The sequence below is a fragment of the Natrix helvetica genome (assembly GCF_964273705.1).
Source record: "Natrix helvetica genome assembly, chromosome: 3".
Taxonomy (NCBI): Eukaryota; Metazoa; Chordata; class Lepidosauria; order Squamata; family Natricidae; genus Natrix; species Natrix helvetica.
In genome coordinates this window covers 123,044,755-123,188,933 of record NC_138549.1, presented here as the reverse complement: position 1 = coordinate 123,188,933, position 144,179 = coordinate 123,044,755, and the positions used below count along the sequence as shown (strand labels likewise).

At 40.5% G+C, this 144,179-nt stretch overlaps 5 protein-coding genes across 16 annotated transcripts in view; all 5 read left to right on the top strand.

Annotated features, from left to right (window-relative positions):
• The window catches only part of SRSF3 (serine and arginine rich splicing factor 3), a 5,901-nt gene extending 4,901 nt beyond the window's left edge, over positions 1-1,000 (top strand). For all 3 annotated transcript variants that reach the window (XR_014174951.1, XR_014174952.1, XM_081948022.1), the window contains exons 5-6: positions 1-49; positions 248-1,000. The exon at positions 1-49 is cut by the window's left edge. Coding sequence is in view for 1 of the 3 variants with exons in the window: in XM_081948022.1 (XP_081804148.1) it covers positions 1-49; positions 248-275 (77 nt within the window). In the remaining 2 variants the exon portion in view is untranslated. The remainder of the gene's footprint in view (positions 50-247) is intronic.
• Positions 1,001-42,931: 41,931 nt separating this feature from the next.
• On the top strand, positions 42,932-52,095 carry CDKN1A (cyclin dependent kinase inhibitor 1A). Of its 4 annotated transcripts, none has more exons than XM_081947801.1 (3): positions 42,932-42,985; positions 49,142-49,546; positions 50,262-52,095. In XM_081947801.1, exons 2-3 carry the CDS (start codon positions 49,147-49,149, stop codon positions 50,309-50,311), a joined length of 450 nt encoding a protein of 149 aa, XP_081803927.1. In that variant the 5' UTR covers positions 42,932-42,985; positions 49,142-49,146; the 3' UTR covers positions 50,312-52,095. The 4 variants fall into 4 exon arrangements, with proteins under 4 accessions (XP_081803927.1, XP_081803926.1, XP_081803928.1 ...); XM_081947800.1 differs by lacking the exon at positions 42,932-42,985 and adding an exon at positions 43,085-43,187; XM_081947802.1 differs by lacking the exon at positions 42,932-42,985 and adding an exon at positions 44,753-45,566.
• Positions 52,096-52,233: 138 nt separating this feature from the next.
• On the top strand, positions 52,234-76,354 carry RAB44 (RAB44, member RAS oncogene family). 5 transcript variants are annotated; one of them, XM_081947796.1, is made up of 14 exons: positions 52,234-52,627; positions 56,652-56,809; positions 57,739-57,885; positions 59,578-59,668; positions 60,331-60,426; positions 63,567-63,751; positions 66,243-66,291; positions 67,908-68,002; positions 69,237-70,381; positions 71,859-71,940; positions 73,562-73,676; positions 74,571-74,672; positions 75,273-75,349; positions 75,907-76,354. In XM_081947796.1, exons 2-14 carry the CDS (start codon positions 56,706-56,708, stop codon positions 75,992-75,994), a joined length of 2,376 nt encoding a protein of 791 aa, XP_081803922.1. In that variant the 5' UTR covers positions 52,234-52,627; positions 56,652-56,705; the 3' UTR covers positions 75,995-76,354. The 5 variants fall into 5 exon arrangements, with proteins under 5 accessions (XP_081803922.1, XP_081803924.1, XP_081803925.1 ...); XM_081947798.1 differs by lacking the exons at positions 52,234-52,627; positions 57,739-57,885 and adding exons at positions 53,886-54,128; positions 58,510-58,542; XM_081947795.1 differs by lacking the exon at positions 52,234-52,627 and adding an exon at positions 53,888-54,128.
• A 16,510-nt stretch (positions 76,355-92,864) lies between these two features.
• LOC309389901 (bombesin receptor-activated protein C6orf89 homolog) lies at positions 92,865-124,205 on the top strand. 3 transcript variants are annotated; one of them, XM_081948822.1, is made up of 9 exons: positions 92,917-93,032; positions 95,742-95,848; positions 96,963-97,169; positions 98,328-98,493; positions 112,126-112,280; positions 112,383-112,525; positions 115,768-115,894; positions 117,053-117,176; positions 119,295-124,205. In XM_081948822.1, exons 3-9 carry the CDS (start codon positions 96,981-96,983, stop codon positions 119,378-119,380), a joined length of 990 nt encoding a protein of 329 aa, XP_081804948.1. In that variant the 5' UTR covers positions 92,917-93,032; positions 95,742-95,848; positions 96,963-96,980; the 3' UTR covers positions 119,381-124,205. The 3 variants fall into 3 exon arrangements, with proteins under 3 accessions (XP_081804947.1, XP_081804946.1, XP_081804948.1); XM_081948821.1 differs by lacking the exon at positions 95,742-95,848 and having other exon boundaries at positions 92,865-92,973; XM_081948820.1 differs by lacking the exon at positions 95,742-95,848 and having other exon boundaries at positions 92,891-93,032.
• A 12,043-nt stretch (positions 124,206-136,248) lies between these two features.
• Positions 136,249-144,179, top strand: part of PI16 (peptidase inhibitor 16) — a gene marked incomplete at its 3' end in the record, with an annotated part of 22,686 nt that continues 14,755 nt past the window's right edge. Inside the window, exon 1 of the mRNA XM_081949170.1 lies at positions 136,249-136,665. Coding sequence (XP_081805296.1) covers positions 136,357-136,665 — 309 coding nt within the window. The 5' untranslated portion in view covers positions 136,249-136,356. The remainder of the gene's footprint in view (positions 136,666-144,179) is intronic.

Genomic DNA, 144,179 nt, shown 5'->3' with positions numbered 1-144,179 from the left:
CAAGGGAGAGAAATCATAAGCCGTCCCGTTCATTTTCCAGATCTCGTAGGTAAGAATATATGGACACATTCAAATACTGGACTGATTAAAAATATGTTAAAATACAATGTATCGTCCATAAAAATTGCTTGACCATATACAGGCCAAGTCAAATATTCAAATGTAAATTAAACTTTTATAATATTTACATTATATCGAAATATATTCATTTATCGTTGTTTATCTAAATCATTTGTGTATACTCCAGCCGTTCCAGGTCAAATGACAGGAAATAGAACTTCAGGAAGAATGGTGTACAGGAAGTCACATTTTGGTCTGAAGACAGTATGTACAGAACATTGTTTTGTTTAAGACCTCATAAAGCTTGGTGCATTTTAAAAATGTTTTAGCTGTCAATTTCTTTTTTTGTAACAGGTGACATGTAATAGTTGTGAAAATGTATATGGTTTTGAGCAGATCATTCAAAGTGTAATAAACTTGTTCTACATTGTACCCTTAAGCATAAACTATTTTAACGTTAGCCAGTTACCTTGCAGAGGTAAACAAATCTTCAAGAAACCTACAGCAGCAAATGTTCATAGTCTGCTGGGTCATTTTCTAGAATCTGCAAAAAAACAACTAAAAATAAATTAACACATAGACTTGTAAATCATGAATATTTGCTATAATTGTGAATGGACAATCTCTGCAGTATGAAATGTGGAGGCTTAATTGACCAGAATAAACTAATGGCAAACAAGAAGACAAAACTTGTAGCTAGCCTTTTTCTAAATCTGTCTTGAGTTCTGATTTATGCCAGAATTGCCATTATTGTGCAAAATTCAAATTAACTATTACACCTTTTTCTGTAGAGCACCACTGCTAAAACATTTGTAATTAACTTAATTTGGATAAGTACATATGGATAAGGGTACATTGTAGATAGAAATTTTCCTCATTGTGCATACGTTGTCTTGTCACTGTAAACTCTTGGAGATTAAAGTTTTTGTTACAAATCGTTCTAAGGATTTAACTCTTGTATCTTGACAACCATTCGTGCAAAATAAAACATGTAAGTTGACTTAGGTATAGTGTAATTAAAATATGTTTAATAGTTTGAAGGCACATTCAAACTTAACTTCCAAGCAAACACTAGTGCTGTTTGGCTTAGCATGCTGTCTTCCATTACTCTTGTATTTGAGTAATAAAAAATTCAAGCTTTAATAACAAAAGTTAGCTTGCAGCCCTGCAAGTAAAAATTAATACAAAAATTATTTTTCTTACATTTACAGAGGTTTAAAATTCCCCCTAAATATTGCATGCAATATTTATCCACATACGCCTTTGATGGTTTGCGATTTGAATGCCAAAATATACATTGATTTTGTACCCAGATATTTATTGGTCTCATGCATTTAAATTAAATCCATGCCAATGGAAATAAATCTGTTTTAATTTCTTATGTTTTTAAAAAATAATGTAAAGATCCTAAATGTTTAATGGTTTTCAAAGGGTATCAAATAGGAACTTAATAAGATTTAATATACTCTGCCAAGTTATATCAGACATAAAACATTCCATGCACAGCTCACCTTTTAGTAGCCCATTGTGGAAATAGCTCTTTAAACTAAACTATTAGTTCACAACTAATAAATTTAAATGTCATTTAAGAACATCTGAGAAGAATAAATGTGATCTTGCTTATTTTGCATATAGGTCTACTTTAAGCTTATAGACAATGAATGTCTAGTTGAAAGTAGGTAGTGAGATTACTCATTTAAAAGTAACTGGCTGCTACCTAGCTGATGACTGATTTTTTTGGGGGGGGGGAGAATCTACGGAGCCTGATTAGTACTTGGGTGGGAGACCAGCTGGTAATTCTAGGGGTTCAGGTTAGATAGTGGCAGCCACCTTTGTGGTTACCAAGAACAATATGGTCGGTCCTTACAGTTATGTGAAAGAGAAGGTACATCCTTGGCTTTCTTTTTGTAAAATAAATGACGTGTAAATATGTCATGTTGTTCATCTGAGGTTGAAATTACCTGCTTTTAAGAACTGCTAAGGACCGGATGATTTTTACTGTGTCCCGGATATGTAAAACTATAGAACTCAAGGATGGGGTAATATTTCTCCCCCCTACATGATTGCATAATAACATAGTTACATTCATGTGAGGAAGTAGCTCAAACTCAAAGCTGCATTTTTTAAAAAAGAAAATGCTGAATTCCAGTTCGTTATTTTTATAATTATTTAAGGAATAGTATGTATTTAAGGAATAATAACTATTCAACTTCTTATCTTCTATTCTTTTGAATATCTTAGTTAAATTTGACCCAAGTTTGCAAATCTCCCCTAAACATAAAGTTCTGAAGCTTGTGTAGGGGGTATACTACAGAGCCTCACTGAAAGAATTGTACAGTAAATCCTGGTAATTAGGTACATATTTAATAGATCCAAGAAAAAATTGGTATATTCTTGGAATACCTGTATATAATTTTGTTATTTGGCCTAAGCAAAGTAGTAACAATTGTTTACTTGGTTGTTCTTTTCCTAATTAGCATTGAGATCTATGAAAAGATCTTCTCCTTTAGATTACTGGAACTTTCTTCTGTGAATCCTCTCTATAATATTTGATAGCAAAAACTGGTGAATTTTTAATTGCTAAATTAAATTTTCTTTAATAGGAAAAATAATATAAAGTAATAAATCTTTTCTTAAGGCGTGTGCACTTGGAGATTATATTATACTGGGTGCATAAATGGTCATCATACATCACTTGAATGGGGTATGTGGTACAGTTCTAAAAGTTCCTTCAGTTAAAATAGACTGATAGTGTAGGTGATCACTACAGTTTAATACTCTCAAATGCACCAGTTAATTTTGAATTCTGACTCAGAAAATTACATCTAATCTGTGTTACTATAATCAAGACTTGTAATTTTCTTCAGGTTGTACTTGTACCAAATGTAAATAAATTTAAAATTGTGCTAGTCACAGCTTGAGATACTGATAGCTCAGTAACCATTGAGCAGAATCAGTTGGTGACTTTATAGTTGTCAGTTTCAGCTAGGAAGTAGGAGATGCTACTCTTCAGTACTTGATGAACAGCAACATAAGCATAGTTGTAGTTTTGCTTTTGAGAAGTTAAATCAGTTTGGAGTTTGTCAGTAAGTCTAGAAAATAATCACTCTTCCAGTGAAATTATTAAATATATACTTCATTAAATTAATTGAATCAACAAATACATTTGTTCAGGTCAATATGTTCGATATTGTTCAGGTCAATTTATACTTTGGCTGAGTGAAAGAAATTTTTGCTCATTGAAAAATTACCTACATTTAAGTTAAAAAGAAAAGGTTAAAGAAAAGGGAAGAAAACCAATAAATGAGGTCTACAACAAAACATTTTACATTTCGACTGTATCTACACAAATATTTTGTGGAAATCCTGTATAATTGAAGATTCATTAAAAATAGTAGCTGACAAAATCTTAGAAAATGAATATAATGTTTTATGTAGAGGATATGAAGCACCTAGACCCTCTAGGTGTTGAACGGTCACCTCAGTTTTTGAAAAGGTAGGTTTTCAGATGTTATGGCCAAGAAAAGGGTAATTCTTTGCTGCCATTTAGTGAACATCTACATTTATTCAGCCCAAATTCACAAAATCTTAGCTTTTGCATGCATAAAAGCAAATATTTTCACTGGAGGTATACGCATTCTAGTGAAATGCAAGAAAAGCTAGGCTACCTTATCTTGTGCATGAAAGAACACTTCCAATCAATCCTGTCCTCTAGAGCAGAAAATACCATATTCCAGTCGGATTATATTTATGTATATACAGAATGAATTACATTTGTTGTCAAAACACCAAATCCAATACTTACTTGACTTCTGCATATAACTTACTTTTGCACATCTAAATGCTACAGGGATAGAACTGCACCAATAGTTCAAGCATGCTTGTTTAGTAAAATGCACAATCAATTGTATCAACAGTGCACAAGAGTTTTGTACACAATCCATACAGAATACATTTTTAAAAACTTCCTAAAGTTTCTATAAAATAGAAGGCATAAGGAGAAAGAATGAGCAACATCCATGTTCAAACTTAAGCCAATCAACCCGTTTACCATATTTTTTGCTTTCAAATGCACTCAGAAACTCAGCTGAAAGCTGACCGAACCAAAAAAGCCATCAATGCAGAAATTGGGGGATTGGGGTGGGGGAGAGAACTTAATAACAGATTAAGACCTTGACAAGGTGAGTTGATAGAATAGTCTGGACACTGAGATAAGGACATAGACCTCATCTTCACTGGTGGTTTTGAGAAGTCCAGCAAAGGGATGTTCACCTTGAGGACATGTAATCAAATCCATTTTCAGGTGTGAATTGTGCTACTGCCACACCACTTAGCCGAGAGAACTTCGTCTTGCTCAGGACCTCCTAGTTGGTGAGAAAGAAGTATATACCTGGACTGTCAGGGAAAAAAAATGCCCTGGGGAAATCTGAGATCAATGGACCGTGGCTGATTCCCTTCCGCATATCTTTTGAGATATTGAGAAAAATAAAAGTCTTTTTTTTTTAATTAACAAACAAACTTTAATAATAAAATAAAAAATAAATGAAACAGAAATAACTAATGGTTACATTTTGATAATGAAAGCTACGTCTGCCAAGCTGGCAGCCAAACAAAGAAGAAAAAGAATTTTAGTTCTGGAATGTGTAACGCGTGCGCAATAAATCACTTTCAGATAAGAACTTTTTGTTTTATGACCTGCGCAATAAAGCTTTCTTAGTTTAACTCTTGAATGTCAGTTTAGGCAGTTCAGGCCTAGCAAACCTTTTAACATCGTGACATGGACAACTATTACTGGATCTGGCGAGACCTTTACATCCATTGCTAAAAACAAGCAGGTTCAACTTTCCTCTGGAAAGCATCTCTTGTCTGGCAATAGATCCCTGGAATTGAGGTTGGTGTTCTTGGGCTTGCCAGGCAGAATCCCAGGCTCTAAATTCCTTATCTTAGCTGCACTAAAATCTGATCTTCAGCTAGGTTGAGCAACCAAAAGTTCTCAGGAGCAGGCAGAGATTGGTTCCTTCACCCTTGGGTCACAAACAGAAACATTAAGAATTTTTGGCCATTGCAGGACTGCAGTGTGATTGGGTTCCAAATGCCATGCCATCCTCAGAATCAAGGTTCTTCAAGCATATTTTGAAGAAGAAAATGCATAAACTGCCAGTCTGGCAATTTCTTCACTTGAGATTCATTGCAGAGAAACGCTCAAATGCACGCATGCCCTGAATCCCCATTCTAAGAAACTAGCAGTCAGTGTCATGAGGTGGCTACCTGTCCAACAGCCTCTTTAAAAAGTAATTGGGATTTTCACCGAATGGGATCATGTACCTCTTCTTCATACTCAGGTAAAAATAAACAGTAACCTTGCAATATTTGTCCATTAAAGTTGTGTGATGGGCTGTAATCTACTGCTGGACTCAACTCAATGTAAGTTGCCAAGTTTCTTTTCATAGATTGGCTCTACTGCAACTATAAAGCCACAGCTAAGATTTGACAGCACATCACTCAGTTCTGGTGACCCAATAACCAGCTCAACATGGTTAGTGGCTGTGCACTTCTCATTTTCCACGTAAATCCCCCATCTAGCATCTGCATGAAACAACTCCCACCTGGGAAGCACTGGGTCTACAGCAGCAAACATCTCACCTCCCAATGGTAGATAGTGAAGGAGAAGTAAAAAGTACCCTCCATCTCAATGGAATCAAATCTCTGAGGTGGAATGGACATCAGTATTTGGGCCTGTTGCCCTGTCCTAGTGATACAGAGAGGAAGGCACAATTCAAGTTGCTGAAAAAGGTATGGGGATGTGGTAGTCATAGAAAATTGGATGAAGTGCCACTTGAATGGCTGAACATGCAAAATCTGTCCTCTGAAAGGTACCATATATTTCATACTTGATGCCTTGGACCACTATGCACTTGCCACCTGTTGCAACCTGTGTGCAAACACATTGCTTTGCCTTAACATCAGAACTCTTACTATTAATCAACAAAACAGGTATCTAGTACTGCTAGAGGTGGGAAGGAGATCCGAATTATGTCTAAACAGAAAATGAAGTATCTGAGATCGAAAGATGCCCATATCCTTCCTATCTGTAGGAGTTGCAGACGAAAGACATGAATCTTCAAGGACAAGTGCTTCCATCAGATTCTGCCTTTCGCCACTCAGCATATCCATTTGGTAGTAGAATTTGGCTATGGCCAATTCGACACAGCCAACTCACTGTAGAACCATGGCAAACTCAGCATGGGACAACTCGTCACAGGACAAGAGTTACAAAATTACAATGTTTTAAAATTTATTTTAAATGACTACATTGAATTGTTCCACAGCACGTTGGCCATGGTGAGTTGTTCCATTCTGGTTTGAAGCATCGTTATCATCCCATGCTGGGGATTCAGACCTTTCTTCTCAGAACTTGGGCTGCTGAGAAAGTGGGGGGACATCTACAATTGCAACCTGTGCTGGTGCAGTGTATAGAATTGCTTCAGCAATGGGTTCTTCCTGAGCACCACCAACTATGGTGCCCCCAAAGAACTCTTATGGCATAGGGTTCAACTGAAGCCTCCTTAGAGTGTGTCTCTTTCTCTGCAGACAAGCAAACATTGCTCCTGACTTACCTTTGCCCTAATTTCTCTGAGCAGTGGGTACTATAGTGGGCTTGGGGTGGGTGAAGATAGATTGAAAAAGGCCCCTGACTAGTCTAAAATTGGCATGATGGTGGAGTTAAAAAATTTTTAAAGCAAGTTTCTGGATAGAAAAAGAAAGGAATCTTCATGCATTCAGAAAGCAGTACTGTAATGCGATCATCCATCAGGTTGGAAAAATTAGTTCCTGCTCGTATAACAGCAGACTTATTTGGATTAAATGTTTTGGGGGGTGACATGTTCTTTTAAATTCAAACTGGCTGATCTCAAAAATGGGGAAACGGAAAATCCCTTTAACCAACACACATTCCACCACTTTGAATCAAAATTGAAATGATAAGAACAACAGCAATTAAAATGGAATTGGGGCTGTGGAGGTTCCAGTCAGTTAGCCAGGTAGTTATCACTAGTCACTACAAGACCAGGAACAACATCAGTCCTGCTCTGAGCCCAGCGCCCTTGCAACAAATTCCCTTGGCAGTTTTTTTTCCAGGCCCAGAATGGTTTCCTCTGTGCCTGGTGTTTTTGAAATGACTACAGTTTTATTTATTTATTTTTTAAAAACATTCGTATAGCTGCCAATCTTCAACCAAACTGGGTGGCTTACAACTAAAAATAAAACCACAAATATACACAATAAAAACCAAAAATAATAAAACCAATAACTAGAAAAACTGGACACTGGACACAACCACACTCCCCTAATACAAACCACATGTTCTCTCCCACTCTGAGCTCATTCCATCCCACTTCTTGGAGGGGGTGGGGGTGGAAGCCAGCTCTTCCCTGCCTTCAGGTCAGTTAAAAAGATGGCCTGTCGGATCTCGGGGCAGGGTATTCTATTAGTCAAGGGCTACAATGGAAATGTCACCAAAGTCATCTGCTACCTGGTTTAAACAGCAGTATGGACCCAACCCTGTTCCACTGGTCCAGAAGGAGAATGCAAAAGAAGTATTTCAACTGCAACGATCAACACAGTATCCAGCATAGAATCTGTTTTCCAATCCATACTGGAAACAGCCTCCCTTTGGTCTGTGTCTGGAACAAAACATCTAAAATACACATGTTTTAGTTCAGGCGCAGACCACCCCAAATCAGATGTTCCCTGCCTAGAAAAATTCAGACACAGAACATTGTGCATATTTCTTCCATCTCCCAATTGTTTTAATTTCAGTTTCTCCAACCTGGCTGAAGCTCAGGCAGCTCCAGTGTGGTAAGGCAGGAATAAAATATTCTGAATATCTGGCAAGCCTGATAAAACTGACTTAAAAGATCTGTGCAAAAGCATCAGCTGCTGCTTAAAGTTTAGCATTTATTCTGTAGTTTTATTTTAGATTTGGGAACATTGATTATGCAACTGTGACCTGCATTGCAGGGGTCAGTTGCTTTGAAACAACCTCTGGTGGGTTACGGGCACTTCTGGCTTTGTCTGGAATACTAAGGGCTGTAAGCCAAGAATAAGTGGATCCAAAATCCATTTGAGGAGGGGGGGGGGGCGGTCCTACAGTATGAAATGGACACATAAAGCCCTCTCTGAACTTAAGACTGCAACTTACCTCCTTTCCTGCAAAAAAGATGAAATCTGAGGGTTACAAAAAGAATACTGGCAAATCATATGCCCATCTACCACTATACTTTTTGCCCCTGGCTCTGCGCAGTGTGTAATCCTGGCCTATGTTTTCTAACAGACACATTTAATTAGTAATACAATTTAATGAGAGCCTAGCAGTGTGTTGACACAATTCATGATTTCCTTATGATCTGCAAACCATAAGTCCAGCGGATGGCAGACTTTTAGTTGCTAGAAGCTGGGAAGCCTAGGACGAAGCCTTTGTAATTGAATTTCAGATGAGAAAGAACCTGTTCTGGCTGCATGTGGTATTGGAGCGAGCAAAACTGATTGTCTGCTAGCATCTATAGCTGGTTGGGTATCAGTTGCACTGCATTTCTCTCTGCTGTGAGGTCCATGAGAGTTCTAGCAAGCACACAGGAATGGGAACGGCAGTCTTGTCCAATATACTGTGTCTGGTTAGGAAAGATACAGCAGGAGACCTGCCAATCAAATTGCATAATCTTTTTTTAAAAGTTTTCTTTTTTTGGACAAACAAAGACAAACAAAACACGAAACATAAAACCATCATCGATTACATATACATATAGCATGTCGTTTGGTTGCAAACATTTGTGCATCACCACTTTCAATTAAATATATAATCACAGATTGTCCATCACGTATACATAGGTACATTATTATCATTGTTGATCATATGTTCAGCTTACAATTGTTTTTCCTTCATTTTAAACAAATATTCTAGACTAGAGGTTAGATTCATGTATATATCAACATTCCATTACATCATTATTAGTCTATTTAGTAATAATATGTCTTAATGGTATCACCTATCTCATTCTATTGTTCTTACAATATGAAAAAAAATTCTCCAACATTTTGTACTTGTGCATCACCACTTTCAATTGTATATAAAATCACAGATAGTCCATCAAATATACATAGATGCATTGTTATCATTGTACATCATATATTCAACTACAATTGATATTCCTTCATTTTAAACAAAATATTCTAGATATTCGATTCATATATATATATACCAATATTCCATTGCAGCATTATCAATCTATTTAATAATAATATGTCTTTATGATATCACCTGTCTCATTCTATTATTACAATATGAAAGACTTCTCCAAGATTTTTCATTTCCATATTTTTTTTTAATCTAACCACTGGTAGAACAAATCCCATACCTTATAAAATTGTTCATCATCTTGTTCTCTTAATTTTGAATACCAATTCAAAATTCATTTCAGCACATTCCATTGTTTTTTGAATAACTTCCTCCTGCGTTGGTATTTTCTTGTTTTTCCAATTTTTTGCAAATACAATTCTAGCGGCCGTTAAACATTTACAATCAAATATTTCAGATCTTTATTATATGTTTCTGGTATGATTCCCAATAAAAAAAATCTCTGGTTTAAAGTCTATGTGTTTTTGTATCATTTTCTCCAACCACGCGTGGATTTTAATCCAGTACCTTTTAGCTTCTATGCAAGTCCACCACATATGATAGTATGAACCCAGTGTCTGATGACATTTCCAACAATTTTCCGACTTATTCTTGGACATTCTTGCTATTCTCGTTGGGGGTAGGTGTAAAACATCTTATACAAATTTTCCTTGCATGCTGTTGACATTGTCATTTTATCATTTTGAGACCACGATTTCTGCCATTTCTCTAGTTCAATCCCATGTCCAAAAATTTTTCCCCAAACTATCATAGATTCTTTAACTTGTTTTTCCTTTAACTTAATCTCTAGTAAGTGTCCATATCGTTTTTAAATTACTTTTTCATCAGTACCTGTCAAAATTTTGTCTAATTCAGTCATTTTATCATAGAAATCTTCCGTTTTACGATCTTTATCATATCTAGATTGTATTTGCACATATGAAAACCAATTCATTCCTATTCCTTCCTGTTTCAACTCTTGCTTAGATTTAAGTTCACCCTCTGCATTCAATATTTCACCATATCTAACTCTTCCTTTTTGTATATTATTGGATATGTAAAAGCTTCAATGGTTGATAGCCAGATTGGGATTTTAAAATAATATTGCCTTTTGATCTTCTCCCAATTCAGTAACAAAGCCTCCCGTAAATAATGTCTTCTAAAATAACCCTGTGTTTTAGTTCCCTTATACCAGTGGTCGGCAAGCTGCGGCTCGCGAGCCACAAGCGGCTCTTTACACATTTTAATGCGGCTCTTCTGTGTGCCGGATTATTATCCTCCCTAATCATTGTGGATCAAAAAGAAAAAAGGGAAAGGGGCGCTTGTTTTGAAGCGCCCGCTCCCCTCCCTCCTCTCGGGCACTTCAAAACAAGCGCCCCTTTCCCTTTTTTCTTTTCGACCCACAATGATTAGGGAGGATCCTGAAGTCGGGCGGGGACCAGCAAAAATCTAACCGGGGAGCTGGGCAGTAGCAAATTAGCCAATCATGCGAGGAAAGCGAGGTCTGACCGGGTGGGCAGCGAAACTCCAGGGCTCTCTGTTCTAATTCCTCGTGAAAACTGTTGCCTCTGAAGCGTTTGCTCTACTGTTTGAACCTTTAAGCGTCCCTTTCCCTTTTTTTTTCAACCCACAATGATTAGGGAGGATCCTGAAGTCGGGCGGGGACGAGAAGCGAGGAGGCAGTTTAGCCTTTTCTTAGAATTAGAACAGAGAGCCCTGGAGTTTCGCTGCCCACCCGGTCAGACCTCGCTTTCCTCGCATGATTGGCTAATTTGCTACTGCCCGGCTCCCCGGTTAGATTTTTGCTGGGGGGGCGGGGGGGAAGCTCCTTGGCCTCCGTCTCTTTTTCTCCCTCCTCGCTTCTTGGGGCTCCACCAATGGGGGAGCAAGGCCCAGCACCAGGCTTTGGGCTAACACAGGGGTCTGCAAAGTTGGCTGTTTTAAGACTGGTGGACTTCAATTCTCAGAATTCTGGGAATTGAAGTCCACCAGTCTTAAGAGCCAATTTTGCAGATCCCTGGGCTAATATGATTGATGCCCTTGGTGGACTTCAATTCTCAGAATTCTGAGAGTTGAAGTCCACAAGTCTTCAAGCTGTCAGGTTTGAAGACCCCTGGGTTTTTTTTTTCTAAAGGGTTAGGGGTGCAAGGATCTTGTAACTTGACAGCTTTAAGACTTGCATGCTTCAAATGCCAGAGTTTATTGAAACTAAAAACAGTGTACCATCCTATGTATTTTCGGTTTTAAAAATGTGGCTCTCAAAATAAATTTCAATCGTGGTTTTGGCAAGATTTGGCTCAGTTGAAAAAAAAGGTTGCCCACCACTGCCTTATACCATAAAAAAGCATGCCATCCCAACAGTAAGTCATGTCCTTCTACAGTCAATAATTTAGAATTCCTTAATGTTATCCATTCCTTAATCTACATCAAACTTGTTGTCTAGAAATATAATTCCCAGTTAGGTAAGCCCAGTCCTCCTCTTATTCTAGCATCTTGCAACAATTTTAGTTTTATTCTTGCTTTTTTCCCCTGCCAAATAAACTTCAGCACTATTTTATTTAATTCATCAAAATAGTCTTTTCCTAATCTAATTGGAATTGTCTGGAACAGATATAAAATTCTGGGTAAGATGTTCATTTTGATTGTAGATATTATCCCTATCATTGATAATTGTAGGTTTTCCCATTTCATCACGTCAGTCACAATCTGCTGCTTAAGTTTATGATAGTTACTCTCTTTAAGTGTGCTGCATCTTGCAGTTAAGTATATCCCCAAATATTTGACCTTTGTGACTTGAATCTCCAAGGCTTCTGCCAATTCTTCCTTTTGTCTTGATGGTATATTCTAATGGAAACTAATCAAGGAGAGAAGCAACTTAGAACTGAGGAGAAATTTCCTGACAGTTAGAACAATTAATCAATGGAACAGCTTGCCTCCAGAAGTTGTGAATGCCCCAACACTGGAAGTCTTTAAGAAGATGTTGGATAGCTATTTGTCTGAAACGGTATAGGGTTTCCTGCCTAGGCAGGGGGTTGGACTAGAAGACCTCCAAGGTCCCTTCCAACTCTACTATTGTATTGTATTGTATTGTATTCTTTGTCAAAATCTTCATTTTATCTTTATTTATTTTCAAACCTGCTACTTTTCCATATTCCTCTATTCTTTCTATCAATTTAGGTGCCATTTCTAATGGGTCCTCAAGAATAAAAACCAAGTCATCTGCAAATGCTTGTAGTTTATATTCTTCTTTTTTAATTTTAATTCCTTTTATTTCTTTTTCTTCTTTGATCTTTCTATTTAAGACTTCTAATGCTGAAACAAAAAGTAGAGGTGATAATGGGCAGCCTTGTCTCATACCTTTTTTTATTTCAATACGATCTGTCAATTCTCCATTTATCATTATCTTTGCTGTTTGTTTGTGGTATATTGTTTGAATGGCTTGGGTAAATATATTACCAAAATTCATCTGTTCCAGTTGTAAAAACATAAATCGCCAATTCACATTATCAAATGCTTTCTGAGCGTCTAAAAACATGAAAGCCATTTGTTTTTTGGAGTGCGCCTCATAATACTCCAAAGTGTCCAGAATTATTCTCATACTATCTTTGTTTTTTTTGGTAAAAACCCATTTTGATCAGGGTGGATAAAACTATTTAAGTATTTTTAAGTCTTTCTGCTAATATTGAAGCAAATAACTTATAGTCTGAGTTTAACAAGGAGATGGGTCTATAGTTCTTAATTTGTGATAAATCAGCCTCCTCTTTTGGCAGAAGTGTAATATATGCTTCTGACCATGATTTAGGTATCCTGCTCTCTGACAGCACCTCGTTCATAACTTCAAATAGTGGAAGGGGCAACGATTCCTGAAGTGTCTTGTAGAATTCCGCTGGCAGCCCGTCCGGGCCTGGGACCTTTCCGTTGTTTTGTTTTTTAAGTGCTTCAGTTAACTCCATCATAGTTATTCTGCCTTCTAATATTGTCTCAATTTCTTTAGGTATCTGGGGAAGGTTGGTTTCTTGTAGTTATTGTTTAACTCCTCCCTCTTCTATATTCTCTTGTTCATTCATCTTACTGTAGTAAGCTTGTATAATTTTCTTCTTCTCTGCATTTCCATGAGAAATTTGCCCTTGGTCATCTCTTAATTGCAATATTTTCTTTGATTCTCTCTCTTTTTTCAATTTATACGTTTATTGGCATTTTATTCAGTTTATTGGCATTTTCAAAGTAATTCTGTTTAGCACCTTTAATTTTTTGTGCTAATTCCTCCTTTTCTAGTAGGTCCATTTTGTGCTTATTTATCTCCATTTTTATTTTAATGTCCTTTTTTGTGGGGATTTCTGTAGCTCTTTTTCAAGGGCCTTATAGTCATTCTCTAAACCTTTAAAAATTTGTCTTTTCTTTATATTTCTCTTCCTTGTGTAGTCTATTATCAAGCTTCTGGTGTAGGCCTTCATTGTATCCCAGAGGTTCTGCATCGACGTATCTTCTTTTCTATTTTCTTTGAAGAAGAAAGCCAGTTCTTTTTCCATTTTCTGTACAAAATCCTTCTCTTTTAATATAGTGTTGTTTATGTCAATCTAGATATTTTCCTTTGTCCTTTCCATTTAATTATAATTGGATTGTCATCTGCCCAGGTACTTGTTTCAATCTCAAGTTCCTGTACATTACAAGTCAATTCCGTTGTAGCCCATATCATGTCGATTCTGGAACATGATAAATGTCTATTTGAATAAAAGGTATATTGTTTTTTTGTGGGATTTCTTTCTCTCCAGACTTTTCTTTTTAGATTTATTTCATCTGTCATTTTAAAAAAGGATTTTGGGAGTGTACAGTGTACTGGTTCTCTAAAATCCTACACAGTTTGGATCCCTGTTAGCTGAAATAATTATGTTGCTGTGGAATCTACTGCGGGCATTGAGGTCATTGGTGAGAATTTGGCTGCAGTTGCTGAAACTCAACTGGTGATGAAGCAGGATGAAGCCTGCTTTATATGGTCCTGCTGGCTGGAATACACTTCCTCTTTCTTGTTTTTATTGTAACTTACTGTCAATTTACAACAGCTGGTGAAATAAATAAAGCCTTTTCTGTCATTTAACTTTCCCTGCTTCAAAATTGCCATGTCATAGCCCTGCAATACTCATTGAGAAGCTACAAGTGCCAGAATTTTTCTTTCTTTTCAATTCTAAGGAGGTTTTTTTTTTTTAAAGAGATTTAAAGATATTAGAAAGGCCTAATAGAACTGGCCAAGATTCTATTCAAACATTCTCTATTGCATTTGTATGTCATTTCACAGAAGGATAGAATTTCAGGTCTGCTAGTTTTGATGGATGGTGATTCCAAGGCAAACTAAGAACTAAAACCATAAGTACACAAGAGATCTGTGTCTATTAGCTGGCAACCAGATTGGTTGGCAATCTTGAGAGTTGTACAGTAGTCCAGAAAGCTCCATGCTTTAGTCATTTGACAATTTTTTAGATGCCAGTACAGTATTATTTTGGGTAATTTTTATTTAAAAAAACCCGAAGCTCTCAACATCTGTCCACACTTTTTATTCAAAATGGATGAGCTTAATTATTTAACATAACCAAGTAAAGATGCAATAAAACAACCAGAACCAACTATATTAAAATGTGAATCAGTCCGATTCTACATTATTTGTTTTGATTTACAGATATAAAATAACAATTTTAGAGGGGAAAAAATAACAGAAACTTACAATAACATGGTTGCACAAGTGTGCGTGTCCTTTTATAAGTAGGGATGTGGCTGCATTTAGAATTAACCAATAAGCATTCAAACTGATGTTAAATAGAAGTTAGTATATACCTGCCACCAATGAAAGTGACTCTGATCAAGCCAATATAAAGTATTTTGCATAGTAAAAGTTCAGCTGTTATAGGATTTTTCTGACATTTATTCAGTTGCTCTTACTGCAAAATTCATGGTCTGCAAAGCATCAAAGGGATCTTATTGGTGGAAGGTATCAGTCAGAAAAAGGGTACAAAAAATTTCCGGGGCATTGGATACACCATGGAACATAGGATGATAATGTTCCACGGATGGAGAAAATATAGCAAACAGTGACATTACCAAGATGATAACAAGGATTTCAATTTTCACTGATGAAAAAACAAAAAGAAAACTGGTCCGAAAGTCTGCCAAGAGGCTACAGCAACATCAAAGGACTGCAGGAATTTCTGGCAAGTACATGTGACAACAGTCTCCTGTATTCTTCATACATCTGGGCTGTGGGCTAGGGTGGCAAGACAGAAGCCTTTTCTCACAAAGAAAAACATTAAAGCTTGGATACTTTTTGCAAAAAAAAAAACATCCTACATGTAGTCTGACAAAAGCATGTGGGAAATGAACTTTTTTAGCCATAATCCCAAAAAGTATGCTCGATGCAAAAATAACACAGTGCATCATCAAAAGTACACTGTACCCTCACCGAAGATCAGTGGTGATGGCAGCACTATGCTTTGGGGCTGCTTTTCTTCAGCTGGAACGGAGGCTTTGGTCACGGTATAGGGAATTATGAACAGTTCCAAGTATTAGTCAGTTCTGAACAAAACCTTCGGGCCTCTGCTAAAATGCTGAAGATGAAAAGAAATTTTACCTTCCAACATCACAATCCAAAGTATACCTCCAAATCAATGAAAGAATGGCTTCGCCAGAAGAAGATCCAAAGTTTGGAATAGTCCAGCCAGAGCTGGGATCTAAATCCAATTGAAAATCTGGAGCTGACTTGAAGAGGACCATACATAGGAGTCTCTGTCGCAATTTGACAGATTTGGAGCAGTTTGGCAAGGAAGAGTGGCTAAAGATTCCCAAGGCAAGACATGCCATTCTGAAAGTCTCCTATCAAAAAGACTGAATGCTGTCATGAAATTAAAAGATGCTCCAACAAAGTATTAGTTTAAGGATGTGCAAACTTACAGTATTTTTTTTTGTTATCCCCCCCCCCCCCCCAATGTTTTTCAATTGAATTGCACAGCTTATATGTTATTAAAGTGGGGAAAATTCTAAAGTGATTTATCTTGGTCTGATTTTTTAAACATCTCAAAAACCTGGCACTTTAACAGGGGTGTATAGATTTACTATGTCCACTGTATTTCCCACCTTCCTTCTAAACCTTGAGTTATCATGCATGGCTCACTCGTGTGTCCAATCAACCCGAGAGAAAGTGACTGATGAAAAGCTCCATAATGAAATGAAAACTTGAACCTGATCCCAATCTAATATTAACCACTACTCTACCTTGGCTTAAGGTTAAAACAATCTCCACTCCCACGTTGTTAATCCCTGGCAATTTTAATCTTATTTTCGCAAACGTTCCAGTGCATCATTGTTGACTATCATTTTTTCCCTTGCAACAGCAATACAAGCAAGGGTCAAAGTTTGTCCACATATTTATTTCATATGTTTCATTGTACGCCGCCCCGAGTCCTTCGGGAGAGGGTGCAGCTAAGAAATAAATATATTATTATTATATATTATTAAAGTGGCTGTTGGCTCCCAGAACAAGACCTCTTCCATTTCCCTATCTCAACAGCACCGGTATTGTAATGAAGTCTGGTGATCAGGGAAATTACCCTGTTTGCTAAAGGAAAATGTTTGTTGATGTTGCTGTTCACTTGGTTACAGAACTATCTTGAATTGCAATAACTAAATTAGGAAGCCCCTTTTCTCTCTACTACCTGGGCAGACACTCAGAAATTTTCTTGCACGGCAGTCTATTTTTTCCCTGTATAACAGTTTAAAATATCCCCATATCATCTGATGGGTAAACTTGGCTGCTAATGTAGCCTAAGGCATAACATGAACCTAGAAGATAGAATAATATTGTATATCAGGCGTATCTTTGCCAAGTTATACACATCTGTAATTATTTCCAAGTGTCAGAGATTAAGAAATGACAGCCAAGAGTAAAGAAGAGCTGTGTGTGGTTGATCCCTTAGTAACAACAGCAACTTTGGCCATAGCAGCCACAGATTCCTAATACGAGTACTATATTTCTGATATTTTTTTAATAGGTAGCGCCCTGATGATCCAATAAAAACAGGGCTATTGTATGTTTATGAGGGCTAATTAAAGCAATGGATGCATTTTGATTTCTGCATTTGATGTTGATAAAAAAGAGAAAGAAACTCCAATTATGAGATGGAGTTTCTAGGTAAAGTAAGTTCAATAGCATTTAATTCACTTAATTTATAATTTAAGACTGTTGTAAACCATAGATAGATCTCTCCCCAATCATAGCTCTATAGAATAATGCTTTTTGAAACTTAATTTAGTTCAGAATACCCCTTCTTGAAGTCTGAAAATCAAGCAGAGCGGGAAGGGAGGATTCAGACTCATTGTACAAATGTTTTACACCACTCCGTGGACTGGTGTGAAATTTAGCATGATGATTAACATTCATGTGTGCATGCATGCATATGTAATCTATTCAAGGGCATGCATTTTAATTATGCTTTTCCAGCAACATCCTAGAAGCAAACAACTGATTCAAAACAATAATTCATAGTACTTTATTACAAATAAGAATGTGTAAGAATGAGAATTAGATACATTACTTTTCAAGAGAAAGATTTCTTCTCCATTTTTAAATCTAGAATGCACACTGCACCAGTACCGTATCTACCAGTAACACTTTTTATTATGAATTACTGGTTATTTGCAGTGTATAAATTGCCAATTATTAGGATATATTGCAGAAACATTTATACTTAGTTCATACAATTTTGGTCATATGCTAAGTTTATTTAGTATTGTCTGATCTGGTTGATAATACTGACAATGAATTGGAAGCCTTTAAAATACAAAGATAATTATGGAAGTAAGCTTAGTTTTCATCCTTTTACTTAATTAATGCATCTGTTAACACTTTTGGAAAGTTTTCGCGGTCAAGAATATAACAGAATTGAGACATTATGAGAAAGGCTTTTTTGTATACTCTCTGGACTTGCTTTTGATAAAGGACTAACACTTTTTAAAAAAAAACATTCTCTTACAAAAAGACTCATTTAGAAGTAATCCTGGATGTGTAGATTAAGTAGCCACATTGGTGTTGACATAGCCAGTAACATGCAAATTGCCTTGCTACCCTCTGTATATTGGCACAGACATAATCTAAGGCCAAGATATAAGAAATCTGAGTACTGCATGCACCTGATTTAAACATGATGCTGACTGACTAGCAGATCAATATATGTAGCCTTTTCCTCCACTCATTTAATTAAAGCGATCTTGGGACTTAAGAACAGCCAGCTTCCTCCCTCTGCCCCCACAAATCCTTTCAATATTTGGATGAGTGGAAAAAAGTGAAAGATGTTTCTGCTTTTTCAAGTGCCCTGTAATTGTTAAATCACTTAGCTTTCTGGGGGCAGGAGGCATTATGGGAGGGTGGGTAGTCTTTCTAGTACCTTTCCCAAATAAGGAAAATTCAAGGCTATTATTTTTGGTATTTTAATTTATTGAAACATAGTTTGTCATTCTGAATTTGCCTTGTAGTTAGCATTAGGCCGAGTGCTAAAGAAAATCTTATTTGAAGACAAAAGTTGCAGAATGTTAAAAGTGCCAGCTGCATTCTGGCATAACACAAAACTGAGAACAGCTGCTTAGCACCCAAAGGGAGCCAAAACCAAGATACTTTAGAACTAGTAAGATCTATGAATTGAATTGGATTTTGAAAATGTTGGAATTAGTAGATATAATATAAATTATAATATTAATAATTCAACTGCTGCTGCCTTCAATGTTAAACCCATTTAGATAGCAACATCAAGACAATCTTGGTTGATTTTGAAATGTTAACTAGTGTCAAGCCTTACTAGTTCTTGGATGGGAGACCACCAGGAAATCTCTAGATCATTGGGACTGGGAACTTGAAAAAATATTCAAAGAAGTGGTAGTAAACCATTAGTTTTCTGTTTTCAATAAACTATTTGGACATAATTGTATAGTCATCAGGAACTGATCTGATTTGAACTGGACTTTACTAAATTCAATACTTCATATTCTCAGCACCTTCATTGGATAGGCGGATTTTCCTTTATTCTCATCTATTAAAACATTAAGCCAGCAATTCAGTTATAAAAGTGTTGTGCTTTCATACCTCTTGCTAATAATTACATCAAACCTTCTTTTTTTGAAATTGGTCAATGCAATACATTTATTTCATGTAGAAATAAACATCTTTGGGTTTAATTTACTCCCACATAAATAAAAATGGAACTACATTAAGGGTAAGACTTCTTAAAACATAATTGCTGTTCACTTAACTTCTAAGTAAATCCCATTGTTTTAATTGAATATTTTGTGGAAACAATGTGCACAGTCCAGCAGGCAAATGGGGCAATGGCAAGGAATACACAGATCATGCCTGCAAGAATTCGGTTCCTTGTACTCAGAGGGAAACCTAAAATTCACAGTTTAAAATATTTCAAGGCTTCTACACTACACTACCGCAGTTTATATATAGATGTATTATATAATTAAGTAGGAAAAATTAAGATTTTAATGAACATCAGCAATTATATGAAATATCCATGGATTTGGATTGTGTATGTAATCAGGAAAAAACCACAATCAGTTTGGTAAGAATATACCTGGGGAAAGGTCAAAGATCGCAGATTATTTTTATTGTGTTATTATTGTATAGCCATTGCCTTATTTTCCCTTCCAGGATAAGCAACATTTATGCTGAAGTACAAACTGTAAAAGAAGTAGTAATTCAAGGCATGAGAGAAGGAAATGAAAGCATAACCAAAATGTGGTACCTTTCTATAGATTTCCATCCTTGTAAACCATCCCCACTTCCTCTATCTCTGTTCAGGGCTGCTTCTGGTTCTTTACCTTTCTCACCTATTTAATAGAATGGATGCAACTGCAACAAGTGAATAATTTTTTAAAAAATTGTTGGAAGAAAAACTTAGATGGCCCCTGCTGTCTTTTCAATGCAGTGCCTTCAAACAATGACATTTCTTTCCATCAGCCTAAACTCTTGCCAGATACAAGAAAATATCCCCGGAGCAATTATGTTAATGCTAGGGAATGAACTCCAAAATAAATCTGACTGGAAATGAATAGGGAGAAAGAATGAAATTCAGGGAATGAATCAAGCAGACCGCCTGGACCAGCAATGTCACCCTCAGCCAAGAGAATTTGTTTCAGAATATGTTTCATCCACATTGTGATTCGCAAGATTGTGTTTACACACTGCTGCATTTTGGATCCCATCAAGATGCTTTCTAAATGGCGTAAACAATGTCTGAATATGGCATAGCAGGGAGGGAGGCAATTAAACGATCCAAATTAGTAGAGGGGCAGTGTTAATGAAGCATTCTGTGCTTTGTCTTTCTTTCCTGGGAAAATCCTATTAGTATAAAAACACTTAATAGAGGCACTTCAAAGCACTGGTGGGGAAACATTTTTCTCTCTCTCTCAGATGCGAGCACCATTCAGCCAAACACAGGTTTCATTTAGGCTCTGACTGAAGCATGAGCTCCATTAAGGGAATTCACGTTTCTCTGCTTTCAAAAAAGATGCTTGTCAGTAGAGATAACAAAATCCATCAAAGAATTATGGCACAATCCAGGGCATGTTTACTTGGGAGTAAGCCCTGTTGAGCACAATGAGGCCTGAATACAAATACATATATGTATACAATTGCAACCTTAAGAGACCAATTTCCACAGACGACAACATCTCTTTATAGATGCATTTGGCACAATAGGTGTGAAACAGTAACTTTTCTAGTGGGAAGCCTTTGTCTCTCTCTCTCTCTCTCTTTGGAAAAGGACATAAGACACCCTCATGGGCATTTTAAATCAGAATACTGAAACCTTCGAAATAAAGAGAGGGCTCAGGTAATAAAATACCCATATGGCAAGTTGGGACTCAATAAATAGTTGTTGGCTTCCTGCAGATAGATGTTGCTGCTAGCAAGCCACAGAGCTGCACATTCAACTTCGGTGTGGGTTTATATTAGGCAAGAGACATAAGAGCTGAATAGTGCCCCAATCAAATCTAGAACATTATACAAGACAGCATTCTGCCAGCTTTCTTCTCTGGATATCTGGAAGTGCCATTTTTCTGTATTTGCATGAGAAAGATATTAGGGTGGCAGTGAATAGCTTTCAGATAAGCAAATATATACAAGTACCAGGAATTAAGTTAGTATTTGAAGGACTCAATGGGATTTGCAGTAAAGAAATGCACATGAAGCATATATCTTCATAGTTTCAGCCATTGAGTGTTTTCTTAAGGTGTTCTGTTCTGTACTATCCCCACTCCAATGCCTAGTTTTATATATAGAAGGTGTCATTTTATGTTAAATAGTTATTGCTTCCCCTCCTTGGCCCTGGAAAAAAGCTTACCAATTTAGGGATTTACTCAAATCTGTTAATGGGTCCTCTGCTTATATAAGGAATCCTCAGTTAACAATTAATTGGGACTGGCAATTCAATTGCTAAGCAACACGGTTATAAAGCAAAAACTCATGGGACCATGTTGACTTAGGATAGCACTTTCAACTGCAGTTATAAAGAAAATTGTCTATGGTTGTTATTTGTCGTGTCTTGACTTGCAACTTGCTGCCATCTTTCCCATTGACTTGGTCAGCAGTCAGCAGTGAAGGTCACAAAATGATGATCATGTATTCATGGGATGCTTGACTGTCATAATTGCATGCTGATTGTCAAGTGTTTGCATTTTGATCATGTGACTGTGGGGATGCTGCAATGGTTGCAACTTTGAGGACCGGGTGTAAGTTTCCTTGTTCAGTGCTATTGTAAATTTGAACTGTTGCTGAAGGAGTGGTTGTTAAGTGAGGACTAGCTGTATAATATTCCACCAAAAATATTCACTATTAGCATATGGATTTTGTAGATGTATTAATGCATTTCTGAATGTTTAAATGTCTTATTCTTCTAATGCTTTATTTTTCTGGCTAAACTGCTGTGTCACCAGTTCATTATCAACATATTTTGCATAATAAATAAATGTGTCTATCCATTGCACAAAATAATGGTGAATAATTGTTTCTAGTTGCTTTGACCATAAATGCATTTGATTTTCTGCCTCTTAAATCATCTATCATAAAACACCCTCCCGCCCCATTTATCTTGAGTTGGAAGAATAACTGATGTATTTAGTTCCATCTCTTTAGAAAATATCTGAAAGTATTGGATATGGATATATGGTGGAGGAAGCGGGGGATCAGGGGTTTTTTAGTAAAATGTTTTTTAAATTTTTTAAGGGGTTCCAGGGAGGGGGGGAGGGTTACTCAACCTGGGGGTATGGATATAGCCAGGTCAACAGGTGGGATCAGAATGGAGGGGAGCGGAGTGGGGGAGGTGAAAGGTTACAGCATTCCTATGGGGGGGAATCCGATAACGACGGTCGTAGGGAGGGGCGGGCGCGAGGACACCAGAAGAACACATAGTCGGTTGGGAGACCGGGGCTGTTGGACACGCCCGGTCGCTTGTACCAACCCCAGCAGTCTAGGTGGACAGGATCGGCAGAGCCTGGGCCTTAGGCTGATGTTATGTAATGCGAGGTCCGTGGTTAATAAGGCCCCCCTCATCAGGGACTTGATCTCAGAGGGGGAGCCGGACCTCGCAGGAATAACGGAAACCTGGTTGGGCCCGGAGGGGGGGTTGCCCCTCGGTGAAATGTGCCCTCCAGGTTACCGGGTGTTCCATCAGCCACGGGCCCAGGGTAGGGGCGGTGGGGTAGCGATAATCATCCGGGAAGATTTGACTCCGAGAGAATTCACTGTGTCGCAGACATCCGGTTGTGAGTCTCTGGGCGTGAAATGGGGCCCAGGGAGACAGTTGGGTCTGTTGATAGTATACCTGGCTCCCCGCCATACATCAACGGCCCTGCCCGGACTCCTCGAGCTGATCGCGGAGATGGCGGTTGAGACCCCCAAGCTACTAGTGATGGGGGACTTCAATCTGCCGTCGACGGGAGAGGCATCCGAGGTAGCCCGGGAATTCATGGCTTCCATGACAGCCATGGATCTGACTCAAGTAGTTCGGGACCCCACACACGAAAGAGGCCACATACTGGATCTTGTGTTTGTCTCCGACCAGTGGACGAGTGATCTGGGTATAGGGAATTTAGTCATCACGCCCCTGTCATGGTCAGATCACTCACTTCTCCAACTGGACTTCCCTGGCGCTACTCCCCGCCGCGGGGAGGCGGAACCAGATTGTCCCAGATGGTTCCGCCCCAGGCGTCTGATGGAACCAGATAGGTTCCAGGCGGAGCTTGGGCCACCTCCTGCAGACCTGTCCCGCTCCCGGGCAGAGGACCTGGTGGCCGCGTGGAATAGTGCAGCCGCCGGAGCCTTGGACCGAGTTGCGCCTTTGCGGCCTCTCCGATGGCAACGATCGACCCGGGCCCCCTGGTTTAATGGGGAGCTAAGGGCGATGAAACGCCATAGGAGACGCCTAGAGAGCAAGTGGAGATCCTCCCGCTCCGAATCCGATCGAACACAGGTAAGAGCCTACTTAAGGACCTACCTTGTGGCAATAAGGGTGGCCAAGCGTCAGTATTGTGCCACCCTTATAGCGTCCGCAGAGAACCGCCCTGCCGCCCTGTTTCGGGTGACCCACTCCATGCTGTCGCAGGGACAGCGGGATCCCCTGTTGCAGGGCAGGGCAGAGGAGTTTGGGGAATACCTGCAGGATAAAATTGATCGGATCCGGAGGGAGTGGACCCACCCCAGTGTTCCAGAGGGGGCGTCCGAGGCTAGTCTTGAGATTCCACGCTGGGAGGAGTTTGACCCTGTTGTCACCGAAGATTTGGACAGGTTGCGCGGGCGACTGCGAGCCACATGTTTATTGGACCCGTGTCCCTCCTGGTTGGTACTGGCTTCCTGGGAGGGTACACGAGGCTGGCTACTGGGGCTGGTGAACGCTTCGTTGGGTGAGGGCCTTTTACCAACCGCCTTGAAAGAGGCGGTGGTGAGACCCCTGCTCAAGAAGCCTTCCCTGGACCCAGAGGAGCTAGCAAATTATCGTCCTGTCTCCAACCTTCCTTTTCTAGCAAAGGTTGTTGAGAGTGTGGTGGCTCAACAGTTCCCGCGTCACCTGGAGGAAGATGATTATCTAGACCCGTGCCAGTCCGGCTTCTGGCCCGGTCACAGTACTGAGACGGCCTTGGTCGCATTGGTGGATGATCTCTGGAGGGCAAAGGATGGGGGTTGTTCCTCCATCCTTGTCCTATTAGATCTCTCGGCGGCTTTCGATACCATCGACCATGGTATCCTATTGCGCCGTCTGGAGGGGTTGGGGATCAGAGGCACCGTATTGCGGTGGTTCCGCTCCTACCTCTCTGGCCGGACGCAATGTGTGTTGCAGGGGAGCAGAGGTCGACCCCGAGGCCCCTTACTTGTGGGGTCCCTCAGGGGTCGATCCTCTCACCTCTCCTGTTCAACACATATATGAAACCGCTGGGCGAGATCATCCGTGGTTTTGGGGTGGGATACCACCTGTACGCTGATGATACCCAGCTGTACATTTCCACCCCAAACCACCCCAACGAGGCCGTCGAAGGGATGTCCCATTGTCTGGAAGCCGTGCGGGTCTGGATGGGTGACAACAGGCTCAAGCTCAACCCCTCCAAGACAGAGTGGCTGTGGCTCCCGGCTCCCCGATACAACCAGCACATTCCATCGCTGGCCATCGGGGATGAACAATTAGCCCCGGTGGAACGGGCACGCAATTTGGGCGTCCTCCTTGATGCCTGGCTGACTATAGAAGATCATGTGGCAGCCGTGGCGAGGGGGACGTTCCACCAGGTTTGCCTGGTGCGCCAATTGCGTCCCCTTTTGGACCGGAGGGCCCTGCGCACAGTCACTCACGCGCTGGTGACGTCTCGTCTGGACTACTGTAATGCTCTCTACATGGGGCTCCCCTTGAGGTGCACCTGGAGACTGCAGTTGGTCCAGAATGCAGCCGCGCGGGTAATCATGGGGAGATCGAGGTTCTCCCATATAACACCTCTCCTGCGCGAGCTGCACTGGCTTCCTGTGGCCTACCGGGTGCGCTTCAAGGTGTTAGTCACCATCTTTAAAGCACTCCATGGCATAGGGCGGGATCGTGTCCTGCCCCATACATCCCTGCGGCCCATTCGCTCACACAGAGAGGGCCTTCTCCGGGTGCTGTCCTCTAGAGACTGTCAGAGGGCGGTGCCCAGGAGTAGGTCCTTCTCTGTGGCGGGTCCCACCCTTTGGAACGACCTCCCCCCAGACATCAGGACAACAACCGATCTCCGCTCCTTCCGCAGTAAACTGAAGACCCACCTGTTTCGGCTAGCCGGCCTGGCATAATCTCGACAACTGTTCCACCCCTTGGTTAATTTTAATTGTCAATGTTAGCTTTTAAACTTTTATTCTTATTGGGGTTTTAACTTCTCTGATTATTGTATTTATTTATTTTTACCTCCTCCTTTGTAGTCCGTAGACCGTTGCTTGTGTACGTTGCCCCGAGTCCCTGTGGGGAGAGGGGGCGACTAATAAGTCTGATAAAATAAATAAATAAATAAATATAAAACATTCTTCTCAGTTATTAATTTCTAAAAGAAGAGACTGCTGTTTACAAGACCAATTTCTCTCCCAGAGGCCTGGGGGCAGGCTGCAAACATGCTCTTCCACTGATTCTGTTCAATCTATGCGATTATCTTTTTGTCTCCTCTAAAATCTTGTGATTCCACCAACTAAATTGTCCTTCAACCATTCCCAAATTTTTGACAGCAGTAACATTCCAATTGCTACTTTTTCCTCAGTTCATTATTAGAGATTTCAGATGAAGATTTCACTCTCTTCTCTCCCTCCCTCTTTCTCCCTCTTTCTCTCTCTCTCCCCCCCTCTCCCTCTCCCTTCTCTAGGGATTAATTTATGGCTCAGAGGACTACCATGTGAGGGTACTGGCATGAATTTTTTTTATTTAAATGCAAAGAACTATAAGAATAACTTTATTTATGTAAGCTTTGGCACTAAAAATTGGTTGCTTGAGAGTGAGAGGACTCTATTTCATTGTTTGCTTTATCACATGTTTATTACCATGTGGACATAATCAGGGCAGCCCAGTCTCTTTCACACTATGCTTTCGACATTCATTTGAACTATTGAATAATTATTTACACAAGAAAACTTCCAAACTCATCCAATCAGACTTTTGCAGCTGGTGCTTTCCAGAGGTTTTAGACTGCAGCTAGCTCAATGGAATGCAGTTCCCAACAAGATGCACATAGCTACACATTAGACCCAGAATATTGCAGATAGTCCTTGAATTACAACCATTCATTCAATGATTGTTCAACTTAAAAAAACAGTACTGAAAAAGTGACTTATAACTGCTTTTCACATTTATGACCATTGCAGCATCCCCAGGGTCACACGTTCAAAATTCAGTCCCTTGGAAACTGGTATGTGTATTTATGATGGTTGCAATATCCCGGGGCCATGTGATCACCTTTTGATACCTTATGACAAGCAAAGTCAATGGGCAAGCCAGATTCACGTTACAAACATCTTACTAACTTAGCAACTGCAGTGATTCACTTAACAACTGTTTCAATAAAGGGTGTAACATGGAGCAAAACTCTCTTAACAAATGTCTCACTTAGCAACAGAAACTTTTCAATTGTCTTTATATTACATCCACACACACACATGCAGACATTTTAGCCAAGTGTCATTTCTTCTGTGTTGTCACATGAAAAGATATACTTAAATATTTACAAAATGTGAGGGGGTGTACTCACACACAATTGATTGTGAGATTAGTGTCCATGCCTAGCCGGCCTGGCTTAACTATAGCTCTATCTTCTAATCCCCCTGGCAATTTTAAATTTTAGGGTATTTTAATGTTTTTTAACTTTATTATTATTGTATTATTTTTATGTATTGTAATAATTGATGTTGTGTTTTTATACCTCCACCGTGCGATATGCGATGTGTGATATATATTTTTTATTGTATGCCGCCCCGAATCCCTTCGAGGAGAGGGAGCGGCTTATAAGCCTAATAAAATAAAATAAAAATAAATAAATAAATAAAATGCATCATTGGCATATGTTAGAACAGGTAGCACACACTGATCGATAACTTTTATCTTCAACCATAGGGGGAAGTTGCTCTTGAACATTACACTTATCTTGCAGAATGCCTGCCAATCACATTTAACATGCTGTTCAATTTCCTTTATTGTATCATCTTCCACTGAAATCTGTTGGCCAATTTATATATATATAGTGGTCTAATGATATGCTGTATATCTAATGACGGTCTAATTATACAGTATACGCATTGAAAGAAAAAGCAACATGTCCAGGCATATCACACAGAATCTTCCTTTTCAAATGACTCTTCTCTCCTCTATTGCTGAACTACCCTCTGAGACATTTTATTACTGGGTAATGGATTATTCATATCATAGTCACCCTGCAATAAAAAAAGGAGAGGAATGAAACTGGCATTTCCCTCAGGGTTCCAGGTTGACTGGTTTGCCAACATGTCTCCACCCTGATTACAGAATGATTGAACAATCCAGTGAGGTCATTAATGTAAAGAACCAGCCTCCTATTCAAATGACCATTTGACATCTGTTCCTAGTTGTTTGTTTAAATAGATTGAGCTTCAACGTTTACTTAGAATAGTTTATCTTGTTTCTGCTGGCTATTGTGGAGACTGACAGTGGCATGCTCTCACCTTTCTAACCTAATGGGAATATGGCATTATCCAGGTCCCGTCTCCCCCTTTGTCAACTAATATCACGGTCCTGTCTCCCCCTTTGTCAATATCCAGACTACATACATTTGACTAACCCATGTAAGCACAATCCTAAAGATCCATTAATCTGGAAGTTGGCTAATGGCCTAAACCAGTGGTAGTCAACCTGGTCCCTACCACCCACTAGTGGGCGTTCCAGCTTTCATGGTGGGTGGTAGGGGTTTGCTGTAACACTGCTTTATAAATTTTATAAAGTAAAGTTACTTCCCTACTTTATGAATCACCATTACTGTGGAACTGGTGGGCGGTTAGAAAATTTTACTACTAACAGAGATACAAAAGTGGGAGGGAGGTATAAAAAGGTTGACTACCCCTGGCCTAAACTATGTCCACGCTACATACTGAATCCATGGTTTGTTTAACTGAATAAATCACAGTTGGCTGGATTCACCCAGAACACTAAGCCATAAACAAGAAAATTGATTTTCCAAAACTGGAAGAAGAAAATGGCCTCCTTGTACCCTGAAACTGTTTATTACCGGGGGACAATAGAAATAACAAAAACAACAACCATGACTAAATTCAAATACACAATAGTATACCTAACCATTGTGACTATCCAGAACCTCTGATCATATCTTCCCCTCACGTCAGTACTTGGTTATGCCTATCGTTTTTCATGACTCCATCAGATCTTCTGAATTTGTCTGTTCCTATATTTTCCTCATGCTCAATTTAAATCTTTCCTTCTGCTTTTATACCAGAACACTGTCTTGCACAAATCCAGATGAGCTGGTCCTCTGACTACTAGCTTCTCAATCTAGGCATTCACACTACACTTCACATGTTCACACCTACCTCTTCTATTCCTTAACTTAAAATCTTTTGGTTCACCCGTCTGCATCCCTAACCCTTGTCATAGATTGGCAAAAGCAAAATTATCTCCACCACAGTTGGTACTTTTTTACTCCAGGTGGCCTCTTTTTCAATCTATTCTTAGCCTGCCTGGTCCAGTGGCAAACTGATTGGTGTTCCTGGTCCTTGAATCAGAACCTAGAACTGTTCTTGATCCCTCTTGCTCTGCTATCTGCTCTTGTTTATTACTGGCTGTTTGGTAGCCTAGCCTTTCAACCACCTGATCACTTACTTTTCCCATGGCATTTGCCCAGGCTGAGGCTACAAAGATGGGGAAGAAATGTCTGGTGTCGTCTTCCTCCAATCATTTTTCTACCTGAATGGTGAGCACCAATAGCCATACGTTTCTGTGCCATAATGGTTTAGCAATTAACCTTCTTATTTCTGTCATCTTCTCACTTATATTTTTCTTCCTAGTTCCACCAATCCTCATCTTCTCATCTTTCTATCTTATCTATACTGATTCTGTTCAATCTATTCCACTATCTTTTTCTCCTCTAAAATTTTGTGATTCCACCAACTAAACAGACTGTCCTTCAGCAGTTCCAAATTTTTGACAGCAGTAACATTCTAGTTGCTACTTTTTCTTAAGTCTATTATTAGACAACTGTGGTCATCTTCAGTGGCCAATCAATAGTTTCCAGCTCAATTCTGTGTTATTTTGAGATTAGAGAGCCTGTTACATGGATTGAATAACACAAATGGTTACTATTTATTTTTTGAGTGTTCAACATTTCCCCTTTATTCACCACTCATCCTTCTGGTGTCTCTGGGATCTAGGATGTTCAATGGCTTTTAAACTGCCATTTTTCAAGTTCATTGGAACCATGATCTATCAAGCCATTGTTTAGTGCAATTTATGAGTTCAGGCAATTCTCTGCTTCATGCAATATATTAAATGTAATTATTTTGTGCGGTTTTGCTGTAAATTATGTGAAATCAGTCTTTATGGCTTATATATCATGGTCTATAGCTTAACATACTCTTTGAATATAGCCAATTGTGATTTATTCCATAGGTCATAAACAAATCCAATCAATGTTCTAAGGTATATACCAAGTTCTCCTACAACACACTAGTGATTGCGTGAGGTGCAATAAGGAAATGTTTATACTATCTTTTCAGTTCTGGTCAAGCAGAGAAAACTGAATATTTACCACTAGTGAAACATCTTGTTTTGTTTCTTGCAAAACAGAGGGCTTTCATAAATCAGTTTTAAATGAATTAGAGATGTAATTATATGAGAATAACAATAGACTTGAAAGTGTGAGTGCCTGCAACAGTTGTGTGTACAGATGCCTGGTGCATGGGAAAAAAAAATTCAGAAATCAAACCAGTAGCGTCTCCAGGGATCCTGAATGGGAACCGAAGGCTTGTATACCTTATCTCCTGGCTTCAATTTCCTGATCTATATTATACTGTATAATTGAAATTGTGGGAAATGCCTCAAGTAATTGCATTTCTCATAGGACTCCTGTCTGTTTATTTTATTTTTGCCTATTAAAGAGGTCTAAACAATAAAAATACAGAGTTTTTTTTTAAAAAAAAGAGGTGCATGTGATACTGGCGGAAGGCTGCTAGAAATCTGGAAGCGATCGTCAAGAAGAATCTCAGTGAACCACATGGGAAAGCAATCACACCACAGAGCTAAGCAGAGAAATCTGGACATGTCCAAACATATCCCAACTGGTCTCATTAGAGACCAGTGAAATTTGTGTGAAATAGATAACTAATGTTAAATGAAGGCAACTCTCAGTTTTAACATTAGGAACTAGTGCTGTGGGCAGCATGGATGAAATCACAGCATGCTCTCTGATGAAGATAGCACAAAAAATTAGGCGCAGGGCAGCTTTCTTCTCAGTGTATTATATCAACAGCCAAGATACTTTCTTCTGTTTCAAACAGATTTCGCACATCATTTCACCTTTCATTATGGTCGTCTTTGTAATAGATATTTCTTCAACAAAGTAAGTGTAAATTACCACAGAGTTACCATTATTCACAGATGGGAAAAAATCTTAATGCAATAAATGAAGCTCTAAGAGTGCAAAAATCATGAGCAGATATGAATAATTAGCATGAGGAGAGCATCCTTTTGTTCACAGTTTGGGGACTGTCCGGTATAGGAAATGGAGAGAGTAAGATAGGATCTGGCATTTACAGAAGCAATGTCCATAACCACATCCCACTGAAGAGATTATTTACCTGGTGATGTATGATCTGGTGGTCTACGATTTGCTTTACATATCCTGACATTCCATGCTTTATTGAACAAACTACAGTTACATGGATTCACACAGAATGCTGTGTCACAGATAAACAAACAATACAATACAATACAATATAATAGTAGAGTTGGAAGGGACCTTGAAGGTCTTCTAGTCCAACCCCCTGCCTAGGCAGGAAACTCTATACCATTTCAGACAGATGGCTATCCAACATCTTCTTATAGAGTTCCAGTGTTGGGGCATTCACAACTTCTGGAGGCAAGCTGTTCCACTGATTAATTGTTCTAACTGTCAGGAAGTTTCTCCTCAGTTCTAAGTTGCTTCTCTCCTTGATTAGTTTCCACCCATTGCTTCTTGTTCTACCCTCAGGTGCCTTGGAGAATAGTTTGACTCCCTCTTCTTTGTGGCAACCCCTGAGATATTGGAACACTGCTATCATGTCTCCCCTAGTCCTTCTTTCTCTTAAGATAGACATACCTAGTTCCTGCAACCGTTCTTCATATGTTTTAGTCTCCAGTCCCCTAATCATCTTTGTTGCTCTTCTCTGCACTCTTTCTAGAGTCTCCACATCTTTTTTACATCGTGGCGACCAGAACTGAATGCAGTATTCCATGTGTGGCCTTACCAAGGCATTATAAAGTGGTATTAACACTTCATGTGATCTTGATTCTATCCCTCTGTTGATGCAGCCTAGGACTGTGTTGGCTTTTTTGGCAGCTGCTGCACACTGCTGGCTCATATTTAAATGGTTGTCCACTAGGACTCCAAGATCCCTTTCACAGTTACTACTACTGAGCAAGGTATCACCTATACTGTACCTGTGCATTCCATTTTTGTTGCCTAAATGTAGAACCTTACTCTTTTCACCATTGAATTTCATTTTATTAGATAGTGCCCAATGTTCAAGTTTGTCAAGATCATAAACAAGATTATGATTCAGGGGAAACTCAAATTAACGTTTTTTATGGGGAACCGACACAATTTAAGGCAAACCATCTGTAACCCTGGCAACATACTATGATAATTCTCTATCCCAACATATGTTCAATATCGCACAACTCTGGATACTTAAGCTCCTACTGTCTTCTAGGTCACATAAATCAATCATTCCAATCTGGTATCCTTCAGTTGTATTTAAATATGTTTATTTATTTCTTGGATTTCTAAACCGCCCCCTCTCCCAAAAAGGGACTTTCCAGAATTCGGCATGAATTTAACTTCTGTGAATTGTAATCCCAATATACAGTAGATTAACTCTGGTTTAACTGAAAGACAAGATTGTATTGGAAGATTGAAATTACTCAACAGTTTACCAGCTAAATCTTGTAAGGGCAGAGATCTTGAGCTTCAAATATTTTGTGATGGATTGATCATAGGGCAATTGAATTAATTTTTGCTAGCTAAAATGAATGACATAATTATTGATGGTGAAATCAGTTCTACTTTTCAGGAAGACTGTTTTTTAAATCTTCATATAATATTGTTTTTGTTTTTTCTGAAAAAGAACGCTTGTTTAACTTACTGCAAAGTTTCATATTTAATTAAAGATTCAGTACAGTATAGGATAGTATAAAAGGGCCAGTTAAACCTTTTAACTGTATAAAGTATAAAAGAATAATTATTATTCACGTAGTACAGTGGTGGGTTTCAAAATTTTTTGGAACCTCTTCTGTAGGTGTGGCCTGCTTTGTGGGAGTGGCTTGCTGCCCATGTGACTGGGTGGGAGTGGCTTGCCGCCCATGTGACCAGGTGGGAGTGTCCTGAAGCCCTTTCCTCGCGAAAGCTGCGAGCTGGCATAAGCTAGGCTGCCATCCCCCCCTTTGGGCCACGTAGCATACGCCACCTCACAGCTTTCGCAAGGCAAGGCCTGAAGGCCTTTTAAATGGGTGTTAGAGGCAGGCGGGTCGACTCCAGCCTGCTCACTGATTGGCTGGAGTTCAGCCAATCAGTGAGTCGCGGGCTGGGCTAGTTTAGTGTGGATGGGCGGGGGAGCGAGCGAGCTGCGATGGAATGGGCAGGTGAGCGAGCAACAGCCCGGGGCAGGCATTCCGGAACTTACTTCCGGATCCATCGGTGGAACCCCTTCTAACTAGTTCGGTAGATTTGACGAACCGGTTCTACCGAACCAGTGCGAACTGGTAGGAACCCACCTCTGACGTAGTACCACTCATGTGTGTAGTGTTATACAAAATACAGGTTTGACAGGCTCCTCCCCCAGGGATCTTTCAGTCTAAAAATAGATAATATGGAAACAATAGAAGGGCAGAGAAATAGAACTAGAAGTAAACAAGAGAAGAATATATTCTCATTCCAGATACACTTATCTTGGCTCGTTTATATTAGAATCATGAAAAACACATAATTATTATTGACTGCGTTGTCCTCTGAATTGTCAATTCATTTGTAGAAATAGATACATTAGGTGAGAAATTGCAGTTTGAGGTTAAAGACACAAGGTGCTAAAGAAGACAAAAGTTTTTAATTTGAATTGAGTTGACTTTGTGGAAGCTACATGGATTGCTTTTTGAGGAATTGTTGCTTTATGTAGATTGTTGTTTGCTTCCAATATATAGGCATGCAATAAAGAAAATCCTAACAAAAACATTAAATTTCTCACATTCAAAGACAATCAAGGCTGTCACATTTCCTGAAAATTCCCACAATACCCAACAATAACCTTCTTGAGGATTAATCAGATTAAGGAAGAACTACCAGACCAGACTGCGAATATCTGAATGACCATTAGACTATAGCAGGGGTGTCCAAACTTGGGAACTTTAAGACTTGTGGACTTCAACTCCCAGAATTCCCCAGCCAACCATGCTGGCTGGGGAATTCTGGGAGTTGAAGTCCACAAGTCTTAAAGTTCCCAAGTTTGGACACCCCTGGACTATAGCAAAGAGAGCTTTCTATATCACTATGAGCCATGGTGGTACAGTGGTTAAAGTGCAGTACTGCAGGCTACTTCTGCTGACTGCCAGCCACCTGCAATTTGGCAGATCGAATCTCACCAGGCTCAAGGTTGACTCAGACTTCCATCCTTTTGAGGTGGGTAAAATGAGGACCCAAATTGTTGGGGGCCATGTGCTGACTCTATAAACCGCTTAGAGAGGGCTGTAAAGCACTGTAAAGCGATATATAGGTCTAAATGCTATTGCTACTATACTGCATCTAGTTTACTGCAGCCCAGATTACTTTGGAGTCTAGACATATGGAATTTCAGCTGACCAAAGGTAATGCTATGCATAAGCTATATTGCTCTCATTCAGTTGACATGAATAAAAAGGGATTTGGTACTGCTTGAAATAAGCAAAGCCTTTTATGATTGGGCAATGACCTCTCAACACATGGCAACAATAAGAGTGTGACAATATGCTCTAACATCTTTGTTCTAGGTCATAAGAACAAAACCCCAAATCTGGCTGGCTGCTAGCTGTCTTACAGATAACAACAGTTCTTTTATATTCAGATTGAGTTCCCAGCAGGGAGGAAAAAGAAGAGGGAATACACAGATATTCTTCCCTTATGAACTCTTTTGTAACCCAGTCAATAATTGGTTAGTGAACACCAGAGACCAATGAATAATAATAAAAAAGCAATTGCTGTTTTCACCTATAAACTGAATGGGGTGGGTACGGAAATGAAATGTATGGCTTAAATTATGGTTATAGAAGTCTTAACTTTATAATCAGTGCTGGAGCCAATCCAATATAGTCAAATGAAAGGTCTATGCTGGAGAAACTCAAAGTTAGCAGAAGAACTAATACCCACAAAAAGGGAGGGGAGAATTCAAAGTATCTCAGTGAGATTAAACCTGCTTAGTAAACTTGACATGTGTCCTTCTGCCTTTTGTGGTGGGGAATGAAAACCAAAACGAAAGAGAAATCGATAGGAAGTGGTTGGAAACCTGAATGGTAGCATTTTTTTTTTTGCCAATTTCACTTGTGGAGCTAAAGCCTACTTTTTGTCCTGTTGGGCAAATTATGATCTCAGGACTGCCTATTGTCCCTGAATTTCTTCTCTGAAGGCTCTGAAGCAGAAGTGTCTACAGTCAAACATGTCAAGACAACTGCCACAACAATGCAATTGAAGCTCTGCCTATTTTTTTTATGTGCATCACAATTTCCATCTTCATACATTTTGACTGTACCCTGTGGACATCCCTGCCTCAGAGCTTCCTCCGATCTCTATTGCTGAAAAATAAGAGCCTTATTCTTACTATTTTAAGGCAGGGAACATCTTAAGAGTATAATGGAGCTCCCACAAGAAGTGTTACCAAGTTGAATGATCTAAGTCCCATACACTTATGCCTCAAAAAAACAAAACAAAACACCGCACACTTTGCCTGTGGCCTCAGTCTCACTCACTCCTAACAGTGCTTAGCCAACATCCAGTCAAAGGTTGCCTGCCCCTCTTGTAAGGGAGAGAAATACTGATACAGGGTCCTTCTGTGTTCTCTCTCTGCTCTTCCAAGAACTATTTCACTCACTTTTAATCTGGAGCAGAGTTTCTCAGACCATTAATTTTTTATTTTAAATCTTTACATCTATAACCACCTGACAATTATTTCTTTGGCTGGCAGTCTCAGAGCATATTCAGACACAGATGCTTACATACCTTGCTCTAATTCACATATTTACAAACTGGGAGACTAATCCAATATTAGCATAACAGAACCCCCTTCAGACATTTCTGAGAAACTCCTAAAGCCAACCTGCTTTCTTAAAAGAAGAAAGCATGCAGAAGTGAGTTCTGGGTTCAGGTTTGTCACTCACTCTGTTCTCTTGGACTAGTCCCTGGCTACATTCACATGACCCACTGAATCACCCAATTGCAAACAGCCTGTCTGGTTAGCTTATGTTTTGATGTGCTATGCAAAACTAATAACTTTCCAGCAGTTAGACTGAGGCTGTGGTGGATGCCCTCACACATAATGGCTTCCACATGTGCATGGTCAGTCCCAAAATAGGTATGCACTAGAAAGCAAACTATCTTTTCTCAATGTTTTTCACCTTGCCAGTGAGACCTTTGCGAAGTTGAAAGGTGTTTTTGCAAATAAGCATAATGCTATGCTTATGGTATTTAGATCCAATCTAGATCTAAGGAGAAATTTCTTGATAGTGAGAACAATTAATCAATGGAATAGCTTGCCTTCAGAAGTTGTGGGTGCTCCATCACTGGAGATTTTAAAGAAAAGATTAGATAGCCTTTTGTCTGGAATTGTATAGGATCACCTGCGTAGGATCACCTGCTTGAGCAGGAGGTTGGACTAGAAGACCTCTAAGATCCCTTCCAACTCTGTTACTCTGTATTGTTCTTTGTGGCATATTTGGCTCTATAGATTTAAATTTAACAAGTTTTTTTTAAAAGCCAAGTAGATCAGGAAGCGTGATCCAAGGAAGCTCCATCCCAGGGAGCTGATTAAGGCAAATAGAGCCACTATTTCTCAAGCTAAACTATCAAGTAAAGTTCACGTGATAATAAACCAAAATTGGCAGAATGATTTCTAAGCACTATTTTGTGTTCTTCGGAGAAGTATCTATTAAAAGGGAGTGCCTGCCAATTCCACGCTTATCATAGTGACAGGTTCCTTTAAGATCCTCTCTCCCCTTGCATTTATGCCTTCTTCCTTTTTGCCCTGTGCAATACGGAGAGAGGAGGGTGATGGGAAGGAAAAGTGGCAAGGTTTAGGAATCATTGCTGTAATGATAAAAGCTGCAGAGAAAATGCAGGGCACGTAGACGAAATATGAGCAACATTGATCTGGTTCTTATCATATGGCCTAGTTTTCAGTGTAGCATAAATTCCACATTTTGGAACACTCTGTTGTTAGCTCACGGCTATCAATGGAACAAGGCATGTGATCCCATTTTAAAAAGAAAACAGCTTCTGCTATTGTTCCACTTATAGGAGTTTCCCACTGTTTTGGCAGCATTTGAAAACATATGGAGAAGAGGTGCTGTTTTTTGTTTTTTTAAATTCACATTGAGCTGCTAACTCCAGCCACCAGCCACAACTGTTTCTGGCACGAAATTAATGCCTTCCCAGGCCCTCTACTCTATTTTTTTTGTAAACATAATTTCTCTGCTCTGTTTAGCTGAGTGAGAGAGACTGGGTACAACAAGGGAATCTTTCACATGTCGCCCTTTGCCAGGGGGAGGTCTTACACCAGCCGAAGTGGAGAGGTTGGTCACCAAACTGGGTCTGAGCTAACGAAAAAAACAAACAAACAAAAAAGCCAGTGACTGGCATGAACAAGAATGACATACAGGATCTTTGCTAATTCTGTTTTCCTAACAAAACTTAAAATGTCTCCAAAAAAACATAATGGGAAGGAATGGGATGTAGTGAAATAAAAAGGAAACGATGGGAAGAAGATGTTGCATCAGTTGAATAGCTGGTAAATATGCAGGCTTCTTTATTCCAGAAATAAAGGTAGCAATCAGCTTTGAATCAAATCTAGTTCTTTTTCAATTGCGAAGGGTGAATGAAAGCACAACACAATAAATACAGCTTGTGTGCAATAATTGTGACCACAATATAGTACTGTACTATATAGTATTCTTCTTCTTTTCAAAATTATAGATGACAGGCTAACAATTTGCAAGTAGATTCAGTAGTTTAGCAGCTTGAAATTTGTTGGGTCTGTTTCGCTAGGGGTGGAAAACTACCATAACATTGTTTTATACTAAGGAGGTGTATTTATGTGTTAGTTTTAGTTATTTTTTAATACACTTTTTTGTTAATGTATTTCTTTGTTGTATTTTTTATTAAAAATATTTTGGTGTTTTATATTTTAATCTTTTTTGAATAAAATATTTTTTTTGAAAAAGTCCTTTTCCTTTGAAAATATGTTTATTAGTTCAGAAATAATAAATATAGCCAGGATGCAGTCTCTTCAGTCTTTCATGCCCAAACATGTTCTTTGCTAAAATTTGAAATCAGCTTGTTCAGTGAATGCTGGAAGAGGATATTTACTGTTTGTATGTACAAGTGAATTTTCAAAGCTACTGACTGTTTACTTCACTTTTGTATTATATTGAAATACTATGAGTTCATGGAGCCTGTATCTTTTAAACCCGCACTGATTTTCTATGAGACTGGTAAATTTTGCTGCTACTCCCTCTTCCCATGCAGATTCAAACCCCCAAGAGATTTTACGCTGTCCCAACTGTAATTAGTTTTTGAAGATCATAATATAGTAGACATTTATTACTATATTCAAATAGAGGAACAATGAGTCTCTAAACGTTGCTGAGTGACAACTCTCAACAACCTGAACTATCATTGCCAGAGATAAACAATATTGGCAACTGACATTCAGCAATACTCAGAGGACAACAACTTCCCCATATTTGTAGGGGAAACAACACATATTAATTTTTATTCATGTATTCAATTTCTATGCCCGCTGAACTCAACCAAGTGACTCTGCTATTTGTGGAGTCTGGATTTTCTACATGAAGAAAATATTCCAGAGTTATATTTTTTTCTCCTATATAGTTGCAATGAAGTCTTGTCTTTTCTAAAAAAAATTGGCCAGAGACAAGGTATTTAAAATATTGCCATATAACAGATATATGATGTTGATCCAGATTATTGGGTTTTAATTCTCTCTCGCAGACAGCCTTCGATTATGTTTATTTATTTAATTTATATGCCATCCATCTTACTATCAAGTGAGTCTGTGTGGCATTTAACTTAATTTAATTAATTTAATATTTAATATTGGTTTAATGGCTATTATGGGAACTGAAATGCAATACATTTGGAGGCCACCAGCGAATGGGGAAGGCTTATTCTGATCCTTCATTTAGAGCCCTGATGGCATAGTGGTGGTGCTTTGGTTACGGGGTGGGTTCCTGCCAGTTCTAACCTCTTCTATAGAAGAGGTTCCACAAATCTACCGTGTTTAGAACTGGTTCCAGCTTCCTCCTCCCGCCCAACTGCACCACGCTTGCTCCGCCCGCTGCTCACTGATTGGCTGGCTCACTAATTGCCCCGCCTGCCTCTAAGAGTCCTATCTAAACCTTAAAGTCTTAAAGCTGTCAAGTCTGAACACCCCTGGGTTTTTTTTTCTAAAGGGTTAGGGGTGCAAGGGTCTTGTAACTTGACAGCTTTAAGACTTGCATGCTTCAAATGCCAGAGTTTCTGAGCCAACATTTTGGTTGCTAAGCAAGAGTGTTGTTAAGTGAGTTTCACCACATTTTACCAGTTGGCCACTCCCACCCAGTCACATGGCTGCCAAGCCACTCCCACTCGGTCACATGGCTGTCAAGCCACACCCACCCAGTCACATGGCCAGCAAGCCACTCCCACAAAGTAGGCCACACCTACAGAAGAGGTTCTAAAAATTTTGAAACCCACCACTGATTGGTTACCATGTAATATTGCGGTCTGACTCTGCTCAATGCCAGAAGTTCAGTCAGGAGTGGTATACACTTACCTTCTTTACTGTTTCACAAATGTGAGCATGCGCACATGTGCAGATCCTTCCGCACATGCACTTTTGGTGGAAAAAGGGCCTAAATGGGATGCCATAGAGCTGGGCATGGGTGGGCAGAGCCATCCACAATTTCGTCTACCGGTTCAGGTGATCTGGTCCAAACCGGTAGAATACCACCTCTGAGTTCAATCCTGACAAGGGTCAAGGTTGACTCAGCCTTCCATACTTCCGACATAAAAAATGAAGTAAAATGAGGAGCCAGATTGTTGGGGGCAATATGCAGACTCTATAAACTGCTTAGAGAGGGATATAAAGCACTATGAAGCGACATACAAGTCTAAGTGCTATTGCTATTCATTTACGTATTTATTTGTAAAATTTATATGGCTAACTCACAGGTGACTCACTTACAGGAAATAAAAACACAATATAAAAGAAATAAAAATAAGAAATAATAAAAATAAAATAACCCTTCAGCCCGCTATCCCGGTGACAACACACACTCATTCCAGCCATTTAATGGACTCTTCCCGCTCTGGCTTCCCCAGGTCCATTGGCGGAACCATGTCTCAGAGACTTCAGGAAAGAGTGTGTCAGGGTCTAATTTCCAGGGGAATGATGTTCCAGGGGGAGGGAGCACCACAGAAAAGGCCCTTCTTCTGTGTCTCCGTAGGGAATGGGACCCACAATATTCCTTGCCTCCTCACTCTAGTGGGTTGGGTCCCAAACCGTGAAGGGCTTTAAAGGTGACAACCAGCACCTTAAATTGCACCTGGAAGAAAATTGGCAAGCAATGTAGCTCCCGCAGAAGAGGTGACACAGGTACACACCGAGGTCTGTATTTACAGGTACAGTAAAGAGCTGAAGTTAATCCTCAGGCAAATAAAACATGAGAATAAGGATCATAAATTTGTGATTATTTTGTCAAAATAGTATTTTAATTTAAACAAATGTGAATACTTTAGGCTCCATATTTTGCTTTAAATGGCTCTGTTCACATACCAAGGCCTTATCAGACAACACCACTTCCTAGGATCTGAGCTTAAAGAGACCCTCCCCCCCCCAAAAAAAAATGAATGAATGAAAAAAAACCAGGTTCAGGTAATTTTGATTTTCCTGATACAGATTGTGAATGTAAGTAATATATTTTTCAGTGCACAGACTCATAACGATCAGTTCAGAGGAATATATTGGAAACCATAATAGTTTATTAAATATCCTTGCAGAAACTGAGTACACTATAAAAAGACATCAGGCTGTTGACTTCAGATGATCGGAAGAAGGCCACAAATTTGTCTTTATTTCCGTATTAGAGGGAAGGGAAAGATACTAGTGCAGGGATGTCCAATCTTGACAACTTTAAAACTTCTGGACTTCCAACTCCCAGAATGCTCCGGCCAGCTTAAATACATACATAAATACAATTTTAGTACTTAAATATTAAATACATTTTAAACAATTTTGACACATTAATATATATACAAAATGATGACAATTAGCATCACCTTTATTAATAACGAATAACAAATTTGTTTGCAAAATCAACAGATATTCTGAAATTTTGTGACGCGCTGTGGATTGTGAAGCCGTAAAATGCAGCTTCTTTGGTTTATTCCTAAATCCAGCACTGCCTTCAGGACTAAGCTATCCTCACTGTCTGTTGTGCCCTGCATTTTGAGGAGGGTAAGTTTTTGAATGGGGATTTCTTTTCTGAATGTGGCATTATATCTAGCAGAAATTTGTCAGGCTTGGTTAGGTGGCTCAATGGCTAAAACGATGAACTTATGGATCAGACAGGTCAGTGGTTTGACTCCCTAGTACAGGTCTCCTGTGTGAGCAGGGGATTAGACTAGATCAGTGATGGTCCTCTGGAGGAAATGGCCCATTTCCTGACTTCTGATGGGCCTAGTAGTTCCGTTTTTGGCCCTCCCCAGGCTCCAGAGGCTTTCTAGGAGCCGGGGGAAGGCAAAAACGGCCTTCCCCATCCACAAGGCCCAGAAAGGGCCCATTTTCCGACTTCCGGGTTGCCCGTTGGGCCATTTTTCTTCTTCCGGAGGGTGAAAAACAGTCCAATGCGCAAACTGGAAGTTTGGGAACGGGCTTCCGGGTTGCCCCTTGGGCCTTTTTCTCCCTACAGAGGCTTCAGGCGGCTTCCCTTAAGTCTCTGGAGGGCGAAAAACAGTCGAAAATCAGCTGGTCAGGATGCACATGTGCACTGGAGCTGACAGGGCAACGCCCCACGTGCCCTCAGAAATGGCTCCATGTGCTGCCTGTGGCATGTGTGCCATAGGTTCGCCATCACTGGACTAGATGACCTCCAAGGTCCCTTCCAACTCTATACAATAATAATACAATAGTAGAGTTGGAAGGGACCTTGGAGGTCTTCTAGTCCAACCCCCTGCCTAGACAGGAAACCCTATACCGTTTCAGACAAATAGCTATCCAACATCTTCTTAAAGACTTCCAGTGTTGGGGCATTCACAACTTCTGGAGGCAAGCTGTTCCACTGATTAATTGTTCTCACTGTCAGGAAATTTCTCCTCAGTTCTAAGTTGCTTCTCTCCTTGATTAGTTTCCACCCATTGCTTCTTGTTCTACCCTCAGGTGCTTTGGAAAATAGTTTGACTCCCTCTTCTTTGTGGCAACCTCTGAGATATTGGAATAATGCTATCATGTCTCCCCTAGTCCTTCTTTCTCTTAAGCTAAACATACCCAGTTCCTGCAACCGTTCTTCATATGTTTTAGTCTCCAGTCCCCTAATCATCTTTGTTGCTCTTCTCTGCACTCTTTCTGTTACTGTTTACTGTCTTCCCTGCGGGGATATCGGTAATAATAATCAGTCTGCTTGTATTTCTATCTGTTCTTTTTACACATGAAGATCGTCCGAATCAAACCGCACTTTTGGATGATACTCACTGGGAATTGTACCGCAGTCCAATAGAAGAGGAAGCCGCGGGACTGTATAAGGCTATTCTATTTATTCATCCATGAAAAAAAATGGTCATAATTTCCTCTCTCAGGCTGTTTGAATCAGCTGTGAATATTGTTAATACGGAACAGAAAACCTAAAAAGGCCCATCGAATCGCGGCTGCTTGAATTTAAATTTAGTCGAGGCTGTACTTTTTGGAGAGAGAGAGACTCTTAAATTAACCCCGGGCGAGTTAATTAAGCTACCTCTCACGTCTCGGTGTGGACGCGTCCGATTCCTTCCCAGGGTCAGTGCGTGAGAGCGCGAACGATCCGAAGCAAGCTGCCTCACTAGCAAAGGCGGACCTTCGGAAATTCCTAGGAGGGAGAGAAGCAGCAAAACCCCGCCTCTTCGCGAGGCGGGCTTCTGCAGGCTTTATGTAGTCTTGCAGGAGCGGTGGAGCTCAGAATTGCGGACCAGAGGGCGCTTTTCCTTGTGCGGCTGAGAGAGGTGAGCGTTGCGTCTAACCTACATCCCCCCCCCCCGTCTGTTTGTAGGGAGGGTGCTGGACTATGATGGCATCAGTGCTGTATGGGTGTGTTGTTCGGATGCGTTTATGAATATATGGTCCCGTTTTATAGGAATATCAGAGTTCTATTTATCTTCCTACCTGGACTGGGAGAGCTGTTTTGGCAATTCCAGACGCGCGCAGGTACTGTCAGGTTGCGTTTGTGTGTGTGTGTGTGCTTCGGGGCTGGGATCATGTTCCTTTCTTTTGGAATTTGCTATCCCCCCCTTTTTTTTTTTCTGGATTAAGAGGCTCTCGATGGAGCATCACGGCCTCTTACGATGGGCTAATTAACCAATTCCCTGTATACAGTTTGTGACTATGAAGTGGAAGGTTGTCTGGCGAGGAAAAGGAAAGATCAGCGGACCGATGGAACCTGAACTGAGTAGCCGTAGTGATTCCCTGCCTTCCCCGCCCTTTGGATCCCGGTTTTAGCAGATTCTGCATTCCCCTAGAGACGTCCTCGCCCTTCCACCTGTTCTTCCCACCTCTTCTCGCTGCTCATTAGGTGGATGGTGGGGTTGTTTTTCTCGCTTTCCCTCCTTGCTCCCAAGAGGGAGATAACTCGCCAAATGAGATTTAGACTCGTTTTTGGAAGTGAGAGCGTCAGCTGGGACGCTTCTTTCTCCAAGTTCTTCAAATCTCTTCGATGAGCGAACTTTGAATTGCGGTCGATTTGCCCGCCTATTCCCCAAAGTCTAGTTTTTAAGACCGAGGTACGGAAGACAGAGACGGGTTGCGATGTTCGTGCCTTTGAGTACAATTTATTCGTTCTCTCTCTCTTTTTTTTAAACACCAAAATTAAACGTCGCAGCAAAAGGAGAAGTAGCATGTTTGGGCTGATAATCGGAGAGACATTCTTGGGGGGGGGGGGAGAGAAAAAATCGAAAAAAAGAAAAGAAAAGAAAGCAGGACAGGAAGATTTCCGTCAGGAGGACTTTTCTTTCCCGGAGGCGAAGCTAATTTGTGCGCTCTTCCTAGAACCGGGTGCGTGCGTGTCTAATAGGGTAGTGGTGATGCCCACGGCCAGAGCCGACTCCTTGCAAGAGGAACTATAGGAGCCTTTTCCAGCCTCACCAAAAGGGGTGCTCTTGGGTCAGCAGCTGCGCTATACTTTTTGCCTAGGAAAGGATCTTGTCAGGGCATGCCCTGGCGTGGAGGAGGCGGCTGCGGCTTGAGAGAGGGTGGGGAAGTCAGGCGGCGGCCGCCGGGAGTGATTCAGTGACAGTCACTCTCTGGGGCTGATGTAAGAGAGTAGGCCCAGCCCTGCCAGTTTGGGGACCTTTGGAAACGCCTTCGTTTCGATTAGGGAAGATATGCCACCTTCCTGGCGAAAGAGGCGTCTTTCGGGCGTCCTTCCCCTAAGGTCTCCCTCGGCTTCTGTGAGCAGAAATAGCCCGTGTCACTGGGAGGGCTGGGCCATTAGACGCACGAGTTCTTCCGATACTCCGCCCAGCCCCGCCGATGTTCTTGTCTCGGTTGGGAACTCCTTGTTCCCAAACGGAGTTTTATTTTTGTTCTTGCTCTGTTTAGAGAATTCGGGCCGGCTACGCTGCTGCCCCACCCCCCCCGCCACTTTTTTTTTAAGAGTGGCGCGCAAACTCGGGCACGCGCTGGAGGCGGTGGCAGGAAAGCGGCTAGACGGAGGCTGGTTTTGTTTACTGGTCCGAGTTATGAACTTCCAGCAGCTGTGGAATTCTCGTCCATCCTCCCCCCCTCCCCTATTAACAAGGGGGAGGGGGAGAGAAATGGATAGGGAGTGAGGTAGAGACCGTAAAGCTGGTTGAAGGAAGAAGCACCTAGACCAGAGCTTTTTTATGGAGGCTAAATCCCAAAGATGCCACTTGGCGGGCGTGGGTTGAGCCTGGAGTTTTCTCATTCCTTTGCACAAAGGCGGTTGGGTAGGGTGAAGTCAAGAACGCACCTCCAAAGAGCTCCAACCCTAAAGCCCCTAAAGCGAATGGGGGCCAATATTGTGTGGGAAGGCAAAAAAAAAAAAAAAAGAGGCGGAGCCGTAGTAAATTCGGCGCACGTTTCCCATTTCCTGGCAGCGAAGCCTGTCCGCCTGTGTGGCAAGTGCGATTTCGCAACTTCCAACCCGGCACGTGACGCGGCTGCTGTGGTACCAGATGACGTAACCCAACCCAACACTCCCCCCCCATCCCGCCCGGGCGAGCTTCGTGAGCGTCTCGCACATCTCTTCGGCTCCTCCCGGGGTGATAAGGAAGTCCCCCCTGTTTGGCTTTGCGCCGGGGGTCGAGTGGGAGAAAAGAGAGAAAGAGAGAGAGAAAAACGTCCGATCAGACGGACGGTTTCCAGCGTTGAAATAAAGCGGGCAATTGCGCGACCCAAACTTTTTTTTTTTTTGCAGCCGTGAGACGGGTCGCTGAACTGCTGGAAGGGCGAGGGGGAGGGGGGCTGTCGGCGAGAGAGGGAGGATAGCTACTGTTTCAACAATGGTGACCTAAATTTTGATTGGCTGGCGCTGGCAGAGAGCAACTACGGTAAATTCAAGTTCGCAGGGTAAGCGGAGGCTAAATTTGTGCTGCGATTTCAGATGGTTACGTCTTCTTCTGTACTTCCTTCCCTCAGCAGGCGTTGTTATCTACGGAGATCCGTCTCTCCTGATAACAAGAGGTGCCAAATAATTTTATGACAACTCACAGCAGCCAAAGTTAAGGAGAGTATGGGAGTTGTTGTAGACCAGAGGTCTTCAAACTTGGCAACTTTAAGACTTTTGTGGACTTCAACTGTCTTAAAGTTGTCAAGTTTGGGGACCCCTGTTGTAGACCAACATTTCTGGAAAACGATGGGGAAGTTAGTGGTAACGATCCCAGAGCAATCGGTTTTGATAGGTTACTGAGCAAGCTGGACTACTAGCCAAGTGAAACATTAGTTTTGGCAGTTGTGTGACAGGCAGCAAGGCTGGATTCATGGTGTAAGTTGTAATGCGGTTTCCTTCTTCGTGGTTTAGCATTTAGGAGGATTCCACCATTATGGTTTGTAACCACGGTTAGTGGCTTGAGGTGTTCTATTCTATGTTGGGAACCAAGACATTGTAGTGGAACCACTTGAGAAAATTCATAGTGAATTTTGATGTGAGAACAAATCCAAAAAACAATTGCATAACATACTTAGTTATTGCTTACTGAATCAGTAAATAGATAAGTTCAAGGGACACACTATGCTATAACCCATTGTGGTTGGGGATATGAAGCCACAAATAAGTCTCTTTTCTCAAGTCAGATGCACTAATGCACTACAGAGCACCTATTAGTATACCAGTGTCCACAAAGTGTATTAGTATACAAGTGTCCCCAATGGAACTCAGTTACTTAGATTTAACCAAGATTACTTTTTTTTAATTAATTGTACATTTTGGGGGAATGTGGATGACATAAGATACTTAATATAATATACTTAAAATATAGTATAATATAGTATAATAAAATACTTAAAAACTTATTGCTTAAATTCATTGATAACTGAACTAGTATATGTGTGTATTCAACTGCTTTATTACATTTATATTTTGTCATATTTGGTCAAGTGGAAGGCAACAAAGATCTGAATAACACTTAAAACAATGATATATTTTGAGAAATGAACACTTAAAATATATTTCACTAAAGTTGGTTTGGAAACCAGAAATGTGTAGTCTTGAGAAACTTTGCCTGCTGGTAGAAGGTCATAAAAAATAGAGCTAGCTTGGTCTCTTTTTGGTGCAGAGTTCTAGTGATTAGGCGTTTTGGAGCGTTAGGAGAAGCCATCTAAAATCTTTTCCAAGGTTGTTTTGGTCATATGTTGAAAGTATACAGTATACAATATGGTATATTTTAATGATACCTCCCTCCAAATATTGATCTACAAGTATTTGTGATCTGGGATCCATTTGGTGCTATGTGGATTGCCTTAACTCAGTTGAGATGCAAGCACTGTTGTCAGACAGATGTTGTTGTTACAGTTGGTTGTGCCTTTGAAGCATGTCAAAAGTCCACTAGCTTGTTGTCTGTTTGCATGCTAGGCCAATGTTTCTCAACTTCAACAATTTTAAAATGTGTGGGCTTCCACTTTCAGAATTCCACAGCCATACATGCCTGCCATTTCATTGGAAACTGGTTCCCAATGAAAGAACAAGAATAAAGAAACGCAATCCAGAGTTAGTATTTGTGGGGTAAATAGCTGAGAACTACAAATATCTGGTAAGTGTCCTGTTTTCGTGACTTGAAGTGGTGAATTAAAAACTCATGAAGCTGTGGCCTGTCCTTGGCAGTTACGAACCTGCCTGGACTTGTTCTGATGTGACTAATGCTCTGATGTCTGATGTCATCTGGCATAGCTGCGTGTAATGGGCATGTGAAGGCTGCTACTATTTTTAATCTCTTTGGCTCTTCTTTAGCAACATCAGTATGCTGGGCAATGCAGATGTGAAAACTGTTTGGGGAAGTACTGACCAAATAAAACAGAGACATGGGCATTGCAATTCAATTGTGTATTTGATCCAGAGCTTCTGCATGGAAAGATGCATATATATTCAAATAAAAGTGGCTTGCCAAAGAATGAGTTTATACACTAGTCAGAAATTATGCTTGGAGGCTCTCTAGTAGTCTGCTCTTCATTAATGGGATTCATAACTGAAAAATGGCATTAATGCAGGATGGCCTTATTGGATGGATACATAATATAAGCCTTAGCTACTTGCCTTGTGATGATCCTTTGTAATGAAGGAGAGGTAATGAACAGACACCAAACTGTAGCTCTTTATTGGTTAAATATATCAAATACATTGAAGTAGTTAATGCAAACTCCATTAGAGCCGTGGTTGCACAGTGGTTAGAATGCAGCACTGCAGGCTACTTCTGCTGACTGCCGGCTGCACATCAGTTCAGCAGTTCGATCCTGACCGGCTCAAGGTTAACTCGGTTTTCCATCCTTCCGAGGTTGGTAAAATGAGCGCCCATATTGTTGGGGGCAATATGGTGACATTTGTAAACCACTTAGAGAGGGCTGTAAAACACTGTGAAGCAGTATATAAGTCTAGGTACTATTGCTAATACACACATATGTATGTATGTATGTATATGTGTTTATACACACACATACATGCACACACAGAGAGTTTGCTGTTGTTCTAATCTCTATTTTAACAGTACTTCAGAATATAAGTGGGTGAAATATTTGAGTCCTGTATGAAGTACATTTTGGAGTGAATAAATACCGAAAATAAGCAGAAATTCTGAAGTAAAACATTAGGCCTATCTGAATGGTGATGTGTAAACAGTAGATATTTGACAATGGAAATTTCCACTTTCATAGGCCATCTTAACATATACAATATCTGCACAGTGCAAAATGCTGTATCTTAAATGTAGGATTTTTTTTGCATTGTACCTGCCTTTGCTGGTGCCCAGTGGTAATGTTCCAGTAAGGAAAAGATTACATGAGACAACAAAGTTAACATTTGGGTTGTGTAAATCATTTAGTTCTCCAGGGATTAGAAGCATTTCATTACTTATAACTATTGGGCAACTCTTTTCTGTGTTCAAAACTGTTTAAACATTAGGAAGAACAATACTGGCATGTATAGGGCAAAGAGCATCTACTTGGAAGCTGGTAAAAGTTACTCCAAAGAAACTTTAATTCTTCAAATATTCCCTGACATGCTTCTTTCTCAGGGTGAACTCTTGGTAAAATATGTCCTGAGCATCTCATAAGTACAATTCTATGTGGTTCAGGTTTTTTTAGAGATATGGCTTGTATCCAGAATATGAAAGGGTCCCACTCATCCACACTTGCTTTCTAACTAAGGTTTCTAATGTCATTTTAATTTTAGTTCTGTCACACTTAGCTGGTGTCACTAGGTATAATGATGCCTAGATACATTATCTCTTTTGAAACATACTGAAGTTCTTTAATTAATTACTTTAAATCATGCTATTTTTGTCATATTCCAGTAATTTGAAGCAGAATGTTTAATGTTACCCTGATAGGTTTTTCAAGGAGATTTAGTTACTGTATTTTTTTTTTATATTGTTACTGGCTTGGAGGCAAAAAGTAACCTCTCCTTTTTTAAATATTCCCGATCTTTCTCCCAATAGGAAACATGCCTCTTTCTGAGAGTAAAATCCTTCAACCTTCCTGCAGCAGGAAACTATGCAAAAATCTCTTTGGACCGGTTGATCATGAACAGCTCCAGAAGGACTTTCAGTCCTTGATGAAGGTCCAGCTGGAAGAAGCCCAGCAAAAGTGGAACTTTGACTTTGAAACAGAAACCCCACTGGAAGGGAATTACAAATGGGAAAAGGTCTCTCATCTAAATATGCTGCCATCTCCAGATCTCTTGGAACACACAAAGGAGAACAGCTGTACAGGGGAAAAGAACCGGGGTCCTCCAGCACTCTTCAAGAGGCACACAAAGACAGAGAGACCAGTGCAGGTGGGCCTTGAAGCTTGTAAGGCTGATTCCCCCAGATGTTTGAAAAGAAAGCAGACAAGTATCAAAGGTAAGAATGGGGAGGTCTAGTTGTTCTTTGTGCTAACTTAAGGAGTTGTTAATAATCAAAACTGGAACTGAAATGAAATTTTATAAAACCCAAATCCCAATATAAATATATATATTTAAAAATCACAATTTGAGTTGAAAAGCTTAATACTGGATTTTAAATTGGGCATTTGTGTCTTGACTTTTAGAAGGTACTTAAATTCCACAGATGATGTTAAGAGCAGTGTGATATGTCAGTTTGTGTGTGTGAATTTAATCTTGAACAAATTTAGCATTCATTCATCATTGGGAACTCTGCATGTAAATTCATATTAATTTGTAGACATAGCAAATATGTGTATAAAGAAACTTTGTTGAAGCATTTTATGTATTTGGTTTAAAAATATGTAAGATTATAGATGGAGTATTCGTTCTGCCTAATCACATTTATCAGGCTGCCTGTCTCCTGTGACAATAGAAAAGGAAAAGGAAACAAAAACTGGCATTTGGTGATACAATTATTATTTCAAATGTATTTCCTGAGTGTGTGCCCTAAGCAAACACTACAATATTAAGGTTTACCAAAGCTATGACAGTTCTGGAGATGCAAGGCCTTGTTGGCTGATGTTTGCACTCAAATCTGTGAGCAGACTTATGGACATGGTTGAATCCCATCTGCGCACTTGGTCTTATCCCTTTTAGTAAAAAAGTTAATTTGTTTTTCTGCTCTTTTCTAGACTTTTATGGTTCAAAGCGACGAACTAGCCCATATAAGCCAAAGCCATGATAACAACACCGCAAGCAAAGTCCATCCATGTCGTCTGTTGGCTGAAGATTTTGACCTCTCTTTATTATTATTAGCTGGAATGATCTACCTGGGTATCACACCCAGTGAACTCATGCGGGATGGCTATTTTGAAGGACCAGCTAATCAGCATTACAGTTGCTTCTCTGAAGAGCCAGAAATCTCTTATTTTATGTAAACTGTTTTAGTGGACTAGTACAACACTTCAGAATGATTTTTTTAAAAAAAAATCATTGATAGCACTGGAGCCTTATGTGCAATGAAATATTGTAAAATCTTTAAATATGCTTGTTGAAGCAGGAGAGATCATATCTAAAGCAAGTGTGTAGGGGGCCAGTGTTGATGGATACAAGAAAGGGCCAACCTACGTTCTGCTAGCTGCAGAGGTCTGCTTTATGTGTCATTTCACTTGTCACCTTTTATGGGCCTCAGGAAAAGCTTGATATGATGACTCACTATATGCGGGTGCAGGTCTAGGAATCAATAGGATAGTATAGGACAATATCTTAGACGTTGATCTTCCTACATCTTTTTACTCTATTGTGTTTAAAGAAATATTGTGAGGGGGGAAAAGAATGGATTGGGCTGGTAAGGGATTTTCTTAATGAAAATGAAGACTCTATGGTTATGGTGGGAACAAGTGTGCATTAAACTGTAACACTGCTGTGAAGAGGGTAGGGTTGTAAATATGTAAATATTGTAGCCTTTATCAGTTATTTTTCTGGGTAATTTATATGTCCTTTTGTTATATAAGTGTACAGGAATACAATATAATTGTCTCCTAATAACACAAAAAACAGAAGATGCAACACATAATATTTGTGGGAGGTATAATCATAAAATCTAGCATACTTCACTACTGTATGACTTGCTTCTTCCATACAGTATATTCTGTACCACCTTAATTAGCTATTGAACCCTCTTTAATGCAGTTCATTCATTTTGTAGCACTGTAGTGATTAGTGAGGGAAAATAGTGTGTGCCAGCAAGGGTTGATGTAGTATAATCTTTCTATTGCCTTATATCACTGGTATAGCAACTTAGTGATATAAGCTGATATAAGGACTCAGCCCAGACCTGCTTTCTCTAATTCCTACAGCTGCCTGTGTTTTCCAAGTGACTTTAAATAAGAGGCATTGCCAAACTGGCAATTGTATCACTTAAATTAATATGCGATAATCTAATTTACAGATTACTTTTGCTTGGAATTTGAGGTTATTATGAATACTTGCTGCTGTACTTTCCTATCAAATAATCCTTGGTACAGTGTGCTATTCTAATCAAAAGTTCAGGCCTTATAATCAAAACTTTGGAACCCATTTTTAAGGGCAAATTTGCTTGCCTACGCAATGGCTTTATTGCTGTCTTGTAATAAATTAGGAACAAGGGTCCCTTGTCAGAATTTTATCACTATAGTGTAACATGTGGTGTTTGTAGGAAATTGCTTCTTTTATCAGGTCATCTGCAGCTTGCAAACACTCAGTTCTAACCATGAAAGAGAAGCTTGCTTGCTTGAGTTTGGAGATTCATGTTGGTTCATGCCATCTGCATAAGGGACAACTTATCAAAAAACAGCTTCAGGCACTTTTTATATAATAAATTTCCTTAGGGTCTTCTGAAGTTTTTGGTTAGAATTTCTCTAGACACTTTGACAGTTGCACTTTTACATTCAGGATAATGCTGGGATTCTTGAGCATTAATCCAGTTGTGAATATTATGCTGCTGAACTAAGTCTTGGAGTAAAATAAAGGCACTTCATAATGGAACAGCACTTTGTCTGGTGTGAATTTCTTGTATGAGTCATTTAGAATTGAGCATACTAATGCTCCATCCAGTGATGACATTTGATTGGCCTTTAAAAATAATAGTTTTAGAGGGTAAAGGACCTTACAAAAGATTTTATCAAGATAAAAACGCAGTGGAACAATCTATTGAATTACAGACTATCCAATCTCCTTTAAACCTGACATTCCAGTGCGTAAATCATGATTCAATTAACCATAGATAAGTGCAGTATGAAAATAGCAATTCTATCAAGCACAGCCTCTTCCATTGTATTTTAATAATTAGTTTGCTTAATTATGGTTTACTTAATAAGTCACCATTATCTGGGCTTACAGAAAGACATTGAACCATTAATTACAGTGGCTGAGATCCATACACTAAGCCAAAACAATCAGTTATAATTACCGTAGCACATTGTGTAAACCTAGGAAAAAGTGATAATGGGGAAAGTATAAAAAGTTAGAGTACAATTGATTGGTTTCTATACAAGTAGCCTTGAAGAGAGAGAGAAAGGTTTGTATGAGATTTCCATATCTTTCATGGCATAATCTAGAAACACTTAATAAATCCTGCTTGGAAAAAGTTAATGCACAATGTGTTCTTGATAAGACAGTCTAAACTCTTTTATTACCAAATAAAATACAAAAGTCCATAGTTACTACCGTACTCTGCAATATTTGAAGTGCTTTTCTCACATAAACTATGAATTAGGTTAAAAAACCAAGAGCCTGGGTCTGTAATTATATTGACCCTTTAGAATGATCAACTCATAATACAGTTGCATTTTGAATTTTGTAGGATGTTATGGCTTCTATCCAGGCTAACTTTTTGATTGTGACATCTTGTGCCTAAGTCTTAACTTAGCATGAGATAAGCAATGCACACATTAATTCAAAGGCACCATTGCTTGTTAAAATGTCCCTTTTAATAACAGCTAATCAATGTGCATTAACAATCAACAATGTAGCAGAAAGGAAAGCAGGTTATTACACAGTTAGGTATTGTTAGGAAAAATAGCAATTACGGTAACCCGAATGAAAATATATATATTCTTGGCTGCCATCTCAGACCAGTTTAGATTCAGGCAAACTTCCAGCATAGAAATTCATGACTGCATCTTTGCATAAATATGTGCTTTATATGCCATAAACTATATTTTTCTATATTATACAATATTGAAGTATTAGTATATTTCTACCTCAGTCACAAATGCATGAACTGAGATTGACATGAATTTGTGTTAAGTTGTTGCCATCCTTTATTTCCTCGGAAATATGTCCTGTGTAGAGTTGATTTGAAAAATAATTTCATTTTGAGCTTCTGTCTTACATTTAGCACAATAAATAGTAATTGTAACAAATTTCTAAGTTTGCATTAAATGTGGAAAAAAACCAAATTCTCCAAAAGATCTGTTGAGAAATACAATATACAGTATGTCAGTAGTATGAATGGTCCCTAAGAATCTTAGGATTGTCCTCAGGGAATGCTAAAAGTTATCAAATGCCATATTTAATGTAATGTAAGATTACATGCATACCTAAAATAATGGGACATAATCCCTATGTTATTTAATCTGAATTAAGTGGAAAAGAAACAAAGTCAGTTTTAGGTGTTCTCCTGAGTTCAGTCTCACTGCTTTGTGAAATGTAGCCTCCAGGATGCCCTTAAAGCTGTGTTTTTCAACATTAACAACTTTAAGACATGTGGACTTCAACTCCCAGAATTCCCCAGCATGAGAAGCGCTGCTTTGAAGCCAAATGGTGCCTAAATCTTTAAAAAAAAGGGGTGGGTGGGAGGTAGTTCTTTTCTAACTAAACCAGAGGTGGGTTGAGCAAGAATGAAAATGACAAACTGATGGTTCAGAGCAGCTGGTGAAATGACCCAGCAGATGAAACCTCCCCCTGCTCTGCAATTGCTCTAACTTCCTCTTGAAAAAAAAAAGGGAACCATCTCTTAAAGTGGATGAATCCTGCACTGTAGAGCGCCCTAAATGCTCTTGTCTTTTTATTGACAGGTAAGTTTTCTTAAGAGTTCAGACAGGGTTAAATTTCAAGTTATGCTTTATTTCTGACTTGGCTGAGAAGGCTTTTTTTAAAAAAATTGAAGTTAGATTTTATTTTAATGGTGGAAATTGGGTCTGAGTTCATACATAACTTTAAGACATAATGTTTTTTTGACTGGTTTTGGTTTAGCATGTGACATAAAGTACCCGTAAATTACAGTAGATTGGAATTCCTGGTTTATGACTGAGTGAACTCAGTTCTTGACTTATTTTAGAACCTGAATTTAAACAAACTATGGCTTAACATCTGTGAATCCAGTCTCCGAAACTGAGTTGCTGAGAAAAAAACAAGCCAAGTGCAGCATATCAAAATGCACTGACTTTTCCTTATTGTGCCTCTTTTCACAAAGTGAAATCTCATCAGGCAGTTGTTATAAAAGCAGAAAATGCCTATAAAACACAATGCCTATAAGAGACAACATATGTAGCTGTTAAGATTTTCCCAAAGAGGTACCAGGACTTGATTTTGGAATACAGGTAGCCCAAAAACTCCAGCAGCCAATGTAGGAAAAAAGTACATAGGTTATTTACTTTTGGCATGTAATAAACTCATGTAGAACTTATTTGTCAATGTGGACACTACATGGGGAAGAAAGTTGCTCACTAAAAATTGCAATTGGTAACAGCACTTAGAGAGAGAGAGAGAGAGAGAGAGAGAGAGAGAGAGAGAGAGAGAGAGAGAGAGAAAGGTGGGCTACAGAAACTGAATGAGCTTGGCAGTATGTTACATGGATTGGGATCCAAACATGGATTCTTGAGAATTTCTCAGTTTTCAAAAGCTATGTTAATCATGTTTTATAGCTTGCTTTACAGTGTTTACGATTCTCCCCTTGAAATGGTAGGAGGGAGTATATTTTTCCTCTTGCAGTTCTCCTTGATCCATCAGCTAGAAAAACTGGGTACTGGGCACAGAACTGCCTGCAAACTATGTACATGCTACAGCCTCCCCACACCTGGACAGCTGGACATTTTAAATATATATTTTATCGTAAGCCACAAAAATCTTTGTGTGTGGGAAATAAAAATGTCTACAGACTATAAGTATTGTTGATCTATTGTCTGAGCTTGCTGCTTAGTACAGCCAAATTAGAACCAGGAAGTTAGAAATTAGAGATCAGATATTATGAAAGTAGTTCCTTATGAAAACAGATCACTCATATGAAAGATATTTTCTTCTTTCCAGGTGTAAGAAGTCTACTGGCAGCCTTAGGTAGCCAATAACTTCAGAACCCAGGAATGTTAACTAGATCAGGAAATTTCTGCAACTGTCCTGGATGCTGAAGTATGTAAATATACATTCCTGGTTCTAATTCCTATAACCTTTGAATGAGTTTAATTTAAAAATGTCTCAATTAGCAAGCAAATGCATTGATACTGTACACATGGAACAACCCACTTTGATCGGTTACTCATGCTTGGATTTATACAATGCCCTAGACCAGGGGTGTCAAATTTATGTCATCACGTCATCATCATGTGACGTATCACAACTTTTCTTCCCTTTGCTAAACCGGGTGTGGGCGTGGCCAGCATGTCACGCATCCAGCCTGTAGGCCATGAGTTTGAAACCCTTGCCCTAGACCAGTGTTTCTATGTCTCAGCAATTTCAAGTTATGAGGATTTCAACTCCCAGAATTCCGTACCCTGCATGCTAGCTGGTAAATTTTGGAATTTGAAATCCCTTCTTGAAATTGTTGGGGTTGAGAAATGCTGCCCTAAATTACCCCAGGATTCTTCAAGTTCTGAAGAATCTTGAAGTTCTGAATTATCTGAATTCAGCCATCTGAAAAAAAATAATTTGTGGTTCAGTGTGTTATATAAACTATGCTTCAATCAACTAAGGCTTGGTTTGTTGTACAAAAGTTTGTGAGTGAGATGTTATTGCAGTTAAATAGTAATACTGTGCCACATGTGTCTCTTATGTCAAAATAATATGGCTACTGCGGATATAAACATTAAGGATAAATATCCTCCCCACCCAATCAAGCTGTCAACCATGTACAAGTAGAGAATGTCGGCTAATGGCACAACATTTAGACTTAGTCCTTGGGAGCAAGAAGAAGCCCCTATGAAAGCCTACAAAGATATTCTATCTCAGAAGAAGGGTTATTGAATTCTGAAGTCATGGACAAGAACTGGGAGTGATGAAAACAAGTAAGTTTTATATTCCACGATCTGATATGCAGGTAAAGTGAAGCTTTCAGTTACTCTGTTTTAGTGTGATTAAGGAGTGAATGAGCAAACCTTGATAAAAATTCAAAAGTCAGTTCTTTTGTTCCACCTGCCCACTTTTCTTTCATTTTATCTTATTATAGATGGCCTTAGAGGGGATGGAGATCAAGGAGTCGAAGTCCACGTATCTTCAACCCTGCTAAGGTTGAGAAACACTGCACTAAGGAGTTTTCATATAGTTGTTCCATGATACTCTACTAAGCCACATGAGCATGTGGCATGATTTTATTTGTTTATTTGCAGGGCATTTTTTGGGCTCACAGACCTTGATAATAAAGGAAGTGGAAGACAGCTTTCATGAAGGCAACTTCAAACTTGTCCCTGGAGGAAATTAATAGTGAGGAGAAAAAACACTTTGAGTCTTTCATTAATCAACTGGGAGCTGATAATGTCTTTGAAGAGTAAGAACAATATGATAGTTTTACATATGTTTTCATACTAATTCTCACAGTTACTGTAAATGGAAGCAGAATGGGAACGGGTGAAAGAGAAATGGATTTGATACAAATCAACAGGTTAAATTAATATAAGGACCTTAAAGGTGGAAGGTGATATAGGTGATCACATAAGCTTTAAAGGAAAGATGGCTGATGAAGATCTTATCTCCATCCATTTTACAAGATGTCTATAAATTCCTTTATTGTGCCGTTGAAATCTAATAGCAAAGCCTTGGGTTTTGGCCATGCAATTTTAGCTAAAGAAGACACAAAATTAATTTTTCCCAAGCACCAGAAAAATAAAGCACCATCACAGGAGTCAAAGACCCACTACAGAAAGGATAGACAAAAACAAGACTTGTGGCATTTTATTTTTGTTTGTTTACTAGAACTCCCAAGTTCCATCAATCAGGTGTAAAATCTGTTTCTGATTTTCCAACAAAATTAGTTTTAGCTGCTTTGTTTAGCATAGTTAGAAATATTTTCTTTGTTTACGTAACTCCTCCTGCCCTCTATCCCTAGATATCCCATTTAACTTCATAGGTATCCTTATGCATCATATTTTGCAGCTGTTACCTACAGCTGCATGGAACACCAAGTACCAGCAAGTATTACACTTGTCAATTGATGTGATTGAAACCAAGTTAGCATATATATTATTACATCTCATTTACCCATGATCTTTTGTGATTTACCTGTAAATGAATCACTTCCAAGACAATTTACATATGGAAATATGGATATTTCAATGCTGGCAATAGAAACGTTTCAGCCTTAATACACATTTTCATGCTGATTTATTCATGTTCAACTAGAACTGGGATAAGCTAAAATAATAAAAGTAATTGAACCAGACTATTGATCCGGAAACAATAAAGTCTCCTCTTGTATAGCAAGTCAGAAATCTGGAAGATCTGGGTGCAGCTCTGGGAAGCAGAACCACATCTGCTGGGAAATCTGAAGGAGTTCTTGGCTGAAATGGCACACTTGATCAAGGAAGCTAAGCTTGAAAAAGAGAAGATACATTTACTACTGAAAATGTAGGTCACTGCATAGAAATGGAAATATGGGATGTGTTTTCACTAACAAGAGTTTTAAAATGGGAAAAGTCGCACAACTCCAGGAAAAGTAACTATGGAACTGTAAGGGGAGGGGGAACTCAGTATCTGAATTACATAACATACTAAGCTGTAGTAGTTGATTTATAATAATAATAATAAACTTTAATTTATAAACCGCTCCCATTCCTAAACAGGACTCGGGGTGGTGTACAGTCATATTAAAACAGTATGAATACAAAATATAGGTATACTTAAATATACAAATAGGTAAACGGAGGAGGTAGGATATGCACTGTACAATATTTGAATTAAAATACAAATAAACATTAAAATTACCCTTAAAAACTACCCAATAAGATGTTTGCCAGGAGGTTAAAAATGGGACTATAAATCAGTTAAGCCAGCTAATTGGAACAGGTGGATCTTAAGCTTCTGTCGGAAGGAGCGGAGGTCGGTAGTAGTTCTAATATCGGGGGGGGGGGGGATTTGTTGATGACTAGTGCGATTTGCAAAATATAGTCGTCGAGATCTGTACATCATACAGCATAGCATATTATAGCTATTGTTGCTTTTAAAATAAACCATTGTTTTTCTAGAATGTAGGAAGCATGCCTACATCAGAAGAGGGCAAAGAAGGCAGGTATTTTAGGTTCAAAAATCTTTATCAAGAGACAAAGCCTGAGTTCACAAATCCTGCATAGTTTGTCTGAACTATGGTTTGTCAGATAAGCCACAGTTAGCAGAGTTAATGCATAATTGCTGAACTGGCATATTGGTTTAAGCCTTGGCATTGTTTGTTTGAATTTGGCTCAGTATGTTATATGAGGTCAGCACATACACCTGGGATTCGAGAATTAGTGTTTTGTAGCCAATCTAGTGCGCCAAGTTTTCCTCATGTAAACTATAATTGGGTGAAGTGGAGAGAAGAAGTTAATAATTGGGAATTAGAAGTCATTATTGATAGCTGCACATGCTTGAGGTCAGATTTTTCAAGAGGTCCATTGTTTTTCCACATTGGCACTATATATGACCCTCCAGTTTTAACAAAGCAAACATCATTAAATAGAGAATCCATGGACAGTTTTGTTTCTTTAAGATAACTTTCTCTAAAATGGGGCTCTACAGAACTGTTGCAACATCTGTGAGTGATAATCCCAACATAGCTGAGAATTGCTATAGTGGGAAAGGTTGCTTTTGAAAAATATAAGGGAAAGCAGCAGAAGAAATAGTGGGCATGCCAATGGCCTCTGGTCCGTCTACCTTAAGGGAACTGGTGTGGTTGGGCTAGTGCAGTAGTGGAGGATCTGGGAGCACCAGATACCGTTCTGGTACGGTGCTTTGGAAGGCCCACCCACTCGCCCGTGCTCCTTACCTGTATTTGAGTTGTTTGGGGCTTCCGCACACATGCATGGAGCATACGGTGCCTGTGCGACATTCCGCCGAGCAGCTGGAGCATCATGGAGGTGTAGTGGAGCGTCGTGGGTGGTAAGTATGCATGCGTGTACTGGTTGCACCAGGATCTGGAACCCACCACTAGGCTAGTGTTACAGAACAGTCCTCCTGCAAAATTAGTTGCTGAGCAGACTGAACATAAACGAGTGTAGTAATATTTGAAGAGTCTCTCTGTGTGCATAAACATCCCTTAATATCTTTTTATTGGCACTCTGCTAGACAAATATCTGGTCACAATAAAAAAGTGCAGAAGCTATATGAAGAAATGGAGCAGCAAATTGAGAGGGAGAAACAAAAACTGCAGAATGAGGTAGGTGCCCGGATGGACCATGCCAGTTCTCAGGATTTATCCTTTGTTGAAAAAAATCTGCTCTTTCTCAATAACTTGGGGCAAATTTGCCTGCAACATCATAATGTGGGGTTACTTTCCTATATAATAATTGGAGGGAAGGGTGTGTTTTATCTTTCTCGTCTACAAGAGCAAAATTGAATTTGGCCATCCAATGAGGACATTGATTCTAGAGGGTGGTGCTCATCTCCATTTCTTAGCTGAGGGAGCCACTTCCATGGTCATGTGACCAGCATGATTTCACACTGAGGCACACGGAAGTGATACCTATTTATCTACTTGCATTTGCATGCTTTCAAACTGCTAAGTGAAGTGGAGCTGGGGCAAATAATGGAAGCTCACCCTGTCGCGTGGCGCCTTGGTCTTGAACCCAGGCAGTCAGCTGATAAGCTCAGTGTCTTTAACCTGTGAGCCATTCTGCCCCTACATTAAATATTACATATGCATTTTGGCCACACTAGGGGTTTATTTATGTTCTTCTATGTGCTTACTGATTAATGACTAGATAATCTTTTTTGTATTGTTACTATACAAACTTCATGTATAGAAATGCATTAGGGTTGTTGGTGTTGGGATTTTTGTTTTTTGCAACTTTATAGTTTCATTACAATTTACTGTTGCAGAGTAAAGTCAGGAGCCAGCTGCATTACATGGAGATACAGCAAGAATTGGATGTTAGAGAACAGGAAATTCTGCATTCCCTTATTGGTCAAAAAGAGGTAAAATATCAGTGGGACATGAAGTAAACAAGAGCATAGGATTGCAACCACTTCTTCAATCTTTCACAGCACTGTGGCATTTTCCCACTTTCAGATGAAATATACTTTATGTTGTCATCCCCCGATTGATAAGTGTTTATTTCTTGCAACAGAAGCAGCGCCACCTGCTGGAGGCTTCTCCTTTGTTTCAAACCATCATTTTGAAGCTACTGTTGTTTTCACTACTTTCAATTTTATGCAGAAACACTGGCTGCTGCTTACCGCAAGCAGAAAGTGACACCACTTTTGGAAGCTTGCTATGAAATATTTATTTACTTGGGCTTCTTACCTGCTTTAACTATTAATGACTCCAAGCAAGCAGATTGCATTCCTACTTTCCGGTACAAGGTTAAAACAATACTCTTCCTTTGAACCACCAAGAACAACAAACACACCCAAGAACATAACATACACTACTGTAAGAGGGGCCTAATCCCATCCACCCTGAATGCCTTCTGGAACACTCAGGGCTTAATAGCTTTAATGAAGCAGCAGGGCTGGTGACAGCCTGAGCTTGGAGAGATGTTGTTCCAATGGAGGTAGCAACCGAGAAAACTCTCCCTGGTGGGCCCTTGATGATGACACTCCCTTGGAGTGAGAATCCAGAGGGAGGCCTCCCTTCTAGATCTTCTTGGGGCAGGCTGAAATACCATAGGGAGGTATCTCTTGAAACTATTCTGGTATTTTTGAACTTTTGTTGCCAGCTCCCAATCTGCTGCCTGCAATTACTGATGGAGTGCAACTCTCATAATTCTGTAATTGCACACTCAGAATTCCCGTTGGGGTGGAAATTATGCAAATTGCAATCCTTTGGGAGGTCACAAGACTGAAGAGATCTGTTTATCTATGGAACAGAGTTGTGCTAGGTGGAAACATAAAAGGAAAATAAACTTATGTGCAGCTTAGCTCAAGAATATTCATTCTCAGATATTAGTAACATTACCACTTCCTCTGCCTAACCCCAGCCACTTGGTCCCTAGTAGCAGAGGTGGGTTCCAGTGGTGGGATTCAAATAATTTAACCACTGGTTCTCTGCCCTAATGATTTCTTCCAACAACCAGTTCACCAAACTGCTCAGACACTTAACAACCAGTTCTCCCGAAGTGGTGCGAACTGGCTGAATCCCATCACTGGTGGGTTCCTACTGGTTTAACAACCGGTTCGCTGAATGCGTGCTTTGTGCAGTATATAGAATACTTACATTTCAGATTGCTGCTTGGGAAGGAAAACAGCTGAGGCATGGCAATTCACTCTGCCGTGCGACTCAGCTGAGAAAATATAGGTACGTAAAGCGCAGGGGCGAGAGGGCGGGCCCACTTGCTCATGGGAGCAAAGTGGTTTGCTCCCAGCTGATCTTCAGAGCTACAGGTTTGCCCAAACTGGTCTCAACCAGTAGACTCAACTCCCCTCCCTGGAGGAGTTTTAGACATGTCAAAGGTTGTTTCCAATGGAAGCTTGCTTCCAGGCCCAGTCTTTGAATAGACTGAATGAACCGTTTTCAGACACAGCAAATATTTTTCACATTAGGTTGCTTTATCATTTTTCTTGTCTTTAACTGTGTCACAGCCAGCAACATCTAACAGTTGTCTGTTCCTCTTCCCACCCCCCACCCTCGATTTTTTTTTTTTGTTTGTGGAAAAAGATGAAAACTGCTCGGTTTTTGCCATTTCCCAGTTTTTAATTGCACAGGACATTTTACATTAAAAAGATGTGTGTGTGTGGAGGGGGGTCAATGTTATTTCAAATGGGTGGAGTGCAGTGGTGGGTTTCAATTCTTTTTACTACCGGTTTGCTCATGCGCGCATGACACTTCTGTGCATGAGAAAAAGCGTCGGCGGTGGGCGGAGCTTTTCACTGCCACCATTACTGGTTCGCCCAATCCAGGCCAAACAGGCTGGAACCAACCCCTGGTGGGGTGCAATCTGTTTTTTCCCCAACCCAGATTCTGATCTGGGAGAGTTAAAATATTCAGTTGCAGAAGAGCTTGTGGTTATGTGGTTATGAAAGGTGGATGGACAGGAGAAAAGCCAGGGGGGGGATAACAAATCTTCCCTGCCCCTGCTCCACAACTATTGAAGAGGCTCAGAAGGAGAAGAGCGCGAGAAGCCACAGAAGTTGCAAATGCTGGGATAGTAGCTGAACACCCCACCCTCCCTTCACGCCTCCCATTTCTATGTCATATGCTTGTCATCTATTCCCAGCTCAGGCTGGCACATGCAATTGTGAGTTGGGCAGGTCAAGGTGGCAATGCAATAGCTCATGGTAGACATGAGGCTCCTGGGGGGGGGGGGAGAGTGGAAAGGTGCTAGCTGTTTTGCTAACTTTGCCATCCTCCCCCAAGCCTTCAGCACTAAGCAAACTAGGTCCCCTCTGAGGGCGCGTAGCTGAAGTCTATCAGGTTTCTTTTGTAAGAAGAGCCCAATGTGGCAGTGTCTCTGGCCTTCCCTCTATTTCTGCCTCTGGAGCCAGATAAATAATTAAAGGTAAAGGTAAAGGTTCCCCTCTCACATATGTGCTAGTTGTTCCCAACTCTAGGGGGCAGTGCTCATCTCTGTTTCAAAGCCGAAGAGCCAGCGCTGTCCGAAGACGTCTCCATGGTCATGTGGCCGGCATGACTAAATGCCAAATGCACACGGAATGCTGTTACCTTCCCACCAAAGGTGGTCCCTATTTTTTCTACTTGCATTTTTATGTGCTTTGAACTGCTAGGTTGGCAGAAGCTGGGACAAGTAACAGGAGCTCACTCCATTACGCAGCGGTAGGGATTTGAACTGCCCAACTGCCGACCTTTCTGATCGACAAGCTCAGCAACTTAACCACTGAGCCACCGTGTCCCTAAAGAATTATATTCTGCCTTTATTATGTTTTTTCAATAATTCAAGGCAGCAGACATAATACTTCTTCCTTCTTTTATTTGCCTGACAACAATAACTTTATGAAGTGGTCAGGCTGAGAGAGAATGACTGGCCCAAAGTCACCCAGTCAGTTTTCATGGCTTAATCCATGGGATTAAGACTCTCAGTTTTCTGGTCTCTAACTTTGTGCCTTAACTACCTGACTAAACTGTTCTACTGTTCTACTGGATTTTTCTTATTTCTCAGCTTGAAACTCAGTTGCTCAGTCTCAGGGAGAAACAACTGGTGACCAGCACCCAAACTCAGCAGCTGCAACAAATCAAGAGCAGCCTTGAAAACCAGCTCCAGCAAACCCTCCATCAGCTTCAAAAGACTGAAAGATGCCTGGAGGTCCTGAAGGATACTATATCCCAACTGTACAGTGAAGGCAGGTGAGTCCTAATAATTGTATGGGTGGTTGTCTTAGAAGAAGATCTGCAAATTTCAGTTGGTTCCAAATGCTTTCAAAAAAACATTGGACAAGCATGTGTCTGAAAGGGTATATCTAGCAAGGTGTTGGATTAGAAGACCTCCAAGGTCCTTTCCAACTCTATTATTCTATGTTCTACCGATATGTTCTATACACAGTGCACTGATCACTCATGTTATATGATGTCTGTTGAGGAGCATCATCAGTTTTGAAGGCATCTCCCACCCTTGCTTTTTATTTGGTTGCTGTTAAATGATTTCCCCCTTTTCTTTGCACTTCACTGGGCTAGAAAAACTGGATTCAGAGCCCTGGTCCTTGGTGCCTAGGCCCAGCAGCACATCTGAGATGGCTTTTGTTCAAAAGCTCCACATTAAATAAAAACCTGCTGATTCTAATAGTAATCCCCACCTATTTTGTAGCAAAATGACAGAAAGGGACTTTTGCTTTCAACTTTAGAGCAGCTTTTGTGAACTGCGATTCCATGAGAGATTGTGATTTTTTTTTAAAAATTGTTTTGAACTTTGCCACATAATGCTAATGTTTGCAATAGTGGAAATTTTTACTTGCCTCGACTCAGCTGCCCAACTGCCACTTTGGTTCTGTTTTCATAAACATTGTAAAACCATGGATCATATAGGTTAGAAGTGAATTGTGTTGGAACTTTTTGTATGTTTGCAATGTTTATGCAGGGCTTCTTTGAGACTCGAAAGGTCTTGGGTTTGATTTGACGGTCCCTACAGTATGAAAAGGCTAATAGGCTGAACTCAGAGGTGGTATTCAGCAGATTCTGACCAGTTCTGGAGAACCGGTAGCTGAAAGTTTGAGTAATTCGGAGAACCAGTAAATACCACCTGTGACTGGCCCCGCCCCCATCTATTCTCTGCCTCCTGAGTCCCAGCTGATTGGGAGGAAATGGGGATTTTGCAGTAACCTTCCCCTGGAGTGGGGTAGAAATGGAGATTTTACGGTATCCTTCCCCTGCCATACCCACCAAGCCATGCCCACAGAACCAGTAGTAAAAAATTTTGAATCCCACCACTGACTGGACTACACCAGTTTCTGAACCTCAGCAATTTAAGATGGGTGGACTGCATGCAGGAGATTTCCAGGAGTATCAATCCACCAATCTTAAAGTTGCTGAGAGTTAGAGTCTAGACCAGGGGTGTCAAACCTACGACCTGCAGGCCGGATGCATCATGCCACCCCCATCCCTGTTTTAGCAAAGGGAAAAAAGTCGCGATATGTCACGTGACGACAACGTGATGATGCGAGTTTGATACCCCTGATCTAGACCATAAATTGATAATCCAAGTCTCTTTTTAAGATCTAGTCTCTTAGGCACACTGCTACAAGTCAGTTTATTGCCTGTATGATACCCACGCGGGGGAAGATCTTCCAAACTTTTTTGAGCATTTTGATATCACCACAATGTTTTATTCACTGTTAATTTTTGTTTTATGCTCTTTTAAGACACTTCCACATGAAGTTTGTGAGGTTGGGGTTGGGTTTTTTTTTGTGCTGCTGCTGCTCCTGGATTGGCTCTGTACTTGATCATGCTACACCACTTGACAGGAGATCAACTGTGTGCAAAAGTTTGGAAGATTTGAGATGGCCTTTTTCCTTGCTGCTGCAGCAGCAGGATTTTTAACAACTCAGGACAGGGCAATGATTTTTTGCTTTCTGTTCTCAGGAGTTTTTAGTGGGTAGAAGGGAAGACAATGAAAGGTCATTTTCAAATTTCTTGGCAGAAATGAACTGAAGCAATAGTGAAGTGGGAGTTTCTCTCTTCTCACTATTTTGTCCATAAAATATGGATGGACGCATATTCTGTACTCCTGACAATGTGAAAAACAAATGTGTATCTCTTTAAGTTCCATCATGGAATAAAGGCTAAGGTGTGCAGAAAACAGGCTGATTATTTGCAGGACTATATGAAGCACTTCTTACCTAATGGAAATGCTTTTTGTTTTTTTCCATCTGGATAAGTACATCATTAAAGACATCTTGCATCATTAAAACGCCCACTCCCATCAATATCTATTAATTTGCTCTACAGGCACCATGGTAACTTGATATGCATAGAACAGCTCAATTGCATTCCCCAATAATTTTGCACAAAAAGGTGGGATAAGCATGTGGAGTTATGGCAGGAGAAAGAGCATTTTAATTGTACTAGTACTCTTAACACGTCTTGAAATAAATATTCAAAGGCTGTTCTGTGTTTGGAAAACCTTTATTAGGTTTAATCACACTGTGATTATTCTATTTTCCTTGACCCCTTGAGACAACAGCCATTTCTCTTTGCACCATCATTTATATTTCCATTCTCTGTACACATTATTTTATTAGCTTTGACTCTATTCCTGCTGTCAGGTGTATATCTTTGCTGAAGCAATTCACAACGGTGAAGGGAAGAAATGGGAAATCCTGTGCTATGTTTCTTCTCTTTGCAGAGACACAGAAATGGAGGGAAACACCAGCAAGGATCCTCACTCTGAGCAGGTACTATTGGCTCATGGCTAACACCGACATTTTCTTCTGAATTGATACTGGAGATAGCTTTCTGATAATATTGAAGGTTTATTTGTTCATTGAATTTAATAGGACACAATTTCTGCTTTCACAAAGTCTCATTTCCTGTGTTTCTATATGAGTCACTGTTTGCTTTATGTTGTTTGATTCGAAGCAGAATGGATTCCCTTGTAAGTTAATTATTCTGTATGAGCTACAGTATATAAGATTGATTCAGTGATTGAGATGGATAACAGCTTTTCTCAGAAAAAGAAGAAAAAACAGAAAAAAAATCAGCAAGTACATTTTATTAATGTAACTTCTATATTGCTGACTTCTGAAGTCTTTAAATAGCTAACATTGTTTAAAAAGAATCATATAAAACGACTGCAATCAGTGGAGCTTCCACAGCAATATCTATTGAAGAGCTCTTAAAAGTTTAAAGATTAACACATTTATTTCTTCCATAAACTTTCATGGACTACAATTAATTCATCGGGTATACAGAATGTTGTTTAGCTATATTTCTTATTTTTTAAAATAAAACTGTAGTTAAAAAAAGTACATATCTAACCTTATGCCATGCCTACCTTTGGGAGCTGTAACCAATAAAGTTTAAGGATTAAAGTTACAATAAATTCAAAAAGTATTGATTTGATTTTTCCTATTTCTGTGCTACTTTGTAGAAATTCTGCACATGGATACTTCACGGTTTCATTTATTATTTCCAAAATGATTTTCACTCCTATACATAGTCATCAGCAACTAAATTTAATCTGATAGTATGATATTTATTTCTAGTTTCATGGGTGATTTTTAAGCTGTAATAAAGAATCTTCAACAAATCCAAAGTATGCATTTCCTTATAAGAATTGTTTCTGATAGAAGAGCTTGGGAAAAAAAATAATTTTCTTTTATGCTATTTCTTATAAATGACTAGCTGATAACATGGCGTTTCCCAGGTATTTATTTATAAGGGGAAAATGTCCGGACCAAACGTAATTTCTAATGTTGGATTTTTCCCCTTACCAGAGGGAGCCTCCTTGTGGAGTACTTGTGAAGCCATTACCATGGCAACTCCACTGCACTGTACAGTAGAAACCATTTTATGGGAGTACAGTAGAAGTCATTTTAAGACACAACTGACTGTATCTTAACAGAACACAATGGAACAGAAGTCATCTGTGTACCAAGTTTGATTGAAATTGCTCAAGGCTTTCCAGTTATGCTGGAACACACATACACACACACACACACACACACAGACACAGACACACAGACACACACTTATATAGAGATAGATAATAAGGCTTAAAAGTTTGATTCACTTGCTGGAGAAAGGAATGCATGTGAAACACTTTGATTCAGTGGAAGATTATATTGTTGCTGTGCTCTTGAAGTCCTTGAGCTGTGCTCTTTTGCCTTCATTGGTTGTTCTCCATTGGTTCTGTCACATCAAAATAAAAAAGCTGCACAATTGTCTCTTTAGAAATTGGGAAAGTCACAGTAGTACATCATGCTGAATAGTATTTAGTATTTTCCCCAAAAAACTAAATACAGAATTAATCTTAAACATTTTTCTTTTTGCCTTTTTTTCCTTCTCTAAGGATCCTGTGAATTTAGATGAGACGATCTTCTGTCAACAGGAGGTGAACATGGAATGTATTCTGAATGAGGATAAAATAGATAGCTCTATACAACAGTAAGGGTCAAAACACATCTATAACAGCGTTTATATAAAGACAGAAGGGAAAGGAATAGTTTCCTGTATAGGTGGGATCAGGAGCTTCTAAGGCAAGAGTGAAGTAACAGGTATATTCAAGAACTTAAAACCCAATTTGAATTCTGAGCCTCCATTATCCATTAACTCATATGCTAGAGAACAAAGGAAAAGCGATTCAGACTGTGCTTTATAACAGACCAAAAAACCCTTAAAGAAAACTTATTTTAATGAAAAGATTCTTATGCAAAGATTGATACCTAATTCCGGTACAGAAAATTATTACTTGAGGAGCTGGGCTGCAAAATTCTTACTAATACTGCAGGTGGTGGTAAAAAGTAGAAGCCATTTCTCTCCCCCCGCAACTAATAAGGGTAAATGCAGATATTCCTTGGTTAACAACCAGTTGTTCAACAATCATTTGAAGCTATGACAGCGCTAAACAAGTGGTGGTTATGGCTGGTCCTCAAAGTCATGTGATTGCCATTTGTGACCTTCCCTGCTGTTTCCCCACATACAAAGTCAATGGAGAAGCCAGAAGGAATGACTTCAAGTTGCTCGGAGAAATCTCTCTCTCTCCTACCTACCTACCTTCTCCCAGCCTTTTGCTCTTGAACCTTGCAAGCCACCCACATATCCTCCCTGAGCCTCATGTTCACTTTGTGCTGATCAGCAGCCATCCCAAACACCCCTCCATTTGTGCCATACCTCCCCTGCTACTCAAATGCCCCCTTGCTCCTTCTCCCACCTGACAGCAGCCACTTACCTGCCTGCTGGCCTGCTTTTGAGCTGCCTGGAACCTGCAACTTCCTACAGGCTTCCCCGCTGAGTTTGGTTGTTGAAAACAGGCAGAAAGTTGTAAGCTGGTGCTTGCTTGAACTTTTCTTAATGATGCGCCAGGGATTGCCATTGCTAAGCAATGGGGCCATGTGACATTGTGCTTTACAGCTGAACAGAACAGAACAGCTGCATCATTTAATGATTGAAATTCTGGTCCCAATTGCCATTGTAACTCAAGAACTACCTGTACCATTATGGCAAGGTGGAGTTGAACCTGGACTCATTCAATAATAGACAAGCTAAAGGATATTTAATGCATGTAGGAACCCCATATTCCTGATAGGTACTTTCGTGTCACCAGAATTCAGTGAGCCCTAGGTTCTGTGTCCTTAGGAGCACTCATTTCTTTTTCTTTGTATTGTTAATGATGTGACAGGACATCTGATGATGTGACATCAATGACTGAAGCTGACGTAGAATCTGGTGGAATGGTGATTTCCACTGAAGAGGACCCTTTGATAGAGCCTTTTGTAGATGAAGATCAATACTTTCTACAGGAGCCTTCAGATACAAATTCTTTGTTTAAAGAGTTGAATGAGGCTATTGCAGCACAGAACAAAAAGTCTGGATCCCATTATCAAGAAATAGATAATTTTGGTTTTCAACAAGAGCCCTTGGATCATATTAAATATCGTGAAAATTCTCAACGAAATATAATGCCTCAGTCTCCAACAAAAGGATGCTCAACAAACAAAAATGTACAAAATGGAATTTCTGAAGTGGCTATATCAGAAGCAGGAGGTTGCTTTAGAGAAGTCCCAGTTCATGTACAAGTCAGAGATCTGGAGATGAAGAGAGCTAATTTTTCTAAAATCAGAAAGGAAGTCAAAACTACAGAGCCTACACTGAGAGAAAGGTTTACTTCCATGATTAAACCTTTTGTTTATTCAGACTTGGCAATACAGGTCAGTGACTACAAGAAAAGCCCAAATGAAAGTGGGATTCTACTTTTAGAAGGGGAAACCCAACCTGAACATAAGAAGAAAGTTTTAAAACACAACGATACCATTCAGGTTCCAGAGTTATCCACTGAAGAAGGTGTGGCAAGCCAGTCTGCAAAAATGAAAATTCTAGATAGAAAAGTATCTCAGAATCAACAACCTCTACTGAAAAATGTGCCATCAGGATATTTTCTGCCCAAGGTGGTTTTACCCAAGTTACCTGCAGGGCATAATCCAAGCAGTCAGTTACAGAATATGGTTGGACCAGGAATGCACACAGAACTTGCTGAAAGACTAAAGATGAACTCATCAGAAGGCAGGAGAGAAAGATGGATTGGTCCATCTGAGTGTAAGAAGAATCAAGAGGCCAGTGCAGAATTTAATGCAGAAACCAGTGTTATAACAAAAGTTTGTGATTGCCAAATGAATAAAGAAACTTCTAAAGACACGGCCATTCTGTATTCTCATCCAGATCATTTTTATAATGTACTATTTGTAGGAGACTCTAATGTTGGCAAAACTTCCTTTTTAAACAAGTTGCAGAATGATTCGTTTGAAGCAAAAGTGACTGCAACTATAGGTATGAATTGTGCTTAAAAATCATGTGAAACTACGAAGGTTTTTCCTTTCGAAAAGTCTGGTTTTGGTTTTTTTCTTTCTTTGATTTTACTTTGACTTAGGCCTCTTTAACAGAACTATCAGATTTGGGTTACAGAAATCCAGATGACCAATAAATGACAGCAAGGGTCATTTTAATGTAATATTACATTAATAATAGCAATAATAATAGTTGTTTTTAATTGTTATTCAAATGTAAACCAAAAAAATGCAAAAAAAAAAATAGGTGGAACTATTCTATAACAAAGTAGGATTTTTTTTTTTTAAAAAAGAAAAGATAAACATTTTAGATATATGGAGTTAAACATCTCCTTCACTATCTTGAAGGAAAACAGATTTCTTGGGATTTTAAAAAAAATGGGCTCATGTTGTGCGTACAAAGAAGTAACTTTCTGAATTTGAAGCCCTTGGTTTGTACTGAATACCATCTACTAGTAATGCTGATTCTACTTCCATCTCACCATGGCCAACTCGCCTTGGCCAATTTGTCATGGCCAACTTGCTGCACCCAACTTGGCTGACTCACCGCAAGACAACTTGACATAGTCAACTTGCTGCGGGACAAGTGTTTCACCAATATCGAAGAAACAGTGGAATATCATTAACGAAATGATGCCAAAAGAAGGACAAAATGAAATGTGAATGACAAAAATTAAAATAATTTAAAAAATAATTTTAAATAATTAAATTGAATTGTTGAATTGTCCTGCAGCAACTTGTCCTGTGGTGAGTTGTTCCACAGAGAGTTGGCCATGGCAAGTGGCAAGTGCCAACTTGACTGTGGCAAGTTGGGCGTGGCAAGTTGGCTGTGACGAGTTGTCCTATTGCGCTTCCTACTGCCTCTGTCAGGGTCCCTTTTGGAGTTAATTAGCTTTTTGTATACTAGAGGCATCTTCACCAATGTGTCCCCTTTAAGTGCCAGGATGTGCTATATAAATAATGCACCAATAAAGTGAAATCTTTTTATCCTGGCACTTTTGTTACTTAAGTAGGGCTTCTGATAAATAATGGAAAACATTATTTTCTTCCTTCTGTATATCTAATGTTGTTCCTTCCTTGTGTTATAATACGACTGAACAACCATGCTTTAAGTACACATTGTACACACTTTTAAAGGAAAACATAGGCAGGATGTGTATTTTCCTTACATTATCTCATTTCTCCTAGGACGATTTTGCATAAGCTTCCATTTCTTTTCCTTTTAATGGTATAGTTAACATGAAAGACAATCCAAAGTTATTTTCTGCCTACAAATAGCAATGCTAGGTAAAAACCTTGTTTTTATGAATACCTGCAAAATGATTGATCTTCAATATTCTACTCCTATCTGTAAAATTCCTGCTTGCATTCCTCAGGGTTTTTGTTTGGTTTTATTTTATTTGAGCCAGCTTGAGGCTTGATCTGAATTCTATTGTAAATGATTGCATTGTATTCTGTAGGAATGGACTATCGGATCAAAAACCTGATTTTGGATAGCAAATGCTTTGCTTTACGTCTGTGGGACACAGCTGGGCAAGAAAGGTAGTATAGAGGTAGCAAAAACAAGGACAAAATTTCAGGAAACTGACTTTGGACTATGCTCAAGACCTGTGTCATTAATGTGGATGGATAATGTTTGTTCCCAGAACTGTTGCATGGCTTTATAACTGCAAATTCTGTTATTGAAGGGAAACTCCCATCAGCAGATCATTCATGCAACCGTTCCCATCATTTCAGCCATTCAGTGCAATTGCTTAATCAATGTAAGAAGCCAGATTGTAGCATCTCTGACAAAAGGCTATCTAACCTTTATAGGAACATATCATAAAAACGTATTTGTCTCTCCAGGTAATTAGTTCCAATGTTGAACTGTCATTACCTTTTGAAGATTTTTCCAACACTGTGTCCCATGAGTCTCTTTATAATTTAAAGTCATTATGCTATGTTTTTCTTTGTGGGATAGAGGCTCAAGTGGTTGAAAAGTGCAATCATAACTCCCTTATCTCAAGGATAAATGTACCCACTCCTCAATCCCTTTTTACAGGTAGTCCTTGGCTTAAGGACTGCTTGTTTTAACAACTGTGCCAATGGCCTTGAATAAAGTGACTAACAGCACATCCTCAAAGTTACAACCATTGTACCACCCTTGTGTACCGCCCACACGATCTCAGTTTGGGTGCTTGGCAACTGGCCTGCATTTACAACATTTGTCTTGTGGTCACATGATTTTGATTTGTGAATGTCTCAGTAGGTTCCGATAAGCAAAATCACAGTTCACTTAATGACTGGGTGATTAACTTAACAACCACATTGGTTTACTTAATAACCAAAGTAAAGATGGTTTCAAAATTGGATCCGGTAATGCGATGATTTGCTTAACAACCAAAATCTCTATTGTCATAAGTTTAGGACTACCTGTATATTTAGTTTCAGGGCCTTGGTCATTATTGTACCCTTATTCTGCCTTTTAAGAATCTTTGTTAAAGTGGGGTCTCCAAAATAGTGTTAGTCACAGTATTTATGAGGCCCTGACCAATGTAGCAGAATACTTACATTCTATGATTCAGAAATTATCTATCCATCTATCCTAAAATAGTTTCTGGTATAGTTTATGAAATTTGTAGCTTTGTGTACTTTAAAAAATATTGTATGTCATAGTCATAGTATGTGCATATATGCATACAGTATTCCTAACAACAAAACTCTCTTTTTACAACCCTATAATCCCTTAATTTGGGGTAGACTTGGGGTGACTGGATGGAACCAACCATTTACTGGCTGGATATCCTTCCTGATGCCATACAGAGTTTACAGCAGATATTCTTTCTTTGGGCCCTAGGAGAGAAATATCTCCCTCTACCTAGGATTGAACCTTCAATCTTCCACATGGGAGGCAAGCATCTTTACCACTAGGCCACCATGGTGCTCTATTCCTAACAATAACAGCATATTAAATATATTAAACAACATATAAACTCTAAAGACCTTTCCCTTCTATTTAAAATACATTTCAATTGTTAAAGTAAAGTAGGTTTCAAGAAATTGAAAAGAAAATGTGTGATAAATTTTAATATTGTTTTATCATACACAATCATGCACATGAATCAATATCTACAGTATGCACACACATATTTGTGAAAAAATAATACATGTTTCCTGACAGATATCACAGTATCACCAAGCAGTTTTTCCGAAAGGCTGATGGAGTTGTTTTGATGTATGACATCACCTCAGAAAACAGTTTTACAGATGTGCGGTACTGGTTTAACTGTGTCCAGGTAAACAATAAACAGCTATGTTCCACTGTTGTTTAATCTCAGTTTTTTAATTTTGATCTTGATGATTCTTAGAAATTTGAAATAATTTAGGTAGAAAAATACTGCTTGGTGCTATGTATGGTTACATAGTCTGCTTTTGACAGCGTTTATTGCTTTGATAAATACATTACGGATTACAGCTCAATCCCTGTGATGTTACTCTAATGCGGTTTAGAGATTTAACTAAAAGTATATGGCACTGAGCAGCTGCTGCATAGATATAATACCGTATCAAAATCTTTTAAAAGTATGCAGTATATATTGGAAATTGTGTTATTAAAATAGTCATGGAGCAGAACTTTGAAATTTGTGCATCTCAAAAGTGCTTTTTGAAAAGGCAACTGGATTTTGTGTTTTTCCTTGAGGAAAATGTTTTGCTTCTCATGCAAGAAACTTTTTCAGTTCTGACTTAATTTGAATGATTCAGTCAGAACTGAAGAAGTTTCTTGGATGGGAAGCAAAACATCTTCCTCAAGAAATAGACAAATCCGGTTTCCTTTTCAAAAAGCACTTTTGAGACGACCATGATCTGGACGCCTGAGAATCTCCATAGAAATGGTTTGTATGACATGGTCTATGACTTGTGTGGTTGTGAAACAAATCATTGACAATTATGCAATAAACCATTGTCAAAACAACTATTTGCAAACTAGCCATTGTTCCATATGTTGTAAAAAATTAGGCAATTAAAAGTAGATTTTGCATATTTTATATCTCTTAAGTAGATGAGCATACTGTTTTTTTTTAATGGTTAAGAAACTTAATCCCAATAGATTTTCTTTTATTATTGCAGAAAGGTTTAACCAAGCATTTTGATTTCATTTAATATCTGATGAATTCTGTGCTTCCTCATAGGAAGGAGCTGGAGCTGAAGTCGTCATCCTTCTGCTTGGTAACAAAATGGACTGTATTGTGGAAAGGAGAGTATCTGTAGAGAATGGAACATACTTGGCCAAGGTACTCTCCTCTGTTTTTCTCTTATCATTTTAATTACTTTTCCACTGATGGTAAAAATAATCTGATGCTATCTGGAAACATTTGCCATTAATATAATTAATTTAAATACTAATTTAATAAAATGTTAATAAATTGTTTAATAAATTGTTTGATGAAATGTTAAATTAATTATAACAAACATGTTCGAATGCTCAGCATGGCCCTAACTCTTTTAATTTCATTTGTCCAAGACTTACTCTTTGCAGGAGAAATAGAAGAAAATGAGTAGTATAAGCCTATGTTGATGGTACACTAAAACAGGTTACAAAAGCTAAAAAGGAGGATAGGGATTTGTACCTTTATTTCATTGACATTAGCAGGTGGGTTCATTTCAATCGAATTACTTGCCAATGACAAAACCTCTTTTTTTAACCCAGCTTCTCTACTTCACTCCATCCAAAACAAGAATGGAAACACGTGACAATGCCCATTGTGATATATTGCATCTTCCAGATAAAATAGCAAGACTGAAAGTTGAATTCAGTTTTGGGGTTTAAGTGTAAAATCTGTCAGTTCAAGCATGTGTTCCTTGTCATCATTGTCTCTTACATTTTGTGCCAGGTGTGTGGACTTCCATTTTATGAATGCAGTGCTGCTTCAGGTTACAATGTCACAGAATCCATAGTACAGTTAGTCAGGTGAGTAATTAGTGCCAGGTCTAAAATTCATTCAAAAACCTACAGCAACAGAGATCTTCCTAAGCAGTGAACGAATTAGTGAAATTGTCAAGGGCAAAAAACCAGGAAATAATGAATGAATAAAAGTTTATTGTGGATTAACACTCTCTACAAGAATCTGAACTACTAATGCTCAAAACAAATTGGTGGTAGATAAGAGTCAACGGAATTCATGGTGGGCTGGACTTAGATCTCTTATGGGCGCAAAGGGATTCAAGGCTGATGACATGCTTGACCCCTCCATCGGGCTCAATTTGGTCATCATCTACTGAAACTTTATTGAATATTCATTGTGGAAAACAATGATGTCACTTATACCCATGGTGTCAAGATTGACTAAAGCTAGGCTATTTTTATTAAAGGGGAGAATGTGTGTGAACTTCAGTACTGTATACTTTTTGCTTAAGGGAAGACTGTGTGAAAGAGACCTGTTACTTCAAATAGTCTCAGAAATATTGGAAAATCTTCAGGAGTACGCAAAACCGTATACCAACTATTTGTTTCTGTATTTATAATAGGTTGATGAAAACTCAGGAAGACCAATTAAAAAAGAAGGCTCTAGACTTGCCAGTGCAACTTGAAAATAAGAGAAGTTGTTGTTTATAAAGTGGAAAAGACTAATAACTGTTGATCCTTGTGTCCACTGCGTGATTGTCTATATTGTTTGCCCTCTTCAATCTGGACTGAATCCAACTTGTATAGTTTACGATGTTTTGCCACTCAGATGAAAATTGAGGATGGTCATCACTTTACAGATTTCAGACTTTGAGTTACTCTGGATCCCCGACCTGTTCTTCCACTACAGATTCTCAAAACTGTTCTCCATTGGAAATTTGCCAAACAATGATGAAACCAACTCTATTTCCCCTGCATTTAGCCATCTAATTCAATAGATCTGGCTTAGGATTTGGGATTTCTATAATAATGCTACAGGTCACTTACATTGCTCATTAAAATATATTTGTTAAAGAGACAATTATCTGTGTTCCGCTGTAGGGGGCTGACATGCTCATGAAAGAAACTGTATTGAAAACAGTGCCGGTGCTGGGGTGGGGGAAATGTTTATTTCATATGAGTTATGCACATCTTTTGGATTGTGGAACAAGAACAACAACAAATACTGGTTTTTGAAAAAATAATGGAAGAAGTATTGCACTTTGAGATTGGATGAGGGAACCACCTATAATTCTTTACATAGCCACAATATTTCACATTTTTTTGCTGTGTTGTATCACACCCATCTCCAGTTATATTTATCTGTTTCTGTTCACCTAGAGCACTGATGGTGAACCTCTTCGGCACTGAGTGCTGAAAAGGAAGCACTTCACGTGTACTCGTCTGGGCCGCGACCAGGAAGAGGAGCTGTCCAGGGGGCATTCTCATGCTGGAAAATTAACTTCCAGTTTCCAGCACGCACATACGCACCGGCCAGCGAGTCTTCTGGTTACTGGCAGGCATGCGCATGTGATGATCAGCTGGCTGGCGCATACGCTCATGCCAGGAAATGGAAGACCAGCTTTTCCACGTTCCGGCACTGTTGCATGCACAAAGGCCAACTGATTGTCGCATGCGGATGTGTACCAGAAATCTGGAAGAGGAATGGGCGCTATCCCCACGTGCCAGCGATATGGCTCCGCATGCCACTTTAGGCAGGTGTGCTTGTTCTAGCTAGGAGAACACGAGTGGACAAACGGAGGCGAGCCAGGACTTAACAAATGCTAACAGTTTATTGCTAACAGGTTGCCAAATGCGGCACTTCACATTTTGTGCGTCTCAGCTAACTGGCAACAGCTGAGCCCTGTTTGACAGCCCTTTATATAGGCCGGCTGTCAAACAGTCAACCAATCAGCATCGAGCACAGCGCCCCCTAGCGAAACGGACCAGAGGGGAAACTATGATACATAACACTCCTTCACACTTAGAACGCGCATGCGTAGTTTTCCAAATAGCCTGGGCGGCATCGGATCTGCCCTGATTTTACTACCCCCGGGACCCATAGTGGGTGGCTGGCGTAATTCCACGCATAAACTGTTGCATTTAATGGAATCCCCTTAAGCTGACTGCGAGTCTAAGGGCTTTGAAGGGGCATACTCTGGATGTAGCCTCTCTAGTGTTGTTCTGATTCACCGACCCATTAATAATTCTGCCGGGCTTTTGTTTGTCGTGGAGCATGGGGTGGCATGCTGCCATAGGAAGTATGTGTCTATGTCTTCCTGCCAATTGAGGGGGCCAAACCTAGCCAGCGCTTCTTTTGCTGATCTGACAGCGTGTTCCACTAGGCCATTGGCCGCTGGGTTGAAGGGGGCTACAAACGCGTGTCGGACCCCCTACTCTAGCAAAGAAATTGCTTAGCAATGCAGCAGTAAATTGGGGCCCATTGTCAGAAACGACCAGATCTGGTAACCCATGGGTCGCGAACACCCTCCTTAACACTTTGATAATAGCAGGAGCAGTGGTGGAAGACAATAATGCAATTTCAACCCACTTAGAATAAGCATCAACAATAACAATAAAAGTTTGGCCCTTTACTGGCCCTGCCAAGTCCATATGAATCCTGGACCATGGAGCCCTTGGCTGCTCCCAATTCTGGATGGGAGCTCTGGGACAGGCAGGTCGGGACTCCTGGCACTCAGAACAGCCAGAGACCCATCTCACAATGTCCTGGTCCATGCCCAGCCACCAAGCATAGCTCTGGGCCAGTGACTTCATCCGGATGATGCCCGGGTGGCCTTCGTGAAGTTGTCAGCACCGCTTCTCGTAGGGAGGCAGGAACGATCACTCGGCTACCCCATAGGAGGCAACACTGCTGAGAAGAGAGTTCATGTTGCCTGGTGGAAAAGGGTTGCCACTCGGTGCCCAGTGGTTTAGCTGGCCATCCATGTTCAGTCCAAGCCAGCACCTTGGCGAGTAGTTTGTCCCGACTTGTGTGTGCGGCCACATCATCTGCTGTTATCAGTAACTGCATCTCGTTGATCAGCAAAACCTCAGAGGCAGGCGCTGGGTCTTTCACTGCGATGGGCAAGGGGCACCTGCTCAAGGCGTTGGCATGGCAAATGTGCTTCCCCGGTCTGTGATGCAAGGTATAGTTGTAGGCAGCCAGGAACACAGTCCATCTCGTGTATCTGGGAGATAGAATTTGGGGCGTTTGTTTGTCCCCAGCGATGATGCCCAGCAGTGGCTTTGTGATCCGTCACTATGTGAAAATGGCGGCCATAGAGTTATGAGTGGAAATGCTTCACCCCGGCTACTATAGCCAAAGCTTCTCGATCTAGCTGGCTATACTTCCTTTCAGGCGAGGACAGGGTGTGAGAGAAAAACGCCACAGGGGCTTTTAGTCCTGACTGCAGACAGTGGCTTAAGACTGCTCCGACCCCGTAAGGAGATGCGTCGCAAGTCAGAATCACAGGAAGGGATTCGTCGTATTGGAGCAGGACATTCTCAGAAGTTAAATTTTTTTTTAACATTGTCAAAAGCTGTGGCTTCCTTCTTGCCCCAAACCCACTTCGCTGAGCGGTCTAGCAATCTGTGCAGGGGTTCTACAACAGACGCTTTGTGAGGCAGGAAAATATTATAAAAATTGAGCAGACCCAGGAAAGCTTGAAGCTCGGCTTTGGTTGTAGGTAGAGGAGCCTGACTAATAGCCCGCACTTTCTCAGGGGTTGGATGAATTCCATTCTTGTCTACTAAAAAAACCAAAAATTCGACTTGGGAACTGCAATCTGGCACTTGGTCATTTTAAGTTTTAAGCCAGCACCCCAGAAACGCCGAAGTATGGTTTGCAATCGGGCCAGGAGGTTGGACAGGGAACGGGCTGATACCAGGACATTGTCAAAATAAGGAACGATGCCTGGTATCCCTTGTAGCAGCCGTTCCATTAGATTTTGAAAAAGTCCAGGTGCTACGCTGACCCCAAATTGTAAACGGTTACACTTAAATGCGCCCCTATGTGTAACTATAGTCTGGGCTTCAGCAGTTGCCTCATCCACAGGCAACTGCTGATATGCTTGAGCTAGGTCAAGCTTTGCAAATATGGTTCCCTGACCCAGGGAGTGCAGCAAATGCTGCACCACTGGCATGGGGTATGCGCTCTGCTGTAAAGCACGGTTCAAGGTGCATTTAAAGTCAGTGCAAATGCGCACAGAGCCATCATGCTTAACTGGTGTGACAATGGGAGTTTCCCAACGGGCATGGTCAATAGGTTCTAACACCCCTTGGGCCAATAACTTGTCTATTTCTGCATCTACTTTAGGTTTTAACGCAAATGGTACCCTGCACGGCTTCAGACATCGTGGTGGTACCTGGGGGTCCAGGTTAAAAGAGATGGGGGTGCCTGTGTATTTTCCCAATCCTTCCCCGAAAACTTCGGGAAATTCTTTGATCAGCATGTCAAGATATGGAGTGGTCTGAACCTGATCTATTCCTGTTATGGCCAGACCCAGGGCTTCAAACCATTCCAAACCTAACAAACTGGGCCTGGGACCATTGACTACAATAAGAGGAAGCCTCTTATGATATTGTTTAAAAGACACCCTACAGAAAAACTTTCCCAGCACTGGAATGGAATTTCCCTGAAAATCCCTCAACTTTAATGGGCATGGTTTCAATCTCGCTTGGGATATGTCTGGCACAAGTTTCTTAATGCCTGCCCACGATATTATAGACATGGCTGAGCCAGTGTCTACCTCCATCTGACAGGGTTTGCCCTCCAGTCTAATGGTGAGGAATATTTTCCCCCTTGGGGTATGGACAATCTGATGTACTTCAGATTCATCTCTGTCCTCACTGACTACAAAACAGGAATCCTGCTTTCTGAACCCTGCGTTCCTACCAAAACTGGAGGGTTTTTTGAAACCCTGGCTGGTGCTGGGAGAGTTCCCTTCTAAAGCACTTGTGCAAGGTGCAGCTGCTCTACAAAACCTTGCTAAATGGCCCTTTTTTCCACAATGGAGGCAGGACGCATTTTTAAAATGGCAGTCCGCTCTATCATGCCTACCCCTACACCCTGGGCAATTTTTTCGGGACACGGCTTTACCCTGCCGACCTTTGGATTGCTCACCCCTTAGGCGATGTACTTTATCGTTCCCGGAGGCCCCGGTGTCATTGATAACGTCATCATAGTGCACCTCGGTAGTCTTATCTGCGGGTTGTGGTCTGGAGAATCTCTGGATTTCCTCTGTAGATTTCATTGACAGCTCTACCGCCCTGGCTTCATCCAGGGCCGTCTGTAAGTCGAATTCAGGTTTGGTCAGCAGGCGGCGTTGTATACGGGGGTCTCTAACCCCCCCCACAATCTGGTCTGTCAGGGCTTCATCTAAGTCTTTGAATCTACAATGAACAGCTGTGGCTTGTAAAGCAGCCACATAGTCGTTTATTGTCTCTCCCTCAAGCTGAACCCTTCTGTAAAAGGCAAATCTGCGCGTTGTGCTGGACAGCGCTGGGGCGTAATGATTTTTTAACTTGGACATTAAAACGTCCCAGGTCACATCGTGGATGGAGTGCGGGGCAACTAGGGTCTCCGCAAGATTAAACATCTCCGTACTACACAAATTTAGGAAACATGCCTTTTTCCGCTGTTCAGTTAGGTCTGTAAAGCCATTGGCTTCTAAAAAACACTCAAAACGGGAAATATAGGAGCCCCAAGTCTCTGCGGTCGCATTAAAAGTGGCTATTGTGTTCATTGAGGCCATCTCTGAGGTAACTTCTTTCTTTGTCGATTAACCAGAGGCAGTCTTTGTAGGCAAGTGACTTACTCGACCTCTCGTCAAGTGATTCCCTGAGGGAATTCAGCTCTCAGTGACTTAGCTCATAGGTTAGTGACTTTTCACAGCTCTGCCTGGGCTCCACCTGTTAATCCCACCTTCGTCGCCAATGTTCTAGCTGGGAGAACACGGGTGGACAAACGGAGGCGAGCCAGGACTTAACAAATGCTAACAGTTTATTACTAAAAGGTTGACAAATGTAGCACTTCACATTTCACGCGTCTCAGCTAACTGGCAACAGCTGAGCCCTGTTTGACAGCCCTTTTTATAGGCCGTCTGTCAAACAGTCAACCAATCAGCATTGAGCACAGTGCCTCCTAGCGAAACGGATCAGAGGGAAAACTATGATACATAACAGTGCTATAGGTTCGCCATCACGAACCTAGAGAAAATCCCAAAGTGCCTCCTGAAATTACTCTATGCTATCTAATAGAAAGGCTGGCCTCATATGCATCTTACAGAACTCGTCGCAAGGAGTTCTGGAAATGTTGACTACCTGAATCTGGTGCGGCAATTAGCTTTTAATGGTTGTGGCAAGATGGCCCTGATCACTTTCTCACTTGCAACTCCAGTTCTCCAGGCTTCTAGAGCAATATTCATCCCTTGCCCAGTTCAGCATACGGCAGTGTATTTTCAAGCTTGGTAGCTTGAAGATGAATGGACTTCAACTCCCAGAATTTTCAGCCAGCATGCTCGGAATTGAAGTCAACCCATCTTAAAGTTGCCAAGTTTGAGAAATACCAGCATGTGTTGTCTTTAATTAAGTCCCCCCTTCTCTTTCTCTCAGGGGCGGATTGCCAATTTTTTTACTACTGGTTCGGGCGCAGAAGCGTCCAGGCCGGTGGGCAGGGCCTCCCACCGCCACTACTACCAGTTTGCCCGAACCGGGAGTAACCCCTCTCTGCTTTCTTTCTCTAATACAATTTCCTCTGCTTATTAATACAATTTGGTGGGTCTTTTGTGGTTTCCAACTGATGGTAAAGAAGATTTTAATTTGTGGAAAGTTATCTCTGTTGCTTATTATTCTGTTCTGCATATCATATCACACACACAGTGTGTATTTTTCTGTTTATGACATCCTTGTGCTGACAAATATCGGCATAAGAATGATAAAGGATTCAGGTATTGCATTGCCATTAATGTATAATATTTCTCTTATACTGTACCAGTTTCATTTTTAAGTATATGATATTGATGTACAGCCGCAGTTCATTGAAATAAAGTACTCTATTCCTAATACACAGTTCAGTTTCTTCTGTCCATAGAATTTTAACGACATGCAGAAGGGGGAAAGAGGGGAGGGGAGAAACATGCAGATTTATTCTACTCTTGCCATTGTGTTTTAATTTGTTTTAATTTGTTCCCTGCCATTGATGTCCTTAGGATGTGGCCAGAACCGTTAACACTGTGGCCATGAATGGGGGATTCAAAGCACTAAGGTGAAGCTTTGCACTTATTTCCTAGGAACTCTTGAACATTTATATAGTAGTTTTCTTGCAACTGAATGGAAACAGATTGCATTGCTTTCTTATAAGATTTTTAATGTTTGCTTTCCAGCCTGGCTTACAGCCTTGGGACTTCCTAGGGAATGATACTAACCAAATTGGATCCTTTTTTTAAAAGCTTTTTTGAGAGTAGCAAAGTTGGTCAATGTGGCCATCCGTTATTGGCAAAAAGCAAAGCAGAATGTAACTTGTGATCTACTATCAGAAATGAGCTCTTGGCCATTAGTAATAATCTTCAATAAATTCATCAATATTGGACTTAATTATTCATCTTCTGTTTTATTCTGATTGATGTGAAACATCTGCAAAATCATTGACCTAAAACAATTTCAAAATAATTTACATTGTTGAAAGATTTTTCGTTAAAAAGTCAATTGAAAAATACTTAGTAAAACATTTTGATGAAATTAGCAGAGTTTTGCCTGGGATTAAAAACAACTACACTGGTGTGCACATTGGCCAGTCTTGAGGGGATGGCCATTAAAACGTATTTTTCAGTGATGGGTTGCTAATTTTTTTACGACTGGTTCGGGCGCGCTCCTGCGTGCAATGCTCCTGTCCATGCGTAGAAGCTTCTGTGCTTGCACAAAAGCATCCGGCTGGCTGGCCGGAGCCTCCCGCCGCTGCTACTACTGGTTCGCCCGATCCGGGCCATACTGGCACAACCGTCCTCTGGTATCTTTGCTATAAAACTTTGGAGGCAGAAGAGATATCAGAAGTACAGGTAGTCCTTGATTTAGGACCACAATTGAGCCCAACATTTCTGTTGCTTTGTGAAACAGTTGTTAAGTGATTCCCCCCTTTTTATGACCTTTCTTGCCACATTTGTTAAGTGAATCATTGCAGTTGTTAAGATAGTCACATGGTTATTAAGCGAATCTGGCTTCCCCATTGACTTTGCTTGTCAGAAGGTCACAAAAGGAGATCCCATGATGCCAGGATACTACAACTGTCATACATGTGAACCAGTTGTCAAGTGTCCAAATTTTGATCACGTGACCATAGGGATGCTGCAAGGGTCGTAAGTGTGAAAAACAGTCATAGGTCATTTTTTTCTGTGACATAACTTCAAGGAGTCACTTAATGAATTGTAAGCCGAGAACTACCTGTAGACCCATTTGGTTATCAGCTTTGTGAGTGTCCCTTAAAGTCCAGATTTATTTTGACCTTTAATTACAACATTATGTTTTGTTTGTTGTAACCTTTTTATTCAAAGATATAAGGCATGTGAGACCTGTGAGATTGGACTGGCTAGTCATGCCTGCAAGCCATCTTTTCTTTTTGGATTTCAGGCCTGCCACACTTTCTACTGTAGGAAAATTGGAGGGGGGATTATATGGAGTTGGGTGATATGTAGCCATAACAACATTCTTCTTAGAAAGCCAAGATCATCTTTGTCTCTCTGCACAGATCTGGATGGGAAGAATCTGTCTTCTTGGCAGTGGAAGATTGGACCATATGATGAACTTGTGGGTGTTGGGGCAGGATCTTGAACTTTCAACTGGGTGAGGAAAATGGGAAGCTTTCAGATTTGGGTTTTTCCAGATATGCCAACATGCCTCTTAATAAATTGCAACTTTGAGGAACTTCTATCCTTGGAGTGTTACTGGTTTGAGGATGCTATTTGGAACCCTGACACTGGCATATAAACCCAAGTAAATAGGGGAACAATAAATGAATGGTTCCTCATCCAAAAAGTCCCTTGCTCTCATTATGATCCACTTATTTTGGACAAGACTTGCTCTGTTGACCTCTAGATGGCTACACGTCTTTGTACAATGCATTGCTAAAAGGCAATTTGAGGGCTGTTAGCTGTTGCATATATAGCTGTGGGGAAACCTCAAGGCACAGACAGGATAATTGGTTTGGTTTGGTTTTATTGGACTTATATGCCGCCCTTCTCCCAAAGGACTCAGGGCGGCATACAATATAAAAACACATTTAACAAAAGTTTTAAAAAATTAAATAGGCAATCCAATAACCTTCCATTGACAATTTAAATCAAATTTAGGATTAAATTAAAATTAACAATTTAAAATTAATAATTTAATTTATTCTATTCAGGCCAGGCCGGCTTGCTGAAAAAGCCAACTTTTTAGGGCGCGCCGGAAGAACGGGAGGTCAGGGATTATGCAAAGCTCCAGGGCAGCTCATTCCAAAGGGAAGGTGCTCCCATAGAGAAGGCTCTCCCCCTGGAGGTCGCCAGCCTACACTGCCTGGCCAATGGCACCCTGAGGAGGCCAACTCTGTGGGATCATACTGGATGGTGGGAGGCTACCGGTGGCAGTAGACGGTCTCGCAAGTACCCTGGGCCTAAGTCATGGAGCACTTTAAAGATCATAATTAACACCTTGAATCACACCCGGAAAACAACTGGCAACCAGTGCAGGCTGCCTAAAAGGGGTGTAACAGGGGTTACCCCCATGACAACACGCACGGCCGCATTCTGGATCAGCTGGAGCCTCTGGGTGCTCTTCAAGGGCAGCCCCATGTAGAGAGCATTACAGTAGTCTAGGTGAGAAAGGATGAGAGCGTTAGTGACTGTGCATAGGGCATCCCAATCCAGAAAGGGGCACAACGGCCGTAAGATGTTCTTCTAAACTAAGCCGCGTATCCAGGAGGACTCCCAGATTGCATGCCCTCTCTGAGGGGGCTAAAATTTCTCCCCCATCATCAAAGATGGTACATGATGCACAAATCGGGCTGACGGGAACCACAGCCACTCAGTCTTGGAGGGATTAAGCTTGACCCTGTTCGGCCCCACCCAGGTCTGCACAGCCTCCAGGCACTGGAACATCACATCGAGGGCATCGTTGGGGTGGTTTGGAGTAGAGATGAAAAGTTGGGTATCATCAGCGTATTGATGATACCGTACCCTGAAACCACGGATGATCTCACCCAGTGGTTTCATATATATGTTGAACAAGATGGGTGAGAGAACCGACCCCTGGGGCACCCTACAAGTGAGGGACCTCGGGGTCGATCTCTGCCCTCCAGTTAACACGAACTGCGATCGATCCGAGAGGTAGGAGGAGAACCACCACAAAATGGTGCCCCCCACTCCCAACCCCTCGAGTCATCGCAATAGGATACCATGGTCGATGGTATCAAAAGCCACCGAGAGGTGTAATAAGACCAGGAGAGAGGAGCAACCCCTGTCCCGGGCCCGCCAGACATCATCAACCAACACGACCAATGCCGTCTCTGTGCTGTACCCGGGCCTGAAACTCAACTGAAATGGATCCAAGTAGGCAGCTTCGTCCAGGTACTGGGGAAGTTGACATGCTACCACACTCTCAACAACCTTTGCTACAAAGCAGATGTTGGAGACCAGACAATAGTTGGCTAAAGAAGCTGGGTCCAGGGAAGGCTTCTTAAGGAGGGGCCACACCACTGCCTCCTTTAAGGTGGTGGGAAAGGTGATGATGATATTGCCAAGTCTCCAGTTTCCAGAGAAAAAGGGATTTTAAATTAAATTGTTTAGATAATAGTGAATAGACATAATTGAATAGAATTATGTTTACTGAGACACAAGCAGAACATTAAACTGTTGTTTTAATTTTTAGTTAGTCATTCATTTGCTTATTTCTTTGTGTGTTTTCTCCATCATCTCTTAATAGTCCTGAATGCATGAAAGAAGGATTTCAAAAAAACTGCCAGTTGGGTACAAAAGTACCTTTCTTACTTCAGATATCAAATTGCTACAACAAAAACACGTTTTTTATGATCAACCTTGTTTGAAATGTCTCCACTAGATGGCAGCAACACAACTTAAAATTCATCTCTTGTATTGAGCTTGGGCCAATTTGAATTTCTTCCAGAATTTAAATCTTTACAGTAATTTGAAAATCAACAGTAAAATGAGATCCTAATCAAAACAACTCTTTCAAAAGCAAGTTGGATTAAAAACAAGAAAAATGTATACTTATAATGAATCGTCCTACAAATGAGTGAAATGGCAGTGACAAAACTCGGCTAAGTCTGATAATCGGAACAATAAATTGTATCTTATATGTTGCATTTTTAATTTTATTTCAAGTGAATCTACGGCCAAAAGTTAAAGTTGCATGCAACCCAGCAAAAAACCCAAAAACAATAACAAACAAACAAACACACACACATAAACAAACAAACACACACAAAAGAAAAAATACTGAGTAGCAGCTCTCTAAAATATTGCATTGCTGATTTATATACATGTTAAATATTACATAATTTAATATCTATATGTTGTAAATTTCCTTCAGAAGATCAAGGCAGCATACGCAACATTCCTATAACTAGGATAGTGGCTGACTCAAGGTGGCCTGTCGAGTTTCTGTAGCTAAGAATAAACTTAGGTTTAAAGGTGTTATCCACTTTAACCCGTGTGCCATACTGATTTGCTATTCTAGGCAGTTAGGCTTTCAATGGAAGGTTACAATGAAAAAATTCAAGATCCCCAAACTATAAAGAAAGCAAATGAAAGATCAAGACTTTAAAGAAGGTGGCTAAATGGAAATTTATTATCCATGAAGCAGTGTACAGAATTAGAATTTAGGATAAAGCAGCTGGTGGCATTGTCATATTGTCTACTAGTTTATTTGAATTTGATTTTTTTTTAAATGTGCTGGGGAGTGTTAAAATTATTTGTAGAGGAAAGCATGGGAAGAAAATTGTGCATTTTAATATTTTATTTAATCCTATATGGGTGTTAGATACTTGCTCTAACTACAGTGGTTTCCACCAAGGTCCTCTGTTCCGGCAGGAACAGAGGTTAATCCTATTGGTCGAAGGGCCTGACAGCTCCCTATAAAAGGGCTGCTGTCAGACTCAACCTTCGCTGGATTGTTCTCACTTGTTGTACTTAATAAAGAGCTGTTGTTACTGTTAAGCATGTGTGCGCCTATCCATTACCCAATCTAACACTGGCGACGAGGGTGGGATTGGAAGGCAACTAGGCGAACTGAACAGAGCGTAGCAATCCAGCAAGTACATCCAGCCTGGAGTTCAGTGCGGCTTCGAGCAGCCATTTTTGAGTGGCAAACTCAAAACGCCCTCGGAACACAAATTGGCAATGCACGCCCAGCTGACTCCGTATGACCCAGTCACCGAGCACTGGGACTCATACATGCTACGATTTGACTGCTTTCTTGAGGCAAACGACCTCATGGGCCTTCCTGAAGGCCGCAAGAAGAACACGTTCCTCGGGTATTGTGGCCGGGAAGTGTTCGAGATGGCGAAAGACCTCTCTGAGCGAACACTGCTACAATCAGTCACCTGGTCCGTGCTTTAGCAGACGCTAAGGACCCACTATGCGCCCAAGCCGTCCAGGTCCCGTTCACCGGCATGAATTTAACATCAGAAACCAGAAGGAGGGTGAATCAATTAATGAGTACATTGCGGCGCTCCGCAAGGCCGCAGCATACTGCGAATTCCGAGACTTGGACGAGCTGATTCTGGACTGCATAATTTGCGGCGTACAGGACATTAACCTACAGAGGAGGTTACTCCTAAATCTAACCTCACTCTGCAGATCACCTTGGATGAAGCCAGGACGTCTGAATTAGCCGTCAAATCTACTGAGACTCTGCAGCGCCAAAGCGCTTCACAAGATGCATGAAAGAGTACATGCGTACATCGCGAGGCTGCAGAGCCCAAGAGCTCAGAAGGCGAAGATTACAGCTGCCGCATGTGCAGTAGCTGCGCCCAGCCGGTGCGCAAATTCAAACATCTCCCACCTTGTGCTAGCTGCAGAGGAGACCATGCCAGATTGGCTGGCCATTTCCGCAACGCAACTTGCCAGCGCTGCGAGCAAAAGGGGCACATCGCCAAGGTGTGCTGGAGCGAATTCCCTGCCACTGCCTGGCAGCCTAGAAGCTCACCAAACTGCCAACAGAGGCCCAGCCAAGGGACCTGGCAGAAGCCACCACGGTACTCAGAGGGCGACAATAGAGTCACCCACCACATGTCAATCGGCCAAGTCTGCACCAGGCGGCCAAAAAAACTGAAGGTCACAGTCCTCATTGAGAACTCTCCATGTGAGATGGAGATCGACACCGGGTCATCGCTGACCATCATACCGTGGTCTACCCTAAAGCAGGCTATCCCTAGCCTAAAGAAGCAGCATCTTCGCACTCCTGAGATCTGCCTACGCGATTACCAGGGAAACCGGGTCCCCATCGTGGGCCAAGGCACCTTCCAGGTGAAGTTCAAGCAGTTCAGCAGGAAACTCCCAGTGACAGTGGTCAGCGGCAACCTGCAGAGCCTCCTAGGGCTAGATTGGTTCCAAGCCCTGGGACTAGAGGTGACCAGTATCAACGCCTTGAAAGACGATGGTGCTGAAGCCATCTTTAAGGAGTTTGGGGACGTCTTCGGCACTGGTCTGGGTAAGTATGTGGGGACTCCAATCTCTTTTAATTTGGACCCCAACATAGCCCCCTTAAGGCTAAAACCCAGGAGAGTACCTTTTGCTCTCTGTCCCAAAATTGACAGGGAAATTGACAAGCTCATAGGCCAGGGAATCCTAGAGCCAGTCAATCAGGATGCTGGGAGACCCCTATAGTGACACCTGTCAAATCTGATGGGTCTGTCCGTATCTGCGTGGACTACAAATGCACAATAAATAAAGCGCTAGAACAAAGCGCCTACCCTGTACCCATTGTACAGCACCTCCTTCATTCATTAGGCCCCGGAAATGTTTTTGCTAAATTGGACATGGTGCAGGCATACCAACAATTGCCTGTAGATGGCGCTACAGTGGAGGCCCAAACCATTGTGATGCACAGGGGTGCATTCAAATGTCATCGCCTGCAATTCAGCGTTAGTATTGTCTCTGGACTGTTCCAAAGCGTCATGGAACGGCTTTTGCAGGGGATTCCAGGAGTCGTCCCCTATTTTGACGACATCTTGGTATCGGCTGCAAACAAAGCGCAACTTTGAAAACGTGTACGAACAGTTTTGGCTCGAATTAGAGACAAAGGCCTCCGTCTCAAAAAAGAGAAATGCCAAATTAACCTGCCAAGGGTTGAATTCTTAGGGTACCTAATCGATGGCTCTGGGATTCACCCGACCACATAAAAAATCAAAGCAATTCAGGACGCCCCCACACCTCGCAATCAAACAGAGCTGCAGGCATTCCTCGGGCTCCTTAATTTCTACAGCATCTCTCTGAAACAGAAAGCCACCATTGCTGAGCCCTTACACCATATCCTGGCGAAGAACGCGAAGTGGTCCTGGGGCAAAGCTGAGGCTGCTGCATTTGCTGCGGTAAAACGATTCCTGTCGGCGGATTCCTTCCTGGTACAGTACAGCAAGACCCTGCCGTTGGTACTGACCTGCGACGCTTCCCCATTCGGTGTCGACACCATCCTCAGCCACTGCATGCCCAGCGGAACAGAAGCCCCTATTGCATTTTATTCCAGGACCTTGTCTGCCGTAGAGTGGAACTACAGCCAGCTAGACCGTGAGGCTTTGGCTGCAGTGGCTGGAGTAAAGAGGTTCCATGATTATCTATATGGCTGAGACTTCGAACTGGTTATGGACCACAAGCTGTTGTTGGGCTTACTAGCTGGGGACCGACCTACCCTAGTGTCATTATCATCCCGCATGACCAGATGGACCATTTTCCTAGCTGCCTACTCCTACTGTCTCATCCACCTACCAGGCTCCACTTTGGGGCACGCTGACGCGCTCAGCTGCTGCCCACTGCCTGAACTTCTCGCTGACCCTACTCCGGAGACGCCAGTCCTCCTCATTGACTGCCTGGAGACTGGGCCTGTCTCGTCCAGTGATGTTGCCTGTCACTCTGCAAAGGACTCCACCATCAAGCAAATTTTGAACTGGGTGTGGAGGGGTTGGCCCAAGAGGCCTGTTGGGGCTGATTTCAAAATGTATTTTGCCAAACATGATGAGTTATCGGTTGTAAATGGCTGTCTACTTTGGGGGGACCACCCAAACTGCGCATTGCAGGATTAGAGGCTTTACATGTAGGGCATCCTGGAATTGTCAGGATGAAGTCTTTGGCTAGGAGTTACGTATGGTGGCCTAACATGGACAGGGAGATTGAAGAATGGGTGGCTACTTGCACACCGTGCCAGGAGTCCAGATCAGCTCCCCCAGAGGCGCTCGCTAAGGAGTGGGAGCGACCTCAAGCACCATGGTCTAGGGTGCACATTCACTTTGCTGGCCCAGTTCATTGCCAGACATTTCTCATAGTTGTGGACGCCTACTCGAAATGGTTAGAGGTAATCCTGATGACCTTCACTATGGCAGAAGCGGTCATCAAAGTGCTACGGAAACTTTTCTCCACACATGGCCTGCCTAACGTTTTGGTCTCTGACAATGGGCCCCAATTCATGGCCATGCAATTTGAGACCTTCCTAGCAGCTCAGGGAATCAGGCATGCCCTGGTCGCGCCATTCCATCCGGCCTCCAATTGTCAGGCAGAGAGAATGGTGAGATCTGCAAAAGAGGCCCTCTCTAGGATGGGCCAGGAAAATTGGCAAGCATGGGTCGACCACTATTTGCTAATTCAGCGCATCACACCCAGTGCCACTACAGGGAGAAGCCCCTCCAATCTTCTCATGGGTTGCCGGCTAAGGTCTCACTTAGACCGGCTACACCCCAATTATTCTGCCTCATTGCCCCCAGACTCCACAAGCATGATTCGGACATTTAGCACTGAGGATTTGGTATACGTCCACAACTACGCTGGGAGAACTCTGTGGATTCCTGCCACAATGATAAGCATCACCGGCCCTCGCTCTTACCTCCTAGAGCTCGAGGACGGTAGGAATTGGAGAAGGCATATTGACCAACTCTGTGGCCGCCTCTCCAACTCCACTCTTAGACAACCAGAGGTAACTCCTGCACGAGTTAGCCAAAGCCCTACCCAAACAGAGCAAACACTCACTCCTTCCACGGCCAGCTCAAGCCCGAGGGTACCGGGAAACCTATCTCATTTTGTTGCAGGCCCGCAGGAAGCTCCGAGCAAACCGGCTCTAGAAGCTTCAGTTGCAGCCTGTGAAAGGTTCCAGGAGCTTCCACCAAGCGGAGCTGCGGAGTAAATAGTCTGTCCGACCTGTCCAAGGAAACCCCTCCTACTGAACTGCGCAGGTCAGGCAGAGCTACCCAAAAGCCCGCCTACCGGTGTGACTACATAACTAGTAGGATTGTTCCATCCAAGAGGGGAGGGGTGTTAGATACTTGCTCTAACTTCAATGGTTTTCATCAAGGTCCTCTGTTCCGGTGGGAACAGAGATTTAATCCTATTGGTTGAAGGGTTTGACAGCTTCCTATAAAAGGGCTGCTATCAGACTGAACCTTCGCTGGATTGTTCTCACTTGTTGTACTTAATAAAGAGCTGTTGTTACCGTTAAGCCTGTGTGTGCTTATCCATTACCCAATCTAACAATGGTAGAAGATGGAAGGATATGGGATTGATTGATCAAAAGCTTTTTATTTCTAAAAACAGCTAGAAGCTACCTCTGACTCATTATTTTGGTTGCTTTCAAAATGTTGAGAGAGCAAAGCCATTTATTTAATTTGTCACTCATACAAGATAAACATGAATAAGAACACAGGAAATGGGTACAAATAAATGATATTTTTTTTCTTCTGTTTTGCACTCATGATCTTAAATGAACATGGCTTTCTTAGCTTTTCTCTGTGCATTGGGATACAGTGAAGTTCTGGACTTCTGGATATTTTTGAGTTTTGCCACTCATCTGAAAAAGCATTTACTTCTTGAAGTTACTTTGCCTTTGTTACTTCCACTTGCCTTCCATCTATCAGCCTTGCTGGATACTAGCAACTTACTCTCAGTTAAGCGGGTGGACACAGGACTCACCGACTTAATAGTTTGCCTAAACCTCATTTTCTGGAGACAGGAAGCTACAATGCCGTTTGTGGTTCAGTGCATGGTGGGCAGAAAATAGCTGCCAGCTTAAGGGCTCATTATTGCAAGGATGGGTAGAACAGAATAGAAAAGAATAGAATTGGAAGGGACCTTGGAGGTCTTCTAGTCTAACCCCCTGCTTGGCAGGAAACAGTATCTCGGGTATCTCGATAGTGCTGTATGCACGACTGATTAAAAAGTAAAAGGACTTTTCCTTTGCCTGTTAGGAAAGAAAAAGTCTTTTTTACTTTTTAATCAGTCGCGCTTTGAGGACAGGGCAGGACCGGGAGCTACTGCGGCGAATGTGCCGCTGCGAATTCGAAGCCACGCTCCGCCCGACTCCGGAAGCAGGAAGCCCGGAGTGCCGCGGCTAGACTCGCTCGGAGGGGCCTCTCGGGTCCATGTTGAATCCAGGAGACTCGACCCGCCGGTGCGGTTCATGGGGTGAGGAGGCGTTCGCGCTGTCGACGAGCGGAAGAGTCACCGCCAGGCTTGGACCGAGGGTGTCGCTGGGGTGGGGAGTGATACATGCGGATTGCGTCTCTTGGGGGGAGATCCTGCTGGAGGGGATGGGGGGGGGGGGGGAGATCCGCGCCGAGGGGGGGCGAGAATCAAGTCGCCGGACCAGCGCGAGGCCATGAGTTCGGCGGTGGGCGTGTTTGAAAGGGCAACTCGAATGGCTTTTGGGCTGCTTGCCTTGTGGCCAAATGAATTATAGGGCAGCCTGCAAGCCCCGCATACGCGCTTAGTGGGAATGAGCAGCAGACACGTTTCAAGATTGCTCTTCGTTACCATAGAAAGCAAAAGGGGGCCAGGTGGGATGGAGAAACACAAGCTCCCTTTTTTACGATTGACTCCCAGTAGGGTGACTTGTAAGTTCTCAGAAAGGATGGCCGTAAATTCATGTGTGAGGCTTCTGACATGGTGTATTTCCATGCTAGACATTCGAAACGTGCTTTGAAAGATGGGGATGATTTTGTTTTTGAACAGTGTCATGTAATTGGAGAAAGTCCTAAACCATTAGGTAGCTAGTGGAAATTATGCAGTTGAATTTTACAAGGCTTTCCCCTTACGTGATGTTTCTTAGCACTAGGATGGATGGATGGGTGGATGGATTGACAGACAGGTGCATAGATAATTTTTTTAAAATAAAGTACTACCTTTAATATGTACCATACTTAAATTCTTGATCCTGATGTTAACTTATTTAAGTTAGTGTATTCAGATAGTACAGTACGACAGTATGTTTCAGGACTCCAGCAAAGAACATTATGGTAACATGGATTTATTGTAATCTATGGATTATACCTCAGTATAATTCTTCTCTATAAAGTTTTGCTGGACCTTTTGACAGTAGCTTGTAATATATGAAATAGCACTGAATAGCTTGTTGACATTTTGAACATATTTAACATAATCAAAAACTTATGAGCATCAATAGCAGCTGACATTAAAAAAAATCTGGCAGTGAGAACCCTTTTTCCTAATTTTGACAAGGGGTCAGTGTAGTCCAGCAGTGTGTGTATGTGTGTGTGTATGTGTATACACTTATTCTGTACTATTTTCCACAAGAGTAAGGTTCTACATTTAGGCAACAAAAATGGAATGCACAGGTACAGTATAGATGATACCTTGCTCAGTAGTAGTAACTGTGAGAGGGATCTTGGAGTCCTAGTGGACAACCATTTAAATATGAGCCAGCAGTGTGCAGCAGCTGCCAAAAAAGCCAACACAGTTCTAGGCTGCATTAACAGAGGGATAGAATCAAGATCACGTGAAGTGTTAATACCACTTTATAATGCCTTGGTAAGGCCACACTTGGAATACTGCATTCAGTTCTGGTCGCCACGATGTAAAAAAGATGTGGAGACTCTAGAAAGAGTGCAGAGAAGAGCAACAAAGATGATTAGGGGACTGGAGACTAAAACATATGAAGAACGGTTGCAGGAACTGGGTATGTTTAGCTTAAGAGAAAGAAGGACTAGGGGAGACATGATAGCATTGTTCCAATATCTCAGGGAGTGCCACAAAGAAGAGGAAGTCAAACTATTCTCCAAGGCACCTGAGGGTAGAACAAGAAGCAATGGGTGGAAACTAATCAAGGAGAGAAGCAACTTAGAACTGAGGAGAAATTTCCTGACAGTTATAACAATTAATCAGTGGAACAGCTTGCCTCCAGAAGTTATGAATGCCCCAACACTGGAAGTCTTTAAGAAGATGTTGGCTAGCTATTTGTCTGAAACAGTATAGGGTTCCCTGCCTAGGCAGGGGGTTGGACTAGAAGACCTCCAAGTTCCCTTCCAACTCTACTATTGTATTGTATTGTAAGGAGCAGTTGAGCCTGAGTTTTATTGTGAAATAAGCAGACAGTGTAATATTAAATGCTCTAAGTATGTCTTCTAAGATCTATATCTGTCAAAGGGAGTTGTTATCTAAAGCATTTCAGTTCTCACTGCTGAATTTCAGGAACAGTAGACATGTATGTGAATGATTTTGGCTGGTTTTAGGACACATGTGAGTGACCTGGAATTACAAGATAGCAATTCAACAAATAGTGAATAGAGTCTAAAACCCTGGGACACCTGACTATCCTGACACTGAAATCCAGCCGTGGAGTTTTCATTCATCTTTGGGTTTTAAGTGTGGGAATAGGAGCGCAGTCCTCAGGGAGGCAAAGCATTCCTATGCCCTCTGTGGGACCTGATGATAACTCAATTGTATCTCTAGTCCAAAAGCAATTGTCTCCTCCTACGTACACTTATTTTTTATTCCCCTGCCATATCTGAAACACTTTTCAGAGTTCGATACATTTGTACTGTAAGTGATGCTTGAATATATATCCACATAGAATGTTGCTCCTGTTGTGATGTTTTTCCCTCAGAAAACAATCACAATTGCACGAGTCATGTCTACGTTATTTGATACCCATAAATGGCACATTTCTTAAACGAAGAAAATATTGTATTAATGCATTTTGTAAAAGTAAATAGAGGGACACGGTGGCTCAGTGGCTAAGACGCTGAGCTTGCCGATTAGAAAGGTCGGCAGTACGGCGGTTTGAATCCCTAGTGCTGCGTAATGGGGTGAGCTCCCGTTACTTGTCCCAGCTTCTGCCAACCGAGCAGTTTGAAAGCATGTAAAAATGCATGTAGAAAAATAAGGACCACCTTTGTTGGGAAGGTAACAGCATTCCTTGTTCCTTTGGCGTTTAGTCATGCCGGCCACATGACCACGGAGATATCTTCGGACAGCGCTGGCTCTTCGGCTTTGAAACAGAGATGAGCACCGCCCCCTAGAGTCAGGAACAACTAGCACATATGTGTGAGGGAAACCTTTACATTTACCTAAAAGTAAATAGAACTTGACGAAAGCAGGTGGAATTCTACTCCTCTGTGCATTTCCCTTTCGCTGGGAATTATGCTGGTGCTGATTATTTGTAAAAATACTTGGTGCAATTGGGGATAGATATCTACTCAGCATCATATGGGTAACAGAAGGTTAGAAGATTAAAACAATGATGAAAACATTATTTTCAAATAATAATGTGGCATATATTAGCATAGTGTTCCCTCCTATTGATCTCCAGACACTTTTAGTCTTTTTCCATTCAGAGAAATAATGTTATTTTATTCCAGTGGGTGACTGCATGACGTTATTGGACACCAGGACCTTGAAGAGTCCTTTAAGAAGGATTTAATGTTCTAAATATTTTCTCTTCTCAGAAAACATGTTATCAGATTTTCTGTTGTGCAAGTATGGTCTGCTCTTGGTATTATATTGCTGAGTACCATAAATAGAGCAGTATCTCATGGTAAAAGAAACAGTGACTGAGTTTTAGTAAATGGCACTTTATTGGAAACATTTTATGTATAATATTGAGACATTTTCTTCATTTTCATGGTTTGAGTATTCATTGACTAGAGATAGTGTGGTACATATCTGTGTCTGTTAAGTTGCAAACACACTACCCTTTGCTTTTGCAATAGTGAAATAGCTTTGCATTCTGAAATTCTGACTCCTACATTTCATCATTTCTTTATTGTGTTTGATAAAGTAGGACAACATCCCATTTCTGTTCTTTATCAACTATTATTCATAGGCATGAAATAGCTGCAGTACCTCTCCAGAAACTTTAAGAGAGTTACAGCAATTCTTGATCTGCCAATTCTGTTTAGTATAAACAAAAGAGAACACATAATTGTTGGTTGATAGTATCTGTTTGTGGTTTACTGAGTTGGATAAAATGATTTTATTCGAAGAATCTGAATGCTGAGGCCTTGATTCCATTAATTATATGTTTGAATGAACTAGGCTTGCTACTCGCACAGCCAGATTGGCAGGCGTGCTAGAAAAAAACCCACTGTCTTTTTCTGTCACCTTCCCTGAGGCATTGGAATAGTTTCTTCTTAATTGTGTTGAATTTTCCCTAATAGGATCTTTCATCAGAGGACATGGAGCTTTCGACTAGTGAACTCAGCATTTATGATAAACTTTCAGAGACTATTGACTTGGTGAGACAGACAGGTTACCAATGTGGTATGTCTGAAAAGGCCATTGAGAAATTCATCAAACAACTCTTAGAAAAAAATGAGCCACAAAGGGGACCCCCGCGCTTTCCTCTATTAATGGTTCTCTATAAGGTAATACAGTTTTGGATTCTCTATGTTCTTGTAGAAAGTGCACAGGTGGTCCTTGGCTTATGACCACAATTGGGCCCAGAATTTATGTTGCTAAGTGAGTTTTGCTCCATTTTGTAACTTTTCTTGCCAGGTTTGTTAAATGAATCACTGATGTTGTTAAATGAATAACACTTTTGTTAAGTCAGGGGTGTCCAAACTTGGGAAGCTTAAGACTTGTGGACTTCAACTCCCAGAATTCCCCAGCCAGCCATGCTGGCTGGGGAATCCTGGGAGTTGAAGTCCACAAGTCTTAAGCTTCCCAAGTTTGGACACCCCTGTGTTAAGTGAATCTGGCTTCCCCCTTGACTTTGCTTGTCAGAAAATCGCAAAAGATGGTCACATGACCCCAGGACACTGCAACTGTCATAAATATGAACCAGTTGCCAAGCATCCAAATGTAAATCACATGACCATGGAGATGCTACAGTGGTCATAAGTATGACAAAGGGTCACAGGTCACTTTTTTCGGTGACGTAACTTTGCACGGTTCCTAAACGAACTGTTGTAAGTTGAGGACTTACCTGTACTGCAATTTGAAATCTCCGCAGGATAAAATGTCTGTAGATCTGATTAGATCCATGGTTAACAAATTTTAAGGTATAATGATGTTAATTTGTACAATCGTTCTTTTTTTGGGTCAATAAAACTAATGATTTCATTCGTGTTAGGATTGGATCAGAAATAAAAAAAATATTACTTGTTTTTATTAGTGACTTGTTAATATCAGAGACTATCGCAAAAGTTGCAAAACTACTGTGGGTTTCATAGGCAACATGAGGAGCAAAAGCAAAGTTGTGTTTTGATACACAATATGCTCCTGCCATTGAAGCTTGCAGTCAACTTGCCAAGACAAATCTGGGTGGTAAACCAAAGTGAGCTTTTGGCAGTGATCCCACTTTGCTTGCTGACCCCACTGATCAGGTTTGAAGATAAACAAGGCAACAAACCAAGTGACCCTCCTCCCATAATGACCCCTGGGGACCCCTGACCCCACAGTTCGAGAATCTCTCGGATAAAAATTTACATCAATAGTCATTTGTGCTAGCATGCTTATTGTATGGGACTAATGTTAGATGGAATTAGTAATACTAATAATCTTATTCTTCTTTTCTCTTGCAGGGATTGGTTACCCTGGGCGTAGTTTTACTAACAGCATACTTCATGATCCAGCCATATACGCTTTCACCATCTGAAAACACACTCACCAAAAGCCATCCATTGGGTTCCCTCTTTCATCATATCCGGTTGCTGCCATTACCCATTACCAAGAAATACATGCTGGAGAGTAAGGAAATTATCTAAGCATTTATTTCATCATTAAATTAAAACAGCTGGGTGCTTAACGTATGATCACTGCAGATGACATAAATAAACATTGCTATTCAGTTCTTTATTTATAAAATAACACTGCTTTCTGCTTTTTGTAAAGTAAGCAATATCTTGGTTCCACTCTTATTTTTATAACAAAACTTGCTCTAGTGGCTGTATGGCAATCTATTAAGGTATTTTCCTTATGCTAAAACTATTTTCTGGCTGATCTTAAAAGGCTCATTTTGAAGATTTATACATTTAAGTGCATTGACTCATTGGTCAGTAACTAGATTAATTCAGTTCTGCATTTTTGAAGAATGAAACCCATCAATGAAAACTTGTATAATGAATTTGTATCCCTCAAAATCTATGCAGAATTACACATGCCATTTCCGGTCCAGTTTATACAAGATGTTTTAGAAAAGGCATAATTTTCAAAAGGTTAAATTTCTAATATTTTGTACTCAGGCTTTATTTATTCAAAGACTTGGAAGACCTGATTTGGCAATTATTTTATTTCCCACTTTTCCTGTAATCTTCTGCTGCTCTCTAGCCTACTTCAAAGCACAATTCCTACTTTTTTCCCTCTGATGGGTGTCATTATGATTGAGAAACAAGCAATAGCAGCTTTTCACAAAATGTTTTACTCATTAAATAAAAAAAAATACTTTGGCATGTCTGCTCACAGCTTTAACGAACAGAAGAAAAATAAATTAATTTTCCTAGCAATTTTATCAAGCTTTCAAGTGCTGGAAAACATTCTTGTTTTTATACATATGGGCAAATTATATGATCATGTTGTAACCTCATTGTACTACTGTTTATTAATACGTATATACAGGTTAATCTTGGAGAGCTGGTACGACATTTACCACTTGGCAAAATTTTGTTTGTACTTGGATTGTGACAATTAAGTCAAAGGATCCAGAAAGAGAATCTGTCCAAGAAGTACTTAATTGCACAGGGGAGTAGGTGATTTACTTTTCATTAATTGAAAAATACTAGGAAGGCACTGTTAAAAAAAAAAACTTGGAATAAATTAGTCAATAGTTTTCCTTTCTTAGAAAGTCATAACACTGATATAATAAGCAACCAAGGTGTAATACAAACATGGGTAAAGCTGTCTGAATTGAACATAGTTGAAAAGTCATTACCACTGAAGTGCCTTCTCAATTAGGATAAATAGAAACATTATCATTTTAGAATGTTGCATTCACACATAATCAGGGAAAAAATATTCCTAGGAATTGGCTACTTAAATAATGATAAATTAATGATTAAAATAAACAGAAGATTCTTGCTCTTAGTGATTCATTTGGTAGGATTATGTTCTATGTATCATAGTGGCATTTCTTTGGACAGTTGGATGTTCATAGCAATAAAAACAAAACAAAATATCAGATTCTGGTGTTTATCTTTTGCCCCAGAAAACATAGTCTAAGTGGTTTCATAGTTTCTATTTCTGGAGCAACTCTCTAAATCAGGGGTGTCAAACTCGCGGCCTGCAGGCTGGATGCATCACACGATGGCCATGCCCACACCTGGTTTAGTGAAGGGGGGGGGGAAATCAACAGTATGTCACGTGATGTCGCCGTGACAATATGAGTTTGATACCCCTGCTCTAAATGTATCTCTAGATGAATGTGTCCAAATCATCTCTGCCTTTAAAGGGGAGATTATTTGGTACATGAAAACAGAAGAATTGAATTTACACTGTACAGTTCCAGCTGTTTACTTAGAAAGGTAGGGTGTATCTGGAATTTCACAGAAGCTGCAGATAAAAGGGCAACTATGTTATACTGTTTTATTCTGTTTTGTTTGCTGTTGATTTGTGGTATTGTGGTCAGTGATTGTAGTAAAGAATTGAACTAAGTACAGTTCAATTAAAATTACTGTAAAGAGTACAGTAATTTTGAGGGGGAAAAGGATAGTTTGAAAAATTGTAAGGCTTGTCTGCTTGAAGGGACAGGACCTGCCTATCACTTTTCATTCAAGCAGCTTATAACACTCAGGTTCTGTTACCCATGTTATTGTATATGTAACATATGCCATTTAAAATCTAATTTTATTTTATCATGTCTTGGAAGGAAGTCTTTTTCTGTTCATTGGGACATAACCTTAGTAGCATATCAAGAATTGCAACCCAAGATGACTATTCTTTCAAATAACTTGTGTTTTGATTAGAAATAATTTCTCCCCCCCCCCCATATTCTTATATGACAAATGAGATCAGGGATGATGCATAATTCTGTATGTTAAAGGACGTTTTTCAGATTGTCTCAAGGGTTCACTCTCTCCTTATTGAACAGCATTCTTACCATAGGCGTATGCAGCTCTTTTTCTTATATGTTATCTGAATAATCTCCTCTTAGAGTGTGTTAGGCTACATAGTGATACAAATAAATTAAGAGGTTAATAGAGGAAAAACCTGCTGCCTCAGCTTTTCTTAAATGTTTCTTGGTTCTCTGCCACAAACCATTTTATTTATTTATAAAAGTTATTGGCTGCCTATCTTACCACAGGGTAACTCTGGGCGGCTTACAGTTACATCTAAGTTAAAACATAAAAAGTTAAAGTCAAACATTAAAACCAAAGACACATGGGTGGGGCGGTGGAGTGGGGGAAGGTGGGATCTGTTATTACTCAATCAGCCACCTCCATTGTGCTGTTCCCTCACTGGCAAAATCTCCTATTATCCATCACCAAGATACTTTACAAAAGACCAGAGTGTTTTAACTCTGTTTGAAGCAAAAATCAAGAACATGGAGGCATAACCTCAAACTGACAGGAGGGAAATTCAAAAGTAAGTTAGAAAGCATTACTTCACAGAAAGATTAGTAGAAGCTGGGAACCAACTTCCAGCAGAGGTAATGGGTCAGTCATCTGTAAATGAGTTTGAGCATGCTTGGGATAAACCAAATGTCCATCATCTGACAAAAATTAAAAAGATAAATAAAAATACCAGTAATAATTAAAATATATAAATTGATAAGAAAGCAAAAAACAAACTCAAAGGACAGACTTGATGGATTACTAGGTCTTTTACTGCCTTCAGTTATCCATGTTTCTGTGAAATGGAAATTAAATTATTGTTCTCCATTTTCATACTATGAACATCTCAGAGGTTTCTTTATAAATTAGGATTACGTGGAGATATTGCAACCATCTTTGAAAGAAATAGCATGTGAGAAATGATTTTGATTTCTTGCCATTAATATTTGGGTTGTGGTCAAGCTAGAAAAAAAGGCAAAATTGTGTAATGCCTGAAATGGGAGCGCCCTTTGCCCTAATTTTAATTCATTATATTGTCATTATCTTTGAATAACCCATCAAAAGTGTTGAAAGCTCAATGGTCTGGAATCAAAAATGTGTATCATTGTCCAAAACTGCTTATGAAAAGCATGGTTGGTCTAATTCATTCAAGGTGTCAGAATCAGAACTACAACTTATAGTTCAGTTATCTCTCGTTTATGAGAGGAAAGAGCCGTCTTTCCATCATATTTAAATATATATTCAGATGTATACAGCATAGAGCTAATTTTATAAATCCCCAAGAAAAGTAAATTTGTTTGAGAGCTTAATTCAAACTTTCAAATCTGAAGACCAACTCTGGAGTTTGAACATGTCCCTTAAGAACATATGCCAGCAATATCTTTTAATTGCTCTGATACAGCAATATAACTGAGAATTCATTATGTATTTTGACATGTATGCACCTACATCAATGAAATTGTTTGGAAAATGTGGAAGAGAAAAATAACATTGGCTCCTAACAAAAGAGGTTCAGATATTTTTAGAGGCGTCTGATTTAAAAGGACATGGGAAAATGCCAATGAGCATTTAGGTTGGCTCACAAGCAGAGCTCCTTGTGGGCAGTGAGCTGTAACTGAAATCTGAGGGATTGTGGTGTGAGAGGAGTTAAAAGCCGTTTTTGTTTTTGTTTGTTTTTGCTTTTTTGTTTTTCATTTTAGAACCTTTAAACAATACTTACAAACCCTAATTTATGAGCAAGGGTGGAGTCGGTATCCATGTAGCTGGAACCGTTTGCAGCAATAATCTCTTTCTTTGGCAGCTGCCTTTAGCCTTAGGTGTTTGACATTCAGCCAGTTTCTAGGGCCTTTTCCTCCTAAATCCTTTTGGATGATCTCAATTAGGTCTGCTCTAGACCTAAGATGGACAGAGATTACCATTGCAAATGAATACGTTCTTTCTAAGACCCACCAGGAAATAATATTGCCCCAAGAGGATGTTGTCCTCTTGCATAACCCAGCTGCAGCATCCTTCCACCACTCCGGTGTGAACTATAGCCCGATGCCTCAGAGCTATCATCAGGGTTTAAAATGCTGCCAAACATGCTGAATTTTATTGTAAACAGCCCTTCTACTTCTTATAATCTGGAACCTAATAGCAGACACATGTGTTGGGACCTAGTTTTTCATGGATAGCCTGCCCTTTTAAAGATGGGCGGTGCAAGTTCTGTTAACATACCTTGGCAGTTGTTTAGCAGGAGAATTGTTTGCTTGTAATTTCTGACAGGAGACACATTATTGTGGGAACCTGGAAAGCTGAAAGCTCTTCTTTTTTGCATTTAGGATCATTTTAAGGTTTTTATCAGGTTTATAGATGGTTCTGCATGGGTGATTATTTGGAATACCGTCCATCTAATTCTAAAATAAGGATTGTTGTGTAGTGTTTAGTTGAGATGAGACTTACTCTAAAATTTGTTGCAGTTTTGCAATCGCCACTTGAACATTCTGTAATAGTGTATTTCACCACTTCACAAGTTTTCTTTTGTCGTTAAGATTTGAAAATGCATTTGCAACATAGTTATTGCAGTCCCTCTGTATTCTTTTGTTGCCCTTTGCTGACGTACCTGTTCCAGATTTAGGGGTTAAAATAACTCTATTCTGACCATAAAATGAAGTTTTTTAAAGATATGGAGTATGGTTACTAATTTTGGCATAGAAATGAGTGGGTTTGCCAGTCTAAGAAATGAAGCTTTCCTTCATGCCTTGCTTCAGAATGGTAAGCATTGTTAGCAGGGGTGGGGTCTGCCTGGCTTTGCTGCCGCTTCGCTTACGTGTGTGCTTGATGCACGCTCTGCATGCATGCACGGTTTAATTAACATTGTGTGCATGCACAGAACTAAAAAACAAGATGGCGATGGCGGTGATGAGGGAACCAGGTCAGGGGCGTGGCAGGCCTGGGTTGCTGCTGATTTCAGCGACCCAAGTTGCCATACTACTATCGGTTCGGCTGAACTGGTAGGAACCTACCATTGTTCATAAGCATCTAAAAGACATCTGTGTAGCGAAAAAAATCCATTTTGCATCTAGTTTGCAGTGAAACATAACTGCTGTTCTTACCAGCTGAGGTGATTTGAGGCTAACAGTAATAAACTCTTATGACTTTCAAAACTGATGTTTAAGAATGTTGATGTTTTAATTAACTCCTCATGTCTGGCCTTATATATTGAATTTCTAGGCTTTGTCTAAAATTTTAAGAGCTCAAAGCAAGAATGGAGCCTGAAAGAGTTTGTAGAATTTATTAAAACTATAATGTATTTTTATTGTGTCATTAAATAACACAAAAATTAGTCTCTGCTATAGCTACTAAATGACTTTAACACCTCTTCTTCCGAATGACAGTACCAGGAGCAACAAATTCAACTAGTTCTGTTGATGCATGTCTTTGTTTACATTCTGCCCTGAACAGTGACAATGAATATGTTGTTGGAAGACCTGAAGAACTGGGTTAGGGATAGATTATCATTAAGAAAATTCTATGTATTCTATGTCAACTAAGAGTTGACACCAACATAGTGGCACATAATAAATAAAAAGGACTGCCCTTCAGGTTAACAGAGTCAGCAGCTCACATTTCTTCTTAGTTTAGTGAACCTTGTTAGTTCGCTGATTCAGACATTTTGTAATTCTGAAAGGTGAATAATTTATACCAGGGGTATAAACTGGCGGCCCATGGGCTGGATGCATAATGCACAGGCCATGCCCACCCCAGCTCTGCAAAGGGGGGAAAACGTCACTGTATGTCATGTGATGGTAATGTGATTCCGCGAGCTTGACACTGTGATTTACATCTTCCTAGTCTAGTGAAGTAACTGAGATGATGTGTTGATTTTGCAAAATTTGCATTAGTTATGTTTAATGAAGGCAAGAAATATGTTCTACTTTGCAATGAATCTGAATCATTTAATTTTTCCTCATTGAAAGATACTTTTTAACACTCTTCACACCATTTCTTTTGGCAGAATAATTACTCTACACATTATAATAATGTTTAAATTTTATGACCAAAGTATTATCTGTTGATATATATTTAATGCAGATCAATGATTGAAGTGAAGACAGCAATTAAAAGCACAGAGCTTGTTTGCAAAATTTCTTTGGCATTTTTTGAGCAGTTCAAATTGTTGCAGTCTATATTAATTATTTTTGTTAATATCTGGAGGCTCTGTGTTTATAATCCTTATGGCACCCAGCAGACCTTGGCTGTTCTCAAAAAAACTAAGTTTAGTAGGACCTTGCTACCCAGGAGCTGAGCTAGCTAGAGAGAGTCTCTCCTGTTTTACTGTCTTAGTGTATCCTTGTGCTACATTTGTTCAACAACATACATGGGGAATATTGGTTCCATTTCCTAGCAGCAAATGTTTCTTCTCTGGAAGTAAGAAAGCAATTTGGCATGGAAAGACCCTCTGCAGCATAACATTTGCACCTAGTCATGCCAAGAAAAAGTATGGACTGTTACCGAAGCTGTGCAGGGTGGGATACATATTACAATTTCTGCTGCTTGGGTGATTGAACTATGAGCCAATCTTTGGAAAACATGTGGTGTAATCATGGAACTATTGGGCTTACTCAGTTCCTAATGTACAGAAAAGTTCTAAAGTTGACTTTACTTGAGCAAATGTGTAGCAAGATGTAAGCCATATGGAATTACATTGATTTAGAATGAATTCTATTGCTATGATAAAAGCATTTGCCTAGGGTTTGTACAGAGTTACCAGTTATGGCTTGTTTAGTGTATACATGAGTAATATTTTTATCTGGTCTAGGGCAAAGGTCTCTAAACTTGGCAACTTTAAGACTTCTGGACTTCTGAACATGCTGGCTGGAAAATTCTGGGCGTTGAAGTCCACAAGTCTTAAAGTTGCCAAGTTTGAAGACCTCTGGTCTAAGGCAAAACCAGTCACATTTAGACCCACTTCAATCAGTGACCTTGAGTAGTGGGATCTCTTAGTGGTTCTTGTTAAAGTTCAAGTGTCTCACATTATATTTAAATTTCATTCAGTTTTGAAAACAATTTTTATTGTGCTACAGTGTGAGAAATGTCTGAACAAAATCCACTGAGGGGCCAATGTGTTTAATATGCAGTATAATAAAACCATAAAACTGTACAATAGGACAGGGCTATTTAAAACAACACCCAACGTCCTGCTTTGTACAGGAATCAAAATAAAAATATCCCTAACAAATGGCTGGTTACTACCCATTTGAACACATCTCGGAATACAATAATTAGTTCCATTGTTAAGTTGTTAATATTCAGAAATTTTAGTATTCAGTTGAAAGTTGCATCCTGTAGCTAAAATCCATTCTTTCCTGTCTGGCACCTTGGATATTTTTAATATGTGAACAAAAAGAAGAGATGCATTAATTGCATATATAAAATAAAACAAAATAGAAATTAAAAAGGGTAGAAGACATAAAGGAAATGGTAAAACAATTAAAAAATGAAATTGATGAATATGAAACAAAAAGTTCACATCTGCAGTTTAAACCATTTAACATGCAGAGTAGTTTTGATCAAACTGCATATTATTGATTAAAAAAATCAGTTGATATGTAGAAACATGAACATATATCTCCAGTCTGGGTTCAAATCCAATATAGCAGGTCAGAAAAAAAAACTTTATTTTTTTTAGTCCCAGACCATACAAAATCCACTTCTTCATTTTTTTATATATTTTGTTTATATAATTTAACAATGTATTCACATTTTTACCTCTGAATTATCCTGGCACAACGTTGACAACTTTATGGATGGTAAATCAAGGTCCCAACATGGGACTCGCTATTTCCTTCATAATGTTACACTTCGAAAATACAGAACTGAAAGCCCATTTTTGTTAAACACGTCTAAATAATTGCACCTTAAGATGACAGGATACAAATGTAATATTATTTAAAATTAATTGTCCAATTCTTTAAGATGGAGTATTCCAGTTCATTGTTTAAGGTTTTTTTTTTTTTTTGCAAATTTTCCACTTTTCTATCTTGTTCATACATTTTGGTTGTCATAAAAAAATCAGTGGTGACTTTGGAAAACCTAAAATCTTTTCCAATTATATTGTTAATTTCATATTAAGAATTTAGAACATTTGCATGTTGTTAATGTACCAGGCTGACACTGGAAGCTTGAAAAAAAAATTAAATTTGAAACATTGCTATTCAGCAATTATTTTTAAAATCTACTCAAAGATTCATATATATTCTTAGATTCCTTTTAACTCTCCCTGTTCTTTCCTGGAACCTAATTGTCTCAAGTTCCTCTTGCTCTCTCAGATTCTTCAGCAGGAAGCTGTCACCTATCAGCTATAGGCATCTTTGTAGGAAACGAACTTTTTACATTTCACACTGCAGCACACATTCTCTTGGAACACATTTTTCTGCTCTTTTATCCTCTCACAACCCTTTTATTTTTCCCATTTTTTTGCATAGTAGGATATAATTATACAATACAATAGTAGAGTTGGAAGGGACCTTGGAGGTCTTCTAGTCCACCCCCCTGCCTAGGCAGGGAACCCTATACTGTTTCAGACAGATGGCTATCCAACATCTTCTTAAAGACTTCCAGTGTTGGGGCATTCACAACTTCTGGAGGCAAGCTGTTCCACTGATTAATTGTTCTAACTGTCAGGAAATTTCTCCTCCGTTCTAAGTTGCTTCTCTCCTTGATTAGTTTCCACCCATTGCTTCTTGTTCTACCCTCAGGTGCCTTGGAGAATAGTTTGACTCCCTCTTTTTTGTGGCAACCCCTGACATATTGGAACACTGCTATCAGTCTCCCCTAGTCCTTCTTTCTCTTAAACTAAACATCCCCAGTTCTTGCAACCGTTCTTCATATGTTTTAGTCTCCAGTCCCCTAATCACCTTTGTTGCTCTTCTCTGCACTCTTTCCAGAGTCTCCACATCTTTTTTACATCGTGGCGACCAGAACTGAATGCAGTATTCCAAATGTGGCCTTACCAAGACATTATAAAGTGGTATTAACACTTCATGTGATCTTGATTCTATCCCTCTATTTATGCAGCCTAGAACTGTGTTGGCTTTTTTGGCAGCTGCTGCACACTGCTGGCTCATATTTAAATGGTTGTCCACTAGGACTCCAAGATCCCTCTCACAGTTACTACTACTGAGCAAGGTACCATCTATACTGTACGTGTGCATTCTGTTTTTATTGCCTAAATGTAGAACCTTACTCTTTTCACCATTGAATTTCATTTTATTAGATAGTGCCCAATGTTCAAGTTTGTCAAGATCCTTCTGTATCTTAAGCCTATCTTCTGGAGTGTTGGCTATTCCTGCCAGCTTGGTGTCATCTGCAAATTTGATGAGTTCCCCATTTATTCCCTCATCCAAATCATTGATGAAAATGTTGTAGAGTACTGGGCCTAAAACAGAGCCTTGGGGTACTCCGCTGCATACCTCCCTCCATGTAGATGCAGTTCCATTGAGGATTACATGTTGAGTGTGGCTGGTCAGCCTGTTACGAATCCATCTGGTGGTGATGCTGTCTACCCCACATTCTTCTACTTTATCTAGTAGTAGGTTATGATCTACCTTATCAAATGCCTTACTGAAATTATATGAAATGCTATTTAAATAATCAGTATAAGTATATCCTACCTTTCTACCTTGTTTATTAGGAGTCCTGAGGTCACACATAAAAAATGTTTCAAGCAAAATTAATTTAAAAAACAAATAGGAACAAAACCTAAATCCCCGTTAACATAGTCCAGTCTCCAATGAACAGAACTAGCTAGAAAGTAATAGAGGGGAGTGGAAATTTGTGTCAAATGGACAATTGAAACAAAGCAAGATTTGCTAGCATTGAAATGTCATGGAGAAAACCAATAATGTTCTGGAAATTCAGGGTGAAATTCAGGTATGAAGGTACGTAGATATAATTTTTATTTTGCTAAACTTCAGGAGTATATAAAAATGAAATGTATGCTTTGTAGAAACACATTCAAGGTAATATAGAATGTAATATTTAACTAGAAGATTAATAGAGTATATAATTTTTAAATACTCTAGAACAGCCCCCCCCCCCCAACCTCTGGGTCGTGGCCCGCTACCAGGCCTTGAGCTGCTTGGAACCGGGCCACGGAAGTGGTGGACGCACGCTTGCGTGGAACCATCCCCTCTCTCACCTCACCAGTCCGTGTCACTGCGTTTTTTGGATTGCCAGCTGTGCTTAAACTCTAAGACAGTGTTTCTCAAACTTGGTGACTTTAAGTCCTGTGGACTTCAACTCCCAGAATCCCCCAGCCAGCATAGCTGGCTGGGGGATTCTGGGAGTTGAAGTCCACAGGACTTAAAGTCACCAAGTTTGAGAAACACTGCTCTAAGACATACAGAAGACTGATCTGACTCTTATCACTAAGCTCACTACGCATGTCCACATTCTTTTCCACATTTTGCTTCTTTGTTCACCTGCCAAGAAGGTAGGCAGGAACTCTGCCAAAATGTAATCATTAGCTAGTAAGTTTTTGTTTTCATTTTCTTTACAATAAAATGTGTTTCTTAGAATATATCTCGGGTTTATTTTTCTTAATTATAAAGTATACTTCAAGGAAAAACCACGGTTCATCCCTCATTAAATACAATTACCCCAGGAGGGGAACAGGGCTGAATTTCCACCCTGACAGTCCGCAAAGCCAGAAACATTGGAGAACTCTGTTCTAGAGAGTATTTAAACAGCTGTGGTGGAACAATGTTTAGAATGCAATATTGCAGGCTAATTTTGCTGATGCTAGGAGTTTGATTCTCACCAGTAAAGATTGACTCACTTCAATCCTTCCGAGGAAGGTAAAATGGGGACCCAGATTTTGGGGGGGCAGTTTGCTGACTTTGTAAACTGCTTAGAGAGGACTGTAAAACATTATGAAATGGTATATAAGTCTAAGCATTTTTGCTATTGCTATTTTTATTTTATTTATCAGATTTATATTTTTAAGGTAGGTAGTTCTCTGAAGGATCAAGCAGGTTTACTATTCATCCTTTGTAAGGTACATAAGCAAGATCAGCTACAACAGAGAGGATAAGGAAGGAAGTTGCTTTGCTAACTACAGATTTTGTACAGGATGAAAACATCCTATGATGACAAATCAATGTTGTACCTTAATCAAAATGAGGGATGCTAAATACTTAAAACACTTATCACTGGAGTGATATTAAAGTCAGTAATGTCTAGACTGGGGAGGGGGGGGGGAAGGCTGTCTTTATCCATGCAGAATGTGCTTCTTTCACTTTTTGTCCTTCAAAGTCTAGACAAGGGTGGGGAACCTGTGACCCTCCAGATGTTGAACTGCACTTTTAGCCTCCCTCCTGTTGGCCAAGTTGACTATTGGAAATTAGACATCTGGAAGCTAAGGATACCCCACCCAGGCAAAGTTTAAAACTCAAACACTTAATCTAGAATTAAAAGAAGAGAGAAGTGGAGAGAAAAGGCACAGTTCTAAAAGCCCCACCATGATTTTCAACTCTAATTGCTGGATAGAAAGTATATGTATGTGCTGATATTTTGGCAGGTGTATGTTATAGAACCAATATTTTAGAATAATGAAAATCTGTAGCTGTACAACAATTGAGACTGATTGAATTTTACACAAAGCTGTGATTAATAGAATGAGGGGAAAATTCACTCTTCTTTGGTGGTCCTTTATCATCCCATGACTTTAGCCAAGAATAATTACTTTTCCAATTGTACATTTTAATGCTGTATTTTAATTATATCATGAAGCAATATTGGTACTTTTCTGAATATCTAGGAGCTGTTCCTATACAAAACATGCTACACTGAAAACTGAAATAACTCTCGAGTGTGCCTGGGCAAAGTGATAATCTAAAAGGAATGCAGGAGTGTAATTGGAAAAATAGAAGAATAGTTTTATAAAGGTCCAATTCACTTCCCTTGTGTATTTCTGTAGTTACATTTTCTTTGCCCAGACCATTATTTTTCTGTCACCCCTTCCCCATCTGCCCAAATTCTAACAAGACTTTCCACTACACTTTTTGGGAAGTTTGCTGCCTCTCAACAATAAAATTCAGACTATTTTTTTAAAATAAATAAATGCCTGTTTTCAATTCTACTTGGCTATTATCCCAATAACAATAACTCTGAATTATCCAACTTGACATACGTAGTTTAAATTCTAGCCCAACAAATCGAATAAAAATCTTGAAACACCTTTCAGAGATTAACAGTTCAGAAACAATTTAATGGTCTCTTTTATCATGGATTTCTATTGTTTGGTCCTAGCATGCACTTAGACTGTAATAGAAATTGTAACAGAGACTGAAATTTGTCATAGAAGATAAGTCTTTAGACACTTGCCATTCATAGCCTTGTTAAATCGTTTTCCTAATCTCTTTTTTTATTAAAGCTCTGTATGATGAATAGAAAATGTCTTTTTCAAAAAAGCATAATGAAACTCTTTTGAAAAATATTATCGTTCAGAGAAATGCAAGGTTATGATCAGCTATCCTGATATATCTTTTCCAAACAAATTATATGATTGTTTTAGCATATATCCAGTAGTAGTACATCAATAATTCAGATTAACAAACTGGAAAGAATGAGCTATTGTGATGTTATGATGTGAGAGAAGAAATCTTTCCCCAAAGAATAATAGGCTTCTTATCTCTCTCTCCTTAAATATAGTTTTGGATATTATTAGTATCTACTTGGAAAAGGATAATAGATCCTTATAGGAAATAATTTTCCTAATATGCGAAGAGGTCTGGGCTGAATGAGTTACTTAAGTACTCTGTTATTAACAAAACATTGCACCATTAAAAGATAAAACCTTATTTATCTTGGGTTGTTGTGCAGTATCATGACAACGCCACTTGAGCTAAGCTGCTTTAGTCGAACGAAAGGATTTTCCCAAAGAATTGTTAAGTGTTGTAATTTAATTGTATTGGTATAATTATTATTGCTCCAATTAAAGTGATTAGGAATAGCCTAAATGTATTTTGCCTGTAGTTAAGCTACACTCTTCAGTTTTACATTTGGTTATCAAAAATGTAACTATTTATCTGTCTTAATCATGGATCCAACATTATCAGATGTTACCAAGTTCCAGGAGTTTCTGGAAAGTAGACTATGAAATATGCCACCTGGGCTATTTCTGATGTGGCTCACATTGAATTTAAAAGTTTTTTCCTTCATGAATTAGCCTTGGAAATTTTCACTAATCACTTAATATTCCACGGGAGGTTTAGAAATGAATTGCTAATGATTGGAATTGGTTGCTACTTGCTTAAAATTGAAATTTCTCTTCTCTCCTTCCTTTCTGAAGAATGTCCAGAGTGGTGGGGCTTAGACTGTAGGTGGAATATGTCTCTAACTTCCAAGTGTTCTTGCTGCTGCTCCGTGAGAACTCTTGTTGCTCCAGTTGACGTCAGGCAGCTGTCGGACGTCAGGCAGCTGCAAGGGCAGCCTCTCTTGATCAAGGTAACTTAATAGTGGGGGGGGGGGGACCTGGCAGGTGGTGGCAAACCTCTTGGACATATGAAAGGGTTTTTAATAAAAGCAACCTCATCCTTTTTTCATCAGACAGGACAGTATCGTTCTTATGCTGAAATGAAACATTTTCAGTCCCTCTACCCGGAATTGACAAATTTTGTGATACAAGAGGAGGCAGCTGAGTTGTGGAGCAGCCCTTCCAACAAGCAGCAATCTCCACTTCCTGTTTTCTGGTGAGTTTGAGCTGTCAGAGGTCCCCTGCCTCTCTAGAATTAGCTCAACGCTAGCCCCAGCTGACATTCAGTGATGCCCACTTTCAGGAGCCCCGAAGAGCAAGGAGTAGGGATGAGGTGCACCATTTAGAAAAGAGGTACGGTTGCTATCCCCATAATTTTCTTCTTTATTCTTTGAATTCTCTTTCTTGATTGAAATGGAGAAGTGGTCCTGTCAATATGCTGATTTTTTTTTAAAAAGGGAATTGAATCACATGCTAGTAGTAGTCTATGAAACTCAACAAAATGATTGTTTCCTCTTATTCTGGAATATCTCATACTTTAGAGGCTATCCTAAGTTTATGTGGCCACTAAGGGCTACTATATGATATATAACAGTTGATTTTTGATCTTTTGGATTAGAGGCAGTGGTGGGATTCAAGTAATTTAACAACCGGTTCTCTGCCCTAATGACCAGCTGGATAGGTGGGGCTTGGTGGTCATGTGACTGGGTGGGCGTGGTCAACTCAACATCACTTACGTTGATGAGGGCTTCGCCTTAGCTGTTACAATGTAATAATGGTTAATCGGAGAAGCAGCTTCGGTAAGCAGGGCAATAAAGATTAGGCTAGAAACACCACCAGAATGTTTCCTTCCTGCCTTCCTTACAGGATTAGCCCTGTAAAGTGAAAAAACAAAACAAAATGAGATTTCTTCCAACAATCGGTTCTCCGGACCACTTAGGCAGTTAACAACTGGTTCTCCTGAATAGATGTGAACTGGCTGAATCCCACCACTGATTAGAGGTGACCGTGAAGCACTATGGCAGCATGCCCACCTATGGAGGGATAGTGGATCGTGCCCTGTCTGTGTAGATTGGAGGCCATGCAAAAACGTTTGACTCCTGTTTACAACATAGATCACTGCTGCCTTACCAATAGGTTTCAGTAAACATTTACTGCACTGTTTAAATGATTTCAGGATTCAAGTCTGTCGAAGAATTGTGAAAATGTGGAAACTTTGGGAAAAAAACCTATTTTTGAAAATAAATTTTTAGAGAAATTAAAATATACGCAGTACTTAATTCTTAATATAACTGTGAAGTGAGGTTGTACAAAGTGTTCTGTGCATGGAACAACTGGTTTGGGATGGTCAGTGCATAGACAAAATATACAAGATTGTTTCTTCCATACAGAATCCTGAATGGAGTTGTTTTATTCCACTGGAAAGTGACTACTAGATAAAAAGTGTTTTGTGTGTTCTGCTCTACTTTAACTGCTATGACTAGATGTTGTCTTTTCAATCAATTATGAATTCTGATAACTGGAAAGTTGCTATCGTTGTAGTTTTGCAAATACTAAAAAGTTCTTTAATCTTAAATGGGAACAAAGGGGGAGTTAAAAAATGGCAGCCATATGCAATCACAGGTCACATCTACACATACACATACACACAGAGACAGAGAGAGACAGACACAGAAAGATCTATCCAAGCTTGAAAAAAATATGTTGCTCTTGAAATAATTGACTCAGTAAAGCAACTCTTAAAACAGTAGCAGGCTCGTGGCCAGGTGCTGTGTTTGTAGATGTCCCACACATTTCTCCATATCATTTTCAAGAGTACACAACCCTACTGATTAAATAGCAATAACTTGTTTAGGGAACCCGTGAGTTGGTTGGTTGGTTGGTTGGTTGGATAGATCTTTCTGTCTGTCTGTCTGTCTGTCTCTGTCTCTGTCTCTCTCTCTGTGTAGATGTGACTTGTGATTGCATATGGCTGCCATTTTTTAACTCCCCCTTTGTTCCCATTTAAGATTAAAGAACTTTTCCCAAATAATTTGCAAATCGTGCACAGAGCTATAAATTAATGGACTACTATTGTCATTGGCAGGTTCAAAAAATATTTTTTTAAAATTTTGATGGGATTTTGAAAACCAAAGGCTTAGCGGTACATATTACAAGCTTACATAATATTTCATGGTATGTTTCTTGATTTCATGTGACAGTTTTCAATCAGTGACCAATACCATTCTTAATATAATCACATTATGTAGAGTTTCAAATGAAATAATTCAATCTTTCTCTTCCTCACCCCCAATTTTTATGAAAACAACAAAAAGTTCTTGAAAAAGGAAAAAGGGTATTCCTTCTCTGAATTTCCATTTCCGCCATAGGGCTTTACATCTTTAATCTGCCCTTGAGTGAATTTATTTTATTGTTTCCATTCTATGAAGTGTCCCTTTATATAGTTTATTAACCCAAAGCTGGAGTTTTCTTCTTTTTTTTTCTGGCTGTGGAACCTCTTAATTTTTTTACAAAAAGTTGTTTCAGAATCAAAAGGCAAAGCTCTATTGATAAAAGATTGACTACATTCAATCACCTACCTCCCTAATTTCTCCTGGAATCCCATCAAGTACTTGCAGGATCCTAAGTTCCACTGCGTGCAGCTGAGAAGCCTTTTGCAAATCTGTACATGTTTGAAAATTCAGTTCAAGGTTAAATTCCTTGTTACCTTCTACACCAGGTTTTTCCCTTCATATTTTTGAATCTTCCAGTGGACATGCTCTCTGGCAATGGGTTGGAAGAACGTGATGTTTTGCATAAATATTACAGGACCGTAATGGTTGATGCTTTGAGTCATATCTGGGCATTCCCTATTTGTGAAATCCAGTGTTCCCTATCATCCAATGCTGTTTTTTTTTTTTTTATGAACTGATGATGGACAGTTTGGGTGCACAGTATCTCAGTATGAATCATGACAAGTCTCCACACTGGGATTTCTCATGTTTCCCTGCCCTCCATTTTCCTAGAATGATGAGTAAGTTAGGATTCCCAAAGCCTTTCCCATGTGGCTTTGGTTAATGCTGGATTAGGTGACGCCTTTCTTTGGTTTACTTGTGCAGAATTTAATTTGATAATAAGCGTGAATCCCCCCTTCCCCCCGGACAGAAACTTTAAGATGATATCTGATCTTAGATACCAGTCTCCTGATTCCTCGGCTATACTATTTTCTTGGAGATTGTAAATTATCTCAGGTTAGATAAAGAAGATTCACGTTCCAATTCAAATGCTCATATCCACACATTGACATCAGATTTGTGTGTGATTGTGCATGTGTTTTCGTGTTATATAGGTTAAATTAAGCCAGATATAGGTAGCCCTTTAGGATGGCAAACAATGACTGTTTTGAAGTGGTTTAGAACTCAGTAGCAATGCCATTGTGAGGTGTCTGGTTTTTTTCTTATTCTCTAAAATGTCCCATAGGCAAACCCCTCAGAATAAATCTCAGATTCTGCAAGAGGTTTTTCCCATCTTTTCTTCGCTGCTGTTTCCAAAGGACATTTCTCTAAAAAGCTGTTTCCTCATCCACCATCCAAGGCTTCAAGATAAGGTTGGTGTGTTTAGTGTTAAAATATTTCTGTGCTTCTTTTTACATTTGCACCAGGAACACTAGGCTTTTAGAAAAAGAGTGACTTTTTCTAAAAGCATTTGTATTCTGTGTTTATGTTTAAAAGGCTCTGATCATGGTTTATGCAGTAGAAAAACTAAAAGGCCTCATGCCATCAGATTAAGAATCAAAAAGGATGTGAGGTAGAAAGATATGGAGAGAAAAGGGAGACACGTTCTTAGTGCTAACATTATTCTAAAAGGGTTGATTGGGAAGGAAATGGCTGCCCAGAGGGAGCAGAAGACCTTCAGGACAGATAGTTCTGTCCTTCTTTCTCACAGAACTGTTATTTATCCTGTCCTCTGTGAGGAGAGAGGAATGGTCTTTAGTTCAGTTGGTTATAGCAATAGGAAGAAGATTATTCCAATGCTGGGCTGCTCTTTTTTTCTTGTGAGGCAAGTGGTTGAAAACAAGCAAACATAACTGAAATCCAACAAATAGCCGGCTCTTCATGACAGGTGTAATGTTGCTGACCATTTGTTGCTTCTATTCAAACCTATCAGATAAGAATGGGGCAGAGGTGGGTTCCTACCAGTTTGGACTGGTTTGGCCGAGTAGGTAGTAACTCAGCCTGCCACGCCCCCTAACTGGTTCTATTGGTGGCCTCATAGGTGCCGCCATCTTGTTTTTTGCTTCTGCACATGCGCAGAAGCATTATTTTAAGCTACATAGCGCCCATCGAGCGCGCACACAAAGCGCGTCCTTGAGCGAACCGGCAGTAGAAGAAGCCGGAACCCACCTCTGCAATGGGGCAACAAAGTTGGTGTGTATTGCCACATGCATATAGAAAAGGGATGGTGCTCTGATTGCAACATTGTACCTGCCATTTTGCAGATTTCGCCATGCCAATGTGTCTATCACTGGAGAGCATCAACCTTTAGATCTGCTTGGTTGACAAGATGCTTGAAAGATGGTTATGGTGTCCTACTATTTTTGGGCTCTGGTTTGATGTTGCAAAGAAGCTCTAGAGAAGAAACCCTTATCTATGCCTTCAATATCTCCGAATTCAATTTTGTGGGGGTTTTTCCTTTCCAGTAAAACTATAAAAGTTTCTGGGCGATAATGAAAAGAACGGTCCTTCTTTTTTTTTTTTTTTTTCAGACATACCGATTGCAGGACACCTTTGTGGTAGGAAGTGGTCGGCTCAACTTATATGTTATTCCATCTCTCTTGTGCAGAGAACACTGCAAGACATTGATGATAGAGCTGGAAGCTGGAGATATTGGTGAGAATTGATACAGCAATAGGAGTTTATCCTACAAACAGCAACTAACTACAACTAACCTGTTACTGCTGGGGGGAAAAACAAGCCCTGATTTGTAGCTCCTGACATTTTGCCCTACTAAATGCTTTAAGCTTTCTAATGCAGTAACAGAGAAAATACATTCCACACCCTGTCTATTGGGAAAAAAAAACATGAACTCTGTATACACTATGTGGTCTTCTAAATTGGCTTTCTACCCTAGAAAACGGCATTTGGCATTATAGGAAGTTTGTGTTGAGTCTATTGCAGCAGCCAAAAGTCAAAATGCTGTTTATGGGAAGGCTACAATATAGTAAATAATGTTGCTTCATTGTTGTACAAGTCTAGGCCAGACCAAACTTGATTGATCACCACAGTTCAAAGAAGAGAATGTTTATGTATAAACATTATATTGGAATATAGCAAGAGTCAGGCAGGCAAAGGATGGGCAATATTTTCATGCAATGGCTATCCATTCTTTTTTTTTTTTATTACGTGAACTTTTATCCCCAAAATCTCATACAAGAATGTTGGATCTCATCGGTTTTGGGCCATTTGGGGTTGAGTTGGGGTAAACTCATGCTCTCTAGAGGTGTCATGGATGTACTGGTGTTTGTAGAGTTTTGAAGTGGACTCTTGAGGCTATTAGGTCTGTTTTATTGAAGCCACTTAACGAAATTGTTCCTATGAAGTCATAGGCTGAAGTAATTTTTTTATACTTCCAAAGAAATCTTGCTTAAGTCTTGACAAATTGATTTTCTCTAAGCTGTATCATATTGTTAAGACCAGAACATGTATATCGATAATTTACTTTATGTAAGATACCGGTGGGTCTAGGACTGGGGTGGTGAACGTATGGCACACATGCCAGAGTAGGCACGCAGAGCGCCCTCTGTGGGCGCGCACAGTCGTCAGCAGCTCTTCTGGCTTCCGGTGTACGCATGCATGCCGGCCAGATAGTCTTCACGTGTGCCAGAGCGCCGGAAACCCAAAGACTAAGGCTGATGTGAATGCATGCACGGGAAACCAGAAAGGTAGTTGGCCGCCATGCGCATGTGCACCTGTCAGCTGGTCTTTGGATTTCTGGCACGCGCATGTGCACGCACATTCCAGTTTGGGCTGAAGAGGTTCACCATCACTGGTCTGGGACAACTTGGCACAGCCAACTTAGCGTTTCTAGCTCACCGCCACCAAATTGCCTCCACCAACTCATTGCTGCCAAGTCATCACAGGACAACTCAGTGTGGCTAATCTGCCATGGGAACAACTCCTTGCAGGCAGCCGAAGGTAGAGCTGAGTGGGTGGGCAGAGATCAGAGCGGCAGTGCCTGGGGGCTTCCTATCAGAGAGAGAGCTGGGTAAGGGAGCAGGTGGGCAGAGTGCAGAATGGGAGTAGCAATGGCTGGAGGCTTCCCGTTTTGGCATCCCCTGCTGCCGCCACTGTGGTGAGCTCAGGGCTGTTCAGAGTTCAGGGTGTTTAGCAGCAGCAGTGGTGTTCTGTTCAGTGGTAGTGGGCAGGGTAAGTGGGGGAGAGGTGTTGGAGGTTGGGTAATGTCCCATTTTCACATCTCCTGCGACCACTGCTGCCAAACAGCCTGCAGCGGTGGAGTGCGTGAAAATGGGATGTGCCTGGCCTCTGCCATCTCCTGGCTGTGCCCCCAACTGAACGGCCTGAATACCGCTGCTGCTGCCTCACACCCTGAACTCTGAATGGCCTGGATCTTGGCGCGGCGGCAGTAGCAGGTGTGTGTGAAAATGGGAAGCCCCCAGCCATCACCACTCTGTGCTCTGCCCACCTGCTTGCGTGCCCACCCGCCTGGCTCTCCCTCTAGTGGGAAACTTTCAGCTGCTGCCATTCCACTCTCCACTCTGCTTAGTTGCTTGTTTGCCTGCCTGGCTCTCCCTTCAGCTGCCCTTACTGAGTTGTCCCATGCTGAATTGGCGTTGATGAGTTGTCTCATTCCGGATACTGGCAAGGAAGCTTGTTGAAGTGCTTGCATAGCATGGAAATAGAATGATGGGATGTTTTAGGGCACCATCACCTCCAATAGCATCCAATAATAAATTGTAATAATCTGGTGTTATTGCTTTTCTTCCAAAGGTTTTACCAATGTCGATTATTGGACAACAAGTTTTAACTCCAGAGGATCTGAACCCGTTGTCGTTTGTGATGGATCTGCCAGTTGAAAACTCAGTGTATAAGACCTCAATATCACAAAAGATATGATTCCCGGTGATAAGTTTTCCCTTCTGATCTGCAATGAAGAAAGCTGTGCACTTTTAAAAGAACATTTTTATTCAAGGTCATTTGGCTTGCCTTTTCAGATGTTTTGGTAGAAACTGGAAGACCTCTTTTCTCTAGCTTTTTGTAGAGTTATCCTTGAAAGCGGACTGATGGATTTTGTGGGGGGGGGGGGAAGTTCTGTGAAGTACTCTGTGGACATTGTTGCTTTTGACACTGCAGAAGGAGTTGTCTCAAAAGATTTCTTTCCAGACACCCTGGAAGATGTAACGTCAGAGCTGCCGATGAATCTGTCTCTGGATCATTGCTTTAAAAGAGCAAACTACTAAAATATCGGATAGGCTGAGAAATTAAAACGGTCTCTTGAGAAAAGCATTTGCTCAGGTTCTTCTATGTTACAGTTTGCATGAGGAATTTGATCCACAGCTGCATTTTTCTTTCTTTCACTGTATTGTGATGACACATCTTCAGAAGATTCTTTCCAGTGAAAAAAATCCAGCCTTTCTACCTAAGAACACAGCGTGACTTTGTGTAATCATCACCAAACTGTGTGGCTGAGGTGGGGTTCTTATGCTTGACAGAGAAAAGCATCCCGCAAATATATTTTTCCATCTCTTTTCATGAATGCTGAAATATGTATCCTTGACACTTTTCCCTGGACTAAGTCAGTAGGACGCCAAATCCATTTCCCCCCCAAAATGAGTAATAAGAGCCAAATTTGTTAGAGCAATGATTTGGTGAGCATCCTCTTCTGAAAATTAAGCCTTTGGAGAGGGTCTGAGTTGGACATTCCAAATTAGTTACCATTTTAATTTGTTATCATGGTTGAATTGAGCTTGGGAAAGTATTTCTTGAAAGCATTTTCTAAAATTTTGGTTTGAATGCCTCCGGATCTTTTTAAAACGGGGGTGGATAGTTTGCAGGCAGAGTTGCAGTGTGGAATGTTTAATGTGTACCATGAATATGTTTGCCATTTTCTACAAGCATTAATTGTATTTTCTCTTTCATTAGCACTGTCAATGTTTGATTCTTGATTGGCTTCCTGGGTTTTTGCATTTTCTCATGGTTCTTGTGAACTCATCTATCTAATATCTTTAGAGGGGATTATTTTCCAGCACTGAAATTGTAGAGGTGTTTCCCTTGAGTGAATTTTTAGGTTCCTGTTGTGCTAAGATAATTTGCACATGTGTCAGGCTGAAGCTGGGCCAGCAGTGACGCTAGTGTGCATATTTGTACAAGTTTATATGCTTTGGGGGAATCTTTTATTAAAATGTAATAAAACGAGAAGCAGAATTGCATTAATTTGTAAAGAAAACAGTTTTAAACATTGGACTAGAATAATATCTTTGTTTTTAGAATCTTTGGATTAATTATTAATTGTTCAGCAGAGTGACAGATAAAGGAGCCTGTCAGAATCATGATCCCATTCTCATGGCACAGTGCAAATAGACAAATTTTGTTTATTTCCTTCTGTTTTTCAAACATGCATAACTAGTTGGGGTATTGAGGGACTAAATTATAATGAATAATAATAATGAAATTAACTTTATGGATGCTTAAAGATTTGTGAATACGTAAATGATAGGACTATGAAAATTAAACTTTTAGAAGGTGGGAACTTAATCTTCATCACTGATGTTTAACTGCATACTTAAGTATTTTTTATCCTTTTTAAAACAAATTTCACACATTATAATGTCACTTTAGGTTTGTATAGAAAAAAGTAACCTTTGTAATCTGGGTGAAGTATTTTACTAAAAGTCCGTGCACGTGTGATAATAGTTATAGAAGTGGCAAATGTGTTGTTTGGTTTTTCATTAATATTTTCTATATAATTTTATATGAGAATAAATCCCATTAAGTTTAACGGCACTTGCTTCTCAGAAGCATGTATAGGTAATAGATGAAAAACCTCAATGTATATAAATATCCTAAGTGGAATTTCTTGATATCTCTATACTTTGGGTGGTGTTTTTTTTTAATGAAAAAGCTAGAAGGTTTCTAAATTCTTTTTCATTCATTCTTTTACCAAGGTTAAATATAGACCTATCTATCCAGAGAATACTGCTCACTTTGAAGTGCATGTGGTCATATTTTTAATTTTTATACAAATAATTTAAAAGGAAAAAAAAATCGAAAGCATTTCGGATGACAAAAGACCATTTAAATCTACAAAGTGATAGAAAGTTGTTTCTGCTTTGGTAGTGAAATATGTAGGTATATTTAACAGATTTATGTCGGTGATGCTCACTGTTTAATAATGTGCTGGAGGGCAGGGAATTGATGTCAGTCTAAGGGTGTCTGGATAACAATTTTTTAAAAGTACAAATATTTCCATAAAATGGTTTGTTTTCTCTCTCTCTCAAATACAAACCGAGATGTTAGCATGTTGGACAGGGGATAATGAATCTATCCTACTTTTGGACTCTGGTTTTCCACTTTTGTCTTTGTGTTGGCTTTCAGATCTGGGTTTAGGAGGTGCTGTGCATACATCCAAGTCTCATTCCCTCTGGAGTTTACATCATTTGTTTTCAAACTTCCAGTACATTTTCTCCTCCTTTTCTACAAGCTGCAAGGAATTAAAAGCAGAAGTAATTGCTCAAGAGGAATCCGAGATCCAAGTTCTCTGCTTTTTAGCTGATTAAGAGCATTTACTTAGATAAGACCTTCAGTTGTTTCATTTGGAATGCATGCTACTATTGGAAGGCACCAGGCAGGCGAAGACTGCCACAGAGCATATGGCAATGAATGAACACATCCTGTTGCTAGGTTTTCGTAGCAACTTTTGCCACCCTGTTGCATGATATGGATAGATTATTATTATTATTATTTTGGCAGAAAATGTTTTAGATTTCACTGTATAAGTTGGTCAGTCTGTTCTTTGCTTCTTTTGGAGAAAAATACCCCTAGCTGCTCTGTTGTGCTGTAACCATATCTATGGATACTTGGTGTTGAGGTCACTACGATTTTCCTCCTAGATTTCAGTTTTTAAACCTCAGGATCAAGGTATATATAACAAGTGCAAACAAGCTTTATAAAATTTTGTAAACAATTTCAGGGTAATCATAAAGGGGCTTCTTTGCACACAGTAGAAATTGCAGATACAGATAGTCCTTGACTTACGACTAGTCGCTTGAAATTATGACAGACACCACTCCCCCCCCCCCCAATAAAAATCAATTGCAATAGTACTTAGACTTACCATATACTGCTTCCCAGGGTTTTATAGCCTTCTCTAAGCGGTTTACAGAGTTAGCACATTGCCTTCAACAATTTTGGGTCCTCATTTTACCCACCTCGGAAGGATGGAAGGCTGAGTCAACCTTGAGCCTGGTGAGATTTGAACTGCCAAATTGCAGGCAGACAGCAGAAGTATCCTGCAGTACTGCACTCTAACCACTGTGCCACCGTGGCTCATGTACCCATTTTTGAAGTTACAATGGCTACGTCAGAGGTGGGTTTCTACTGGTTTGGACTGGTTCAGCTGAACCAGTAGTGGTTTGCTGGCCTGGGCCGCCGGAACTGGAAGCGACCCATGCCTGCCATGCCTGTGAACTGCTTCCCCAGTTGGCCTGGCACGTATTTCCCCCCCCCATTTTTTAAATGTTTTGCGCATGCGCAGACCTATTTATGGGCAATTGCGCACGTGCACAGAGCGAACTGGCAGCAATACACCCCTGGGCTACATGCAGACACACAATGCAGTCCCATGATTGCATGTTGGGCTACATGCAGACACACAATGCAGTCCCATGATTGCATGTTGAGCACTTGGCAGGCGGGTCACCTTTACAGCCATCTGCAGCATCCCATGGTCATGTGACCACAATTTGCTATGTTTTTTTTCTGGTTTTTGGCTTTTATTTCCAGTTTCTGGCAAAAGCCACCCAGTGGGGAAAATAAATTCACTTAATGACTGCTGCATTTGCTTAACGGGTCCCCCAGAAAATGTCAAAAATTGGGTCCAGTCATGTTGATGTTTTGATTTATGACCTCAATGACTTACATCTGTAATTCCAGGCTTAATTATACTCTTAAATTGAGAACTACTTATAATTATTCATATTTATAAGAGAGTTGTGTGTTTGAAAATAATGGCAATTTAAAAATCTATAACTTTGGCAGCGCGTATGGTATAAGTTAGGGGTACACATTTAGGTTTCCCTGGAGCCACTGTTTGCCTACAAAGACAAAATCTTCACCAAAAATTCAGCTGCCTTTGAATGGAAGGCATTTATATCTCAGAATATTTCTGGGTTTTTTTTCTTTCATTTATTTGGGAAATGTACAGCTTAACAAAGCCTGGAAGGGATGACTTTTTAAAGAAACGAAATTATCTGCTCTTTTACTGACTAAGGGAAATATTCAAGTTTCTTGTTTTAAAGTATGTTTTAATATTGTTTGCCCATGCAGAGAATAGTGATAATGTGTCTTATTGCTACTGTATATAGTAAATTATAAAGGCTAGGGGTTGCCTGGGAAGTAGTTATTTGTGTGTGCATATTGAATACCTGTATAATCCAAATAATGGAACTTTTCATATAAACGAATGTAAATATGCAATACATGCAGAGTTTTATGAATAATTATAAAATAATATATTGCGACTTTTTGTAAATATTGGGAAATGGTTGTAAAGAGTGTAAATAAATCAGATTTATATGTTGAAAGTAGAGGTCAATTTTTACTTTTTGCAATTAAATGTAATTGTTGATGCACTTTGCCCCATATGGCTTTTTTCCTTTGTTAAATAAATAATGATCTATCAAAGGCCTCTGTGTATATATCATGAACTATTTAAATTGGCATGGGGGAGTATGTTTTAGCAATATACCATCTGCCAAGAAGGGGAAAAAACAATTTAATTGCCAAAGAAATATCCTTACAGTATACTCCCAGACACATGCACAACTTATATATCGGTTATTTCGTTGCCCAATTTTGACTACAATATTTGTGACACGGGGAATTTTTTTTGAATAAAGAGGGGGTAAGAAAAAGAAAGAGGAACATCTATTATGGATTCCTGGAAGTGAAGGATATTTCCAGGAAAAATGTGGTTTCCAAAGCATGGGTGTCTTTAGAGAAGATATTTTGGAAATAGAAGGCAGATAACATCCATCTTGATATAATTGACATTTTAATGCAAGAATTAGAGATGATGAGAAGAAGTCAATATATATCAACTGAGCTACCTATTTTATTCACCTCTTAAAATATACAGTATATGGTATTATTATTATTATTATTATTTCTTTGAAAATGACCCACCCCGAAAACAAGCCCTAGCCTAATATAAGCCCTACCCCAAAAATAAGCCCAGGGGAAGAGCATGGCTTGCTGCCCCTTGGTGCAGCACAAATACCTGTAAGTCTGAGTGCAGAACCAGAGGTGGGGAGGGGGGAGATGTGTTATGTGGCTGCCTGGCTCATGGGAGGCTAGCAGAAGGTTTGTGCTGCAGCAGCGAGAGCAGGTCGAGGTAGAGGCCTGAGAGGGGGGAGACAGGCGATCCCGATGTCTCGCATGGGCGCCTGCGCGGCTGTGGGCAAGCTGAGAGTGAACGGAGTGGGCGGAGTGTTGGGATCACCTGCCTCCTCTCCATACCTCTGCCTCTGCCTGGCTCCACTGTGCACTTTTTGCCCTCAGGAAGATGAAGCTTTGTCTGTTTGCAAACGGGACGCTTTGAAACGGAGCTAATTGCTCCATTTCAAAGCATCCCATTTGCAAGCAGATAAAGCTTTGAATCTCCCTCATTTCTCCATCCAGGTGAAAAGTCTTTGGGTGCCTAAAAGGCACTTGGGAATGGAGTGTTTTCCCTGGCTGTGTCGCTCGGCCCCCTGCTCTGGTGCTGCGCCAGCGCTGGAAGTGAACCGGCGGTCACACGGGCTCCTGCTTCACATGGCTGTTGGTGTTGCTGCTGCCAGGCAGTTGTTGGGGTGTTGTGCCACGGGGGCCCTGAGGTAAGCCGGTGTGCGTGTTGGGCATCTCCACCCCTTTCCATCTTGCGGTGGTGGCACTCAAAACAATTCAGCCAGGGTCTTATTTTCAGGGAAACAGTAGTAGTATTGGACTCACAGGAAATTTTAAAATATATAATGTTTTCAAATGCTACTGAAATGAGTAAGTGAACTGAGAATTGAATGATTTTTTAAAAAACACAAGACCCTAATTTTATAAGTTTTACAAATTTAAAGTGACATTGAGCCATATCTGAGAAACTGGGGATTCAATACAAACTCTAGAACAATAATGTATCCTTTTGTTGATGTGCCACAATGGCAAGAGAGTACACTATTACATTTAGTTCCAACTAAGATTTCTAATCATCAAATTGATCTCATGTGATAGTGGTTACTCTAATCTAAATACAAAAGTTATGCATTATTATCATCACTAGATATGAATTGAGCATACATGAGTACTATACAACCTTCTCTCACATGGCACAATTCAACTTCATTGTAACCTGAATTTTCGGTGCACATGATTAAACTCATATTATGAAGATGGACTAACATATTTTGTAAGCAATCACTAAAAATGGGTAAGGCTAAGTACATGGAAACATCAGTGGGCATTCACTTTCTAATCAATGTGGATTAAATTCTGCCTTGCTCCCTGCTTCCAAATCTGAAGAAATACCAGTCACTATGTACAATACTAAAATGTTGATCTTAATTGGAATTATAGTATGAAATGTCCTGCTTCAGATAAAATATGTGTAGGACTTGGGGTATGAGAACATTTCATGGAGAGATAAAGCTACTATTGTTTACCCTTCCCACACTTTTCTAGACCAGTTTTGGCAACCAGAATACTATGAGCCGTTTGTGCATCAAATTTTATCTCATTTATTTGGAAGCAATCTAATAACAATATTTGGGATATGCCCTCATTGAAAGAGAGATGGGAAGGTTAACTTTCAGATTTTTCTAATGAGTAGGGTGTGTAGAAATACGCCTGTATTACATTTCATGCGTCGACATCATGTGTCAAGACACTAATTTTGATACTTCAGTAAGATCTGTTTTTACATATTTATGTGGTCAATTTTTATGTGGAACAATATTTACAGCACAGTTCAAAGAATAGTTCATCTTTTAGACAAGTGAATATTTTTGTCACTCTTGACCATGTTACTCTCATAAAATTATATAGAAGAGTCTTATGACAACATTGGATAAAATTGCCATGCACATGAATGAGGCTACAGTTGTCTACTGTGGTTCTTTGCACTGTTTTAAAATACCTGGCTTGTCATTTTCTGGGATACTCTGAAATAATTGCATTACTGCTCTGAGCCAGCAGAACATTAATATGTTCCTAATATGTTTTTATGCACAGGAATAAGGGCCTTATTGAAAGTCTGTCATTCTGGATCTTAGACTGCATTTTGTCAAAATTTAAAGCACATGTGACTGTTGTATAACTATATTTTCTGCAGATGTGACAGGCAGTCAGATCATATGTTCAGGGTTAAAGCACTTAATCATGAGATATGAATTTTTATGCATTCTTTTAAAGATTTATTTACAGGTCCTATAAAAAATACATTTTTCTGTCTGTGGGTAGAAAAATGTCATTCTGTAATTGGAAACTACAAATAATAGTTCCCCAACCACTTTTCATTACTGATCTATTAGTACAGTACAATACATTCACAAAGTTAAATTTATCCATGTCCAAATAAATCCTCCAAACACAGTACAGTAAAATCAAGCTAATTCAGGATCCTGGAGGCTCATAGGAAACTTGGTGAAATGAAGATGCTTCTGGGAAATTTGTTACAGGTGTACTATAGAAGTATTAATGGAGGATCGTGGTCCAGGTTATTAGAAGGTATCTTATTGGTTTCCCTGATGCATTGGTAATGCTTTGATACAGTGCACTGTATATTGAAACAGTTGGTGCCCGAATTATTATCTTTGGGTTTGACTTGGTAATTTAAGTAAACCCAGCCATTGACAGTTTTGTAAATAACAGTTTATGGGTTAGTATGTGAGGTATATGTAACCAATTATGTTGTATTCAATAAATGATAATTGAATCTAACCAGCAACAAATGAAAATGTCCTGCGCTCTACTGAAAGCGAATGGAAATCTTAATTCACAACATAGTGGCATGCCCTCACTACATTTAAATATGAGATTTTTTAAAACAAAATCTATTTTAATAAACCAGGATGAAATTGGAAGGGAATTTGTTTGTTAACATTATCCCCATGTTGAAACTTCCTTATGAGTCTGGGAGAATTGCAAAACAAACATTAGTGAAGCAAAGAAAAATTCAAGATTCTTAAAGAAAGGGGAACATATGGGACTTTTCATGTGTTTGTTTAGATGCCTTAATGGACATGGTCTGTGCTCACGAAAAGCTGCTAAGATGTGGCTGGTCCAGAAAGTCTTTGGGATAGATTGTACCTCCCTGTGGTAAGCCATTATTGCTGCTAGGACTGTTTCCTTAAAGTTTCAGTAGTTATTAACTAATTTAGGTATGTTCTTTTTATTTATATTTTGCCTTTATTTTACATTAAATAGTTGGAAGATATGATTCTGAAAAAAATAAATTTAATTATACATCAGAAAAAAGACCAAGAGCCAACAAAAGGTACTATGATAAAATGTTTATTTCCCAAATACGTTCAGCTCCTAAGACATCACTGGAAAGTCAGAACAAGTAGGAGACATGACAGCACCCCACTTGACGAGAATTTAGAATTCAGTTCAGTTTCAGGTCTGAATTTGGGATGGAAGCCACATTGGTCACTTTTGTGGATAAACTGTGGTGGGCCCAAAAAAGAAGGAAAGCCATTCCTCTGGTCTTAAATGGAGATCTTGGTTGCCTTCTAGACCATCCATCATGGTATTCTGGGCTATAGTTCTCCTTGGAGTTCTGGGCTAATACTGTGCTATAGTATTGCATTGAGTCTTCTTCAGGTTTGTCCAGTTTCAGTCATTTGGAGGGGGAAGAAATATCAAGTTGTTGAGTGCTCCATCATCGTACACTTGATTGGTCCTTCCTTTTATTCTATCTCTGTGAAGGGACTGTGGAGGTATCCTCAATATACTCATGAAAGCCCATTATTCAGAGTCACCCTGGGCCAAGCAAGAGAGGCAGTTGAGATCTTGCCTTTGTTCTTGTGTTACTGTCTGTAGATTGAAGCTTATCTATCTCATCTAAATCTATCTCACATAAATCTAGAAGATGATTGAATAAGACTGTCTATCCAAAGATTAGGAATCTGAATTGTGCTTAATAAGCCAGATTTCCCTATTAAAAATATCAAACTCCATAAAAATCTGTAATTTGATGCTTATATAGAGGAAGCAGCTTAACAAGCAAGCTATATATCAGTGATGGCGAACCTATGGCACGCGTGCCACAAGTGGCACGCGGAGCCATTTGTCAGGGCACGCAAGGCGCTGCCCTGTCAGCTGGCCAGCGTGCATGTGCACGCTGGCCAGCTGAGTTCACCTTTTTAAAAGCTATTTTTCGCCTTCCCCAGGCTCCAGAGGCTTTATAGGAGCCTGTGGAGGGCGAAAAGAGCCTCCCCTGCCCTCCCGGAGGCTTCAGGAACTGTCCCTGATGCCTTCGGAGCGCTTAAAACGACCCTCCGAGCAACCCAGAAGTCACTTCTGGTTTGCTCGGAGGGTGGTTTTAAGCGCTCCGAAGGCTTCAGGGAAGCCTCCGGATGGTCCCTGAAGCCTCCGGAGGGCCTCCGGGGGGTCGGGGGAGGCTCATTTCGCCCTCCCCAGGCTCCTATAAAGCCCCTGGAGCCTGGGGAGGGCGAAAAAAGCATGTAAAAATAAGGGGGGTCGCGTGTTGCATTATGGGTGCGGCATGCCCGCACTTGACCCCCCTGCGCTCCCCCCACTTGTGGCACGCGAGCCAAAAAAGGTTCGTCATCACTGCTATATATAGTGCATTAAACCACAGTTTGACATGGGGACATGTTTTTCAAGGTAAGAGATGAAAGGAGGATTGGGTATAAGGAAGGTGGACAGTTTAAACCCCTCCTGATGAAGTCTTAACACTAATAAGAATTTGTGAGGGTAGATTATACCACTGCAGGCACTCTGAATCACTTCGGTACTGACAAATGTAATTGGGTAAGGTGGTCTCTCAAATAACCAGGCCCCATGCCACAAAGGGCTTTAAAGGACAAAGCCATTACATTGAAGTAGATCCAGAAGAAAACTGGAGAGTAGAGTGTCTTAGAATAACCCATTGGGAGGTGACTGAGGCATGAATAATTGTGAATAAAGCGTCACAATTCATAACTGGCACACAACATAAAGGTATGCAAATGCCCCTCTAGCCATGACAGCCACTTGTGCTTTGAACCCAGGACTGTCAGATTGCATTCTGGGGCTGTCAGGGCCTGTACAAGCTGAGCACCCAAGATGGCATAGTCCTAGAACTGACAGGCCTCAAAACTCAAAACCACTCAATTTTGCTAGGGTTCAACTAATGCTATTGTTCCCCATCAGGCTTTCGCAGAAATGTATAATTGAATATCATCATATACTCATTCCACTGATGTGCGGTGAGGTTTATGGCTGGTGAGGCTGGTGACGTCATCAGGAAGGCGAGGAATTCTTAACAAGGCGCCGGCCATGACTCGGTTTCCAGGGTCCTTTCGCGAGCGAGCTGGCAGGGAAACGGTAGCCGACGGTCGGAAAAGTCCGTCACACTTTCTGCTTTCGCGAGCAACTTCCCGTAAACCTGCCGTTGCTCAGTGCGAGGAAGGGAGCCGCTCACGCATGCGCATTCGCCCTGGAATCATGAGCTCCGGCGTCAGAACCCGACAGAAGGTGGGGAATGGGACCACGTGTGCAGGAGGGAGGCTGAGGCTAGAGGAGCCTCCTGTACCTCCCTCTGTCCTGCACACATGGTCCCATTCCCCGCCTTCCTGAGTCAACATGAAGGGGACCGCGGCTCGCGCAGTCCCATTCCCCGAGTCTCCTCAGCGCCTTTTCCCTTTTCTTTTTTCATGATGAGAGCGGTGAGGCTCTGCCTCCCCTGCCTCCCCTGACCGCACATCCCTGACTCATTCCATGATGATGGATGATCTCATCTAGCAGTCTCATGTAGGTGTTGAACCCTGTGGCACTGCATATTGTACAGCCCAGGGGTGGGATCTCTTCTCCCCAATCACAATTGACTGGAATTGACCCTGGAGAAAGGAGGTGAACCAGGAAACACAGTGCCACCCATGCCCGGTCCCTTGAACCAATCAAAGAAGGATACTATGGTCAACAGTATTGAAAGCAGCAGAGATCAAGTAAGGCAAGGGTAGATGCACAAATTCCAGGTGAGATAATAGATAAAAATTGTCCAGTATAGTGGGATCCACTGATGGCTTCTTGAGCTGGGAGCAAACCGCTTTAATAGGTAACAAAAAAGCAAGCCCCTCATTCAGGGAAGAGTTCACCATTGCTAGAATCCATTCACACACCTCTATCACAATCCTCGACAAAGTTGAGAGATTACAGGGGTTTCACAGTTTGATGGGCTTGGTGTTCAGTCCTTCAGACTGGGGTTGCTGCATCACAATCTTTTTGGACTGCCATCTCCTTTTGGGATTGTACCTTCTTCACTTTGGGATTTTTTTTTTTGCCCCCCAGATGTTTGCACACATGGATACCTTCAGATTGCTTTTCCACATTTTCTGATACTAACGTAGATCATTCCCCCCCCCCCTTTTATTGTCTCATTGTTGCCCTGATTCCACAAGAATCAAACTAGGAACAGATTGTTCTTTTGTACCTATTTCTGCTGTAGAATTTTTTGTATCAAGTTGAATTTCACAAAGGCAAAAAGGGCATTCTTTGAAATTGGGTAGCTTCATTCTAAAGTGCCTTATTTCACTGCAACTTGTAGATAACAAAGAAAATGGCAAGGGAAGTGTCTTGCAACACTGTTGGGGGGGCTGGGGGATGGTGGAAGCGGGAATGTAAGAGGAATATGCTTCACCACATCTGGGCAGAAATGATGTCCCCCTGGGAGATGTAAAGGTTGAGTGGAGCAAGACCCTTCTAGAGCAGACAGGAAAACTTGTGGCAAAGAAAGTTTATTTACTTAACAGGCCATTGCTGGATCAACTGCAAGATTTAAAAAAAAAAAAACCCAGCTGCTGACTAGTGGAGAACATAACAGAATATCAATTCAGGATAAAATGGTTGCAAAGGACAGTGACCGGCCACGAGAGGAAGGGATGTGCTAGGCATTGTAGCAACTATAAACCAACCACTTAGAAGGCTTCAAATGTTTTAAGATGGAAAATAGTAGTTTTGAAGTGGAGCATGAGAGAGTCCATTTGCAGTAGGCTGGGAGTCAGTGGAGGGTGACCTCCATTCTAGCAGTCAGGAAGTGGGGGGTGGCCCCTTCTGGGTATGAGGCAACCCAAAAGAGCAGATCTGTCTTTGGTTAGGATGGAGAATCCAGAGTGGCCATCGAATACCTTAGTATTGCCATGGGTCTGGTCTGGTTTGCTGGATCGCATAGTTGGGGTCGGAGAACTGAGATAGAGGTCATATCACAGTCCCCAACTCACTCCTCTCCTAATGTCTTGTGTGTTTTATGACCCTGGCTGTATCCTTATTGGCAGTTCTGCAGACTCTGTGTCTCCTCAGCCATTTATCTGCATTCTGACTTTTATGCTCACCAGAACTTAATACAAACATAGGCAAGGCCAGAAAGAGAAAAAGAACAACAATCCTGTCTCTCATTACAAAATGCAGCTTCATGTTTCAGACTTCATCAAAGTCATAAAGCAATTCAAAATTATAGCGAAAACACTACGTTGGCAACTACAGGAAAAATACAGAAATGCCTAACAAGGACACACATTAAAACATTCTAACCATCTGGCTGTTTGAAATGTGTTTTGAGGGAGGAGAGTGAATTATAAAGAGGATTACAGTTTGCAGAATTCATTCCATTCATATTTACAATATGCATATGGAGTTGGCGCTCAACCCAAAATAAATTTATTTACTTATATTTATATATATTTATCCTGCCTTTATTATTTTTATAAATAACTCAAGGTTGCAAACATACCTAATACGCCTTCCTTCTACTTATTTTCTCCACGGCAACAACCCTGTGAGGTGAATTGAGCTGAGAGAGAATCATTGGCCCAGTCATCCAGCCAGTTTTCATGCCTAAAGTAGGACTAGAACTCACAGTCTCCCGATTTCTAGCCTGGTGCTTTAAGCACTACATAAAACTTGTATAATCTTCAAGAAATCTGGGACTTTCTTTGAGCTATTCTCAGATTTATGGCAGCTGATTTGAGGAATGAATAGAACTCCTTAATGTATAAAACTGTGCAATTCAAGATATGTCAACAAAGTATGAGTTGTAAGAATAAATATTGCATGGACATTTTTCTTTTTTTGCCTGGTGAAGAACTCTCTGTTAAGTTTGATTTCTGCTTTGGGAATTGCATATTTGGGCCTCAAATTAGTTCTGTGGGTTCATGCACCTTTGCACTTTTCTTTTTGATCCTATGGCCAAAATGTGGCGACTATGACATGGCTACTATGTTCAATATATATGATTTCAGTCTTATTGATGAACCAAATTTTAGATACTACAACAGACTTCCCAGTTCCTGGTTTATCCAATTAGCTGGTTCTAGCCTAGATTCCAATTTCAAGTGTCTTACATCAAATGTTGCCTGCAATATTATAGATCACAGATGTCAAACTCGTGGCATGCCATTGCTGTCACGTAACATTTCATGGCATTTTTCCCCTTTGCGGACCTGGGGTGGGTGTGGCCTGTGTATGATGCATCTGGCCGATAGGCTGCCAATTCAGTGAACTATGAAATTATGAAAATAATGCTGCTTTATTTTTTATGCTGTGTTCAATTTGAAAGGATTTTTTAATGGAATTATCCTGAATGCAATTAGTTAATGAACTTATTTTGGAATAAAAGCTTGGGAGCTTATTCATCACTCCTGTTAGTATACAATTTGATTTTTTAAAATCATCCCTTGGCTAGTTTATTTATTTTTATATGTGTAAATAGTCTATAAAATAAATTGATATTGTACAAGCAGATTATGAATAACACTCATTTTAGGGGTTTTACTTTACATGTAAGCAAGTCATGATCCAGCCCATTAGTATTCACCAGATTTCACAAGTAATTGTTGCTACATACCGTGTTTCCCCGAAATTGCGGCATGTCCTGATAATAAGACCATGCCATATTTTTCCTGTGGGCAAAAATATGCACCCTCCCCCAATAATATGCCCCCTGGGCAACCCCCCCTCCAGCCAAGCAGAGTGCCACTCACCAACCTAGCGATATCTCAAAGGCGCAAAGCCGCAGGAGCAGGGGGAAGGGGGGGCAAAGGAGCTCACATTGCTTGATGCCTTTGGGATACCGCTAGGTTGGTGGGTGGCACTGTGCCCAGCTGGAGTGGGGGGTTGCCAGGCAGCTGCTCTCATGAGCAGCTGCTTGGCAATGCCCCTTTCCAGCCGGGCAGAGCGCCACTCACTGACCCAGTAATATCCCAAAGGCGCTAAGCTGGAAAGAGAGGTTGCACGAGCACTTGTTCTGCCTCCAGCTTGTGTGCCTCCCAGCCTCACCATGCCTAGTTCTCCCTGCAGGACTGGGCCAGGCCGCCGCCACCGCAGCCCCGCTGCCGCTGCCATGCTCCGAGCATAACCGGCTTCCAAACTCCGGAGATCCGCTGCCGAGTCTTCCAGCAGTGGCCACTCTGGGACTATGCTCTTTGGTTGTGGGCTGGAGCTGCCACTGCCGGAAGACTCAGCAGTGGATCTCTGGAGTTTGGAAGCCGGTTATGTTCGGAGCAGGGCGGTGGCAGTAGGGCGGCAGCAGTGGCGGCGTCCTGACCCAGCCCTGCAGGGAGAGCTGGGCATGGTGAGGCTGGGAGGCACGCGAGCTGGAGGCAGAACAAGTGCTCGTGCAACCTCTCTTTCCAGCCGGGCAGAGTGCCACGCGGCTTAGCGCTTTTGGGATATTACTGGATCGGTGAGTGGTGTTCTGCTCGGCTAGAAAGGGGGGTTGCCGGGCGGCTGCTCATGAGCATGTTCACCTCATGGCGGCTTTGTTGCGCTGCTGCAACAGTGCAACACAGCCGTTTGCCCCTGAGGCTGTGCCCGGCTCTTTGGGCACCTGCTCACAAGAGAGCAACCACCCGGCAACCCCAAACCAATAAGCCCTCCCCCGATAATAAGGGCCAAGCAAAATTGGGGGGGGGGTGTCAAAAGAAAATAAGACCCTGTCTTATTTTTGAGGAAACACGGTATTATGGGAAGCTGACAAATTTGATATTGTGTGAAATTTCCTTATGGATTTACCAGTAAATTCCTCATTAATTTCAATCATTCAAAGAGTCATAAATGAGTCTTGATCTACAAAATTATATAGTGGACATGCAGAATGCAAATAGACATGATAATTAGACAGTACTGGTTATGACAACCTAATTTCAAGATTAGGGTTGCTTCCTTTGTAATTATTTTATATATCTGTCCTTAGCTATAGTGATCCACTTAAGCAAGAAAAAACAACCAACCAACCAACCTTTACTTAAATGTAACATGTACTATGGTTTCTGCAAATAATGCTACTCTGTTTCCCTGAAAATAAGACCTCCTCGGATAATAAGCCCAATTGGGCTTTTGAGTGCATGCCCAATTGGGCTTATTATCCGAGGAGGTCTTATTAAGGGTAATATTTTCAGGGAGGGCTTATTTTCAGGGAGGGCTTATTTTCAGGGGAGGGCTAAAATAAGCCCTCCCCTGAAAATAAGCCCTCCCTGAAAATATTGTAACACAGCAGCAGCCATGAGGTGACCACGCTCGTCACCTCCTGCACTTCAAAAATAATAAGACCTCCCCGAAAATAAGGCCAAGCGCTTATTTTGGGGGTAAAAAGAAAATAAGACTCTGTCTTATTTTGGGGGAAACACAGTAGATAGCAAGATTTGTACTCTATGCAGCATTGAAAAACCTGAAATGGTATCAATATAAATTTCTTTGACCATGGACGGAAACTAGGAAGTCTTTAGAACTTAAACAAACAAGAAACAAACTAACAAACAAGCCATGAACAAACAAACTATGAACTCTGGATTCATGTGAATTGCAAAATATAACAAACATACCTATTTTAGATAAAAAAATATTATCTGGAAATATATGCAACTATATATTAAGCATTTTTACCCAAGATCAGGTAAGAGGGGCAGAAGGATGGTCTCTTATTGTATTATTGCAGCATCTTTATCTTTTTTTGTTCTGTTTCCAGAGGATGTCAGAATAATATACATTGCCCATCTTTTTCAGTTCAACCAGGATCAGTGTTGCGAATGCAAAACTGTCACTAATATTTTTTCCATCTGAGTACATGGATGGCAAATCGCTACCTACAGTATATGTAATTTGCAGCCCATAGTATCTCCTTATCTGAAAAGGATTGTCCTGGCTTATCTGTTAGCCTTGCCACATTTCCTGAGCCCGAGATGAGTAGGCTCATCGATGGTCTGAAAGGACCACAGGGCTGAGTCAGCTTAGCAATGGCTTTGATCCCATTTTTCTTTTCTTTAAGAAGTCAGTATTGCTGATTGCATCACTACATGAAATCCTTGTGTCCAAAGAGATTTTTCCAACAAGTGAAGAAATTCTGGTGGGCAGTTTAGTGTTAAAAGTGTTTGGAGAAGAAGAATGTGAGGAGTGTGTAGAATACGCACGGCTCGCTCCAGTGGGCTAACTTTTAGCGCTAATAATGTGCCGAGCAAGGCTAGAGCAGCCTGGCCTGCCAAACAACCTGCCCTTTACCCATTTGATCAAACAGCCATAGTTTCACTGACTGTCCCTGAAGGACCATTCATCTTCCATCAGTGATCCTATATGAGATGGGTGTGTTCCCTCTATGGCTCTGAAAGGCATTTCTAGTAAAAAAGATAAATATCCTCCTTACAGTTCTTGGGCTTTGGGTGTTCCTTACTCTGGGAAAGGATTTAAAGCTGTCTGCCAGACCCGTGGGCTGTTACAACAAGACAGTGCCACAATGCTGAGCTCAGGCCTGCGGATTCCCCTCCTTTCCCTCCTCCTCCTCCTGCTGCTCGCAGCGATGGAGCTGAGCTGGTCCTTTACAGATGAGGAAAAAGAGCTGATTGTGGAGCAGCATAACCTGTACCGTTCCACAGTTTCTCCTTCGGCTGCAAACATGCTGAAAATGGTAAGTTTGTGGTGAGGGGCTTTGGTGGAGTTGGGGAATTCAGAGATTTCTGTCTCTTATCATGAATAGATGGCAGCTTTTCTTGAAAGTTATAAAATTGAACCTTAAAAAAAAAAATCTTTGGTGTCCCTGTGTTCAGTTGATGAAGGAAAGAAAGGTGAGGAATTTGAATTTAGTGACCAGTTAAATGACCTTTCTGGACATGCCTTGTGTATTTTACAAGTTAACTACTTTTTAAAACAACCGTGACCTAATTTTCTGCAAAGGGTTTTGTGTGTGTGTGTGTGTGTGTGTGTGTGTGTGTGTGTTTCTCTGTAGCTTTTCTGTTCATAAGCCAGTCTGCTCACCTGGAATTTACAAAAAACTAACTTTTCTTCTGGAACTTTTGAATGGAACAATCCTCTGATTCTTATCAAATCCCTGCATTTCATGAATTAGAGCTATGATGAAGTATTTTGTGTGAATCTAAGGTAAGGAAGTCAGTGTGGGCCATGGTTGCAGGAGTTCTGAACCAAGTTATAATACTATAATAATAATAATAATAATAATAATAATAATAATAATAATAATAATAATAATAATAATAATAATAATAATAATAATAATAATAATAATAATAATAATAATTTATTTGATTAGCCGCAACCCTCTCCCGAAGGACTCGGGGCGGCGTACAATCAAAACAGATAAAATACAGATAAAGACAAACATATATACATAAAGAACAAAGACATATACATGTGCATGGAGGAGGTAGACTCATAAGTGAAAGACAATTAAAAAACACAATTTAAAATCCCATTAAATAAAATTACTGAATTTAAAAACCCATCAGGAGCGTTATGAAGTTATGATTGAGCCAGGCCGGCTATTTGGAATAGGTGGGTCTTGAGCTTTATACGGAAGGAGCGGAGGTCAGTAGTGGTCCTAATATCCGGGGGGAGGTCATTCCACAGGGCTGGGCCCGCCACAGAGAAGGCTCTGCTCCTAGGCGCCGCCCCATGGCACTGTCTGGTGGACGGCACCTGGAGAAGTCCCTCTCTGTGTGAGCGAATGGGTCGTAGGGATGTATGGGGCAGAATACGATCCCGCAGGTAACTAGGTCCTGAGCCATGGAGCGCTTTAAAGATCGTAATCAAGACCTTGAAACGCACCCGATAGACCACAGGAAGCCAGTGCAGCTCGCGCAGGAGAGGTGTCACATGGGAGTACTTAGTACTCCCCATAATCACCCGTGCGGCTGCATTCTGGACCAACTGCAGTCTCCGAGTGCATTTCAAGGGAAGCCCCATGTAGAGAGCGTTACAGTAGTCCAGGCGAGACGTCACCAGCGCATGGGTGACTGTGCGTAGGGCGTCCCGGTCCAATAGGGGGCGCAATTGGCGCACCAGGCGAACCTGGTGGAACGCCCCCCTGGCCACGGCTGTCACATGGTCATCCATGGACAGCCTGGCATCCAGGAGGACACCCAAATTGCGCGCCCGCTCCATGGGGGCGAGTTGAATGCCCCCAATGGCCAGAGATGGAATTAACTGGTTGAACCGGGGGGCCGGAACCCACAGCCACTCAGTCTTGGAAGGGTTGAGCTTGAGTCGGTTGTCATCCATCCAGACCCGTACGGCTTCCACACACCGGGACATCACTTCGACGGCCTCGTTGGGGTGGTTCGGGGTGGAAATGTACAGCTGAGTATCATCAGCTTACAGATACTAGGGTTATAAAAGTCTAAAAAGGCTTTCATTTTCGGTATGAAGAGCCCATAGATATTGAATTACAGTTCTATTCAGGAAACATCCTCTGGGCTTTTACAGGTGGGTGATGGTGGTGTATGTATGTGTCTTTTTTTCCTTTTAGAAAATATGCTTTCAGCACATGAAACTCATTAATTGCATGGGATACAAAACAGATTTTTTACATCCCAGCTCTGCTACTGTTCTAGGAAACACAATAATCAAACAGGAATTTGTTATTACTGATTGCATTATTTCCCCTTCTCCATGCCTGCCTGTCAACCAGCTGGAACTTCATTAAGGTTCTGTTTGCAACAAGTAGGATAATACCAACAATGTTACTGATGACAAGGTAAATATATTGACCCACTACCTCCCACTACACGTGCACACTTTTGTGTATTTTTTATAAATGTTGCCTTTTTGCTGTTCACATTGATATCTGCCCCTCCTCCTTTTGTTGAATTGGGGAGGGTACGAATACAGAATCAGACTTTTAAAATCAGTGTTAACAAAAAAGAATTTGGGGATTTGCTTTCCTTGGTGGAGATCAAAGGCAAAACGAAGGCAGACTGTTCTGTTGAGATTTCAAGTAGCCCTTGATTGAAAACCAGCAGCACATTTTGAGACTGTGGCCATGTTGTCCTGTCACCAGAATGGAATGACAATTGTTTTTGGAGGGCAGTAAAGGCTGATGTCACCTTCTAGTAATCCCTCACTCACCCCTAAAGCAACGTCAGGGGACATTTTCCTGATTCAGGTCCAAAATACACTTTTCTACTATGTTATGTCACCTTGAGCTCGTGCCCGTTTGGGTTAGTATGCTTCAGTTCATTCAAGTTAACGCCAGCATTAATTGGCTCCTGTGAGGAAGCAGAAACACTCCTTTAACTAAAGCAGAGCCTACCAAAACTTTCAGAGCTGCATTCTGGGGTGGGCGGGGAGGCTGTTTCCGCCCCCTCCAGGCTCTATAAAGGCTCTGGAGCCTGGGGAGGGCAAAAAATGCCTTTAAAAAAGGTTGACCTCAGGTGGCCAGCACGTGCATGCACGCTGGCCAGCTGACAGGGCAACGCCTCACCTGCCCTTACAAATGGCTCCGCGTGCCACCTGTGGTTTGCCAATCCCGGAACTAGCCTTTTATTTGCAATAATTATAGGCATTACAGCATTTATAATAAAGGAGGCTCTAAAAGATATGCAAAAGTAACAGGTGTGTGTTACGCCTGTTTGCACGTGCATTTCGATGCTTCACTTTGTGTGAGTGTATATGTGTGTGTATATATATTTTTCAAAAAAAAATTCACATCTGTAAGAATGTATAAGAATGTATATGTCTAAGAAGACAGAAAGAAAGCTGACTGGTCATTGTTTCCCTGGAACAGGAAGACAGGGAAGTATAACGGCAGGGAAATAAACTGATGGGAGAATGTGGTACCCTGCCTTTTCAGCTGAAAACCTTTCAGGTTGTCAAGATGTCTCAGTCTGGTCCCAATTTTATCAGGCCTTCCAAGAATTAAGGTGGTATGAGAATAGGACCCAAGCAGTTAAATAGTGAGTGCAGACAGGCCTTAAATCCACTCCCTTTCAGCTGGTGGAGAGCTGCATCTACAGAAAGCTTTGAGCAGGTATGAGTAAGGTAAGAAAAAAATATGGAGGGGGAGGCTTGCTGGAGGAGAAACCAGTCCTTTGCCAGAAAATTAATTCAAGTAGAAATGATTTGTGTAGGGGATTTGAGTAATAAATTAGGTTGGAGTATATTGAAAGAGCAATGATTGCTGTTTGCTAATAGCTGTGGCTCAGACCACACCTCTGCTTTGCGGTCTGTGTGGTTTTCAGCAAGGTTATTCCCCTGAGTCCAAGTGAACCTACAGTGGAGTCCAGAGAAGTGACTTTGATGACAAAGTAAAATTATAATTCAGTAAAATTATAGCCAAAGACTAAAGGCCAGTGGCAGATTTTAGAGGGCCGTTTTCTCATTCTATTTACTAGCCCTGAAAGGAGAAAAATATATGAATTTCCTTTAAGGGTTCATCATGGAAACATATGTTTTTGGTGACTGAAGGCTGCATTTTACTATCTTTGTGATGGAGGAGAAAGATGCAGCAGGTGGATAAATCGCATCCCAACGTAGGTGGTGCTGGTTTTTCCATTCTTTTCTCTTGTTTTGGGTGGGAAATTGGGACTTGACTTTGCTTTTTCTAAACAAAATACAGTATATCTGTGAGTTATAAAAGAAACAAACTTTCTCAGGATAATATAAACACCACATGAACACAAGGACAAGGAACAGAGCCACAGACTAAATAAAAACGAGGGCCCATTGTAGTAATGGCAATTAATGCAACATCAAATCCCAATAATTACGTTGTAAGACACCCTCCCTCCAACCAAAACAAAGTTCTGAGAAACGAAAAATGTGTTGAGACTGTAGTTAATTGGCCGAAGCCTATTTTAGGTCTGACACTTCATCCTTGAAAATGTCAGCAGTGTAGTCAGATTTGCATGGGTCATAAAAAAGGCACAAACGGCATGATAGTAGCACGGTGTCTGTCTTCCCAGGTATCAATCTGATCGTCATACTTTCAGAACATGAGAAAAACTACTGCTCTGAATCAACCCTTTTCTCTTATTAGAGCTCAATGCTAATAAGCCTGGCTGACAAGGACATCTGCCCACACCTAAAAGGAGATGGTGGGGCTTTGATGATGTGGTCCTGCCATCATCTGGACTTGGTTGAGGCCAACAGTTCTTTTTTGTTCCCTTTCTGCCCCAAAGCATGCGAAAGACTTATAAGCTACTTTTTGCTCAAGGGTTTTGTGAACGGGAGATTTGCTGCTATATTGCATTGGGTTCAGTGTACATTTTTTGGGATGGTGCTTTTTGCTCATGCTGCTTTCCTCAATTCTAAATGTGCTTGTCAGATGGTTATCTCGACAATCTGTATCAGAGTTATTTATTTTTTTAGGGCAGGCTTTAGGGTCCCATGGTTAGCTCCTTTTCCTGTTATGAATTCTTATCCAAAGTCACGCTTTTTATTTTGTTTAGGTCAGTAAGTGTGGTTGTCATGGAAATACTTACATACATTGAGCTATGCTTGCCAAGCTATATTTAATGGAATGAGAAATGCAGCTGTTAGAGCCCTTCCATTTGGCTGTGAATCACAAAAAGGGGATAACTCACCCAGCTTGGATCTACATCAGAATGTCAGGGATTACATCTATGTTTGTATGAGTTTAAAACAGTTTCATTTGCAATCATCAACACACCAGCCTCAAATACAGGTAATCCTTGACTTAAAACCACAGTTGAGCTAGAATTTTGTTCATAAGTCGCTGTGGTCATCAGTTGAGTCGCCCTGTGACTGTTTTTTGCTATGGTTTATTTTATTTATTTATTTATTTGATTTGATTTCTAGACCGCCCCCTCTCCCCGGAGGGACTCGGGGTGGTGTACAGGTACCAAATTAAAACCATACAAACAGTAATAAATATAATTACAATTGGATTAAACTTTAGACCCCTGTACAAGTTTATAAAAATTAAAAACTTAGCCTTAAGACCAACCCGTGATATTTAAAAATACAGACTGAGGTGGGAGAGCTGGAATTAGGCCAGGCCGGCTAGATTAAACAGGTGGGTTTTGAGCTTCTGGCGGAAGGAGCGGAGGTCCGTGGTTGTTCTAATATCAGGGGGAAGGTCATTCCAGAGGGTCAGGCCCATCACAGAGAAGGCCCTTCCCCTGGGCGTCGCCCGCTGGCACAGCCTAGTGGACGGCACCCGGAGGAGTCCCTCTCTGTGTGAGTGGATCGGCCGAAGGGATGTGTGGGGCAGGATACGATCCCGCAAATAACTAGGTCCTGTGCCATGGAGCGCTTTGAAGATGATAACCAGCACCTTGAAACGCACCCGAAAAGCTACAGGTAGCCAGTGCAGCCCGCGCAGGAGAGGTGTTACGTGGGAGTATCTAGCGACTCCCGAAACTGCCCGCGCGGCCGCATTCTGAACCAACTGCAGTCTTCAGGTGCATCTCAAGCGGAGCCCCATGTAGAGAGCGTTACAGTAGTCTAGCCGGGACGTCACAAGCGCATGGATGACTGTGCGAAGGGCGTTCCAGTCCAATAGGGGACGCAATTGGCGCACCAGGCAAACCTGGTGAAACGCCCCCCTTGCCACGGCTGTCACATGGTCGTCCATTGACAGCCGGGCATCTAGGAGGACGCCCAAATTGCGTACCCGATCCACGGGGGCCAGAGGTTCGCCCCCAATGGCCAGTGATGGAATCAGCTGGTTGAACCGGGGTGCCGGTAACCACAGCCACTCCGTCTTGGTAAACAAGTCACCAACATGATTCAGGAAATCATGCAGTTGTTAAGTGAATCATTCAGACATAAGTCAAATTCAGCTTATTTAATGGATGCCTTTTGCCAAAATAAAAATATTTTTTTGCAAGAAATACGATCATTCGACCGTAGAACGCTGCAACTGGTTAGAATATGCAAGCCAGTCGCCAAGTGCTTTGAGATGTGATCACATGACTGCCGGGCGGATGATGTGGCAGTTGTAACTTTGAAAACAGGTTATAAGTAACTTTTCTGAGTGTGCGTAATGTGAAATGGATGTTAAATTACCAGTTGTAAGTTGATGACTACTTGCATTGCACATTTTATGCTAGATTTGAGCAAGACTATCCAGCTGTTGACTAATCTGTTTGATATGAAAATCTCATTATTTATCCAGTTGATTGCAATAGACAGGGAAAGTCTAACAGAATACATATCATGTAGCCCATAATAATTCTGTTGCACCAATCATGAAACAGGGACTCCTAGGAGGGGAAGGAAACCAAAATAATTCATGATTGTAGTCATGATTGCTCAAACAAAGTCCTCCACCTTTTGTAACCTCTTGCATGCACAAGGCTCATAAAATGGGTGGCATTGCATATATAGTTGCAGATGTTCTTTGGACAGTTTGACCACCCACAAGCCCTGTACGGGCTGCAGGGTTGAGAGGAAACAAAACAGGACATTGATGGAAAGCCAAAAAGGTCTTAGATAAAGACCTTCATCAACCATCTTTGGGAAGTGGCAGTGATTATGTGGATGAACTCTAGTGGAATGGTACTGTAAAATATTATTTTTAAAATAAAAAATAACAAACCAGTCAGTACATTTCAGAACAGCGTCACACTATTTTTCTTCATCTTCAGTACTTCAGCCATGTTTTCGTTTCATTTGTCCAATATCTGAATGTACGTTTAAAAGATTTAAATTAGAGGTGTTTAAAAATGTGAGGATGGCTTTATTGAATTTGGAAATCTTTGGGGTAGTTGATTTACTTTCTGGTTTCTTCTATGATTATTCTGTTGATATGATAATAGATTCTCATTTCTATAAAGATGGTTTAGCTGATTACAGATAGTTCTTGACTCACAACCATTTGACCAAAGTTATGAGGGCACTCAAAAAAAGTGAATTACAACCGTTCCTTGCATGTATGACAGTCACAGCATACGCACAATCATGTATCAAAATTTGGTCCCTTGGCAACCTGTTTATGATGGTTGCAGCATCCTGGAATCATGCGATCACCATTGGCGACATTCCCAGCTGGCTTCTAACAAGCAAAGTCAATGGGGGAAGCCAGATTCATTCAACAACCACATAATTCCCTTAACTGACTGCACTGATTCACTTAACATCTATGGCAAAAAGTTCCTAAAATTGGGTGTGACTCGTGTAGCATTCATCTTGCCTAGTAACCAAAATTCTGGGGTTAACAGTGGT

What these genes read in the sequence shown, in the direction of transcription:
- CDKN1A (XM_081947800.1), top strand. Translation starts at nt 43,100, where the DNA reads ATGGTCCCGTTTTATAGGAATATCAGAGTTCTATTTATCTTCCTACCT. An exon ending in GCAATTCCAGACGCGCGCAG is followed by an intron (nt 43,188 to 49,141) that starts GTACTGTCAGGT and finishes TTCTCCCAATAG; the next exon opens with GAAACATGCCTCTTTCTGAG. An exon ending in AAAGCAGACAAGTATCAAAG is followed by an intron (nt 49,547 to 50,261) that starts GTAAGAATGGGG and finishes GCTCTTTTCTAG; the next exon opens with ACTTTTATGGTTCAAAGCGA.
- RAB44 (XM_081947796.1), top strand. Translation starts at nt 56,706, where the DNA reads ATGAAGGCAACTTCAAACTTGTCCCTGGAGGAAATTAATAGTGAGGAG. An exon ending in GACACAGCTGGGCAAGAAAG is followed by an intron (nt 71,941 to 73,561) that starts GTAGTATAGAGG and finishes GTTTCCTGACAG; the next exon opens with ATATCACAGTATCACCAAGC. An exon ending in ATGGAACATACTTGGCCAAG is followed by an intron (nt 74,673 to 75,272) that starts GTACTCTCCTCT and finishes ATTTTGTGCCAG; the next exon opens with GTGTGTGGACTTCCATTTTA.
- LOC309389901 (XM_081948820.1), top strand. Translation starts at nt 92,931, where the DNA reads ATGTTGAATCCAGGAGACTCGACCCGCCGGTGCGGTTCATGGGGTGAG. An exon ending in CCGCCAGGCTTGGACCGAGG is followed by an intron (nt 93,033 to 96,962) that starts GTGTCGCTGGGG and finishes TTTCCCTAATAG; the next exon opens with GATCTTTCATCAGAGGACAT. An exon ending in GGCAGCCTCTCTTGATCAAG is followed by an intron (nt 112,281 to 112,382) that starts GTAACTTAATAG and finishes TTTTTTCATCAG; the next exon opens with ACAGGACAGTATCGTTCTTA.